Source organism: Chinchilla lanigera, unplaced genomic scaffold, assembly GCF_000276665.1.
Source record: "Chinchilla lanigera isolate Chin_1 unplaced genomic scaffold, ChiLan1.0 scaffold00091, whole genome shotgun sequence".
NCBI lineage: Eukaryota > Metazoa > Chordata > Mammalia > Rodentia > Chinchillidae > Chinchilla > Chinchilla lanigera.
In genome coordinates this window covers 6,320,533-6,423,060 of record NW_004955492.1, presented here as the reverse complement: position 1 = coordinate 6,423,060, position 102,528 = coordinate 6,320,533, and the positions used below count along the sequence as shown (strand labels likewise).

At 40.8% G+C, this 102,528-nt stretch overlaps 1 protein-coding gene and 2 long non-coding RNA genes across 6 annotated transcripts; 2 read left to right on the top strand and 1 right to left on the bottom strand.

The window, feature by feature from the left end:
- The first annotated feature begins 7,991 nt into the window (after positions 1-7,991).
- LOC102003977 lies at positions 7,992-65,553 on the top strand. Of its 2 annotated transcripts, none has more exons than XR_264057.2 (4): positions 7,992-8,075; positions 48,688-48,831; positions 54,753-54,819; positions 64,607-65,553. It is a non-coding gene; the product is annotated as an uncharacterized LOC102003977 (long non-coding RNA). The 2 variants fall into 2 exon arrangements; XR_264056.2 differs by lacking the exon at positions 7,992-8,075 and adding an exon at positions 42,636-42,720.
- Positions 9,445-18,952, bottom strand: LOC102003456. 3 transcript variants are annotated; one of them, XR_001231259.1, is made up of 5 exons: positions 18,839-18,952; positions 18,202-18,347; positions 16,593-16,819; positions 12,908-13,012; positions 9,445-10,763 (listed from the first exon to the last, which is right to left on the bottom strand). It is a non-coding gene; the product is annotated as an uncharacterized LOC102003456 (long non-coding RNA). The 3 variants fall into 3 exon arrangements; XR_264055.2 differs by having other exon boundaries at positions 16,593-16,665; XR_001231260.1 differs by lacking the exon at positions 12,908-13,012.
- Map10 (microtubule-associated protein 10) lies at positions 18,993-21,888 on the top strand. Its single transcript, XM_005404964.2, has one exon. It carries the CDS (start codon positions 19,049-19,051, stop codon positions 21,659-21,661), a length of 2,613 nt encoding a protein of 870 aa, XP_005405021.1. The 5' UTR covers positions 18,993-19,048; the 3' UTR covers positions 21,662-21,888.
- Positions 65,554-102,528: the final 36,975 nt, after the last annotated feature.

Genomic DNA, 102,528 nt, shown 5'->3' with positions numbered 1-102,528 from the left:
CATGGCTCCCCATGCGCTGGGGGCCCACCCTCCAGGAGCCAGCAGGCAGGAAGCTAGCCAGCCGGAAGACTGGCGCTCCCCACCCATGGCTCCCTGTGCGCCGGAAGCCCTCCTTCAGGGGAACCACAAGGTTGGGAGTGAGTTGTCGGTCCAAAGACCCAAAAAACCGGCTCTCCCTGCCCGAGGATCCCCGTGCCCTGGGGGCCCACCCTCCGGGAGCCAGCAGGCAGGAAGCTAGCCAGCCAGAAGGCTGGCGCTCCCCACCAGCGGCTCCCTGTGCGCCAGAAGCCCTCTTTCCGGGGAACCACCATGCCGGGAGTGAGTCACCGGTCTGAAGACCGGTGTTCCCCGCCCGAGGCTCCCCGTGTGCTGGGGGCCCACCCTCCGGGAGCCAGCAGGCAGGAAGCTAGCCAGCCGGAAGACTGGCGCTCCCCACCTGTGGCTCCCTGTGTGCAGGAAGCTCTCCTTCCGGGGAACCACCAGGCCAGGAATGAGTCGCCGGTCTGAAGCTTTCTCGCCACTTTCTGAAGCAGTACTAGACGACCTCTCTAGTGAGTGTTTTCAGTTTCTCTGTTGTGGCTCCCTTGATGACTTCAACTGCTTCAGAACATTTACCTTTTATGGTCATTTTGACTTTGGAGCACAACCAGAAGTCACACTGTGTCAGATGTAGTAAATAAATTGAATGAGGACACTTTGTAATATTTTTACAAGCCTGCCTTTTCATTGGATGGCACTTGGCCATTCACTATGATCACATCTCACAAAGACACTCAAGAAAGATGACTTCCATAACTGCTTCAGAAAGTGGTGAGAATGCCAGGATATATGTATTTGAAGGGAGAGGGAGTACAGTGAGGGTAACTGATGACAACATGTCTTTTACTGTAATAAATTGTTTAAAATTTAAGCATTTGCTATATATTTTTATCATACTTTGTACACTCAATGTATTTTGTAAAAAAGCCAATCAAAAAATTCTAAATTGTCTTTTCTTTAAGAAACAGAGAAATATTTCTTGGATATAAAATATATTTTAAAACAACAGCTAGGTTTGCATTTGACGGCTATAAAGCAAAACAAATAAAACCCTGAGTGCTCCAGGTCATTGGAGACAAAAGGAAGAAACTCTTCTTTGCCATTAGTTTTTAACATTGTTTTGGAATTTCAGGTCAATACAATAAAACCTGACATAAAAATAAGAGATAGAAAAATAGTTTTGGAATAGTAATAACAACAATTGGATCAATATTTTCAGATTAAGCTTGGCATTTTCCAAGTGTAAAGCTATGTTGTTTGCACTGCATCTTTTCTTGAGCTGCTATAACAAAATATCTTAGACTGAGTGAATGTAGAAAACAGAATTTATTGTTCATAATTCTCGAGGGTAGGAAGCTCCAAGCACCAACAAATTTAATGTCTTCAAGGCAGAAGCAGTGTCTGGTTGATGTCACCTCCTGCATCCTCACATGGCGAAAGATCCAGCTCTTTGGGTTCTTCTTGTAGGAGCACTAATCCCCCTCACTAGGTCTCCACCCTCATAACTCAATCACCCCTAAGGTCTCCACTTTAAATACCATCACCTTGGTGAGTAGGTGTCAACATATGAACCTGGGGGGGGCGTGCACTAACATTTAGAGACCCATTCCTCCATCCAACTGCCTTGCTGGGGTTGGAACTGGAGGTAGCGAAGCTAGCCTGGCTCCAACTCGTTTGTTCGAGTTCCATTTGTTCTCCCTCCATTCATGTTCACCTCCCCTCCCTGTGGCCTTGTCTAGTACAAGTCCTTTGTTCTTCATATACTCTATGTTCTTAGTTTTGTTTTCTACTTGAACCTGCACTGATCCATGGTTTGGGGCTGAGGAAAGAACAGCTCCTTAAGGATTGCTTTTATGAATTAACTTTGGGTTCTATGGAATTTTCTGATTTGATTTAAAGGCATTACTAATTCTATTTCCTGTGGTCAGAAGTTGCTGGTAGCCATGGGGTGCAGTGGCAAAACAATCAGGTAAATCAGCAACTGTAGATACCTGCAAGTTGATAGGAAAATAAGGAGTTTTAAACACAATTTAGCTCTTAAAATTATAGTAACATCTTCACTTTACCAAACTGTAACTTTTCTGAGTTGGAAATCCACCGATAAAACTGTCTGAATCTGATGATTACAGAAAAATTGAAGTGAAGAGAAAAAAAGAGAAAAATTCCCTATAGCTCCATGCTTAGAGACAGCTGTTGTTAACATGTATTTTGTTATGTAGCTTCTGAAAAGTAAGGTAACATAGTATATATTATTTTGAATCAGCTATTTTTCTCACCCCTATTCCCTTCAAAAGAACAGCTCCTGGGAGATCTAGGAATCTGTGCTGAAAAGGTGACAAGTTGCTCAGGAGGTGCATGCTCACCTTGCCTGGGTTGCAGAGGGGACCAAGGGAACCAGGGATAGCACAGGTCAGTTGATGGCCACTAGGGCTGGTCTTGGTGGGGGGACTAGGATGAGGCTAAAGGAACAGTTTATCTATTAATTTGCACCTTTCTGTTGGATTTTAAATTGTAATACATGTTTTTTTCTTTAAGGATAAAAGGTGATAATATATTTTTGAGAAATGAAAAAAGGTCTGAATATTAATATGAGATATGAGGGAAATATGGAGACAAGGCTGGGTTTAGAAGTGTTGGACCCCAAGTTTCTACATTGTCACATTGGTGTGCACTGCTTTAGAATATGTGTCAGGAGTAGACTATGGACCTAAATGGTTCTTCCATTTTATTTTAATGATAGCAATACATACAATTAGAGAATGTGATATATAGAGCAGTATACATAAAAAGATAAAACTCTCCTATAAATCCACACCTAGAACCAGATTCTATTTTACTGTGTATTTTAGCAACACTAACATTACAGGATACACATTATTTTGGATAGATTTTTTCCCCCGTGTAATGCAGTAGGAGCACATTCCCAAAGTTCTTGATTACTTCTTGCATTCTCATTGCTAAACACCTTTATAGCAGCACACTGACGGCTATGCTGTAATTCACTTTCCAGATTCATGGCTTATATTATCATTCTTCCTTTTCTCTTTGCTATTGTAACACATTTGAGGTGGAGAGCTTGGATTTGTATACTCTCTATACAAGGTTTATCTAATTCAGCGGCCATCTAGGCCCACGTAGTCACCCCTGCTAGTTATAAAGAGATTGCCTCACAGGGTTTTTACAAGGCTGGCATGAGTTAATAACATGCATAAAAGCTTTAGCATAACATGTGTCACAATACAAGCACTAGATCAGTAGTAGCTAATTTTATTCAAAATATTGACATAACATGTATGTATAGATTTTTGTGCACATTTATGATGTGTTTGTTCAGATGAAACCTTGGAGGCAAAAGAGCTGAATTAAAAAATTCATAAAATTATTGATAAGTATTGCTAACCTGTTGCTAGTGGCTGTTAGCCATGTAGCAAAGACATTTTGCCTAAGGTATGTGAGCTGGTGTTCATTCCTGTGGTTTGCTAATTACAGTAGTCAACTTTCCCATCACTGGGACACAATACCCAGAACCTACAACTTTAATAAGGGGAAGTTTAAGTTGTTTCACCGTTTCAGAGGATTCAGTCCATAGTTAGCTAGCTGCAAGGCAGGAACATCAAGAAGGATTTGGCAGCATAAAGTTACTCGGTACATGACAGCTGGAAAACAGGGCAGGGCAACAGTGCTGAAGAGCAAGCCTCAGGAACCAAATATAGACTCCAAGGTCATGCTTCCATGACCCATCCAGAAGAGTCCAGAAGCTTCTCCAGGTTCTTCTTAATCCAGCCAATTTGACAATCATGATTAATGGTGTTATGGCATGTGTTTAGGTGTTCTCCCAAAGCCTTATGTGGTCATAGATGGAGCTTTTTCAGAGGTTGCTGGATCTACAGTGTGTGACACTGGAAATGATTCTTGGTGTATTGCTAGGCTGAAGGACACTAGGATTAAGGGTGAGTGGGTTACCCACCCTAGGTAGCCAGGATAAGATATAAGGGACAGAAAGAGTTGTGGTTGTCTTGTTTCTTTTGCTGTCTTACGCTTGCCATGAACTGACTCTCCTCTGAAATTCCCCTCTCCCTGCCTTGGAGCCAGCTAATTATGGACTGAAACATCCTTACACTCTGAGCTAAATAATCCTTTCCCATTTTAACTTTGGGTGTTGGGTATTTTGTCTCAGCAACAAGAAAAGTAACTAAGACAAATGGTCACATTAGTTTTGGATGTTTTAGTTGATTTTAATAGGCCATTGATAGAGCAAAGTTGGCATCTCATTTTAACTTCTGCTTCTTGAATTACCAGGGAAACTGAAGTGGTTCATATGTCATATTAGTGCCACTTTTTAATGTGTTCTGAAGATTGTTTTTGTATTTTATCCTTTTCTCTATTGGGTTTGTCAGAATATTTTTTGTAAGAATTTTTGAAATGCTTGCATAGTCAAATACTAGTACCTTTATGGTTCACTGAATTTAATGGGTGTTTAGTTAAGTCAATTTCACCTTTTTTCTAAGTCCTCAGCATGGAGATATATACCCACAGAGTCCATTGGGGCTTTCAATTTAAGTGTAAAGTTTCTCAAGCACAAAGTCATATGATTAAATCAGTAACCAGAATTTATTAAAAGCAAAGAAGAGTGGATATATTCCCTTAAGCCTAGATTTAGCAGAACCACAGGACAGTAATTTTTGTCATTAAGGAGCTACTTTTTCAAATACTTAAACCCGTGAAGGTCAAACATAAGGAAAGAAATACGAAGTTGCAGACTCTCAAGTGAGAAAATGGTAATCAAATGTAATAATGTCCCATTTTTTTTTTTTTTTTTTTTTTTTTTAATTTTAAGGATAAAAGGAGGGAAACATTAACAGACATACAACATTTTACAACATATCACAAGCACAATACAGACAATACAGAGTTCCAAACAAAGTGGTAGGGAATTAACAATGGTGGTTGTATTACATATTGATATCTTCAAAGTGGCTTCTCATGAAAACAGATATAGACATGCAATACTGGTCAACCAAAGACTCATTGACAGTTTCTTTCAGCATAGAAACAGCAGATAGAAGAACAACCATGTTAGTCCCATTTGTTCTTAATTTCAGTATTGCCTGCTTCATCTTAAAGATATCCAATTTCTAAGCTACAGAATCATGAATCAAATTATATTTTTTTACTGCTGAAAACCTTATCTGGAGTACCCTCAATAATGGAGTACATTATTTTCTTATGATCATGGAACCCCTAGTGAAGTTAGAAAACTATGTTGCTAGGTGAAAGGGTAGAATACTAAATTGTCCACAATTGTATGAGGAGTAGAACAGGACCAGAATGTTTTCTTCCAATTCCAGGTTGTATTTACACTGCTAGGACAGTGCCCTCTTCCTACCAACTCTATACTCAAATTAGAACTGGACCAAGGTCATCTAGGTTAATAGTTTCCACTTCTGTAAACTCTACACTTTGAAATGTCTTATAACCAAAAATAGCTGAACTTTAGAATTAAATCTAACAATAAAGGCACCTTTTCACTAATTTAGAATCCTTCAAATTGACTTTAAGGTTATATCTAAGGAAAGGCTCCAAATTATTAATTTTCTGCCAATCGTCCATAACCCTGGGTTAAACCTGTGGTTTATTCTTAGAAAGTACCCCATCCCTATCAGAATATGTGGGATTTTCTTTAAACATCCTAAAACTGGAATGCAAAGACATTTCTTTAGGAACATAACTTTTTCCTCTTGCTGTTGGTATTAAAATAAAAAAGAGGCTGCATCCAAATCCTTTCATGGTTACAAATAACCTTATAATCCAATAAACTGAATTTCTAAAAAAATCAAACTTGACATGACTAAAATTCTTTGTAACTAAATACTCTTAAGTTGCAGCTTTTATACATTAGAAAGAAAGTTGAGGAAAATAGAAAAGCTAAGGCATAAGTTCATGGACAATTACTGCCTTTTCATCTGAATGAACCTGATTCGGGGTTTTCATGAAAAGCCCAGACACAGCAAATTCTCTGTCATTTTACTCCAGCATTTCTCAACCTTGTTTGTGTTGATAGTATTAGTGCTTTGAGTTTTCATTAAGGATTGTGTGTGCAAGTGTGCACTGATGCACGTTCATAGGTTTTAATCTGAACTCTCGTGAACTCTGCTGGTGTGAAAAGCATGTTATGGTGTAGAGCAAGAAGGTCTCACCAAAGCCTCATGCACTCACAGGTGGAGCCTGCAGAAGGTCATTAGATCATGGTGGAGCTTACTCATCAGTGGAATCATCGAACAGTGAATTCAACAGCTCCATGTGCATTGGAAAGTGGGGCCTGGCTGGAAGAAGTAGGTCACTGAGGGTGATGTGGAAGGGTATCTCTCTCTCTCTCTCTGGCTCCTTTGTTCTCTCTCTCTGCTTCCTGGTAACCATGACATAATCAGCTTCTCTTCCACTATGCATCTCTGCCATACCATCTCTGCCATACCACTTCTGCCTGGGAGCCAGCCAACCATGGACTATAATGTGCTAAAGTAAACCTCTCCTTCCTTAAGTTACAGGTGGCAAGTATATGTCCCAGCCAGAAGAAAGTAGCTAAGACAACATGTTCTGGTGATCTTCTTGACAGTCTTAACCTCAAGGACTCCCACTCAGTTTTGGTGCTTGTTGTATGTAGGTTTGGTTGAGATGATGTTAGCTATGGCTGCTATAATATTGTAGGCTGAATTAAAACTTGATCACCCATCGCAAAAGCCAAGTGTAAATGAGCTATCTTACAAAAACAGACATGGCCACCTACACCACAAGCCCCACATTCTGTAAAGGTCAGACATGGCTAATTGGGGAAACTTTCCAAGGCAAGAGTCACAGAGTCACAGAGTCACAGAGTCACAATCCCCCTAACTCACATTACCACACTTCAAAAAGGGAGAGTTGCCCTCAGTAGCTCAGCCAAAAAATGAACACCACCGTGCATTGCATTTGTTCAGACACTCTGCTAAATAGATTTTGTGGAAGCGTAGATATGTGAAAAAAATAATACAAATGTTTGTAATGCTTTTGAATCTTGAAAACAACAAGGTGATTTGTTGGATTTTTTTAAACCATGAATCTTTTATTTACTCATTAATTCACTCAATGAATATTTAGTAAGCACCCGCAGGGCTCCAGTACTACGCTTACAGAATCACATAGCTTGTAACTGTTATAACATCAGTCTCAGCTGTTTTTGTCATCCTCACTCTCTAAGGGAATTTAAATCTTTCCCAAATTGGGAAGGTGGTTTTCACATCATCTGTAAGAAGATGATCTAGTGTGTTACCCCGTCCTGTGTGGGCTCTAGCACACTAGGACTTATGGGTCAGAACCAGCCCAGGTAGAACTGGACACCTGACCACTGTGTTCCAAACCATTATCTATCCCTGGCGCATTTTTTGTGCTATATGGAGCTCCTTGTGACACCCAACTGATTGGTATCTGCTCAGGTTGTCTTGGGAGACAGAAGACTGCTAACTCTGAGGAGTCAAAATGTCTTGAAGACAGGATGTTTTGCCAGGTCGGGCAGAGATGAACCTTATGGGGAAAACAAGGAAGCTTCCAAGGGGACAAGCACATAAAAGTTAATTATTCAGCAAAACTGTCACCATGCCTTGCTTGCCTGCCTTGCTATCTAAAACAAACTTCTTTGTTCGGCAAAACTCTATTGCCTTTGTTATTCCTCAATAAATCTGGCGGTTGGAGCCAATTTGAGGCTTCACTCCATTCTAGTGAAGACCCTTGACCCCCCAGCAAAGATAGTCTGTCTCTCATGTCTTCATTTGTCTCGGTAACAGGGTTTGCTGACTCAAACCTGGCAGCCCTAGACTGCTGTGGTAAAATAGCTGTAATTTTACTTTAAAAAAGACTTACGTAAGAAAGTTAAAAATTAATATCTGTTTTGGTTCTCTGGTGATTCCAGACAGGAAATCTGTTGCTTGTACCTGAAGCCTCAAGCAAAGCAACTGGACTTTGCCCTCTCTGTAATGTATAGCCTTGGAAAATAATATTCCAAGGTAAGAGAAGAATGAGGGGCAGGGAGGGGGCTGTATGCGTTTGAGGGATTGCAGTGTTAGACTTTCTCCTGAGTGTTTGGAGAAACTGGGTGGAATTGTATTTAGCTTTTTAAAAAGACCTTAATCTTCTCAGCTGTTGCATTAATCCCAGCACTCATGGAAATGAGGAAATCTGACCTCATTTCAATTAGAAAAGATATCAAACTAAATATTTGCTCTAACTCATATTGTTGTATAGATCAAAAATCTGGTTTCTGATCAGAAGAAGATGGTACAAAAGAAATAATAACTTAAAGAGAAGAATAATTCAGTTTAAATTGTGAATTTCCTCATGAGTGTTCAAAACTTTCAATGTTTGCAAAGAGGTTTACCTTGCATATTTAATTTTTGCCAGAGTGGTTTTACAATATACCAATATACTAAATATACTTATTTAAGTTGCAATGAGTGTCAAATTACATGATTTTTGCATTGATTATTATTTAACTATGAAACCCCAATAGAGCCAGTCTTGGTGGAAAATCTTTGGGACAGTTCAGTCCACCAATATACAGTGAATTTCTTTTTTTTTTTTTTTTTTTTGGTTTTTCTCCGGTACCGGGAACCGAACTCACGACCTTGCGCTTGCTAGGCAGGCCCTTTTGTCCGCTGAGCTAAATCCCCAGCCCCTTATGAATTTCTACAATGTACATAAGGGTTTGAGAGAAGCAACCATGTAGAATAAACCCGAGCTTTATGGCTTTTATTCAATTAAGCATTCAGCATTAAATTCATTAGTTTACTTAATAAAATTAAGGAAGATAAAGATTTCAAATGATTTTAACTCATCCTGCTTAGTAAAATTTCATTGTTAATGATTTGTAGGTAATAAGGTTTTATGAGCTAATCATATATCATCAGTCATAAAACATCATGTGAAATCTAAATTACAATTTAATATTAGAAAATGTTTTCTTAAGGATATATATACTACTGGAAACAAAACATCCAAAAATAGGCATTCAGTTTTCCCTAGGAAAAATCATGAATCAAAAAATCAAAGCCAAAAAAACATTTAGGCAAAAAATTTATAAAAATATAATTTCAGAGTGTGGATGGGAACATTTTCCTCATGATTCTAGAAAATTAAATACAATATTAGCTTCTCCTTAGAGAAAAGTCACTTGGAATTATACTATATAAAGAAAAACTTTGCTAGTATATTTTAACTGTGTTTGAGAATACTAGTCCTTCATAAACATAATCGTTAGCTAACAAAGTATTTTAAGAGATTTATAGAACAAGCAAACATAAATGGAGAGAAGAGATTGAAGGGATACAGAATGGAAGAATTCACTGGGCAGAAGATGCATATTCCTGGTATCTCTCTTTTTTTAGCCATTCCTATCAATTTAGGGGGAAAAGTATAATTCCCATCTGCTAGATTTCAGGTACACGGAGTTTGTGTTCCCTGAAATCAAAGAATGAACAACAGAGATTAAGAATATGAAAATTTTATTGAGAGATATAGCTCCTGAGAGACAGGAAGGGACCAGAAAGAGGTAGGCGCTTTGTCAGGGGTAATGTATACAGCAAAGACACAGTGTGGGTACAACATGGGTCAAATTATTATCAACCCATAGGATTTCAAGTATAGATGCTTAGCTAATATTGCTCCAATAGAGAAGCAGGTTACATTGCAAGAGTACATGGAAAAAACAAAGGCATTTTGGGAAAGGATGGGTCCAGATACTCTTATCACCCACCTGACCAACTGATGTTTATCTGTACTTTTACTGGACCAACTATAGTATACCAACTATAGTATAATTCCAAGTTACTGCTTATCCCTTCGGGGAAACATGTAGGCCTGGCTATTGCATCTTTATCTTGAGGCCTGGCATTCTTTGGCTGCACCTCCAGTCACAATTCTAACGTCTTTATTTTTTTTTTGCTGACTTCCTTAACAGCCTAGTCTCTCTGACTATATATTAATTTCTATCTAATTTAGCTGCCTATAATACTACTAGATTAGGGTCACTGTGATCCCATTCATTAATAATCTCCTTAAGCATCACATACAATCACATTAGAGGTTTGTGCTGCAATATATGAATCTAGGGGAACACGATTCAGTCCATGACAGCCTCATTCATGCTCATTCAAAGCAAGTGCAACCATTGCACTATTTTACAATCCCACCACAGTGCACCAGGGTCCCATTTTCTCTGCAGGCTCTCCCTCTGTTGTACATATCTGGTGTTTTGATAGCAGCCACCATCGCCATGGGTGAGAGGTGTCATCATGCCCCTTCTTGTGGGGCCTGAGAAATGTGAATTAAGCAGTCCCTGTACATGTTGGTCCCTTCTATGTATGGCTAGGAGTGCTGTCCAAGGCTGCCAGGCCATGCAGATGTAAGGCAGAGAAACAAAAAAGACCAGTGTTTCAGAGAGACAGGAACCAAACGGAATGATTGTGGAGTCTATTTTTAGTTGGGCTGGATTACAGTTCCCTTCAGAGGTGGCATCTACTGAGAATAAGCATCTAAAAGAAGTAGCGCTTCCAATTTCCTGGTGTCATTTGCAACCCTCCTCCCACACCCACCACTGCAGTGGCTGCCTTGGGGATCCTTTGCTTCCTGTGGCCTTGTGGAGCCTGAGCAGTCTTCAGAGAATGTTCACTTGAGAGGTGCCTGAACAGCAAACAAACCTGCAGAGAAGGCATACAATTGGCATGGTGAGAAGAAGCTTTAATCCTGTTAACTTTGATTTCACTACCTGGACCTTGAATTCAGCCAACCATAACTATGCAATATGAGGCCAGTTTAACTCAGTGGGGCCTCTTTGACAAGGCCCACACATTCTGGGAAATTCTCCTGGGCTTCCACACAACATAGTTCCAAACAAAGAACATTGCAAACTTAAAGGCCCAGTAGCTTTCTTTCAAATGTTTATAAGTTTTTAGCTCAGGATATTTTCCAACCCTTGTGTTTTAAATAAGCAGGTCTCAGCACAATTAGCCTCCATTTATTTATTCATTAAATATATACAAACGCCACATGTAGAAACAAGGCACTGTGTTAATTGCTGTACACAGGCAAAAAATAAAAGAAGTAACATTATCAGAAAGCTTGTAGAGGATGAGGGATATTAATTCATGTGTGTAAGAAACATAATACAGAAAATAAATAAGACAGAAAAACAGTTCACAAAGGAGATTAAACACAACTGGAAATGAAAGATTAGTTTCAACCAGGACTACCAGAAAAAATTTTCAGAAAGAACATAGTATTTGAGTCAGATGTGCTTGAGATCTGTGGAGAAGAAAGGAAGGCCATTTAAGATCGAGGGATGCAAACATCACTACAGGTATCGGTGCTGAGGGAAGGCAATGGCAGTTCTTGGACAAGGAATGGCAAATGGGAGAAATGAAGGTGAGAAAGTTGGCTGGGATCTGATCTTGGAGTTTCCTGGATGCCTAAGGAGTGAATCATGTAATGATATTGTCGCTTTAAAATTTGGAAACTTGTTACTGTGTACTTACCATATATACATATATATATATATGCACAAATGTATATATACATATATGCAAATATATATAACCTCCTGGGCCAACTTTCTCTTAAAGTTCCAGCTCAAGACATGAAAACACATGTATATTTTAAGGAAAAACAAACTTGTAAATTGTGGCTGTCATCCTAAAATAGTTGGTGGAGAGTTTGGTAAGTAAATAAAAACATAAGATATACATATGACAGGAGAGGTGGAGAGGGAGTTTCTTGTTGCTATATTTATGCAGAACCACCTCTATTCACAGGGCTGGCATTGAAAAATGAGGCAAGGGCAGAAGAATTCCAAATATGCTCGGCCTTTATGATCTATAAATAGAGGGCATATATATATATGACCTACTTACAGTACCCTTTATTGTAAGTGACTACCTGGGACAGAGTTGCATTTTGGGTAGTTCAGAATCTCACAGCTCCAGCTGGGGAAAGAAATTTTCCCTGGCAACATTATTATAGAGCATGATTGGTTTTTATAATATTGATACCCAGCACCACACTCCAGTATTCCAGGGTAGTCATTCACGACTGATCTATGAAACAAAATACAGTACTATTTTATGAAAAGAGCCAAACATGTACACACACATGTAAGTATGGAATATAACACAACAGGCTCCTATATTCCTCTCATAAGATTCAGTGACTGCCAAGACTTTTCCACCTTTGCTTTCCTGTGTCATTCTTCTTTATCCTGAGATATCATAAAACACATTTGAGGCTTTGTTATTTTCTTTCCACTACTTTAGTGTTTGTGTCTTATGTGGAATAATATTTCTTAAACAACCTTGATGACGTGGACTCATTTAACCTTAAAAAGAATTCTTTTGGATATTAATTGGATACAAAGCAAAGTGCCCCACTGTACTTTTCTTTCAATGGTTTGTTTGGGTAAGACTCCAAAGAAGGTATACCCATTACATTTGGTGGCTCTATCCCTTATTCAGACTTAATTTGGAGCTGCCTTTCTCTCTGCCTACCCATTCCTGTGCCCTTTGGTTTGTTTAAATGGTGCTTAGTCACTTTTTTTGCTGCTGTGACAAAATACCTAACACCCACCGTTTAAAGGAGAGGTTTATTTTGGCTCACAGTTTCAGTCCATGGTCAGCTGGCTCCAAGGCAGAAGCAGCACAATGGAAAAGTCTGGTAGAGGACTGCTGGTCTGGCAGAGGAGTGCTGTTCACTTCATGGTGACCAGGAAGCACAGAGAGAAGGGAGGAGTTGGGAAGGGGATATATCCTTCCTTTATGCATCCAGTGACCCACCTTTTCTGTTTATACCCTACCTTCTAATGTACTTTCAGTTCTGATGAACGTAGCACCCCATGATCCAATCACATTCCAAAAGCCTCACTTCTGTTGACATGAAGCTCTAGGGAGATGTTGTCCATCTAAATCATAACAAATGGTGTCAGTTTTCTTAGGGAACATACCATGTCCTATGTTTGCCTCTGCTTTCTGGTGGCATTGTTTAATTGTCCCTGTTATAGACAGCTAAGTTAGATAGAAACTAAGAAGCAGTCAGAGAGAGATGAGGCCTTGAGGAAGTCAATAAGAAGATAAGACACTCCAAGACTGTGGCTGGAGGCAAATCTGCAGAGAGCCAGGCCTCAAGATGGAGACACAGTAGCCAGGCCAGCAATCTCCTCCAGAGACGAACAGCAATTTGAGATTATACTGCAAGGAGCACCACCTGGTCCAGTGAGCCCAGATAGGCATCAATGCGTTGGTGAGTGACCAGAACATCTGGATCCATACTCCTATCCCTTGCCAATAATGTCTTTGTTCCTTCTATGATTAGAAGTTATTGATAAAGTTAAGGATGAATGACGCTTGCTATATACCTTGCTTCCCTATTATCTCAATATTAGCTAAAAAAACCATACTGGTAATCCTATAGGTTGGTTGTCATTTAATCCCCATACTGCAGTCCTTGTTCTGCTCCAGTGAAGATGGATTATAGATGCCTTGACAGGGTGTCTTCCACTGTCACTTAGGGGATACCTATATTGTGATTTTTCTGTATAAAATACCCCTGACATTCTTTATGGCTGAGTAGTACTCCATTGTATAAAAACACCACAACTTTTTTTCATTTCTCTGTTGATGGGCATTTGGGTTGTTTCCAAGGTTTAGCTTTTACAAATTGTGCTGATAAACTTGAGACTTTTATGGGTAAATGGCTGCAATTTGAGACCATATTCATAAGTGAAGTAAATCAGGCTCATATGTGTAAACATTGTATTGTCTCCCTAGTATGAGAAGTTGAAAGAGTAAATAAGGCCTAAAATGTACAGTAGATACTGTGAAATTGGAAGAAATTGTTCAAAAAGAAAAAGTAACTAGGATGGGTGAAAGGGGAAAGGTCAGTAGGGAAAAGGGAAAAAATGCAAGTCAGTTATACTATTAGTGTCTCTTAGTTCATTGAAAAAGAAGATATGTGCTAATATTGATTGGAGAAATTTTTATGCCCATATTTTGTACTCTAAGCAACTACTTTAAAGATAACAACATGGACTACTGTTATTCTATTACTTTGTTATGAAATTTTGTTTTAATTTTTTTCCATAAAAGAAATACCCCGGACAAAGAGACTTAGTGGCTGCCCACTCAAGACCTTTCCTGGAAATGCAGGAGCTATTCTTGGTATTTCCAATAAAACTCTGCTAACCTCCTCCTTTGATTCACAACTTCATTCTTTGATGTTGTGAGACCACAAATTCAGTACATTTAAGTTTGGGAGTTATTTTCCCCATCATATTCCTTTATATCCCCATGTGTATTTTTGAAATGTGTGTATGAATGCTTTCCTTGAGCATGGACATATAAACTAAAAGAATCTGGTGGGATGAACACAAGCTATTTATTTAAAGAGGCAGAACTGAATTGTGTTGCAATGTTAGCATTTATTTGACATGGAAATTATATATGTTATTTAAACTTTCCAAGTTAGTTCCATTAGTTTTATTAAGCATATACAAATAACTTCCTGTGTTTTCATTAAGATTAAACAAAGAAAACCTGTAAGGATCTAATTCAGTGTCATGCCCATACAACACTCTGCAAATCTAGCAGCTATGTATAAAGCTCTTTCAGTTGACTCCCAGCTCCAGTCTGTGGTCTGAATCGCCTAAAGAAGTGGTCTGCTTGATGAAGTTTTCAAGACTTTTGGCTTATTTTCCAAATTTCAAAAGATAGGTGTTTTACTAATTATGAAAACAATATCTGGCTATCTTTTAGAGGAGACACAATTATATCAGTAGTTGTGGTGGACTGACAACTGGTAGTCATCTTGTAACACCCAGCTGAACTGAATCAGCATGGTGCTAGGTGTGGAGGTCCCACCCGAGGCTTGTTGCCAACAACATAGAAATGAGAACTGAAGAGGAAGAAGCAGGGATGTTGGTTCTCCTGAAGGAGCTTGTCATGCTGGCTTTCCTGATATGCACTTGGCTATTTTCACTGTTAAAGGAGCTCAGGACCTTGTTGTCACTGAGAATGGCTATGGTTCACTTTGGGGGAGCCCTGCTCCTTACTTTGAGCATCAGTTCCTGACTCTGGAGGGGAGGATGGTGCCTTGTTAAATGTCTTGAAGTTTGTTGTCCTGGCTTTCCTGATATGAACTCAGCTGTTCTCATTGTAAGCACTTAGGACCTCATTGTTGCTGAGGATGGCTGTGGTACTTTTCGGGGAAGCTCTGGTCCTTACTTTGAGTGTTGCTTCCTAGCTCCAGTGCAGATTCCTCAGCCTATTGGCACAGATCCTTCATCCTGCTAGCACAGACTTTCTAGCTTCCACTGCTGACTGTTGGGCCTTCCCAGTGCAGATCCGTGAAACAGATTTGCATGAGACATTGTTGTGGGCTCTAGGCCTCCAGTTGGACTTGTTGGGGGCATTGCCATGGGCTTTAGGTCTTTAGCTAGACTTGTGTAGGACATTACCGTGGGATCCAGGCCCTCAGCTGGATTCTTTGGGTCTTTAGTGTGGATAGATTTTCTGCACTCTTTTGTATTTGACTCTTTGGGAGACTATTATAAAATAATCCTATAAATTATGTGTCCTGTATTAAATTGTTTCCCTTGCAAACCCTGACTACAACAGTAGTAATTTAAAATAATACAATTAAAACCTGATTCCATTAATTGGAGGAGCTATGTACATTAGTGTTGACAAGACACTCTAGGCCAGAATAACTAACAGTGTCTATTTCCATCGGAAGAAAAGGATTTACGAGTTAGGTTATATCTTTTAGCCTAGCCCTAAGTGAAGGCTGGAAAGCACCCTGTCCAAGGCATCCATAGTCTTCACTGGTGCAGAACAAGGACTGCAGTATCTTGAAGAAAAAGCTCAGTCTATTGAGGGGACCAATCCTCATATTCCAGCCCCAGGGGCTTTCTGAACCTCTTCAAGTTGTCTCTGCTGCTGCTACATTGGCGCCTAATATGATGATTCACAGCTAAAGGCCATCTACTTCATGTCTTCCATTTCACCTTGAAGGTGTGAGAGAGGTAGCTGGGATTACATAAATGCATATTTTTCTGCTATTCTACTATGATGATAATACTATTCAGTTTATTACAAATGTCTCAAATAGTAACATAATCTTTGATGATGCAGCAGAAACTAGGGTGATGGTTCTCATAGAGTAGTACAGGGGCTCCCGCATCAGAATTACCTGGAGCACTAGTTTTAAAATGTGCCTTAGCCTGAGTAAATGTAAATATCTGGAATGGGGATCCAAGGATCTGCGTTTTAACATCCACAGTACAGGGTGAGAATGTGATAATCTGGAAGGGAATCTCTGGACTTTGTGAACTTGTGCCAGAGCTACATGGTTATGAAATAAACATGCTGATATTTTAACCCAGGACTATTTAGCTTCAAACCTGCATTGACTCCACTAGGCTACATTTCTAATTGTCAATGGCACTCAAATCACTTTCACTTACCACTTTTATCAGCCATACATACCTTGTAGTTTGTTCATGAACCAGCAATTTTCAAGGCCTTAAGGTGCTGTGTGATTTCTCTTCTGCCTCCCTTTCTGGAAGAGAGATTTATCTGAGTGGATTTAGGCCACTCTCCCTGCAATCACCAGTTGTGCCTCAGTTTATCCTCCAACTGCTGCTCCTGTCTTCCTTCCCACACTCCAGACTTCCATTGTTTTTCCTTAGTGAGTGAATTTCCAGTATTAGGCTCTAATAGGTTGAAAATAAAAACTGAATGTGTAATACAGAAGCTTGATGACACTTTGCAAAATATTTTAAAATGTTATTTGTACTCAATTCCAACAGTTAACTTCATACCAATATTGAAAGTATTGATCATGATTCTAATCATAACTCAGCGTTTAATTTAAGGACAGCATATGGAAAAATTATGACTTCCTTCTCTCCAGAAATTTAGCAAAAGAGATGAAAAGACTCGAAATAAATAAAAAGAGATTCACTTTTAAACACCAGACACTCGTTCTAAAAATAAAGTTTTGTTGTCTTTACTAAATGCAAAATATGTTAAGGTCATTGTTATTAACATTCTTGTAACTTACATGGTTTAATAAAATTCATTTATAGCCCAGTTAAGGGAGGGGTGTATTTGGTTTAAAATTCCTGGAGCTTCTAATCAAGTCTTAGGGCAGGATGTCTGCCCATGCAGGATTTTATCTCAGGTACTAAATGAATGACCACAAGGGTCTGCTTGTCCTGATCGAAATCTTCTTGCTCTAGAACAGTGGTGGCAAATCTGTGGCACATGTGCCGCAGTAGGCTGTTTGTATCATTGAAAGCTCTGAAAAGTTCTCCATCACTGCTCCAGAATATATATACATCTAGAACCCCAAGATGCCAACCTTTGGAAGTCTGTGGGATAGAACTAAGAGAGCTGCAGCAAAGCTCTCTTCTTCCTAAGAATGTCCCCAACTTCCAGGAATTCTGAAGAGCTGAGGTTCACAAACTTTCTATAGTAAACAAGCATTTGTCACAAGATTTAAACTACAGTCAAGGTGTTTAACTTAGCTTTTTCATGTTTCCGTTTTTAAAATTGCAGGTTGTATTTCCTTCTTAAAAAATATTCCATTTGGAATTATATCGTTTTATTTTTTATGGATATTCTAGATTTTTGTTATATTGTTTTCAATGGGGAAAGGAAGCAAAGAATGTAAATAATTATAGATGCTTCTAAACTTATAAGGCTATGCCCTCATAAGCTTATTGTAATTTAAAAATATCATAATCTGAAAATGTATTTTGTACAATCTACCCAACATCATAGCTTAACCTAGTCTTCCTTAAACAGGCTCAGAACATTTACATTAGCCAAAGCTGGGCAAAATCATCTAACATGAAGCCTATTTTATAACAAAGCATTGAACATAAAGCCTATTTTATAACTAGTTTGTGTCTTATGTAATTTAATAGATGTTTATGTAAATACTTTATGTCATTTATTGAATACTGAACTGAAAGTGAAAAACACAATGGTCATATGCGTATGTTTTCACACCATTGGAAAGTTGAAAAATCTTAAGTCAAGGACCATCTGTATTCCTAAATAAGGAAGATGAAATTCCGTTTCCTCCTACTTAGCTCCACATGGACTTCTTCCTCAACTGTGGATCCTCCACCTGGCAGCCAGCATCTTCAGTTCCCTCCGTCTCTGTCAAGTGTAGATGATGATGCAGCCAGCCTCTCATCAGTGGGTTTGCATCCATAGAGGTTGGGGGAGATGCTGGTTAAACAGAATTAAGATGATTCTTGCTGAAGGACAGCCACGTGGTCAGGTATCAGGGTGTGTGTGTGTGGAGGGGGGCTGTCCATCAGAATGGAAGTGTAACTTGTTCTCTCTAAATTGTCATTGCAAGATTTTTGGTACAACAGGGTGACTTTGTCCCTCTGGCTGGAAGCTGAGGTGAGACTCCTTGGGACGAGGGCTCAGATGACCTACACTGTCAAGGCAGTCCATCAAGAGGACATACTCTGTGCATGCGTCTTCCTGCTCCACAGTGTAGGAGACAGGGACCTCAGACTACCAAACACTGCCATCGACCACAGGCACAGAAGGCCACTTGTGGGAAGTGGCTAGCCGGCTCTGCAGTCTGGGGTGGGACAGGAATCTTGTGTTATTTCCAGGCCTGACAAACCGCAGACATCTGCAGTGATAAATCCCACCCTGTTAAAAAAAAAAACGGCACGTTCTGTTGCTCACAGCCTCAGCATTACCATCAAAGAGTGCTCACACAGTTCAGGTAGCAAAGGCGTTCACAAGTAGCCCTACCCAAGGCCTCAGGAGGCGGGGCAACTGGGCTGCCAGGCCCCTCCAGGCTCGCGAGAGAACCTCCCAGCGCCGTTTTCTCCCCGCCTCTCGCGAGAGTCGAGGGTTTCGACTTCCAGTGTGCAACTTCCGGAAGCGGCGTCTCCGAGGTAACGGCGATGGCGGCCCGGGAGACCGAGCGTCTCTTTTCGCTGGAGTTACTCGTGGACTGGGTGCGCCTGGAGGCCGGATCGCCTTTCGCAGGCGCCGGGGGCCCTGCCGTGGCTCTCTTCCTGCTGGACTTTCCCCCGCTGCTCGTCCACCCGCCCGCTACGCCCGTCCCCGCTCCCCAGCGTGGTGCCATCGGCTTCGGGCGCGGCAAAGCCTGCCTGTTCCGTCTGCGCCCCGCCGCCCTGCGCTCGCTCCTGTTGCACGCCGCCTTGTTGCAGCTGCCTGCCGGCCGGGAGCCCACCCCGCGATTGCTGGGGGCCTGCGACGTCCCTTTGGCCGTCGCCTCCCTGGAGGTCGCGGGCCGGCGAGGCACGTTCGCTCTGCTCAGCCCGACGGGAGAGCGCGTCGGGGACGTAGCGCTGTTCTACCGCCTGACCGAACTGGGCGGCAGCCAGCTGGGTTCCCCGGAGCCGCCTGCCCCTAGCGCCCCCGCGGCAGGGGCGGAGGGCACAGCGGGGAGCCAAGAAGCGCGGGGGGCGCCCCACATCCTGCTGAAGGCGCGGAGGCCTGCGTCGGCCCCGGAGCTGCGCCCCAGGGACGGGCACCGGCCTGCGGGGGCCCCAGCGGCGCGGCAGGACCGTGGGAAGAGAGTTTTCCTCGGCGAGGCCATCCCGGGTCCCTCAGATTTTGTTAAGAGCCTCAGGAAGGACTGTGCTGCTGCTCGCTCAGCTGGCGTCCGCGGGAGGCCTGTGAGCCCTCCCAGTGAGGACGTCGCGGAGTTGGACTTTGAGACCAATACCTTTTGCCCTCCTCCTCTCTATTACACTCACTTGACCCAAGAAAAGAAGCCTCCTGCACGGGTTAAAATCACAGTTGAGCCACACATAAATGTACCTGAGGAGTTAGATGATGCTTTTCCCAAAAACAGCCTTGTAAATTCTCCAACGCAGCTGAGTCCTCTAAAATACACAAATTCGGCAGCAGAAGAGAGACCTACAGCTCTTGTAAGTCCTCCACATAGTCAGGATAAAGGAGCAATTAATCAAACTACATTTTCTCCTCAAAATGAGCAAAATACAATTAATACAATAAGGCAGTTGCCTTTGTTAAATGCTTTGTTAATTGAGTTATCTTTGTTGTACAACCAACCCATGGCAAGTCCTACTCAGATACATCCTCATTTAGCCTGGTTGTATAGAAGTCAGGATAAGGTGTCAGAATCTTATGCCAAGTCCACTGAATCTGAATCTAAGCATCAGCTTTCTGTGGGAGAGGATAAAAAGTCAGTGAGTCTTCAGTGTAAAAAGAACGCAATTGAAAGGCTTAAGAAAGATAAGTACTCTGAAAAGAGCAGTGGAAATTCCGAAACAAGAGTGACCAGGAGGAGACTACTTTATGGTTTAACAAATACTCTAAGACTACGCTTAAAGCAAACAAATCCTGATATGTTAATAGTACAGGAAAAGAGAGAACACTATAGAAAAATGCAAGCACAAATGTTAGGTACTAAACGTAGAATTACACCATCAAAAGGTAAAAGTGTACTAAATTTTGCAGAACAAAGTCAGCAGCCACAACTGCCTAAAAATAATTATTTAGATGAAGATACATCTCTTGTTGAAAATAGTAATACCTCGAAGCAAATTGGTGAAGCTTTTGATTCGCCAAGCACCACTAAGGAGACTAAAGCAAAACAAGGAACTGAACAAAAGACAATTGATTGTGGTCAAAATAGAACCAGTAATGGTTTAGTGGAGGGAATTATAAGTCCTGCAAATTCCATTATTACAGACAGATTTACTCACACAAATACTTTAGGAGGAAAATTAGAAAAGAGTGTCCAAAGTCTATGTGTGTTTCAAAAGGATGCTGCCGACAGAAGTTTAGATAAAGAAATAGGTGGCGAGCAGGTCAAAACTGCAGACGAGGATGTTCTTGCTACTGATATGAGTGAAAGTAGGCCAAGTAGAAATAGTTTCTGTGAAAGCATCTCAGAACTAAAGTATTCAGATGACTTCACCAGCCCTTGCTATTCTGAAGATTTCCATACCATTGAGGATACCAGCAGAAGTTTGATAAGTTTAAAGGCTCATGATAGCAGTTCAAAGGCAGGGAATCCAAAACATGATTCATATACAAGTAAGTCCATAAGGAAAAACAGCAGTGAAAAGAGTTCCATTCTTAGCCCACCTTTTTCTGCTGGATCTCCAGTACTCTCACAAAGAAGATCTCATACTTCAAAGAATAAGGACAGACGTTTGGAGGAAACATCTAGTATCTCTACTGGTGATTTATCTTCATCACATTCGACTGAGGAAAAAGGAGACCAGATGGACCAAAATAGTATGCATAATTCTAAGGTAATAAAGACAGGTCAAGCTGTCACTGTTAAAACAGGAACTAGTTGGAAGTCTTTAGAGAGAAGCCAGTCACCACGGACATCTCAGTTGAGTTCCTACTTTCCATCTAATTTGTCAGAACTAGAACTCAAGGTCCTGGATAGCAGTACATCAAATCACTTTGGAGAAGATGATGATGATATTGGATCACTAAGTTTTTCCAAGCAATGCAAAGATATCTGTGAGTTAGTAATAAACAAACTTCCAGGATATACGGTGTGAAAATAGTGCTTTTAAAAACGTTTTTACAATGTATATGTACAGTTAGTAAAAAAATTTTAATAACTTTTAGTACATGATGTAAACAATTCTAAGAAATGTAAGTTTGTTGTTCCTTTAATGTTGAAATAGTATTCTGTTAAATCTGATCATATTGATCATGAAGTCATCTTATAAATTAGGTAAGTTATTTTTTAAGTTGTTTGAGAATAAAAGTATACCTTTCTAAATTTCTCTAAATCTGATTTCATATGTACCATTGGGGAAAAAAGGATAGTAAAAGATAACCTTAAATGTTAATGGGAATATGTCCTTCAACAGATGTAGAAGTCCTATGGTGTGAGGTTCAGAAAGGTAAACAACAACAAAATTACTCAAGATATAGCCCTGCTGTTAAAAGAGCTCACTTTTTATGTTTACACAGTCTTTGACAGGTACATATACCAGATCTCCAGCAGGTAGAGACCCTTTTCTATGCTCTTATATGCTCTGTGTCTTTAATTTTTTTATGAATATTTGATTGATGTTTGTCTTCCACTGGACTTTAGTTTTGTGATGGGAAGGCCTTGTGTCTTGCACATCCCATATTTTTTAGTCTCTAGCACAGTCCCTAGCAGATGGTTGGGGTACAATAAAAACATGTTTTGAACATTTAAAATACCTAATGGGAGGTTATAGAACAAAGCAGTAAAAATAAGCTGAAACCCTAAAAAGAAAACTGTGAAAATCCTTATTAAGCCATATGTGACTGTGATATTTTTGATCTGCTGGTTGTAAAGAGTTTTTAGGTGTTCTTTGAAACATTGAAAAGGGAAACTAAGAACAGTGTTACTCTGTACAATCATTTCAGTTTTTTTCAGTAATTATTTTTAATGTTTGAAAGCTTCTTTTTATAAAATCTAGTGATCATTTACCTATAATATTTCATTGATTTTAGAATATTTTGTGTTCAAATATTTGTATGTATTTTCTTCTAGCTGTGTTATACTTCAATTTTTAGAGCTTTTAATATATCTAATATTTTGGATATATGAAGCAAGGTCCTAATTTTTCCCTTTTTTTCAACAAGTAAATATTATCTTTTGAGCGATCATATTAGTAGATGAAATTTTGATAAGGGAAGAGCATGTTTTATTTGAGGAATCAATATAAATAAAAGAATAATGGTGGGAATGAGCATGACATTTATGGGAGAATGGGAGTATTATCTTGATTAAATTCATGGTACTGAGTGGTAGAAAGGAAATTTGTTGAGTACGAAAAGTCCCAGGTTGTAGAGCCTTAAATGCAAGCACAATAATAAAGTCATAGTCAATTAGAGCAGTAAGTTATAAGTGAATACCAGTATGCAGTCATGGTATTATTTAATATTTTAAATTGTTGAAAGTAATTATTTGGGGGTACAGAAATTATGTCATTAAAAGTTCTGAATAATTTAATGGCTAAAGACTGATCTTAATTTTTCTATAAATATATATGGTGTATCATCTTATAAAATCAAAATAATCCCAACTACTGTAGCTACTCAAATGATACATTGTTCAAATTGTTTAATAACCATTTTCAATTAGTGCAGAAGAAAAAATAAAAATATAAGCAAAGCAGAATCATCAAAGATATAATTCCTCAAAAAACCCAAATGTTTTACTATTTAAGAGTAGCTTGGCCAGGTATGGTGGCACTTGCCTGTAATTCCAGCACTTTAGAGGCTGCAAAAGGATCGCTGTGAGTTTGAGGTCAGCCTGAATTACAGAGTGAGACCCTGTCTCAACTGTGACCCCGCCCCTGAGTCTCTAGGTCATCTTTGATGAGAATATGTGAGGAAGATGATGAGTTTAGTGTCAAAATTGCAAGGACATAAGAAATAATATAATTCACATTACAAAATTAAGTAGCTAAATAAGCTCTTCGTGTTATTCTATGAGTATTAATTTCTAGAATTGTATTGATTTTTGTAGTTTAATTCCAGTGACAGTACTTATTTTTATGTATTTAGTACTACCTGCTTGCATTCTGTCAATTTCTGTTTTTAAATTCTACACTATAAACTTTTAAAAGAATTTCATAATAGAAACTATTTGTGAAGCCTGATTTGATCTTTGTTAATTCAAATTACTGAAACATGAAAAGGTATTTCAGGGTCACAAATAAGGGAGATCTGTCATTCCATGGTAAACTTAAGCCTTGCAGTCTAGCTTTTCTAAACAGCCTGCACATCTAAGCTGCTGTGCACAAAGGTGAATGGGACAGAATCTAAGAAGCAAAATGAGCCATAGAAATGGCATTAGGCCCTCTCTGTAGTAATGCTTATACCTTAGGAGACAGCTGTCTGTAATAAATCCTTTGAAGTATTGTAAGCACATTCACAGAGGCCTGTGCAGAAGAAGACAGTATGTTGTTTTCTCCCTCCAGGTATATGATGATATCTTCATATACAAAGAATTATTACATTGAACTTCTGTCATGCTCTTGTGGCTTTCTGTTGAGAGCCACACTTTATGTCTCAATTTATAATTTCCTTTATGTACAAGTAGCGAACTTATGGAATTATACTTAGCAGTATAAGTCAACACCTGTAAGTTAAATAAACAACTTTTTAATTACCACATTGTTACTGGCATGGCAAAGAAATTTCATAACAAGCAACAAATAAGATTAACAGTATTTAAATTTTTCAGGTCAAACTGTCCTTGACCCTAGAAAAGTAGTCATTCTTCAGGCTGTTTATATCAGTTTGAATTAAAATACATGAGTTCTAAGAATGACACTATATGAGCTAAGGCTTGCTGGATCCTTCTCATTTTTAGCCTAAAACAGTACCAAGAAAACTTACTGGTGCAAGACCAATGATTTCTTATGGATCTTCTCCAGGCATCTATCCTACCAGGCAGAAAAGATTTCAGGATAGTGTCATTAGGTTGATTTTCCAAGGCAAAATACCAAAACAAGTATCTAAAGTGTGTCTTGATTTTATTGAAAGGCATTGGTTATAACCTTGGTTCTCTTAGATCATTCCATGGGAGCCATTGTAGGATTGGTTTTAGGATTGAATTGAATAACTTGAGTGGGTCATAATATGACAGGGAATTTGAATATGAGGGTTGGGGATAAAGTTAAGGACAGTACAAAGAATGTACAATGTTTTCTATTCTTGCCCTAAGGAAATGCATATTTAATAAAACTTCAGCAAGGAAATCATCTTTTCCTTTCAAAAGTTTGAAACATCTTTCCCCTGGCTAGGAAAGGCTGAGGATCCTGTAGATCTGTCTATACTCCTTGTAACAGTATCTTGCATTTTCATATATGAGCTTTCTCCTTGCCTTTTGAAGCATGCTTTGGATAAGCTTCTTTCTCAGGCTCTTTACCTTCAGCTCTGAAAAAATGTCCCAGTTTTTCTTAAGGGTTTCTGGCACATCAGGAACCTTATTTTTCTTTTCTTTGACACCTTCTGTGGTTCTAGGCGGAAAAGAGCTCCTCTTAATTTTAATGTCTCCTGAAGGATGTAGTTGAACTATAAGAGCAGTGGGAAATGGATTTGGTTGTAGCTTACAGTTGAGCTGAGATCCTAAGGGAGAAGGTGCATACCATGGAGCATACCGTGGAGCATAAGAAAAAAAGGTACTGGGGCTGTTAGGTGCCTCTCCTTGCAACCCAGAGACTTTAGCTATTGTCTACTAAAAGCCTCAGAGGGCTTCACATTGTGCTTTACTAAGGGAAACTGTTCGATTACAGAGTCTCACAACCATTATCTGCATCTCATAACTCAGATTTCTCTGTCAATTCTGAATTCGGATTGAGTTCTGGGCTTGGAATGACAAAAAATAATGGAGTGCTTTAGATACATGGAAGCCAATTGCTAGAGAAATTGCTCTGAAAATTACTGCTTGCATGTTTAGAATCTTTAGGAATGTTTCCAAGTACTTTGGGGCCACATTTGTTAACCTAAGGGAAAAGGTTTTTTAATCTGAGATGGTCCCAAGAATGGACAACTGCTACTTGCTGTCTGGCGCTCCACACTGCCCAGCTCCTGTGGTCAGTAGCCATGCATTTAGCAGTCAGAGCTCATGACTCTAGGTGAAATTACCTTCGAATCTGATTTCTGGGGCTCCCTACCTCACTGATCACAGCGTGTGGACCATCCACTCAAGAATCAGGATGAGAAGTAGGATATTACTAAAATGATGAGCTTGCTTTTCATTGGAAAATACAGGTGCTAAAAATGTGGTTTGATGATATAGCCTTCATTGTCACTCATTTTAACTCTAATGCTTGTTTACAGTGAACATCCCTTAGCAACTTAGGTCTCTCATTTCATCTTCAAACCTCATTTCATCTTCATGGGAGCCCGGAGAGCTAAATATCCATGTAGATGAGATTGAGGCTGTTTCTATATTTATATTCTTTCTCACTTTAATAGAGAAGTTGGAAGTGTCTTGCCATAAGAAATTAATGTTCATTCAATACTTACATCATTTCCAGAAATAGGGTTGATGACAGTAGCCTATAAGTCGATAAAATTCCAATTTTATTTTGTACGTAGTGAGAATATTTAACATGAGACCTACTCAGCAAATTTTAAGTATAGATACATTACTGTTGACTGTAGGCACAGTTTTGCAGTAGATGTCTGGAGCACACTCATCTTGTTTGACTGAAACTTTATGCCTGTTAGCGTCTTCCCGATTCCCCTTCACCCCAAACCGAGACACACAACATTCTACTCTTTGATCATGTTCTGTTGACATTTTTAGATATTTTCAAATATCACCTCAAATGATGGAATTGTGCAATGTCTTTTTCTAGCCTTGTCATTCATCCATGTTGTTGCATGTTACAGAGTTTCCTTATTTTTAAAAGGTGACTTGTATTTCATTTTATTGATATGCTACATTCCCTTAATCCATTCATCTGTAGATGGACATTTAGGTTGTTTCCACATCGTGGCTGTTATGAGTAACACTGCTATGCAAATAGAAATGCTAATATCTCTTCAAGATCCTGATTTCATGTCTTTGATAACTCAGAAGTGAGAAACTGCTGTATTCTAGCCCTTCCTCTTATTTTTGTTTCCTAACTAAATTAATCAGTTGTTTTTTTGAACCAGATGTATGCTTTCTTGCATAAAACAGAAGTCTATATTGTCATAAGTCTAGGTATAGTGGTAAAAATAAGCTTACCTTGTTATTAGAAATGAAATGTTGAGTTTATAGGAATTTGGAGCTAGAAAACACAATTGTGTAGTTCAGCTCTTCCATCTTGTGAGTAAGATGCATTGTCCAGAAAAATAAACTGTCCTAGTCTTCTTACACATCCTTCAAGGTTCTTTCCATCTGAAAATACCACTTCCTGTCCCAAATGGGGACACAGAAAACCCCAGCAATGTGTCTGTCAGACACTTTGTAATAGTCACACTGAAAGCACTAACCAAAAGTAATTGGGGATTCAGCCAGCATTCCCAGGAAAGGCATTTCTATTTGGACTGCAGCCATACAGGCCTCTTTGAGTCCTGGTTCCTTCCATTCACCTTAGGCTAGTTTCATCTGTAAAGCAGAGAAACTAATAGTATTTACAGGATTATAAAGATTAAATGAAGTATTATTGTAGGAGGCCAATTAGTGTAATCCCAGGGGTCTGTCAAAATATGTTCACTGTTCTTACTTTTCCGAATCTCTGGCCAGCTCAGACTGAAACCTTTGGGGCCCTAAACAGAAAACCTAACTAGGCAGAGCCTGAACACCTGATTGGTAAATAACTATGAGAATATTATGAGAACATTTATGAGGTGATGTTTTAAGCAGGTAGTTATGCAGCAATAAAAAATTATAATTACCAACAAAAAACACCACAGCAAATCAAGGTGTTGAAAGAGAGGGGGAACCTTATATTTTATGTACTTTTTGTAAGAAAATAACCTTGAAAATTGTGGAACTGGCCTGGAGGTTATTTTGTGCTGTTAGAGACAAACCACACCGCCCACAGTTCATTTAATATGTTCCAGAGTGTGTAGAATTTGGCACCTCCCTTTTGGACTCATTGGTGCATATCATACTTGAGCATACTGGGTTGATGGTGACATGCTTCCTCTCTAGAACCTGAACATTATATTTTAAAACTTTTAATTTTGTAGTCTGAATTAAAATACCTACATTTCATACTATGGATGAGTTTGTCTTCTAAAAATGCCTACATTTCATACTACTGACAAGTTTGTCTTCTAAAATGTAGATACAGAGTGACTCATAGTACGTCTTTGTTGCTGAGCTAATATAATTCTACAGTTCAGAACATGAAGTCATTGAACAAAATAACCATTTATTAACTTCTCTCATTTATTCTATCAGGCATATTTTAGAAGACTAGTTCTCTCCAAAATGTTTCTTTACACTAGTTGCAGACTTCTATAGTAGAGCTAGGGTCTCAAAATGGTTTATTTTGCTGATGTTCTGGGGCTATGTACATGAAATTAGTACGGTTCCCTTTACTACTTGGGAGCAGGTGTAATGATTCCCTTTTTACAATGGCTTTTGCCATTGTAAAAGGGGAATATACTCCTGTGCGCATAATATCCAGCATCAGAATTTATGATCTGCACCATCCCAAATAGTCCAAGTTCTGAAGAAACTTAGCCTTACTTATATAACCTCTTCCACTTACAAATGTCACATCATGTGACCTGTCATCATTTGCCATGGTAAGGAACTGCTGTGCCTTCTGTTGTGACATCGTGTTGTCTTCTCCCTGGTCATGATTCTCACATAAGTGGTTTTGATTTTTACTCAACAACTCACATTTACAGGGTAGCTTCAAGCCTTGAGGATGGTCTCTGTACTCTGTGCGGCATGAGGATCTATATGTAGGTTGTTTCTCTGTTTTTTGAAAGGCTTAATGTCTTTTCCTGCCAGAGAATTATGCTAGAAATTATCCTAAAGCATCAGCGTTTCTCTTAGCTTTCAACATCTAAAGGGGAGGGGTCTTGGTTTGATCTTGTTCCTCCCTAAAGTCTGTTTAACCCCATTCAAATTTACTGTTCCTCTTTCCATTTCCATCCAACCAGAAAAGGACCTCACATTCTTAATTCAGTGGGTATTATCCTACTTATATTTATATAAACAAGGATGGCCTTTGTATGGTTCTGGAAAGAGCCAAAGAGTTTTCCTAGAGAGTTTTCTGGGCCACCTTATGGAAAACCGTTGGCAATGCTAAGTTAATCAACTCTACTTGTCCTAGATGTAGTGGTACCTCCATTCACGAACTTAATTCTTTCCGTGACTCTGGTTACAGCAAATTAGTTCTTAATTTGTGGAAAGAATTAAGTTCATAAACTGAAATATCACTGTCCCCCTACAAATACGTGTTGAGAATATCTTAATTTTGTTTTTCCCTCTAATTACCAGCAAAGAACCTACCAGTGTTTTTCATTCCATTTGTGCTGCTATAAAATGCTGTCTTAGTGACTTTGCTCATTCTTAGACAAAGTACACGACATCCAAAATTAAAGGAATAAAGGTTTATTTCAATTCATGGTTTATAGACGTTTCTGTCTATAATTGGCTGGCTCCAAGGCAGGATGGCATGGCAGAGGGCCATCAAAGAGGAGGAACAGTCCACAGCAAACAGGCAGGTGAGAGCACATTAGTCCTTTTTCTGTCCTGTATGTTTTATGAAGGCTACCCATCCTAAAGCAGGTGTCGCACTCACACCCTTAATTCTAGCGAGAACTATGCCAAACTCATTAGTAGACTGATTTAGTAATCACATACCCTTGACCTGAGCACCACACACACTAGATCCAGCCACCTCTGAAAAGCACCTCCTATGACTGAGGCTTTGAGGGGATGTCTAACAGCTACAAAGTGGGTAATTGATAAAGAACAGAAATTCATTTTTCACGGGTCTGAAACCTGGCCTTTCAAGATCAAGGTGCCAACAGGTTCAGTGTCTGATGAGGACTTGGTCTCTGCTTCCAAGATAGCACTTGTCACTGTATCCCGCAGAGAAGAGGAATGCTGAATCCTCACAGTGGAAGGAATAGGAGGCATGAAAGCAAACTTGCTTTTTAAGCCCTTTGTATGGACACTTAATCCCATTTGTGAGGGTGGAGCTCTCACGACTCAGAGGGCACACCGCTTGGTACTATTGGAGCAAATTTTCAACATAAAACATTCAGACAGCATATGTGCTTAGCATATATTGGTGGAATTGAATAGAAATAAAACTAAGGCTAGCATCTATTTATCTTTTACAAATTATTCCTAATTTCACCTGTCTTACTGCTTCGTTGAGCTCTACTCATCCAGAAATTTGAAGGCAGAGCATTGAAGATGATGCTCCAAGAATCTAGTTTATTTGGTCCACTGCTATACAAAGAAATGAACCTAAACCAGAACTGTTCTGACAATTACTCAAACCAGTTCATTTCACCAGAGGCCGGGGAGATGCCACTGCTATTCTTGCCCTTGATCCATTGCTTAAGTTTACTCTCAGGATGTTATGTTACCCAACTTCCCCCAAAGGGCACACTTTTACAGTAGATTCATTCCTATTGGACAACTGTTCCAACATATGGCTCATCCTAGGAGGCACCAACAGACCGAGATACTCTGATTTCCATACTTCCACTGCATTTCTTCAGATAGCTTGGTCATAAAATTCACAGCATGTAAAACTTCCTGTAACACTGTTAAAGTGTGAGGAAGAGCTAGACTTGGCATATTTTTAGAACACTTTGCACCTGGATTTAAATTTTTAACATTTTCCTTATGAGTTACCAGTTTCATTGTGTGCATTACAAAGAAGGATGTGAAGCTGAGTGTGATGGTAAATGCCTATAATCGCAGCACTTGGGAAGCTGAGTCAGGAGGCTCACTGCAAGTTTTAGGCCAGCCTGGACTACATAGTGAGTTCAAGGCCAGCCTGAACTATATAGTGAAACCTTGTATCAAAACAAAACAAAACAGGGGCTGGGGATTTAGCTCAGCGGCACAGCGCCTGCCTGGCAAGCGCAAGGTCGTGAGTTAGGTTCCTGGTACCAGGAAAAAAAAAAAAACAAAAAAAAAAAAACATAAGCATCAGTTTAGGGGCTGGGGATTTAGCTCAGCGGCAAAAGCGCCTGCCTGGCAAGCGCAAGGTCGTGAATTCGGTTCCCGGTACCGGAGAAAAACAAAACACAAAACAAAAAAGCAAAACAAAACAAAACAAAAACAAGGATGTACATGAATGTGTTAGATGTAAAGTGTGGATCCATTCCCTTGATTTTATTACGTAAATACTTCAGATACTTAGAAGAATAACAAACTTCTATGTACACATCTCCCACATTTCACCCAGTATGGACTCTGCTGTTTTTGGTTTCTCTCACAAAACACAGACCCACCTGGAAGTTCCTTTGTTTCCCTTCCCCACGTCCATTTCTTTGCCCTGCTTTCCACAGGGGAACCATTTTTCTGGAGTGGTTTTATTTCTTCCTTCTTCTGGGGACATTTGAGCTGTTCACAGATTTCCTTTATTACAAGTGACGCTGCAGTTCACATTCTTGTCTGCGCACCTGTGCCTGGGTTTTCTTGGGATTTTGTACAAGATTGGGAACTACCAGGTCTTCAGGTATGCATGTCTTCATTATTGCCAAGTCACTGTACAGCTCAGTGGTAGAACCAAGCCACTATGCCACCAGCAAGTGTGAGAATTCTTGTTTCTTCACACCGGAGTCCAAAACTGGCAAATTAAATAGACTTTTTACTTTTACTGTTATATTTAGCTGCTTTAGCTTTATAATAAGTCTTGCTATGTGGAAAGACAAATCCACTCCCTCTTATTTTTATACATTGTCTAAGCCAGAAGTCCTTACATTTTTCTGGTCCCAAGACCCTGTCAACTTCTAGAAATTATTGAAGATGCTCAAAGAGCTTTTGTTTATGTGTAGTCTATCAATATTTATTAAAAATTAAGACATTTTTAAAATGTCTATTCACTTAAATGTAATAGTAGACCCATTACATGTAAGTATGAGTGATGTTTTAAAGTACAGAATAACCAGTTTTCCAAAATAAAAAATTTAGAAGAATGTCATAGTTCTCATTTTGCAGTTTCTTCAATGTTTGGCTTAATAGCAGGCAGATTCTCGTATATGCTTAACTGAAGACAGCAAGATTCTCACATCTGCTTCTGAATTTAACATGCTATGGTGTCTCAGGTCATATACCCTCCAGAAAACTTGACAGATCACCACTGAGAGAATGGAAAAGGCCTCGTCTTGGTGTTATTGTAAACATAGTTTTGACCCCACTGATCTCTTCTTCACTCAGTCTTTCCTCTTCTCCTGCACCACAATAATCAATACACAAGATTTCTGTGACCTCAAACAGTGTATGATTTGCATTTACCAGCAAGCAGTGTGTTCTGCAGCAAGCTTGGGCTGGGCATCTTCTGATCCAGTTTAATTCTGACCTGATCTACCTGGAGACAGCATCAGAGCCCATAGGCTGAGGAATCTGTACCCAAGACCACCCTATCTTATATAGCTTCAGGATGAGAGTTGGTCCCTAGAAAGACCGAAGTAAGCATGATTAGAGCTTTGGGACTTTCAGCTAAGTCCTAAGCCCCAGGTCATTTTCCCTGTGCTTCTGACTGATATGCTACAAACTGGGGTTCCCACAACCCCTGCCTTGGTATTGATTAATTTGCTCAAATGGTTCATAGAATTCATGTGAACACACCAACTTATTAAAAGGGTATTAGGAGGGACACAGATGAGAAGTGTATAGCATGTGGATGAAGGGGTACAAAGATTCAATGCTGTCTCCAGTCAGGCCACCTGCAGGGAACTCCTGCAGCTCTGTGGACTTCATCACACAGGCATGACTTATTAAACCATAGCCACTGGTGGCCTTATCCTTCATCCAGTCTTCTCTCCAGAAGTAAGGGTGGAGCTGAAAGTCCCAAAGCTCTAATCATGCTTACTTAGGTCTTTCCAGGGACCAACTCTCATCCTGAAGCTACCTAGGAACTGCCAGTCATGGTGACCTCATTAGCATGGAAAAGGGCACTATCATTTTGGAGGTCCAAAGAAGTTGTATAATGGGAAACTCGGTGAGAACCAAACTGAATATACACATCATAATATCACTCTCACTCTCCTCAAAAAGGTCTTGCAAACTTCCAGGATCACTGAAAAATGCTTTTCTAGAGTATTTTTTGGCCCTTTGTTTCATATGAATTTTAGGATCAGTTTATAGGGATGAATACAAATAGGCACATATTTGTATCAGAGGGAATTTATAGATTAATTTGCTAATAATTTTGTATTGTACAATCACGAACAAAATACATCATTCTTTAACTTTGCACAAAATATATTATTCTATAACTTTGTCTTATTTGTATCTTTCAATAATATTAGCATGTATTTGGTTAAACGTTATATCTATCCCTTATGTTGTAATTACATAATTTATGGGTTTTATTATTATTTGAAAGTACCCTTTTAAATATACATTTTAAAATTAGTTGGTTGCTGTTGCATAATTGGAATCACTTCAACTGGTGCTTCAGGCACCAGTTTAAGGACGCTGACAGTCCTTAAAGTTAGAGAGCTCATTTGCCCTCAGGCCCTTTGTGCCTGCTTACCCCTTTAGGGGTGACTCTCTATCCTCTACACAGAGCATTTATTCCTCCACTGGTCTGCATTCCTTCTTATCCTTCTGGGTTCCACTTAAATGTCACCTCTTCAAAGAGGCCCTAGGTCTCTCAATCCCATCGTGCCTAAACCCTATTATTTTCTATCATCATGCCTGGTTGATTCTGTCATGGTTTATTAAAACATATAATTATGCATATTTTTTGTTTGTTTGTTTTTCTTCCATTACCAGAAATCGAACTCATGACCTTGCACTTGCCAGGCAGGCGCTTTGCCACTGAGCTAAATCCCAGTTTTTTCTACTTGTTTATGTGCTTTGCTTATTTTCTGTCATCTTCACTAGGCTGTGCTTCTTTGATGACAAAGACTGTCTGGCCCACCACTACATATCTAGCTTTTAACACACTTCCTACTTTGCTGGTGTACCCTGATATGGAATTGCATTCAATAAATATTTACTGAATGCACAACTGCTTCAGTATTCAAGTGGGACAGACAAGTATTTCATCCTTAAAAGTTTCACAAGTAGGAATGAAACTGAAAAGATGACTTTATCTGTATATGTACATATATTTATACATACATCCTCTTCAAACCCTGGGAGATGACCAACATTCAGTGTTCTTAGCCTGTTGAGAATCCAGGAAAACCACTTAACTGCAGAGGAAATTTCAATTACACAATGGAGATTAAAGTTTCAGCACTTGGGAGTAATTACAAAGATGGTTTCCATTATATAGCTCAAGAAAAAAAGAAAGGAGAAAGAAAGGCATGAAAACCCAATAGGAATAGCATTTCAAACACTAATCAAATTATTACCTTTATTGCAATCCCAGAAAAATTATTTCAAATCCTCAGGTCTAAGTCCTGCAGACTGATCACTGATGATGTGGTTAAAATTCGAGAATTCGAAGAAGCTTGGTTTTGCAGGAATATTTTAAGTCATTCTGCTAATACTAGTGAAGGGATGACCTTCGCTAATCAACACATAGGGTGTTTCTCCTCTTCTTCCTTGAGATTCACTTGTTATTTGTACAACTTTCTATATAGTACTTAGTATGCGAGTCTTTTATTGCAATTATTTTTCACATATATGTGGTTTATTTCTCACTGCTGTATGACATATTTGTGGCCCCTGTTGTGTTTTAAACTTCTTTTCATGGTCTAAATGATCTTCTCAAGGGCCATAATGAGCATTCTGGGATCTTGCCACCCAGCATGCATTTACTTATCTTTGGATAAAATAGTCTGCTGTGATTTTCCCTTGGGGAAACTCTAACTGCCTACATCCTGAGCACCATGATTTGATGAGTTTAATCCCATTTCCTGTTCCAATGACAAGTGTATTTCCTCTTCCAAGAAGTAATTGGATGGGCACATGATTCCACATCAGGAAGTGTTTCAGGATTGTTCTGGGGGACACACCCGTTTTCCCAGTGCATATGAGTGTTGAGGCATGTTGTGGTCCACTTTGGAAGCAATCACAGGAGGGAATCAGCATAGAGATGGGGCCAACACTAAGAGAAACTAGGTCCTAGTCCCAATCGAGCATGGGCCATACATCTGAAAAGAATTAATTCTTGGACTTTTAAATTACACAAGTGAGAACATTTACTTTTTAAAAATAAAGACTGCTTTGAATTGTTAGATCTGTCAGTTGCAACTAAAATAATTCTTGTGTATGGTAAGGACTTGATTAAAGTTTTTGAATAATTTTCATCATTTTCCCCTTTATTTTAAGGCCTCTCACAAAATCTGAAAAGATTCCTGATTTGAATAAATGGAAAAACAAATCTTTGCCAAAAACAATCATAGCTTTTACTTCTTCTGGGTCCAACATCTCTATTTGACAGGCCAAAGGTTACTTATTAATTATTGCTATTTCCAGGTGATTCCTGATAGCTGGAAAGCTTCCCTTTTAATGTTCTGAAAAACAAGCAAATTTGTAAATTTTATGCTGATTTAAGATCAGAATGTATTTATGCTGAAGAAAGCATTTTTTTCTTTTGTGAACAACCATATTTTCAATCCAATGTGCTGATTTAGTTAATGCAATATCTAACAAAGAAGTTTAAAACTAGGAAGTAGAATACATTCTTCAGAATTAAATTTGACAAATACTTTTGCTTAGAACTAAATGATTCAGATGTGTAAATGGAAAATGAAAATCACTTGTAATCTTATCATTAGAGATAATAGCTGAGATTTTGAAGCATAACTGTCTAGAAAATTTTTATATGTAGCATTTTTGTTGAATACTAAAAATATGGAATCATCTTTTATCTACTGTCTGTATATTTAATAATAAGAAAAATGTAATGTCCTTCTATATCAAAATATACAAATATCATATATATGTATGATTGATTGATTTATATTCTAAATCAATTGATTTGTATTCCAAATTTTTGAATGATTAGTGTTCCATTATATAGATATATAAAAATAGTTTTTTAAAAACATTCTTAGCAGGATGTGATGGTGCATGCCCCTAATCCTAGCACTCTGGGAAGCTGAAACAGGAGAATTAATGTTTGAGCCCAGCCTGAGCAATGTACCACTTAGTGAGACCCTGCCTTAAAATTTAAAAATAAAACAAAAAAAAAAATTAGGAATGTAGCTCAGTAGGAAGGCCATAGTTTCAATTCCCAGAACTTCAAAAAAAAAATTAAAAATTAAAAAAGCAAATCAATTCCCTAATGTTAGTATTACAATTAAGGTTAACAAGTCATCACATACTTAGATAATACTTTAAGAATAAAATCCAAGAAAGATAATGGCTGACACATTTTTAAAAATTGATACATTTTGCCAAATTGCATTCTAAAGCCCGTGCACGTCAGTTTTCTATATAATCACAAACCTCTGGATGATCATCCTTGTTCATTTTTACCTGTCTCATAGATAATGAGTATCCTGTAGCTTTTTTAGTTTGGATTTCTTTGATAACTAATATGGTAAAACTTTTTCATGGCTAACCTATAGATTTGTATTGCTGTAAGAAACCTCCCAGAATCTTAGGTGCAATCCTACAGATTTCCAGGCTCTGCCTCAGTTGTGCTAGGAGGTGCCCTGGCAAGCCCAAAGTCACTGGTGCTAGTGGGCTGAATGCCCCTGCTTTCAGGGCTGGCCTAGGTCAACAAGGGCACTGTGGCTCTTTTCACGGGTCTCCCAGAATTCAGCAGGAAACCAGAGCTGATGCTCAGGAGAGAATGAACACACAGGACCATCATCTTGAAGCTAGGCTCTAGCTGGGCCAGCCTCCCATCTGCCTCATTCTCTTTGCCAGGTGAGACTCAGGAGTTGGGAGAAAACTCCACCTCCATGCACACCCACATTGCACACAGCTGTTTTTTCAAACCCTCCACCACACATGCTTTCTTTAGGTTAATAGGAAACAGGTGGACCAAAACTCCCCTCAATCCCTTTTTTTTTTTTTTTTTTTTTGATCTTTTTGAGACAGTCTCCCTGTGCAGTTCAGGCTGGCCTTGAGCTCACTTTGTAGCCCAGGCTGGCCTCGAACTCACAGTGCCTCCTGTCTCAACCTCCCGAGTGCTGGGATTACAGGCATACACCACCACGCCCGGCCTTCCTCAATTTCTTTTGAGACAAACTTGTATTTTGGAAAGTATTAAGGTTGTTTTTCTCAAACAAGAGGAGATCATGACAGATTTATTTCTTCATCTGTCTCTTGGGTCAATAAAAGCATTCATTTAATGTCTTCTATCAGCTGTATGCATTTTCTATCAGCCAGTGGTCACCTCAGTGAATCCAAATGTAGGTTTGCCAAGTCAGTCAGCACTGAGGCTCACTAAGATTAGTCCATTCGCTCCATCCATAGAATTTGTTCCTTTAAACACATCAAAATGGAGTGACTTTCTCCAATCAAATGCACTTATTAATGAAGGGGCTTAATATTTTCCAGGTTCTGATAACAGTATACTGCCCAATAGGTGGAAGCTTCTCTTGTGATTAAATTTTCTTGGCAATATGTCCAGGAAATTTCCTTACACATTTTTCCCTAACACTTTTCTAGTACTGAGATTTAGAGGTATGGAGGACTTTTGTTTATTTTAGAAACATATGCCTTCCATAGTAAAGAGTCATTCAGAATAAAACTAAACCTATGTGCTGATAATCTAAATATTCTTTGAAGATGCAAAAGGACAAAAGGACAATTAGAAGAGATACAGGGTCAAATGACCATGTTAATTTTTTAGAATCTTATTCATCTCCTTAGCAAGGTGTGTAAACTGCAAATTTTAATGTAGTCCAGCTTTCTCCAGACACAGCTTCGGCCCAGTGTTCATTATAGTGCAGCAGGCTTGTCCCACACTGCACATTGGGAGAGGTCTCAGGACAACCAGCAACTTGGCAGACACAGATCCAAATAGGTTTGCAAGCTGCTATGAGGCAGATAATTAAGATAATGGTTATAATAACATGTGACAAGCAGTTTTGTCGTTAGACCCAGACAAAAGACTCAAGACTTACAAAGGTCCTACATTTCTCAAATCCAAAAGAATAAATTCATCAAGGCACAATGGATGTTGTCTGAAAATACATCAGTCTCAAGGGGCAGGGATGTTCAAAAAGTTATTTGCAAAGGGGAGGGGGCCGTGGCTATGTGGAGGATACCGACCCCGAGATCTACGGACATCTCAGAGGGAGATCTTGAACAGGGAGGAGTAAAGAAGACCACGGACAACTAGAGGTAGACTGGTTGCTTTGGGGTAGAGTGATAAGACAGTGACCAATCTCCGTGGTGAAAATCTCACCTCAGGAGCATCCTCCAGAGAAGCTGTCATGAATTCTGATACTTGAGGATGGGCCAAAGTAGAGGGGCCCAGGGGATGGAGGTGAGTCTGAGTCAAGTGCTGTCCAGCCACATCAGTCCAGCCACTGAATAGGAGATGGGAAGCCAGGAGCAATTTATTCATTTTGAAAAATCTATTGTTTTCCACGAAATTTATATTAGTATCTATCCACATGTATTGTTAGATTGCTTTATGGCTACCCCAAAATACATAGGCTTCAAAAAATAACAGACATTTACTATTCTCACAATTTAGGGGACAGTAGCTGGGGGGGGTAGCATCAAGAGGTTAGCTGGGGTTGAAATCATCTGAACACTTGGCAGGAGAGAGGACTTCCCTTCTCCATGTTGGCCATGCCCTGGGAGGCTTCTCCAAAACATAGCAGCTGCCTTACCCTCGGAAAAGTGACCCAGGGTAGACAGAGGCAGAGAGAGGGAGCTATCATTTCTATGACCTCACATTGGAGTACAAAAAATCACTTTTAGCATAGTCTGTTTATTAGAAAAAAATGATTAAATCCAGAGTGTTTTTAGGAGACTGGGAAGAAATAGGCTCCAATTTTGAAGGAAACCATATCAGTGAAGATTTGGATGGTATTTAGCAGTATACAGGCATTCCTTGTAAAAATCAATGGCATTTATCTACGTAATTTATTCAATATTTTACCTCTGAAGACAGAACTGTTTCTGTTTTCCCATCTCCGACATTTACAAAAAAACCTATTCATGTGAAAAAGACAGGACTGTGGAGTCACCAGCATGCCTTTTGGGAGAAGAGCTATATTTGCTGGTGAAAGTTCTTGATTCAAAGGTAAAAAGGCAGAGCTTCTGTGGGCTTATGGGATGACTTTGAAGTTTGCTTTGGGGCCAAATGAGAAGGTGGGAGGGATGAAAAAGAGAAACAGAGGGAGTGGAAGGAGTAACACAGAGATGGTAGAAGACGGTGTTTTCCTTCCCCAGACTTAAGTTAAACTCCCCCAATGGACAAGGTGAAGAGTAGGGCTAGGCCTTCTGTCTGGGCTGGGTTGAAGTAAACTAAGAAATACATGTGACTGTGGGGAGTAAATGAAGAGAACTAGGAGGAAGGAAGCTCATGGAGTTTGCAGAATGTGGTAGGTGTGGAGTGGCCATGATGGAGCAGGGAGGCTCCCAAGGCCCCAGTCAAGAACCCAGGTCAAGGTCAGCAGCATCTCCAAAGGCCAGAGAGGATCAGCTGATACATAGATGCCCTTGATTTCCAGAAGTTCTTCTACTTTGCTGAGTCAAAGGTATGATCAGAATATTCTTTAGTGAATTTCTGCTTCTGGTGCTAACTGCAGAAAATGTTGGAAAGTAACTATGGGGATTTCTTAAATTGAAAGAAAATATTTTATTTAGCTGGGAGTGGGGTGAGGTATAGCTTGAAATATGACCTTACTTACTGTTCACATTGTCTACATTGCTGTCTCCACACTCCCTCTGGGATCTAAAAGGTCTCCAGCATTTAGGAAGCTCTGAACTGCTGTGGCTTTTATTTTTTCTGTTTTAGAAGCATATTATTCTAATATTATAAAATCCTGGCCAGGACTAAATGAATGATCCAGAACAAAGGGTCAACATGACTTTCTATCTCACTTAGTTTGAAAACCCACTTTGAGAAGCTAAATGCAAAATGACCTTCCTCAAAAAGCCTTTTCTGTATTTGGAGTTTTAAATAATTTTTTATTCTGAGAAGACAATAAATGTTCCTGAATTTCATCTTCTAAAAGCTTAATTGACTTCTCTTTAGTAGTAGAAAATAAGTACCTGATGGCTTGTTGCCTGCCTGTCCTGGACACCTACTTCTGTGAGGAATCTAGTCCCCAGTATGCTTGTTCTAGGAACCCTGGACAGAAGCCACGTGTAATTTAACATTCTGTACAAAGCTAGCGACTAAGAACACACTATTATTGTTTGGAAACATTACAAGGACACTAATCTTTTTCCTTTCTTTCTTTTAATCTTAGCTTTTGCAACTGAGGCTTAGGCTTTGTTCAACCTGTTTGGTTTTCTGGGTGGCAACTGCAAACTCAAAGTGGATTAAGTTAAGCTCACAGAGACGGACTATTTCCTGGGAGCATAGCCCCCGACTCAGGTCTCCTTGAGAATGTGGGCAAGTGGAGCTTTCTCTTCAGTTTGGACTTGAGTCTGGAGCATGAGAAGACGCCATTCAACTTCCTGTGACATTTTTTATTGCCATATCTTATTCTGGGGTTGGTGATCTCTAGAACTGAGACCCATTAGGAGCACAGAAATCCAGCTGCAGCTCGTGGGGACAGTCGTTCATTGACTTTGTTCCCAAAACAGTCTGTCACGTTCTCGATGAAATGCCAATACTTTCTATACACTATAATGTTACATAAAACAGTGATTTGTTTTTTTTTAAAGGATGGCTCATGGTCCTTTCAATTTACTCAGGTGGAGGGTTGGGGCTTTTTGTTTGTTTGTTTGTTTGTGGTTAATCACCCTCAGCTTTCCACCACACTGGCTCCTGTGTTCCGCTCTAGGCCTTATGTGACTCTCCTGCCACTTCAAATAAACTCTGCCCTTCTCTCCTTCAAAACTGTTTCATTTCAAATGACTTCCTTTGAGGCCTCCATAAGAGCACCTATGAGACTTACTTGAATGGCTGTGCTTCCTCTAAATGTGTATTTTCTCATCAGCCTAAGAATAACCATTTTTCAAAAATGATTTCTCCCCTCTCTTGTCTTGCCTCCCTCTCTTCTCTCTCATGCCAATATATTTTATGGCCTTCCCTGCTGCCCCCAGCCATGCTGCTCTCCTCTACTCAGCAATTTCTCAGCTCCTGCTACATGCTGTGATGGCCTTTATGCTGGAGATGCAAAGATGAAGAGCACAGAGCTCAGAGTCTGGAGAAGACACAAGACAAAGACAGAAAGAAGTCATTAACGATGGGGGTAGTTTGTTCTCTGTTTGGTGAAGTGCCGACATCAGTGTGGATAAAATACTCACACGCCAGTTGGATGGGAGCAGTGGACATTCATTACTGCACCTCCGGACAAGGACAAAGAGGAGGGCCGTCTGGGTACTATGGGGACCCAGCCAAGGTACTGTTAACTTGTGACTCAAAGCATCATGTCCTGGAATTTGCCCTCTCTGCCGCCTCCAAGCGAGCTGGCAGAGCTCCTTTGCTAAGGGGTCATGCTCTCCCTTTGGGCCACTGCAGGGGGGAATGGGAAACTGATTGAAGTCGTGTGACTCATATGCTGTTCTGATTACTCTTTACCTGCTCTTGTGGGGGAAACAAAGATCTTGCCTCCAAATCCCTTAAGGTCTATTTAGTAGGAAGGACCATTAGCAGGCACAGAAAAGTAGCAACCAAATAATTTTCGTAGCACAACCTATAAGCCTGCACAAATTGGTCTTTTGGGTACTGAAATTTTGTTGAACACAGAGACAGGAGAACTAATAAGCTGGTCATAGCTGCTTCCAGGGGAGGAGAGCTTAAATGTGGAGGATCTAATTGTTTCCAACCTTGGCTGTTGTAGGAGTATATTATGAAGAATCTGTTAATGCAGAAGTCTCTTATTACATTTTGGGCTACTTTCTCAAGACAAATGCCCCAACATATAATTACTGTACAATCAATCATGAGAATAAACATTTTTAGAGAGTGTGATAGATTGCCACGTAGTTCCCAGAAAAGATTATGTAAATGTGCACTCCTCTCTCCCGGCTATATATAAGGTGGCCACCTCAAAAACTAAGTAGCATCCATAACAGTAATTATGTTTTTAAAAAACATTTTCAACTTTAAAAATAATTTCAGTTTTTCTTTCCATTTCGTGATTACTAGTGATGCTGAACATGTTATCATATATTTATTAGTCATTTTTCTATCATCTTTTGCCAGCTAGCTGTCTCTTTTTGACTTTTGCTCCACTGAGCCCCTATACATGAGTTATATAACAACAGAACAAGGTCTGAACTGAGACGCTGTGTTATTTTATGACATTGGCCTGATAAAGGGTTCAGAACTGAAAGTTATGGTCCTTAAGACAGCTCACAAAGGTCTTGTCTGGATGAATTCTGAGTCAGGAGACAGTTCTGTAACTGGAGTGTGCTAGCATTTTTCCAGGAACGCTGTGCTGGGTACCAGCACCAAGGCTGCCTCAGGTCAGTGTGCATTTCACCTAAAGCAACCGGAGTGTTTGACCCACCAAGCACATCTTGCTTTTAAGTTTAATTTTAAAGACTAGTAGGATCATAGGTTGCATTCTAGTGTGGAGCAATATATATAAGTCTTTATGTAAATTTGGTAAAGCTCATTTTGAGATCTCATTTTGTGGGGAAAAAATAAAATTGTCTTTCTAGTCTCATATCTATTAAAACTGGGTACATAGTTACAAACCTGGCTTTATGCGAAATCTCAAAATAAACCTAGATAATAACAGAAGTTAGGTTTTTGTTTGTTTGTTTGTTTTCTTTGTTTTTGTTTTTTTGTTTTTTTTTCCAGTACTGGGAATCGAACTCACAATGTCGTGCTTGCCAGGCAGGAGCTGAGCCGCTGAGCTAAATCCCAGCCCCAGAAATTAGTTTTCTAGATTGTTAGATGTTCATGTTTAAGATATACAGGTATGATAATTTTTTATCTTTACTTTTATGTAACCAATTGAGAAAAATGTGTTTAGTTGTGAAATACCTGATACTTTTGTTTGCTTCTGTTGATTGTTAAGCTATTTTATGTTTAAATTCCGTAAAGATCATTGCTCTGCGGAAGCACCAGTCACTGTTCTGTTTCTTTCTTAATAATTTTTTTTTGTCTTTTTGAGACAGTGTCTTCTTTGTAGTTCAGGCTGGCCTTGAGTTCACTCTGTAGCCCAGGCTGGTCTTGAACTAGCAGTGATCCTCCTGCCTCAGCCTCCCGAGTGCTGGGATTACAGGTGGGCGCCACCATGCCTGGCTTTCTTAATAATTTTTAATGAAAAGAAATATAGGAAAAAGACGTAAAGATGAGGCAAAAATTATTACTGTGGACGATGACATGAGACTGTCACAGTGAATCTCATGCAAATCAAATGAGTGTGTAGAGATGAGTTTTAGGATGTGATGTAAGAGCCAGTTTCTTCACCTGATGTTTGATGGGATGATATCAAAAGATGATAGTTTTAATATTCAGGCATCAATGCATTTACTGTTCTATATATTTTAATAAGTGCTCTCAGATGGCATTTACCTCTCTGGAATATTTAGTTTTCTTCCAGCTAAATTAATAAATAGCGATGCTCTGCCTTTTCCATTCAAATGAGATGTGAATGGCTCTCAGTAAGTCCTGGTTTTTGAGTCACTTGGCCAGTGGGAAGAACTGGTTTTAGTGTGGAGTATTTCACACCGTGTTTGAAAAACCCAACGATGGCAGGAAGTGTCTCAGGAGTCACAGTGAGGGACAGATGCAGGTGGCAGAAAAAAACAGAACAAGGAAATGTGTGACTGCACACTGACCTCATTTTCTCCACCTATAAAATAAGTATTAACTTTAGTAGAATAAAGGATTAGATGAGGTGATATATATTAAGTGGTTCTCAAACTTTGATGTGTATCATAATCAACAACAAATTAATAATTACTAGAATACAGAGGCCCATATGCACTGAGAAAAGCAAGAGTTTCTGTTATATGTTGTTTTTGAATATTTCTTATACAAAGCATACACGCACAAATATACACTTAAAAATGTGTTAAAAACCCTTTGAGGCTGGAGATTTAGCTCAGTGGCACAGCGCCTGCCTGGCAAGCGCAAGGTCATGAGTTCGATTCCTGATACCGGAAAACAAAACAAAACAAAACAAAAAACCCCTTTGAAACTCTTCAAACAGATGATGCTTAAACGTGTTAGGAAAGTCTATTTCCAATAAGAATGGAACACACAATTTTAGCAATAAAATAACACATCAATTGAAACATTTCAAAACATCCATTTTTAAGATTCTCTTTCATGTAACAAATATCTTTTGAAAAGAAGCAATTACTCTCTCTCTCTCTCTCTTTTTAAAGTAACCTTTTCTTTTTATCAAGGGTAGCTGAAGTGTGCTTCTTCTATATAAAACAGTGTCTGGCCTGCAGTACTGAGTTGTCTCCAAATGGATCTTGCTCACATAATACTCTCTTGGGTTTGCTCTCTGTATTGCTTTCTCAATAGTCTTACTTAAAATAAATCTGGACCTTGACACTCACCCCTGCTAAAACCCTCCACTGAAGCACAGTTGGCTGCAGGATGAGTGCTAAACTCTTTAGAATGCAAAAAGCCCTTTGCAGATGTTCAGGGTCATTTGCAATCACTCCTGGTTCTGCATTATAGGTTTGTTTTCTGAGGCTCTCTGGGCACTGAGCATCCTTTAAGCCTCTGCCCATTGGCACATGTTGTGCTTCTTTGTTTTGAATATTCTTTCTGCTCTTCTAAGAAATTTCTCCTCATCCCACCAATACAGAGTAGGCATGTCAGAGTTTCCTGAGGGTCTTGCCCTGACTCCCACAACTAGAGATACTGTTCTTCACTATAACCACTCAGTCTTTCCACCACTAAAGTCATGATTTTGAGTTGCCATGGTCTGTTTCTCCCTGGACAGGAGCAGCTTGGGTGGCCACACCCACCTTTCAGTCCTAATACCTCGAATAGGGCCAAGTCAAAGCTCAGTACATGTTGTCAAATGAACAAATAAAATGGACAGATGATGGCATACCAAAAAAATATGTCATAACTGAGACTCTCTGTTTTACCTAAATGTTTTTATTTGCTTCTATGATTCAAGGAACTTGAATGAGGCCAGGTCATCATGGAGTATAGAGTGCATTTCCATTCTAGATTTTTCTAGCAGGAGAAAGCCCGATTCTCATGTTGGGTGCAGTTGTCTCAGTGTGAGTCATGCTGTTTTCAGTGATATGTGTGGTAATTAACTGCTGGGACTTAATAATGAGCAATAAGATCAAGTGATGACAGAACATTAATTTAAACATAATTCTTCAAAGAAGAAAAGATTTTTTGTCAAAGTTTTAAGTATTATTTATGATGGTATTAATGGTATAACTAAAAGTAATGGATTAAAATTAAGAAAGGAAAACTTTTAAAGAAAGATGAAAAGTCTCTAGACAGTGAGACCTACTAGACTGTGAAATAGACTTTCAAGCAAAGTGATGGAAACACTATCCTTGGAGACATTCCAAATACGGGGACAATGGGCTAGATTGCACTTTGCAGAGGAGAATTCTTTATAGGGGCGGGGTCAGGAAAATCCACTGAGAACCAGTTGTGGTCCTAGAGACGCCTTTAATTGAAAAGTAATAGAAGGATGCAGCCAAGATCCCCAAGTCCTGCAGACAGCATTAGATTTGGGAGGCAGGACACAGGAGGCAGAGTCATCCCAACGCACTCAGGGAGGTTTGCAGATGATTAGAGCTAAAGCCTGGCCACAGAGAAGAAGCTGAGCAAAGAGTCAGCCTCCATGAGGAGCAGCCCATTGAAGAGAAGAGCTTAGTCTGGATGTCCTAGATAAGAGGGAAACACCCTTCCTGAGCTTCAACTTTGCACTGCACTGTGGAATGCATATCTCACTGACAATCTCTCTACTCATGAACAGAATGGTGGGCTGGGGACCAGTGTAATTATTTTCTGTAATACCAGCATCTGGCACAGAATGCTTATTTGCTGAACACTTGTTGAAACAAGGAAGGAATGACTGGATAAAAGTTATGTAATTAAAGCTTTTACAGGAGGATACAAGATGCATTAAAAGAGTAGTTACAGTTAGGAAAATCTCCTGGAGCATGACACAGAGTCTTGCCTTCCAAACACTTCTTCAGGTAGAAAAACATGTGTTGTGGCACACACTCATACAAATGAGTGTCCCAAACAGTACATTCATCTTTATATGGCTTGAAATTATCTCTTGTATTTGATTTTGTTTTATTTAAATTCTGACTTGGATACACCACATTAATTATGTGACCCACTAATGCTACTGCATCACACAACCCGTCATCTGAAAAGCACTGATCCGGAGATCAAGAACAAAGCACTGTATATAATCAGATGAGACACAACAAGCAGGATACACTTGGGAAGAAATGTTGAAGTACAGCTTTTCTTATAGTGAGAAACTCACAGCACTAGACCAAGTAGTTGGACCCTAGAGACACAGTAGTTCAGGGGAGTATAGGTAGTACAACCTTAAACTACAAACTGACCCCGTGAGCCTGTCAGGACCTTTGTTACATGCATCTACCCCTTAACACACAGAGCTCAAAGCACGTTTAGGCAATTTACCAGAGAATTCCCCAAGAGTTGTTCTGAAGACTCAGACTGATGCCAGCATGTTGTAGAAAGCCCAAAAGAAAGTTGTTATTGTTGTTATTACTTTGGCAGAAAATATGTTATGGGCTTTCTCATGCAGGACAGGGTTGCATTGAATTTCAGGGTTGAACATGAATCCCACCAAGCTTTTCATCTTTCAGAATTTTTTGGTCCATGACACAGACTTTTCTTGTTTTCACAATTCCTTCTGGTCCAAGTCTCTTGGATAAAAATGTTTACACACTGTTCTGCTTTCTGTTGCTCTTCCCACTGACAGACACAGAAAACCATTTTGCTCTCTTAGCTTCCCCGTGGGCTGTTGATCTAATTCGCTCCTCCTTCTTAATAGGTTTATAATGTCCTCACTGGAATTCTTTTCTCTCTTGGCATGATGGTGAAAGGCCATCTTCCTTCCCTTGATCCCTTAGCTGACAATAATAGATCCTTTTCTTTTATTTTCTTTGCTTGTCCTTAATTGACAGTGTTAATACTCATAGGGATCCTTTATCCCTTTTCCTTCCTGGCAGTTTAAAAACCACCTTTGTTCACACCTCATTTGTCTGGCAGCATCCCCTTGGGAAGCCTTGCTGGCAGTGATGGGGCCCTCGGAAGCTCTTTTCCAATCCTGGCCTCCCCTCTGGGTCTTAATTATGTGTTTCTGAAAAATTCTCAGGTCTCTTGCAGCTTGTGGATGATGACACAGTGAGCTTCAGTTAACTGTCCTTTAGGAAAGGGGACCTTTGTAATCCATAGGGTTTGTGTGCTTAAAAGGGCAAAACAAAATCATCTTTATAGACATCAGGAAGTAGTACCAGTTCACTTTCTGAGCTCAGTGGAGACATAGATGATCCTTTGTGGCCTGTGTTTTGGGTCCATGTGTGGTGGAGAGGAAAGAGTAAGAATTTAAAGGTGGATGCATTGGGTTTGAGCCCTGAGTCTGCCACTTGGTATTTGTTCTATGACTATCTGCGCTACATAGACACTTGGAGCCTCAGATTCTCCACCTGAAAAATAAGTATACCTACTTTAGTAGCACAAAGGATTAAGTCAGATGATGTATATCAAGTGCTTAGCATGTCAGTTCTCAAATTTTGATGTATATCACAATCACCTAGAAATTAATAAAGAATTTAGAGGCCCACATGCATTGGATAAGATAAAGTTCTCTGTATTTCACCAAGAGTCCTGTGCAAGTCTGATAGATACCAAAGTCTGAGAAATACTAGTCTGTCATCTTGTAGACATTCAATATATGTTAGCCCTTTACCCCATTTTTATACTGGAAAACATTCAAAAATTTCAAGCAATTTAAAAGGTGTTAAGTTTTACCTAATCTTGAGTTTCAAAAGCCAGAAAGCTGGAAAGAAGAGAAGTTATGTGAAGAAAATCTGTTTTACATCTCCCCATCTGTAGCCCTAGAGGCCTCATCTTTCAGCTTAAGGTTGCAATACCTGAATGGTAATTGTCATTTTTGCATTTTGAAGAAAGGTAATACTGTAGAAATATGTAACTTTTATACATTGTTAAGTTAAAAGGTAAAATTCATCTTAGCTTTTTAAAAGTTTATTTTACTTTTTCCACAATTTGAACTTCTTACTACATATTTTTAGAATATGGCCTCTATTTTCTATTTTTGAATATGTCAAATCAATTTACGTTATTGTATTTGACTTTTTTTTTTTTTTTGGTACCAGGAATCAAACTCAGGGCTTGCACGTGCTAGGCAGGCATTTATACCACTGAGCTATATCCCTGGCCCATGTTATTATATTTGATAGCAGCATTATTTTATCTCTATCAGAGAATTTGTGACATCCTTACTACCCCCCTTTTCTTTTTCTTCTTCCTCCTTTTTCTCCTCTCCCTTATCCTCTTCCTCCTTCTATTTCTTTCTGGGCTAGGGATCAAACTCAAGCCTCACACATACTAGGCAACTGGCATACCCCTGAGATATACCCCAGCCCATTTTATCTTTTGAGAGAAGTTCTCACTCAATTGCCCAGGTTGGCCTTGAACTTTGAATCCTCTTGCCTCAGTCTCCTGAGTGGCTGGGATTAAAGGCATGTGTCACTGTCCCTGGCTAAATTTTTAATACATTTCTGGAAGTTGCATGTGAAGCACAATGAGGATATTGGATCCTTGTGGATATTAGACACAGTGGAGCCTGTCCATCCCCAGCAACTTTGCAGACCTTCTGCACTAAAGGAAAGACCCAGGGCATAACAGCTCACAAAAGTTTCCTTTTCTCTGCCCAGTGTGCAGACCAGAGAGGGAAACAGTGACCACTGGAGGGAAGATGGGAAGTGGCCCTCACCACAGACTCTGGTTCCTTTTCTCCTATGGAACAAAAGGCCTGAACCGCTGGGGAAGGACAGCAAAGCTCTTGTCTGCAGACAAAGGTAAGGACTCATCTCACCTGAGGCAAAGCCAAAAGACAAAACCTCTCTCTGCTTAGGAGGGATGTCTTGGTTACTTTTCTCTCATTGCTGGGACAAAATATCTGACACCCAAAATTAAGGAAAGAAAGGTTTATTTCGCTTACAGTTTGTGGAGGTTTCAGTCCATACTTGGCAGATTACAAGGCAGAGTGGCACATGACAGAGAGCTACAGCTCATGGTGGCAGAACACAGCAAAGCAACAAGCACACAACAGGGAGGAATGGCCTCAAGCACCCTCTTTCCTCTCCCTTACATATGCAAACTATCCACCCCAGGGCAGGTGTAGCTCTCAAACCCATAATCAAACTCTAAAAGCCTGCCCCATGGCCGCATGAGGCTTTGGGGGGACACCCAGACACAAACCATAACAAGGGAGTGCTCTTGTAAACTACAGCTGGCTTGTTCCTACTACTTTCCATTGACTTCACCCTTCATCATACTCAGGACAAGAGCCCAGAGAGAAAATTGGTTACACAATCATTTATGTTATTGCATTTGGTTTGCTGGTATCTTGTAGCTAGTTTTTGCATGTATATAAAAAATACTGGCCTGTAGCTTTCATGTGATGACTTTTTATCATTTGCTTTGTTGTTAGAATATTCTTGGCTTGAAAAAATAACTTGAGAAATATTCCTTGATTTTGTAAATTTTGTAAGAGTTTGTGGGGGTACATCTGGGAAGATGGTGGAGTGGTGAGCAGCAGAGAAAGAGCTTCTCTGAGACCTGGTGTCCAGACACTGGAATATAGCAACATGAAAAAGAGAAGAAGGAGGGAAGTGGGTTCTGGGATGCAGGAAGGATCAGAAGTAAAAATTGAAGCCTATGGGGAGAATAAAGAGAGGGATTTCAATAAAGAAGAATGAAATGACAGGCAGTGCTTTCTCCTTGAGCATAGACTCACCATGTGTGAGGAGTGGATTGACCTACAGATGCATGGTAACTACTGGTGACCCTAGAGGACTCCATGGAGAAATGCACCATTGGATACAGTGGACTGCAGTGGCTGGCTATGTTTAATGCTGAGATTATTACTGATTGTACTACTTTAGCCAAGGTGACATAATTGTTCTAATCAGTTGTGCTTTCTGGTATGCCAAGACTAAGATTGCCTAAGGGTCATAAACAGTACTATAAGACAGTGCCAAAGAAATGGGCTGAGCCAAGGAAGCAGCAACTTTTTATCCCAAATAAATGGATTAGCAGGATCTTACAATAAACTTAAAACCCAGAAGCCAGCTATAACCAGAAAACAACTCTGAGAAGTAGTAATTTCCTAAGGGTTTTAAATACTAGGAATAAAGCTACTCACCTAAACAATTTACAAGCATCATCTCAGGAATTAAACTAAAAACAATAGAAAAATGAGAAGACATGGAAGCAAGATGCAACCCAGACTTCCAGCTCACCAAAGGCCAACTCAGGGGGAAATGAGGTGGAACAATTTGAGATCCACCAGCCTAGACTCTCTGAAGTGGTGACAGTGGACATAAAGCAGATAAACGAGGCTCTAGAGAAAAATCAAATCAGAAATAGTTTCTCAGATAACTACAGAGATAGTGGCCATAAGGAAAGACATACTTCATGACTCTAGGAAAGATACAGGTAAAAAGAAAGTAGAAGAGCTTAGGGAAATGATGGAAATCATGAATATCCAACATAGGAAAGAAATTGAATCCAAGAAACAAATTCAAACTGATATCCAAGATATTAAAAATTCCTGAAGTATAGGCAGCAGATGAGCCAATGTAAAGACAGAATATCAGATATAAAAAACAGGATTGTGGGGGCTGGGGATTTAGCTCAGTGGCACAGCACCTGCCTGGCAAGTGCAAGGTCATGAGTTTGATTCCTGGCACCAGAAGAAAAAACCAAAACAAAACAAAACAAACAAATCAGGATTGTGCTTAGTGATCATGAAAAGAAATATCTTAAAGATAGTAAGGGACCATGAAAAATGAATCCAACACCTGATAGATGATGCAAAGAAGAATGACATAAGATTGATTGGAGTCAATGAAAAAGCAGGAGATAGCACAAATGACATAAAATACCTGTGTACAGAAGTAATAACAGAAAACTTCACAAGCAGAGAAAAAGAATTTGACATACAATGAATGAGGCATAGAGAATTCTAATTAGCCATGATAAAAAATACCCACACCAAGGCATATAAGAGTCAGGATTCCAGAAATTCAACACAAGAACAGAGTATTAAGAGCTATTAGAGAAAAGAAACAAATCGCCTATAAAGGAAAGCCCATCAGAATCACAGAAGGCTTCTCAACACAAATTCTCAAGTCAAGGAGAGGTTGGAGTGAAGTATTTCAAGACCTAAAAGAAAACAACCTCCAACCCAGACTGATGTACCCTGCAAAACTATCAAAATTGACAGAGAACTAAGATATCTCCATAAAAAGAACATCTGAGGAAATTCATGGACAACAAACTTGCACTTCAAAATGTTCTGAAGGGCATTCTAGAAAGTGATAACAAAGACTACAGCTCCATGAACCCCAACAGAATAAATCCACCAGTCAAGGAAAGCAATTAAACAGAGGAGAAAAAGGGGGAACCAACAAAAGAAAAATAAAATGACAAAAATAAGTCAATACATATCAGGTATAACCATCCACAAAAATGGTCTCTATTCACCAATCAAAAGAAACAGATTGGCAGAATGGATCAAGAAACAAGATGCAAAAATATGTTATATTCAAGAAACACATTGAATTCAAAAAGAAATTCATAGAACTGAATGTCAAAGGTTGGAAACAATTCTCCATGCAACAGAAACCCAGAAAAAAGCAGGGGTAGCTATTTTATTTGCAGACAAGTGGATTTCAAGCCAAGACTAAGAAATCCAAAGAGGTCCCTACATCCTTGTAAAGGGAACAATCCAAGAGTAATAGAAGACAGTCATAAACATATATGCATCAAACAGTAGTGCACAAAGTATATAAAACAATTATTAATGATATGAACAATCAAATAAGCATGAATATAATTGTAATGGGGTAACTCAATACCCCATTGTCACAAATAGACAGATCAACTAGAAAAAAAATCAGAAAAAAAAAGAAAAAAATCAGCAAGGAAATGTCAGAACTGAACCAAATTTCCAAACAAGTGGACTTAGTAAATGTCTAGAGAGTGTTATACCCCACAATATCAGAATACACATTCTTCTCAGGTGCACATGGAATATTCTTCAAAATAGACCACATACTAGCTCATAAAGCATGCTTAAGTAAATGCAAAGGAATTGAAATTATCCCATGCATAGTATTAGACCATAGTGCAATGAAATTGGAAATTAATGGCAAAAGAAACCACAAGAACTTCATAAACACAGAGAAAAAAAATAACACCCTCCTGAATAATCAATGGTTCACAGATGAAATTAAAGAAGAAATTAGACAGTTTTACAGTTAAATGATAATGCCAATACAATATGTTAGAACTTATGGACACAATGAAAGCAGTCCTACTATAGCAGAAAATGTCTCCTTCAGCCAGTATACTTCAGTTCTTGTCAGTTGCCCAGGTAACCTCCAGTTTACTTCAGTTCCTGTTACTCATGTTTCTTAGACTATCTGGTCACATTGTAAGTAGCAATCCCCAATTGACAAGCCATTCTGCCTTTGTATTTCCCTTGGCAACCCCCCAAAAATCTTCCTCCCTGAGCCTTTGGGGCCTGATACTTTGGGAATAAATCACTATCAGTGCCTGTGGACATTAAATAAATATGCCTCCAAATCTTGGGTGATGGTACTGTTTCTGTTTGCCACTGCATCTGGTGTGTCTGCTGGGAAGACCAACCATTCTGACTTCTTTGGTCATCAGCTACGACCCTCACAGATGGAGCAGGGACCTCTCTATGTCCTGACAGGAAGGCATGCCCTTGAGATCTCTCAAGTCCCCTTGGAGGTCTGGAGGAGGATTCCTAGCTCACTGTTCAGGAGGCTCACATCAGACCCAAAAGGAAGGACATAGTCTGCCTGCCTGCCTGATTTTAGTAAGACCCCTGGGGGCTCCAGTTTCAGTCTGTGCCTATTCAGTTTAAGCAGAGAAAGAGCCTGATCACCTCTCATTTATTAGGCCTCCTCCTGGTTTTGGGGAGGGGATGTTTTAACCTCTGAATTCCTGTTAAATGATTGTGTGAGTGTTTGTACAGATGATGAAAGCAATAGACCATTCTGTACTCCATGGTGAGGAGGAGGGGCTCCTCTCCAAGCTATGGAGCTTAACTGGGCCCCAACCTACAGTTTCATGGACACATCCATATTGGGGGGCAATCTATGATGTTCCTGGCAGACAGGCAACCTTTTGCTCCTCTGTTAAAAGGTTACCATCACCAGGGAAACTGGGACTCTTGCCTCTTGCCCCTTCTGCCAGGGATGAACTTGCTCCCTGGGAGGAGTTCTCTCCAAACATGAATTCCTGTATAAGCCAGTCTCCATACCTTTTCTCAGAAAAGACTTCCTCTCCAAGTTAAAAGTGACCATCACTAAGCCAGTCAGCCTCCACCTCACTTAACCCTGTACTTTGAAAGTTAGTCCTAGCTTCCCTGAGAGGAAGAGTGACACCTGCATCAGCCTGAAACAGATTATCACAATCCTGAAATGCTAAAAACCCTCCTCCCAGAAGTATGAGCAAAAACTTGCCTCTGGGCCTGGCCATCCACCATGCTCCTGTAGTGAATGCACTCTGCCACCCCCCTAGGCTGTCAAACTGCTGAAATATACTTCTGCCTATTAAAAAAAAAACCAACAGTGAGAAATATCATTCAGTTCAGGTTCTCTGAGATGTGGCTACTACCATGGTAGTCCTCCATCCTGCAGTCAGTCTTGTGCCACCCACAGCCTGCTAGTACCCCTTTCTGGATCTAAAGAATGCCTTGTTTGGCCTTTGGTTTTCTCCTGTCAGCCAACCCCTCTTCACCTTTAAATGGAAATACCACTGTTCCCTCTCTATAGCTCCAACCTTGGGAATTCCAGATGCAACTGACATTCAACTTATTTGTTGATAAATGACAACATGTGGCTTTAACGATGCTTACTCAGACTATTAGCCCCTAGGAGGACCCAGTGGTGTACTGGTGCAGATACTTGGATCCAGTGACTAAGGGCTACCCCCACTACCTCCATGCTCTAATAGCCACTGTCCTTGTAATCAAGAAAATGGACAAGCTCATTTTAGGCTGAGACCTAGCTGTCTAGGTGCTACATACTATACTAGACCTCCTGAATTACTGTGGCTCCAAGAGCCTAGTCATTCATTACCAGGGACTCTTCTGCAAATCCACAACTGACTTGTGGTGATAAAATCCTGCCACATACCTGCCCACCAAGCTGGGCCCACCAGACCATGACTGCCTGGCACTAACGGATGAAATGTTCTCAAGCCAATAAGACTTAAAAATGAACCCCCTGACAGATGCTGAGTATGCCCTGTTTCTGGATGGGAATAGCTCTGTTAGGAATTGAGTCCATCAGGCTAGATATGTGTGGTCACCTTAGACAAAGTTATTTTGGCTGAGGCTCTCCCATAGGGATGGTTTACACAGTGAACTGAATGATGGGCCCTCATACAGGGCCTCAGTTGGTCTGTAAAAGAAAAGATCTACTGCTTCCCATTGTTGTCTGGAAACCCACCAAAACAGTAAAACATCCTGAACCATGAAAAAAAAATCCATGACATCCCATTCCTGGCCAGCATATGCTACACTGTCTATCAATGATGCTGAACCTGCACTAAAAATAATCTAGTCCAGAGGCCTAACCCCCTACAGAGACTGACTGAGACATTGCCCTTCAAAACACTGAAGTAAAGTTTTATAAGGGCTGCAGATATCTATTGATGCTTATTTTCACCTATTCAGGTTGGCCCAAGACATTCCCTATCAATACCAAGCACATATGTAAGCTGAAATGAAAGCAAGGCCTCAGGTAAGCATCCCGAAAATGAACAAGGATCAAGGGGAATAATGCACTGAGGTCCTGGGAACAGTGTCCTCAAGATTCAGCTGTGCATGGACTGGTCAGCATCCAGAGTGACCAGAGCAGACCTTGGGTGTGCTGTGTCTTCACAATGAGTCCTGGAGGAGCTGTCTGGTTCAGGTAAACTCTCAACAAGCATATAGATGGGTTTCTTTAACTCTGATATTGTATTGTTCAACTTGGGTTTTCTTCTCTGCTTTCCAGCTAGCTGTGGTTTTTGCCTTAGCTCTATGGACAATTGGGTTATGACCTTGGTGAGGGCCCATTCTAGGACCACTGACAACCTTAATATTACTGCTTCTAGTTGGGCCTTGTATAATTAATTGCCTTACCTGGTTCAGCTCAGATCACACACAACATGCCCAGCAAAGATTTGCTGGGAAACTAAAAGATGGGTAAAATATAGCAGAAAATTTCCCCTGACAGACAGTATACTTCAGTTCCTGTTAGTTGCCCAGGGTAACCTCCAGTTTACTTCAGTTCCTGTTACAGTTTCTGTTACTTCTGTTTCTTAGAAACATTTGGTCACTGTGATGCATGGCTGGTCACTATGATGCACATTGTAAGAAGCAATCCCCAATGGACAAGCCATTCTGCTTCTGTATTTCCCTTTGCAACCCCATAAAAACCTCACTCCCTGAGCCATTGGGGCCTGATAATTTGGGAATGAATCACTATCAGTGCCCATCAACATTAAATAAATTTGCCTCCAAATCTTCAGTGTTTCTGTTTGGTGCTGCATTACAAAGGAAATTTAGTAGTGAATATCCATATCTGAAAAACAGAGTGAGGTCAAATAAGCAACTCAGTGTTGAACTTCAAACTTCTAGAAAAGAAGAGCAAGTTAAGGCCAAAGCTCACATGAGAGAATAAATTAGAAATATCAGAGCAGAAATCAAACAACACAACAAAGAATCAATAAATCAAAGAGTTGTTTCTTTGAAAGATTAAATAAAATTGAAAAACCCTGAGCCGATCTTATCAAAAAAGGAAAGAACAGATTCAAATCCATGTAATTAGGAATAAAAAGGGAGAAATCACCACAGATGCTGCAGAAATCCAGAAGATCATCAATACCTACTGAAAGAAGCTGTATTCTAATAAGATAGAAAACAAAGAAGAAAAGAACAGGTTCCTAGACACACATGAATTACCAAAGCTGAATCAAGAAGATACAAAAATTGTAAATAAATCAATATCAGTCAATTAAATTAAAAGTGTAATTAAAAACATACCAACAAAGAAAAGCCCAGGCCCTGGTAGATTAACTGCTGAATTCTATAAGAAATTAAGGAAGATCTAACACTGCTACTTCTCAAACTCTTCAATAAAATTGAAAGGGAAACAATCCTCCAAAATTCATTCCTGGAAGAAAGCATTACCTTGATACCAAAACTGAAAAGGATCCAATTAATAAAGAGAACTATAGGCCAATCTACCTAATGAATATAAATGAAAATCCTCAATAAGATTGAAAATGGCAAGCAGAATGCAGCAAATTATCAAGAAGGTTATAGACTATGATGAAGTAGAATTCAACCCAAGGATACAAGGATGGCTCAACATACATATATCAATAAATATAATACACAATATCAACAGAGCCAAGGACCAAAAAAATGATCATTTCAATAGACACAGAAAAAGCATTTGACAAATATCCATTCATGATAAAAACCCTGCAGAAAATTTGAATAGACCGTCTTTATCTGAATTTGATAAAAGCCATCTATGACAAACCAACAGCCAATGTTATACTAAATGATCAAAAACTGAAAGCTTTCACTCTAAAATCAGGAATAAGACAACGATGTCCACTATCAGTATTCTTATTCAATATCATTCTAGAAATGTTAGCTAGAGTAATTAAGAGAAAGAAATAAAAGGAATAAGAATACAAAAGGAAGCAGTTAAATTATCATCATGTGTGGATGACCTGATACTGTACATAGAAGACCCCCAAAACCTCACCAAAGGACTTCTATACTTAATAATCAAATTCAGTAGCACAACTGGATACAAAGTCAATGTTCAAAGACCAGTACCCTTCCTGTACACAAACAACAAACTCACTGAGACAGAAATTAGGGAAACAGCACCTTCCACAGTAATATCTGTTATGGTTTTTGTCTAGATGTCTCCCCAAAGCCTCGTGCAGTCAAGGGAGTGGACTTTTTAGAATATGTGCTGCCAAAGTGAGCACAGGGGGTGGACTCTTTGGAGGTAACTTAATCTAGAATTTGTGGTTAAATCAAGGTCCAGTGCTCGAATTAAGGATTTGAGTGCTATGCCCATTCTGGGGTGAGTAGCCCAAATATAATGTAGGGGACAGAAAGAGGCTTATTTCTTGCTCTCTCTCTCCTCTCTTGTTTTCACTGTTGTCCACTGCCATGAACTGTGGCCCCTCTTCCATGTGCCACCCTGCCTCAGGGGCAGCCAATTATGGACTGAAACCTCTACAAACAGTGAGCTAAATAAACCTTTCCCTCTTTAACTTTGGGTGTTGGCTATTTTGTCTCAGCAAATAGAAAAGTAACTAAGACAGCATCTAAAAAATATGAAATACCTAGGAATCAATCTGATGAAGGAAGTGAAATCTTTATGTTGAAAACTAGAGTACTCTGAAAAAGAATATCAAAGAGAATTTCCGAAAATGGAAAGATATCCTTAGTTCTTCAGTAGGAAGAACCAATATAGTGAAAATGGCCTTACTTTCAAAATTCTTACACAGATTTAACGAAATCCCAATCAAAATTCCAAAAGCATATCTCACAGAATTAGACCAAAAAATCTTAAAATTAATTTGGAATCAGAAGAGACATAGGCAGCAAAAGCAACAAAGGCAAAAGCAGCAGGCATTACAGTCTCCAACTTGAAATAATACTACAAAGCTACTGTGATAAAAATAGGACTGTAAAGACAAAAACAAACAAATAAACAAACAGACCTCAGGATCAATGCACAGATTAGAAGATGCAGCAACAACTCCAGGCATACTCAGCCACTTTATCCTTGACAAAGGTGCAAAACACATTCACTGCTGAAGATAATAATAAATGGTGGTGGAAAAATTGGCTCTGCACATGCCAAAGATGAAAATTGGACCTATATCTTTCACCATGCACTAAACTAAATTTGAAATAGATCAAAGATCTAAATATTAAGACAGAAATATTAAATCTGCTGGAAAATAGAATAGGTAAAACTCTTGAAGACATTGGTGTAGGCAAAGACATTATAAATAAAACTCTGCTCAGACAGGAACTATCACAAAGAATCAATGACTGGGATTTCATCTTATTAAAAAGCTTTTGCATAGCAAGAGAAAGCAGCAAAAGAGTGAAGAAACAACCCACAGAATGGGAAAAATTTGTGCAGCTGTTCCTCAGACAAGGGACTACTGTCTAAAATATATTTAAAAATTCAAAATGATCAGTTCCCCCCACTTTAAAAACCCAATCCAAAAATGGGCATCTGAAATGAATAGATACTTCTCAGATGAAGAAGGAGAAATGGCAAATAAATATATGAAGAAAAGCTCAACATTACTGGTCATTCAAGAGATGGAAACTTAAAAATGCCAAGATTCCATATCACATCAGAAAGAATGGCTAATATCAAGAAATCAACAAATAACAAATGCTGGCAGAGCTGTGGGAAAAAGAAACCATTTTCCACCTTTGGCGGAATTGTCAGCTGGTGCAACCACTGTGGAAATCTGTGTTGAGACCTCTCAAAACACTAAGAGTAGAGGTTCCATTTGATCCCACTGTTTCCCTCCTTTGTATCTTCTGGAAACAATTCAGTGTATCATACGACAGTGATATATACACACTCATGTTTATAGAAGCACAGTTTGTAATAGCTAAATCTCGGAAACAGACCAAATGCCTATCAACCAATAAATGGATAAAGATGTATTTTTTTATACAATGGAGTACTGCTGTGCCATAAAGAAAGATAAACTCAAAACATTTCTAGGTAAATGGATGCACCTTGATACTACACTCTTAAGTGAAATAAATCGGACACGTGTAAATATCACATGGTTTCTATGGTGTGAGAAACCTAAAGGGTAAATAAGGACCAAAATGTATAACAATTATTGTGAAATGGGGATAAAATGTTCAAATCAGAAGAGAAACAAAGTCGGGGGCGGGGGAATGAACAAGAAAAAAAGAATAGAAGGAAAAATGGAAACAAAGCTCTTGTAAATAATGAGGGGAAAAGGGGCTGAAGGATGGGTACGAGAATGGGAAGAAAAAGAAGAGTCATCAAAATTCCGTATGATGACTGTTACGACTATATATATACAAAATGCACCCATACAGTAAAAAAGAGTTCATAGAGAATTGGTGTTAGTTTCCTAAACATTTGTTAGAATGTAACAGTGAAGCCACCTGGAGTTGAACATTTCTATTTTGGAATTTTATTTTTTGCTTATAACTCAGTTTTTATAATTATAGACAACTATAATTCATAATTCATTCTTGTTCTTGATCTAGATCAAACAATTGCCCCTTCGCTGGCTACGAGGGTGGGATTTTGTTGTTCTTATTGTGACGTTTTTTCTATTCTTATTTTTCTGATACTGAAAATTGAACTCAAGACCTATGCACTGAACTATATCTCAAGCCCTTCTTATTTAATTTTTGTTTTTGAGACACTTTCTTAGCTAAGTCACTAAATTGCTCAGGCTGTGCTTCAAGTTTTGGTCCTCCTGCCTCAGCCTCCCAGAGTGCTGGGATTAAGCCCAGCTCCTGTGTAAACTGATGGAGAGTCTGTAGGTTTTCAAGAGTGCTTAGAGCTGGGATTCTGGTTCTGAGCAAAACTCAGGTTACACCCTCACAGAGCTCGTCTCTTACATAGACTCAGCCACTGTTCCTGAGCAAATACTCCTCAGATTTTTGCAAGCTTTTGGTTAATTTCCAGCATATGATAAAATGCATTTGTCATCCCCTCCCCACTGTTCTCATTGCTTTGACAGAGGAACAGAGTTTTGGATGTTCTTATTCGGCCTTCTCACTTACATCCCTCCCAAAGGATGGGACACATAAAAAAGTATTCCTTTTTTATGTGTCATAATGGAAGTGAGTTTAGAATTTCATCCATTCCTAGACCCTAATTTTATGCACACAGCTAAGAACTCAGAAGATACAGTTTCTCTCTTTTGAAATCAGGAGGTCTCACAGCGTTCTCCACTTTGAGATCCTTAACAGTAGAGACCTTTTCTCACTCACTGTTGGCCATGGCACTCAGTACTGCATTTGGCACATGCCCAGTGTGGGGAAAATGCTAACTCATTCTTTGCCTCATCCCCCACCACCACTCACTGCCTGACCTGCAGTTTATAAATCCCCTGGCAGAGTAAAGATTTCTGAAGCCAAGAGTGGGCTGTGCCTGGGGCCAGATTCCATATCTCTGTCACAGAGAGATGCCAAGCAAACTGTCAATTACATGTAGAAATTTATCGACTCTGTAGTCTGAAAATACAATTTTTTAAAATCATTGACTGTCAGTCTGAGACAGCAAGGGAGTGCCTGAAAGGGGGTAGAACCATCAAATGCAGGGAAGGGACCATGCGTGGTTGGTGCTTTCACAGTGGAACCAAACAAGGACATAGATGGGATGGCACATGGGGCTCACATACAGCCCGGGAGTTAAAAACACAGCAGCCACAGCACATCCTACTAACATGACTCAGGCAAGGACTGGCCTCCCCAGCCTCACCCTGGCAGAGCTGACTAGTGAGCCGCCTGCAACTGCGCTCAGGACTCAGAAGGGACTGAACAGCCAGGACCCAGCACTCTGTGCAAGCTTAAATTCCTTATTCAAGAAAATACTCCTCGGCAAATACTCGTGGAGGACCTGGATGGGAACTTTTGGTGGGAACCTTTCTCCTCTAACTACCCCTTTTGTTTTTAGGAGAAGCTGCCTGCCTGACTTCCTGTTTGTCAGAATGATGGCTCCTTTCTAGCTCAAGCCGAAGTCCCCTTAAAATTTTGTTTATGCCCTATTCCTTTGGGTCCAGTGTCATTTCTACCCTTTCTAGACAAAAGAACTCAGCCCTGTTACCAAATCTATACTAACAGGTCTATTAATATTGATTGAGTTCACTTTCCCAAATCTCATTTACAATAATTATATTAATAATGAGAGTAAAAACCATTTAAAAGCCTGAATTACATTCTAAAATATATGAAAATGCTGATGAAGCCAGGTGTGGTGTCATAAGACTGTGATGCCGTCACTCTGAGAGGCTGAAGCAGGAAGATCAGAAACTCAAGCCCCTCTTCAGTACTATAGAACCCTGTCTATTAGCTGGCTGTGGCGGTGCACGCCTGTGATCCCAGCACTCAGGACACCAAGGCAGAAGAATCACTGTGAATTCAAGGCCAGCCTGGGCTACACAGTGAGCTCAAGGCTAACCAGAACTACATAGCAAGACCCTGTCTCAAAAAAAAAAAAAAAAGACCCTGAATCAAAAAATAAAATAAAGCTTTTTTTTTTTTTTAAAAAAAGGGCTAGGAATGTAGCTCAGTGTGAAGCCTTTAGGTTCAATCCCCACCACTGTAAAAACAACAGTAAAAATTGTTAATGAAGGGAGACTTTCTTTTGAGATGTTTTTCATGCCTTGTAATTCTTTGGTAGCTAATAAAGGATTCACTCATTGATTTACAAGTATTTATGGAGTATTCTGAGTATGCTGAGTGGTGGGAGTATAATGGTAACCAAGAGAAGCATGGCCTCCTCCCTTCCTAGGAAGCAAGTAACACCTCACAGCCAAGCAGATAATGAAAGAGGAATCACCAGAAAACCCCATGGAAATTCTAGATACGCAGACACCCACTGTCTATTGTAGCAGCATCAGTAGAACATCTGCTGGGATGCATGTGTTCTTAGGGGTTAACAATATTTTCAAACACTTTCCCCGTGCCCTGCTCCTCCTTTGGTCACTGGTGTGGACTTTTCATGCCAGCCATGGTCTCTTCACTTCCCCCATCTTTTCCATGTGTTTTGTTCTCCCTTACCCCCACGAGACAAGGCTGAGGGCATGGTCCCTTCTTTACGGAGTTCGTTCCCTAAATGTGGTGCACAGGGCACAATGCAGCAAGAGTCACAAGGATATAGGACAATTTCAGCGACTCCAGGATGTCCCGTTCCCCCTGAGACTTGCCTCAGAGAGCCAGGGACTCTGGCTAAAAGCAGCTACTCCTGGGAACTTGTTTCAAGTCTTCTAAGTTGTTTCTATATGGAAGTGAATGAGTTTATTTAAACTTTTTCTGAGAACAGGTTTTGAGTGGGAGAGAAAGAAAAATAGCCAGTGGAAGATAGCTGAAGCTATTGAAGGAAGAGGCACAAATAAAGTAAGGATGCCACTGTCACAAAGAGGGGGGTGGAGGATGCCACCATAACAGGGGAGGATGAGTCAGTGCTTCCAGCTGAACTGATTTTACTATACTGTTAAAGTAGGCTGCGGCGCTTCTTTAAAATTCTCTCTGAAATATCATATTGACAGGTAAAGTTAAGTACGCAAATGTCACTGACATAACACTTGGGATAGAATGATACTTGTGTTTTCTGAAACAATCTGGAGTCTCTCCCTATTCAGTGCCTCTGATATATTTCTGCCCTACAAACTGCATTCCTTCCCAGTCTTCAGCGTGAGGATTGCTCTTGAGATTCTGAGTGCGTAGTCCTAAATATTAAGTCCACTGACGAGTGGACTAAAAATTAAGATTAGAGAAGAACACAAGCAGATTTGAGAGTGATCAAAGAAGCACTGAGATTTACAGACTGAACAGAAGTTAACCAGTTATGTTACAGAGGAGGAGGCGATGGGCTCTGGCTTGATTAGAATACTGATTAGTACAAGATATGCTCACTGTATTCTGTTCCTTGGATATGTCAATTCTTACCTCTTCCACAACAACCTGGAGGTTTCTGTGCAAATATTCTCACTCTCCTCAGGAACCCAGTGCAGATTTTAATCATTAATTACTCTTTTAGTTTCTGTAGGACCATTGCAAGCATTTTTATCAATTTTAACTGATTAATTTTAATGTTAGATTTTACAGTCATATTAAACAATAATATAAAAAAAATCTTAAATTAACTCAGCATTTACATGAATAGCAGTTGCACGAAATTGCTCATGATACCATCCAACATAAAATATGTGGACATAACAATTACAGACCATCTGTTAAGTTGGCATCTTGTTGTACAGGAATGAAATTTCAATTAAGTTTTATTACTGGGAAGTGTAAATGACGGATCCCATATGAAAGTCCACAACCAGTGAATTGTCCTAGTAAAGAGTGGTTGTCACACAGTTAATGAGCTGGATCAGGCTCCTGATTACATACTTTGTAAATAAGGTGCTATTCACCAGCTTCTGGACATGGGTACTGTTTGGAAGGATAGTGGTTGTTTTTAAAGCGATGCCCATATGGAAGGTGAATTGAAACAGTCATGTGATATAGTCCAGAGTCGTCTGGTTAATGTATGATTCACCACTTTAGCTGGAGAGGCTGAAATTAAATCATGCATGAAATAAAGAATGCCTTGGAAGTGGAGAAATGAAAATCAGATTTCGGCTGTCTCTAATGAAGTTTGATTTGCTGGAAGCTGTGCATCAATGGCTTGTAGACAGTTTGTCACTTCTGAGGGACTGATGTCATGATGTAACAGGGTTTGGTTGTGGCTGTGAGTCATCCAGAAGGAAACGGACAACACTGTCAGCAGGTCTCAGGATAAGGGTCTAGACTATTAATCACAGAACAAATGGTCTTATAGTTTTAGCAGTGAAAGGTGTCACATAACATTGAACAAGATCCTCATTTTCTGACCTATCACTGTTACTAGTGCATATTACGCCAAGAAGAAAAAGAAACCATACCCAAATTCTAGCTGCTCAAGTAGTAATTTGGAGACTTGCCAAAAAGAAGCTTAATTTTCATCCCCATAAACAAGCCAAAAATAATCTAAAGTGGTTTCCCCTTAGTATAATTCTGAAAACAGTATATAACTAAGTAATTCCCTTGTGCATCATAGGAGGCAGAGAATACAGCTGTGGGCCCTTGGGAAGTCATCAAACTCTTTTGGACTTTTGCTGAGTAGTGTCTATGTGATTTAGTAGCCAGAACCTATGCAGCATTTACAAGAGGTATCTGCAAATGGGTAACTTGTCCCCTCCAGACCTTGACACTTCCTACCTCAAGGTTCCAGAATGGAACTGTACCCTGGGAAAGGAATTCTTCCATGGATCAATTTTATTGTTCAGTCACTCTTAGTTCTCAATGGAGAGTTGATTTTTCTTTCTTTTTTATTACCTTTTTAAAAAAGAATAAGCAGATTAAATGACCAAAGGAAACAAAAGACAGTTCTACTTGGTTTGAGGCTAGCTGAGCCCATGCGCTTCTTTGGAGGTCATCTCAAAAACACCCTTGGTAGTACTGGCACTGAAGCCAAGACCAGTGTGGAGCCCCAGAAGAGCAGACAAGCATTAGACAGCAGGTGAATTTTGACGTAATTATTAATTCTATAGTTTTTTCATGGAGATGTAATTTACAAACAGTGAAATGCACAGATCTTAAGTCCGCAGATCATTTTTGACAAATGATACACTATGCAATCCCCTATGACATAGTGACATACACTATGTCAATACTTTTCCCCCACACAAGGAAGTGCTATGTCCTGTCCTAACCAGTCCCTCTGCTCTCCTTTCTAGGCAACCACTGATCTGATCTCATAAGCACAGACTCATTTTCCTGTGGTGGATGTTGTGGAAGTGGAATCATGCACATGTGTGCAGCAAGGTAAGGCTTCCTTCACTCAGTAGGGTGTCTTCAAGATGAATCCATGTTGAACTTGATATATACAGAGGTACCTCAGTTCATGAACCTAATTCATTTCACAATTTTGGTGGTGAACTGAGTTGGCTACAAACTAAATCAAATTTCCCCATAAAGTTCAATGTAAATAAGGTTAATCTGTTCTGAACCGTATGTATTTTTTTAAACAACAAACATATGAAACAAAGTACAGTACAGCATGAAGAGAGAGAACACTTGATTGAGGTGACTTCTGGGATAGAGGACGGGAAGGTGGGTAGGAAGAAGTTATTGTTTGGAGGTAGCTTGCCCTTCCGTAAGGACATCAGTGAGATCTTCTGGGGTTTCCCCTCTTCTTTGACCCTCAGTGGCAGGGTCAGTTTTGATGAAAAAAAAAAAAAAAAAAAAAAAACCTGTCTAATGTCACTTGTTTTCTCCTATGCTGCATAACCTTACAGGAGTGAGAGAACACTTTATCATTCATCAGATTCAACCCTCTGCTAATTATAGTTATGTTGGAGTGGTGCTTCTCAAAGAAACCCTGGCACTCACTCCACTTTTCCATAATTGATTTTATCACATCATTGCCAACCTCCCCCCGTCTTCCTCTTCCTCAGTGGAATGCTCCTGGGCAAGCACCTTCTGTGGCTCACTGTAGAACTCAGCAAGTTCTTCCATCATTAGCTCCTCCTTATGGTCCTCAACAAGCTTCTCTGTATATGCACCATCAACATGCAGGCTCATACTCCTGCTCATGGACACAATGTCATCCACTACCTGTGCATCAGATCCTTCAGAGTCACATTCAGTGACACATTCTAGCCATAGCTTCCTCTGGGCTGAGTTTAAGGTCTGGTACATGAAATCTTCCCAGGCTTTGTCAATGAGGTTGATGCAGTGGAGGATGTCGAAATGTTTCTTTGAGAACTCTTTCAGAGCCAAAGACATCTCTTCAGTGACATTAAAACACTTGATGAAGAGTGCCTTTGTGTACAGCTTCTTAAAGTTGCAGGTCACTTGCTGGCCCATGGGTTGCAGAAGGGGTGTAACACGGGGAAGATTTGACCTTTCTGAAGACATACTCAGCATCCATATCACCTACTAAGGCTGGAGGGTATGCCAGGGCACCGTCCATCAGAAAAAGTTACATTTCAGGCAGTCGGCTGTCAGAAAGGTTTCCTAACACCTTGTGCAGCTATTCCATGAATAATTGCCTTGTGACCCACGTTTTTGCATTGGCCCTCCACATGTTGGGCAGTCTGGCCTTGTTCACATTCTGTTCTTTGAATGCACCAGGGGTCTGAGAATGGTCCACCAGTACTTGCTTAATCTTCAGATCAGCGCTTGAACTCCCACATAGCAAAAGGGTCAATCTGTCCTTCTTGGCCTTGTGTTCTGGCAGTATCTTTTCCTCCTGGATGATATAGGTTCTATTTGGCATCTTCTTCCAGAGAGCCCTGTTTCATTGCAGCTGAACACTAGGTGAGCAATGTATCCTTCTGCCTTCATAAATTCTGAGAATTCTTTCTTGTAGGCTTCTGGAGCAGCTTCTGCAGATCTGGAAGCCTCACCATGTCTTATCACACTGTGGATGCCACTTCTCTTGTGGAATTTATCAAACTACTCTCTACTGGCTTTAAATTCTTCACTTGTTGCACATGTAACAAGGAATTTTGTTGCAGTAAATCACTGTGCAATTTCCTGGCTTTTTCACAGACCATAGCTTCACTAATGCTATCACCAGCTAGCTGTTTCTCATTCAACCACACTGATGAAAGTTTTTCTGCCTCTTCCAGCACTTCTGTCCTCTGCTTGGTTAACATTGTTACTCGTTTTGCCACATCAGCTCCTTTGATGGCATCTTTATTCTTCAAAATAGTCAAAATTTTCAACTTTGCCATCTTGTGGTCTGAGGCCAGATCACACAAATACCACTCTCGTGCTTTTCTATTTTCTATTTCTTCTTTGATTTAAGGGTTAATTTTGTTAAAACCTTCTTCTTACTATTCTTGCTTTGTACTTTCTTGTCATCTTTATTACTACTCTGCATTTTCTTTGGAGCTATATTGAATAACACTGCACCGTACTGTATGTGCTAGAAAGCACACAAAGAAGCCTCACAGCAAGTGTGCACAAGTCTGTCTGCAACTGAGATCTTGACAAGAAAAAACCACGACCATGTCAGAGCACAAAACATGCTCACTTTCATGTTCACAAAGGAAAGATGGCCATGGTCGTGTTTATCACCTAATGTGGAGCTCACAAACAGAAGCAAAATTTTGCCCAATGCCCCTGTTCACAAACAAAATTATTTGTGAACAGAAGCATTCATGCAGCGAGGTACAATCAGGAGTTAATTTTTATCAGCGAGTGCTATGGTTTACACAGGATTTCACTGTGGCTCTCCAGAGGTCCTCATGTGGTGACAGTGAAATGACAAAACCTCTAAGAGGCAGGGCCTAGAGGGAGGTCCTTAGGATGTGCTGTAGGGAGGTAGTGCTCATAACACCCTGCACATTCTTGGGAGAAGGTTGCTTGTTGCAGAAAGAGCAAGGTTCACCCTTCTCATGGCATCTTTTTCCTTGCTCAACCTCTTGCTGTAGGCAATCCCAACATTCCTATTCAGGGTGTGGTCCCAGGGGATGGCCCCCACCAGAGCCTTTGCTGTCCTTAGACCTCTCTTCCTGACAAGCACCTTTTCTCTGGTATTTCATAACAGTGACACAAGCTGACTGCTATAAGGAGTGTGTGCTGTTACATAAATACACCAACAGAGAGCTCACCTATTTTTCTGTCAAAAGACTCCTGATGGATGGAGTGTGATCAGCTTCTTGGGCCAATTCTCTGGTGAAACAAGTAAAGCTAGTGAAAATATGAGCAACATACAAACAACAATTGAGCATCTCTGAGTTTTTCTAGCAGCATAAAGCAAATGAAGAAACATTGTTCAAAAGAGTGCACTAAAATTTGGTGAAAGCAGCACAACTCCATGATGTTGGAGCCACAATCTGATCCTTCCCTTCCCATCACCTTCCCCTCAGCTTGGTTGAGCAGATGCTCCTTGGGAAGGCTGGCTCCTGTCTTCTAAGTTCCATCAAGTATTATGGATTCTCCTTGGCTGGAAGTTCTCCTGTTAGTCAGCTTTGCATCACTGTGACAAAATGCATGATGTAAATTAACTTTAAGGAGGAAAGACTTATTCAGGCTCATGATTTGAAAGGTTTCAATCCATGGTCAGTTGACCCCACTGCTTTAGGCCTGTGGTGAAGGCAGAAATGTCAGGGTAGAAGGGTATAGTAGAGCAAAGCTGCTCACCTCATGGTGACATAAAGCTGAGAGAGAGCCAGACAGAAAAGGGCCAGGGACAGGATATAGCCTCCAAGCTCAAGTCTCTATGATCTATTTCCTTCTATTAGAACCTACCTCCTAAGGCTCCAGCTCCTAAGTTTCTACAGCCTCCCAATAATGCCATCAAATTATGTCTTGTAAATAAAGTGACCAGCTGGTGAAGTTAGAGCCCTCAGGATCCATTCACCTTCCAAAAGTCCCACTATATACATGAGACTATTGAGGCAAATTTTATATCAAACCATGACAGAGAGGCAGACAGCTATCATCTCTCATTCCTTCTAGCTCCCAGTTAAAGAGCTAGAAAACCTGATAAAAGGCTAAATTCTGGTTCCCCTATGAGGTGGTGGGCTATCTCCTTTATCTGGTCAAATCCCATAAGATGGAAGCGCTCTCCCAGATAAACTGAAAATACCGAGATCCTTTTGCCTCACCCCAGTTTGGTAACATGGCAAGGTTCAACATGAAGAGACAAGCGCCAAGGGGACAGGGGCTGCCTCCCAGCCAGTGTGCAAGCAGGGAGAGCAGCTCAGATGTTTCGTCGCTGGAAAGAGAAGCAAATATCATGAAGAGAGTGCCAGCACTTCTCAAAGGACTCGTGGCTTGAAACCATGAAAGGAAATTCACACTGGAGTTTATGTAGAAAATAATAGCTCCTCTCTAATTAATAGCAGCAAGTTCAGAATGACTTTCAATGAATCTTACTTTTATCACCATCTGCCCCAGTCAAATGCATGAATAATGCCAGAAACTGCTGAGGGTTTTCCTAATATGGACACTGATGTAGATAGTAAGTAGTGTTCTCTTAAAGCTTTTTCTGTCCTGACCAATGTCATCACTTAGTATTTATTTGGTTTTAAATAAAAACCAGAGATTGGAGTGGGTAAGGAGTGACAAGTTAGATCAGAGGCTGCTTAGCACACTATGAAGTAATATTTACTTTAAGATTTGGGATGGGATATGGGGCTAGCAGAATTATTGGATAATTTCTACCCTCTCAAATCCTAACTCACAAAAGAATAGGTCATTGCATCTTGCCCTGTACAGAAAGGCTTTGTCATAGAACTTCATGTCAGGGCACCGAAAGTGGTTACTAAAGTAAAACCAGAGACTCAAGAAATTGCAAATTGCACGAAGAAATCCAACTAGTACTCTAAAATCCTGCATTGAAATGAGGCAGGCAAGAGAACTGCAACCATATAGGACATGTCTTTGCTCACCATGAGGGTACACTGGAAGGAATAGTGGAATCCGCTCCCTCATTCAGAAAGAGTGAGCACCCATTATGTACCATGTACTGGCCTGCCAAGGGGGATGCGTAGTAGTAGTGTTTCTGGTTTGAATTTATACTTGTGTGGCAAATGTGTGGGGCCTGTAGGAATTTTTAACTTTGGTTAATTTATCTGAAAACCCATTACTTTCCTTAGTGAAATGAGTGAAAGTTTCTGGTGTTTTATCCCTGGGACAGAGATAGTTCTGTGCTTCTCAAGGAAAACCCATTTTGGAGAATGTTAACATTCTAGAACCATGGGAATATTAGAAGTTATTAAGAATTGGATTTTAAGTTGGGTGTGGTGGTGCACATACTTTGGGAGGCTAAGGCAGGAAGACTGAAAATTCAAGCCCAGCCTTAGCAACTTAGTGACATAGTGAGAACCTGTCCTCAAATAAAAATCTAAGATAAAATGACAACAGATTTGTCATCATGAGCTATGCAAGCTAGAAATAAGCTGAATCTTTAAAGTTCTGTAATAAATAGTTTGTCAAGCAGAAAGTATTTACTCATGATAATAATGATACATAAAATATATACAGGTTTAAATCTAAAAATAAATATAAATAATAAAAAATTGTATTGGAGATGCAGCTCAGTGCAAAGGCCTTGAGTTCAATCTCCAGTTCTTAAAAAAACAAACAACTGCAATTTATTTTTTCTGTATATTATTTATTTCCTGATTTTGCTGAGATTCTTTTCTTCCTTTTTTCCTTTCTTATTTTCTTCATCCTTCCTCCTTTCTTTTTTCTTTACTTCCTTCTTCCTCCACCCTTCTTTTCCTTATTATCTTTCTCTTCCTTTCTTTCTTCTGCATACATTTCCTCAGTCCTATTCCAGAACTCTTTCAGCCTCAGAGAGAGAAGAGCTGCACCCCTGTGTAGTGAATGAATCTGGGCTCTTTCTAAGGGCAAAGGAGATGGCAAGAAAGTGAACAATCTTCAATCACAGTCAGCAGAAAGACTTTGAGAACAGTCAGGCAAGAGCTGGTTAATTCTAAGAACATTCTCCCAATTTTTATGAGTGGCAGAAAAAGAGAGAGAGTGTATATCTGTGAAACAGACAATAATATAGTACAGTAGAGGATGGTGAATTGAGCTATGAAACTTTTGTCTTATCTTATAATTGGGTGTAGTTTAAAATGTAATGATTCCTGTGGGATTAGGTATTTCATTCCATTTTGTATACTGAGTAAGCAAACTCTTGTAAATGGGGGTGCAGAAATGGACTGCTTAGTTCACAAAAAAGAATTGAACAATTGTACCCCAATTACAATGGAAACTGCTTATTGTTAAAAATGATTTTCTGCTTTTGTTCTATTGGGAAGGATTTGAAGACATTTGCCAACAATGTAGGAAATCCTTGGTAATGCCATTGGAAGGGAAGTAGCATTCCAGCCCTTATGCAACACCGTATTGTTCCAGGTTAGGAGGCTGACCCCACACCTGGGCTGTGGGTGCACCTGCCTATCCTTGGCCCTGAGGCAGTTTCCGAACTTCATTGCACAAGAATCACCTAGGGAGCATTTACAGGAATCAGGGCCTGGAGCCCACTCTCCACCAATTACATGGTCTCTTTGGGGATGGGAATCAGGCACAGCTATTTCCCGAAACCTCTCCCGATAATTGCAATTTCAGAAAGAGTTGAAAATCATTGCACTGGGAGAAGCAGAGTGCTGCATGGAACTGCCTGTGGGACCAACAGTGATAAAGTAACAGAACTGAGGGTAGTGGGAAATAGCACTGGAAAAGACAAGTACAGGCAGGTTTCAGATTGAGTGGCCAAGGAGTGCCCACCATTGGCCCAAAGAGACCAAGAGCATTACTTTTCCAACACCTTGAAGCCAGAAAGATAGCCAAGAGCTGGGATACTGTCCGAATTTCCTGAGCAGAGAGGATCACTAAGAAACTTCAAACATTAGCTCTTTCAGACAAGGATGCTGAGAGTCTTCTATGCTAAAGAACTCCAAGCAATACAGAATGAGGTAAGCTTTGAGGATGCATATTTCCCCACAGCAAAAAAAGAGGTGTTGCCAGGAAGAGTCAATCTATATTCCTCCTGGAGCAGGCAGTGAGCAGGGTAGGAGCCAGCATCAGTAAGAACCTTTAGAAACAGACCAGCTCCTGGGACTTCAAAAATGAAAGGGGAGGGGCTGGGCATTCAGCAGCACAGCGCCTGCCTGGCAAATGCAAGGTCATGAGTTCGATTCCCAGTACCAGAAAAAAACTAAAAACCAACCCGCACCCCAAAAAATAAAAAAAATAAAAATGAAAGGGGATTTCCTGATTTCCAAAGCTAAATGCTGACCTTACTGCAAGCTCCCTGCACATGAGCTAAGCAGAACAGCTAGGTCACTTATTGCTAATAAAAGGTTACCTATAGACTTGCCAATTAAGAGAAAGCCCTGAGTTCTTTATCTTTTTCTCTTGTCTTTCTAGTACACACTCAAGAGAGATCTACAGATTGTTCATACTTCTTTTATAATTGAAGCACCAAAAAAGAAAATTCTGGCAACATGGGAGACCACCTTGTTAGTTTATTGTGGGTCTCATCATTGCAAAAACCAATTTAATAGGGTGCTCTACTTGCCAAATTGTTGTATCACCAGATTTGCTCAGCATTTCCCATCTGCTCACACGATAGCCAGCAGACATTTGCTTCCCTGGGTACGGCGTAATGCCTCAGAACTGCCCGAAGGAATCTTCTCACCCAAGCTGCTTTAATAAGGTTAAGTACATAAAATATTCACTTCGAGGGATACAGGCCCATATGCCATCTTACCATTAATCACATAAAATGGACATTTAATTATCTTCTCTCTGAGGTCCGTCGTTGTTATTAGAATATGAAAGACCCCACGAATCAAGCTGTCTTGTTTATCAGTGATGGCATTTTTGCCTACTGTGCAGTGTTTTCCCCATCTGGTCATATTTTACTTGTCTACCCATCTTGTAAATGCTTATTCCTCATTGTCAGTTTTCCCCGTGTGCTTGGAGGTAGCTGGCCCAGGTACTGGCGTACCCCTTGTTGTCTCCTTTTAGGCTATTATGTGCTTTTAAACACTCCCATGGGCATTGAGGCTTTGTTCTTTCTTTCCAGAGAGCCAGGAAGGAAGCTGTCATCTACACAGTCACAATAACAGGACTGTACACTCTTGGTCGATGAGATGGTTTGGTACAGTCTGAGTGTGTGCCCTAAGGATGCATTTGCTAAAATGTAATCCCCATTGTGAGGAATGAAGAGAGAAGAAAGCCCGACTATGATGCTTAGAGGTGGTACTGTCAGTTGTCAGGGTGCAACCACCAGCACTAAATACTGGTAGCTTAATGAGGAGAAGAGAGACCGGAGGATGGGTGTGCACATGCAGTGCACACAAGCATGCATTCTTTTAGCCTCTCACCATATGGTACCAGCAGGAGAAGGTTATAACCAGGTACATCCTTTGACCTTCCAGAGCTGTGAATTAAGTAAACTTTTTTGCTTTAAGAATTATCCTGGCTCAGGTATTTCATTATAATAATAGAAAACAGACTAATTTAATATACCTGGAATCCTACTTTCCAGAAATTTTAGAGTCCGAAGCTCTAGCTTTGCTACAGACTGGCCTAGTATAGGGAACCACATTCTATGTTGGGGACAAACAATTCTTGGAGTACTAACAGGCCTTTCAGTAAATTTCCCCTGTGTTTCCCTATTGAAAGTCATGACCCAGATTTGGCACCTAATGGAGAGAGAACAGGTGAATGAATCATGGAGATTACATTTTCCCAAAGCAGGCTGTTTGTATTTGTTTTTTACTGTATTTAAAATCTGCATGCATATTGAGTCATACAAGTATATTTCTACTGTAGATAAACCTACTTAGGTATTCTATATCTATTAGGTGCCTATTTATATTTTCAATAAAATATATTTATCATTATATACATATTTATGTATACCTGTTCAATATTATTATGCAAGTACTATGTAATTATTTATCAGTTTTATTTACTGCAAAAATTACTATGTCTCTAGACACTTACTTTATGTCTGTATTTCTGTCTATGCATATAAATCTCAAGGAAAACCTATCTGAATAGTAAAAGTGGTTCTCTCTCGGTGCTGTCACTATAGGTGGATTTCATTTCTTCTTATTTGCTTTTTGGCAGTTTAAAATTTTTCAGTCAAAAATAATGTATAGAGGCACTTGCTTTGAAGAAGTCCAGTTCACATGGGGACAATGGCCAGCCTGGAGGGAGGAAGGAGCGATCTGAGGTCAGCTAGACCAATTTCAATCTTCTACCTGATTTCCTGAGAAAATAGTAGTGGGCCAGAATGAGCTGTAAGAGGCAGAGTTCTAGGAAGAATCCAATGTTTAGTAAGTACTCCTTTATGGCCTCAACAGGGGCTTGATGTATTTGCTGTCTCATCTTCACAACATAGCATCATTCCTGTTTTGTAGGTAAGGAAACCGAGGCTCATTATGCTTTGCTGTCCTATAGCAGAGGCGGCCTCTGCACTGTCCTTAAATACTGTTTCTTTTTCTGCTCTACTCTGCCCTGTGCTAGAAGAATGTTCAGACACATGTGTATAGACTTGGGCCAGGCAGCTTCAATAACACTTTTCTTAATGCTTCCCTCTTACAGGAAACACTCTCCCCAGGCCCTGTCCATCCTTTTTTTTTTTTTTTTTTTTTTTTTTTAAATAAAGCCATCTCTCTCTTAGCCTTTGGGTGCAAACCCATGCAACTAAAAAGAGCCTTCTGGACTTTTGACCAGAAACAGATACACAAAACATTCAGCAGTATGCATTACCGAGGTGACCATAGGCAAAAAGACCCATTTGCAGCAAGTCTTAAAACCTTGCTAAGTAACCGTTGATCTGCCTCTTTGGTCAAATTTCTAATCAGGTAGTCAGTGTTGATCTGACATGGAGCTTGACTTGGAAGGAGGCCTCCAAGCAGGCTGGCCTGGCCTCCCAGGCATCAGCACTCAATGTCAACAGAAGGCACTCTTCAGTGTTTGAAAGTGGTTGTTAGTCTTCCTCCAGAGCCATCTCTTCTCCAGAAATAAAAGTTCTAGTTTCTTGAAACCTGTGTAAGTTTGCATGGCTGTGATGTGTGCATCCTCACACATCTGATGGGGAGGGCTGGAGACTTCCACATTAGTCTCCATCCTTCAATTGCATTAAATCCAGTGAAAGACTCTGAATGCTGGTGCCTGTGATCTAAAGTGGACAAAGAGCAAAGCTGCTAATCCCATTGTTTCACTTCTACCCTTCGCTTTCACAGCTGTATGTGCATCAGGCTCCTTCTGCCTTTGCTCCTCCACTCTCCTCATTGGAAATCAGTATCACCTCCTATAATCTGTGTGTTCTATCTTCCTTTCTCTTTCTGGTTCATTGATCTGATTGTCCATTTCTTTGCCAACATTTTGCTATTTTGACTAGGGTTATTGTTATTGTAGTTTTATTTGGTAAAGTAAGATCTCCCCCACAACTAGTTCTAGAAACAACAAACAAATGGGAATTCTGATTGGAATTACCTTGAAAAGACAAATTAAGAAAGGGAGTTTAAATAAGTTCTCCCATCAAACACAAAATAAAATTCCCAATTCATTTTGGCTCTTGTTCAGTGTTTATGGGAAAGATTTTATAGCTTGCATCTATGGATCTTGACCTTTCTTGCTAAAGTTGAAAGCTATATTTAAGATTAAAAACAGCTTTCCATGATCCCATTCAGTGTTAACATTCTAACCTCTGTTTTTTAGACTGGTGTTTCTTAAACCACTTTGTTGGAATTACATGGTAACATACTAGTAAAAATGTATATTCCTGGATCCCTCCAAACCTGAATCAGAATATCCGGGTATGCACCAGATACTGCATTTAAATGAGCTCCTACAGGTCGGGCCTGTGTAGACTGAATGCCACCAAGGCTACTGTCTTCTTTTTCTAAAAGGAACACACATATGCACCCTCTCTACCACTCTGTCTGGCACTGGGAGCAAATCAGCTCCAGCCCTCCCAAAGCTTTAGGGCCAGATAAAGTGATGTGAGCTTCCCACATGAAGAACCCGACACCTTCCAAAATCCATGCTAAAAACAAGCCAGAACGATTCAGTCTATCATTGTTGATTCTGGAAGGCAGAAAGCAGCAGCAAGTACCTTCCCTTCTTGTGTCTTCTTGCAGAGGGGCAGGTCTGTCTCACCTGGTACACATGTCAGGCCTAGGGCAGACACATAATGAGGCTCGGCCAGTGCCCAAAACATGCCAGCAGGCAGAGTCATGATGTCCACAGTGCTTCACTGAGAAAACACAGTATGTGCTAAGAAATATCACCCCAAGTCATGGCTGTTTTCCCTTGTTCTTGCCCTCTGGCAGTTTTGAGTTCCATGACCTGATAGAGTGTCTGGCCACCCAAAGAACACAGGAGCACCATTCCCTTCCCTGTACCTGGCACATCTGGCCTTCACTGTGGCCTTTGAGAAGAATCTAAGCAGGAGCCAATTTCCAACAGCTCAATGCCCACAAGGAGGCCCATTAACAGAATAGCAGACCGCCTCTGGCCTGGCAGAAAGACCAAGATAGATGTGCTTTGGTCAAACGAGGTGCAGGTTTCTGAGTAAAACATGCATAGCTCGTTAGATGATGCTGAGTGGGTTACTGGAAATATTCAATTTTTGACTATATATTTTATTGGTGATAGTTGACAAAGTAACAATCTTTTGCTCCTGGTAAGAGCCCCCGTAGTAGACCTGGAGTTCAACGAGCATCTTTTGCCTCATCAAGGTGGCCAGTGCCTTCGTCCCTTACTCAGCTGACACCAGAACACCCCATACCTCCACCCCACTCTAGTGAGAGCAGAGGGTATGAGCTCACAGAGGCACATGTGTGCACACATTCATCCATTGCAGACAGATGTTCATCCTGTCATCTGACTGCCAGTGCTATTCTTGATTCATTGTGTGTATATAAACTGTGTTGCTATGCTGGCTTTGTGGCCTGTCAAAGTGGCAAGCCAAATCTACTTTCCTCAGCACCCTCTCTATGGTAGGGAGGAGAAGAGCATATGAGATCCTTTGTCATAGATGGTGAGAGGGAAGCGGCAGGCATCATACAGCATGCATAGCTTCTCCCAGTGCTGTGAAGGGACTTTGCAGAAGTTATTAAAGTCTTATCAATTGACTTTAAATTGGGGAGATGATCCCAGTGGCCTGGCCTAATAAATTGCAAGGCCTTGAAAGAGGACATAGGCTTTCTCCCCTAGAGAGAGCAGGCAGCTCCCCCTGTGAACAGTAGCTCAGCTCATGTTCATGACCTCCAGCTGCTCACCACCTGCCCTGCCAAACTTCTGCTTTACTGACTGTGGTCTTGCTTCATCAGCCCCACAGCTCTATAGACAGTTCCAGATAAAAGACATGCCCTTCTCTCTGTCCGTCTACCTCTCTGTCTACATGCCATCCATTTATATATCAATCCATCTGTACCTGCCCTTCTGTGCCTGCCTGTCTGTCTGTCTGTCTTTCTCTCAATGGATTCGCCTCTGGTTGAAACTTGGGTGCTACAATAGTCAGATCTGTGAAGCCAAGGACAATGGCTCATTTTCCTAACCCTCCATAGCTGATAGCACAGCGCTCTATAGATACACAGCATTTTAAAGATGACCCCTTGGATTTTCTAAGGTGTTTGTACTGTGTAGTTTATCAGATAAATGGCCACTTGAGAACTCTGAGATTGATTCCATTTATCTATATGTATTAAGAACCTGGCAAAAGAAAATTGTGTATGCATACATACGTATATATGTGTGTTCTGTGTTTGTGTGTCCGTGTGTGTGTGTGAGCACACAGGAACCTGCACATTAGATCAGAGACAAAATCAGACATAACCTGAGACTTCATGTTGGGACCTATTAGAGATTAAGCAGATCCGAGGCCATACTGCCTCCCCTCAGCTTGAACTCTGGTGAAGCCAATAGTAAGTAGAGTTGAGATGCATCTGATATCTCATTGTTGATCTGATGTTCCATTGATTACTCACTCAGTTTGCAGTCATCATGGCATAAAATGTGAACCTCCTCTTGGGGAAGCATGTGTTGATATCAATAGACTCTGAAATAAGGGTCTGTCCAGCGCCTACCACTGGCAAAGCAGACACATCAGGCTACTTCATAGAAACAAGTCATATCACATGGAAAAGCACCAATAGAGGGTCTCCTTTGTCAGGAGGGAATTTGGGGATCATTTCTACAGAAAGAAATCACTGTATTCACTGGAGATTGAAAAAGGTAGATTCAGTTTAAGGGAAAGCCTGATAAAATGGCTGCAGTTGTCCAATCTGGTTGTGGGAGTGAGCAGGCTGTAGTCCATGAACCTCCAAGAGCATTCTGGTTTGCTGCCTGTGCCTGGAGCTTGCCAGAGGTGGGACAGAGGGGCCTCTGTGCCTCACGTCCCTGGACGTGTGAAGGAAGGACTCCACCCTGTGGCACTGACCACACGGCAGGAGAGTCCTTTATAGACCAATAAAGTAATGTTGACCAAACTTCCAGCCTCTTATGAGAAAAGGAGATGTGTGGACACATGCATGGGTTAACATCCTCAGGAGTCTGATCCCTGCTTCTCGGATCTGACTTGATGAACTTGTTAGTTCTCATGAGGTCACTGCTGGCTCCCATTCCCAGGACAGATCCCAGCTCATGATCCTATAGCATCATGAGCAAATCTTTTTGATTTAGGATGTGATTAGGATATGATCTTTGAAATGAGTTTTTAATGATTATTTTATAAAGTATTTGTAGATATTGAGCCTATCACAGTAACCCATTAGCTAAGTGATCTCAAGCTAAAATTATTACGATCTCTGCTTTGTTGGAGAAAGAGAGTTTTCTTTACCAACTGAAGGTCATTTCAACAAGAAATTATCTTGACTATATTTTTATCTTATACAATATTGTTATTTTATTTTAAATTTTGAACACATCTATCTCCCTTATTATCCTCACTTACACCTTGCCTTCCTTATTCCCTTCCTTTTGTTAATAGTCTCTCTTCTACTTTCTTGTCATTTTTGCTTTTTTGTTTTTGCTTTAAACTCCATATATTAGGGAAAACATGTAACAGCTGTCCATTCAAGTTTATCTAACTTCTCTTAAAATGGAGATCTCCAGTTCCATCCATTTTTTTGCAAGTTACATAATTTCATTCTTCTTTATGGCTGAATAATACTCCATTGTGTATGTACACCACATTTTCTTTATCCATTCATTTGTTGTGCCACCTAAGCTAGTTCTATATTTTAGGTATTGTTTATTTTGGTGCAATAAACATAGGCATGCAAGTACCCCTACAGAAAGCTTATATTAATAGATTTGGGTATATACTAAGGAATAGTATAGCTGGATCATATGGTAGTTTTAGATTCTGAGGAATCTCTATTGATTTCCATAGTGACTATACTAATTTATATTCCCACCAAGAATGTAGAACACCCCCACACACACTGTATCTTCTCAAGTAATTACTGAGATATATATATATATTTTTCTTGATGATAGTCATTCTGACTAGGGAGATATCAAATATCAATGTAATTCTAATTTGCAATTCCCCAGTGGCTAAAGATGTTGAACATGCTTATTGGCCATTTGTACATTTTCTTTTGAGAAGAACCTGTTCAGTTCATTTGACCATTTATTGATTGGGCTGTTTGGTTTTTTAGTGTAAATTTTTTTGGCTTTTTATGTACTCTAGATACTCATCCTCTGCCTTATGTCTATACTTAAATGCAAGGGACTTTTTTATTTTAAAGGGAATTAAAAAAACAATAAAAATGATACAGAATTTCAAAACAAGATTATAGGAAATTAATCATGTTTGTTATATTGCATATCATATATACACACACAAGGTAGCTAAGATAATTGTATTTTTAATTTCTATTGGTTTATTGAAAGGAACAGTTAATGCCTAATTGTTTAATCAATTTTACATGCCTATACCTGGTAATCTGAACAACAACTTTGAAGATAACAACAGCAAGGAAGTTGTTTTGTTCCCTTCCTCCTCTTCTATCCAAGCCCAAATTATTAACTATCCAGATGAGGCAACCTCCCCACCTGACATGAATAGCTGCACCCTCAACTCCTTTCTCTGCAGGATGTTGATTCCATCCATCACCCTACAAGCATGTGCTGCTTGTTCCACTGCAGGAGGTTGTGCACAGTGTGTTACCAGCTCCTGAAGGTGCCTGGGGGTATGGGACTTGGCTGGGGATAACATCCCCAGCCTGACAAGACTGCGAGTGGTTTGCTTATCCTCCTGCTCCTTTGGCAGCCGTGGAAGGCACAGAGGGATGAGAAGGCAGGCGCACTCCTGGTTGCAGGCCTAAGCATAGCTGTCATGGGAGCGGTGCTGTAGGACAGCCAAGGTGAGAGGGCAGTAACTTGACCTCCTGCAGGCTGCTGCTAGGATGCTTTCTGAGAGCCAGGGATTATCTAAGGAGAATTTTGTTGCTGTTTGTTCATTTGTTCTGTTTTTTCAGAACTTGAGGTTAAATCCAGGACCTTCCCATGAGGTACATCCCTGGGCATGAAGAAAATGCTACTGGCCATGGCCTGAGACTCCTTCTCAGGGGAAGTTTCTGGGCTCAGTGGAAGAGGGCTCCACATTGCAGAAAGGAAGGGTTCCTGGCTGTCCTGGTTCTCCAGGATCTAAGGAGCTTCTGAGATGGAGAACATTTCAGCTGTAAACTTGGGAAGTCACTGCTATATAGGGTGGTTGACTGCTCCATGGGGGGTTGCTTAAAGTGCTAAGGGATCACCAAGAAGAGCCCACCTTCTTCCCCACTTTGCCCAGAGGCACCCCCAGTGGATGCTCCACTCCTAAGAGCCTGGGGGAACTTAGGTCTCTCCTAGTACTGAGGACTGTGCACACAGGAAGTAGTGTGCCTTCTTTCCTCTGTGTTCTATAAGAGACCCAGCCTTAGGTTTAGCCTGAGGTTCCCTGGAGAAACTTTCATATTGCTGGTCAAGGAATTTCACTCACTGAATATTTCCTGGGATGGGGAAAGAAGAGCTGAGGCTGTTGACCAGATGCTATGGGATCTGGGGAAGACAGCAAGGACACTTCAGAAAGCTGCCTGGACTACAACATCATTGTCACCTGGTTTCCAGTTCACCATTTCTCTACCTGAATATCCCCAAGTCATCCACAGAGGAAGTGACTCACTACTCATGTTAGAAGAGAATATATAGCACAACCTGTTTTCAGAGCCCCTTCTTCTACCTAAAATAGATGTCCCCCAATCCCTGGCCCATCTCTTTCCTGCCCTATTTTGACACAGCTCAGGACTCATTTCCATCTGATCTCTTCCCAGCCCAGCTCACCTGGCTCCAATCACCACTTTCCAGCCCTAATCCTGGGGCCCCGTCATCCTGCTAACCACACACTGTATACACACAGCTCAGATTTCACTGACATAAGATGCCCAGTGAGTCAGTCCAGGCTGAACCAAGTTTATTGTGGCTTATATTTTGTGAAGAAACATTTTCACAAATGAATATTGACAATAAAATTATAGGGTTTCGGGTTTGTAAAGATGTTGTTATGCCAAGATTCCATCATTTTGGGGGGCCTAGTTCAAGTCCTTCACACATGTCCCAGTTCACAGCAAGGACAGGCTTCCTCTCTTTCCTCATCTTGAAAGGTTTCCTCTATACCATCACAGACCTTACCCATTTCTCCCATGTCTGACCCTTGAGACACTTCTGTTCCTGTAACTTCTAGTCTGCATTTGGGACTTCTTGTCTCCCATGTGTTCAGACACCCATCACAGGCCACTTCAGATGATTTGGCCTCACTTCCCTCTGGAGACTGTGGCCACTGTTCTGGTCTGGATGGTGGCTGACCTTACACATCTCTAACTGGCTCCAGGCAGCTCAGCCTAATGGTGGTCAACCTATGCTGGTGGCCCATGGTCAGGGGCCCTATCAATTGAGATGCTACCTGACCCACCTGGTGCCCACACGTGCTTGATCCAAAGGCTGGGAGAATTAACACCCTGCAAGGCAATTTATGACCAATAGGAGACAAGATCCAAAGTATTAATTTTTCCCCTTCATGCTATCTGGAAAGATTGTGCCCTTACCCCTTGCCCAAGGGGTCAGTAAGGTATCCCTGGTAAAGCATGCTGGAAGCCTGGAAGGGTCAAGGGCAATAGGTGAAGTCTGGGTGCAGCCTTCAATTGTGGAGAGTCCTCCAGTTGACAGGTGCAAGAAAGAGAGCATGTAGACTGGCTGATGTTCATGGTCTTTTCATACATAGTACTTAGAGTTTTCTTTCTTCATATAAAGTGGTGACTTTTTCATTGTTATTGAAAAAAATAGAGAACATAGACTTTATTTCTCATGTTATGCATGGTTCATATACTTTCCCTTTTTCTATAAGAGCTTGATGATTATGAAGTACAGAGTCCTGGTAATTCAGTTTATCATTTACCTCCCAATACTTACCCATATTTTTCTCAATCTAGGAAGAAAACTGAGGACTGTGATAATTATAAATAGAATCTTGACAGCTGACATTCCAAGCTCTCTGCATTATGTCAAAACTTTTTCATTTGGTATTGTGAGCTACATAACCATATTCTTCACTGTTCTTTCAAGCACAACCTAAACTTTTCAACTTTGTTCCCTTGCTGAACATGTTTCCTCAATCCAAAAAGGACTCCATCTCCAGCATCCACCTTCCACAGCCTGGACTGAGGCCTGAAAATGATGCTTGCCAGTTGGAGGCTCAGCTTCATCCCATCCTTAAATGTGATAGCCATTCTGTTGAGCCATTACAACCCCCTCCCAGCAGTGTGGGGTGCCTGGAAACAGTTCTCCTCTGTGACTGGAGCCTAGGCACTCCCAGGAAGAATATGGCAGGTTGAGTTTTCAAGTGGGAGTCAGGCAGAAGCTTGGCAGTTCTGCACAAGGTTTGGGGAAACCTTCTCCCCAAGCTGGCCTATTGGTGCACGGTCATGGCCACTGCAATCTCCCTCCAGCCCTTAGGGAAATACGAGACATGCCTGACCTGGAACTGATGAATGGGGACATGAAAATTGTGGCCCTAACACCTAAGTTCTGCTAGTAACTGTCATTTAAACCTTACCTTTTATAAAAACCTACCGCTGAATAACCTCTCTCTACTGGTCCTGGGAAGTAATTGTAAATTTTAATGCAAGATCCCCTCATTGCAAAACCATTGTGTAACATTAATTTTAAAGAATACCTTGGTTGAGATGGCTCATTCTGTCAACGTTTATTTAATGAATGAAGACATATGAGGGATGACAACCACAGTCAGTCAAGATGACAGCACTCAATTTCTGGGAAGATGGCAGACTGGAAGGCAGCAGAGAAAGAGCCTCTTTGAGATTTGCTACTCATACTGGAATGGAGCAATGTGAGGAAGAGAAGGAGAGTATGGGGTCCGTGGGACCCAGAAAGGATCTGAAGCAAGAATTGAAGCCCACAAAGAGACTGAAGAGAGAAACTTCAATAAAGAAGAAGGAGGAGGTAAGCAATGCTTTCTTCTGAGCCCAGAATCACTGCATGGGAGGGACAGCTTGCCTCTGCAGACTGATAGTGGTGGCTGGCAACCCCAGAGGCCTCCATGGAGAAGTACACCACTGGAGTAGAGCAGTGGATGACTGCAGTGGCTTATGAGTTGTTCCGGTTCAGATGTCCTGCAGGAGAGGGAAACTGGCCAGAAGCCATCTTGGAGAGAGACCAGCTGAGCTCAGGACTCCAAGCAGCTGCTGGCTCCAGCTAGTGACTCCCAGCTGAGTTCAAGCCCGTAGGGGCTGCATGGACTGCTGCAGGCTGAGTTGGTCTGGTTCCAGTCTCACAGCCAGAGGCCGGCCTGAATGTCAGTGGAATACAGGTGCAGGCTTGCTGGGACTATCCGCTCTCCTGCCGTGGAGCTGCTACTGGCTTGCTGGGATTGGTTAATGCAGATCTGGACTCTGTTTGCCCATGTTGTCTACTGGCAGCAACAGAAGCAAACCTTGAAGTAGACTTTTATTTTCTTTTTACTTTCTTTCTCTCTTGTTTGTTTACTTGTTTATTGTCATTGTTTGTTATTGTTTTTTATATGATTGTGAACATGGTTTCTAGTTTTTTGTTGTTGTTCTTGCTCTCACCTGCTTTTGTTTTTATTTCTTGCTCCTCTCTTTCCCTCCTGTCTTCTGTACCAACTTCCTAAAGGTTGAATAATACTCCTTTGTCCTTCAGGCTTTCATCTAATCTCTTCCTTTTCTTCTGTTTCTCTATTTTCCCCCAACACCTTTTGATTTTTCTCCCCGGAGGGTAAAATTGCCATGTAGGGGGCATATTTACTGCATAAAATTTTTAGTTTGCTGTAGATCTTGTTATATAACCAGAAATCTAGTTTAGACTGTTAACGGTGTCAAATTAATAGTTACCTCACTTTGTCATTTTCTAGGCAGTGTCTAATGCTATTATTGGTGTTGATCGTACTACTTTACCCAAAGTGACATAATTGTCAAGACTGAGATTGCCTGAGGGTCATAAAAAGAATATAGTCCAGTGCAAAAGAATCAAGGGCTGGGCCAAGTAGGCAGCAGCTAATCATCCACAGCAAGTTGAACAGGTAAAATCTTACAACAAACTCAAAGCCCAAAAGGCAGCTACACAAGGTAGACACCTCTGAGAAGTAGTTACTTCTTAATAGAACTAAATACTAGCAATAAAGCTACTCACCATCGGCAATTTATAAGCATCAACATGCACTAAACTAAAGTCAAAATGGATCAAAGATCTAAATATTAAAACAGAAACACGGAATCTGCTGGAACACAGAAAAGGTAGAACTCTTGATGACATTTGTGTAATATAGCTTTGGTAATTTATATGTACCTAGGAATCTTTCCATTTCCTCTGCATTTTCCAACTTATTAAAACACAAATACTATAAGTAGGTATAGATGATCTTCTGGGTTTCTGAAGGATCTGTGGTGATTTCACCCTTTTCATTCCTAATTGCATTGTCTTTTCTTTCCTTTTTTTTGATAGAGGTGGCTAAGGGTTTGTCAATTTTATTTAATCATTCAAAGGATCAACCCTTTGACTCATTGATTCTTTGTATTTTTTTCTTAGTCTCTATTTCAGTAATTTCTGCTCTGATCTTAATAGTTTCATCCCTCATACAAGCTTTGGGCTTCACTTGCTCTTCTTTTTCTAAAATTTTGAGGTTTCACATTAGCTTGTTAACTTGAACTCACTCTATTTTCCTGCTACGGGTATTCACTGCTATAAATCTCCTCCACAGGACTGCTTTCACTGTGTTCCATAAGTTCCAGTATGTTGTATTGGCATTATAGTTTAATTGTAGAAACTGTCTGATTTCTTATTTAATTTCCTCTGTGGCCCATTGGTTGTTCAGGAGGGTGTTATTTAATTTCCATGTGTTTATGAAGTTTTTGTGGTTTCTTTTACCATTGATTTCGAGTTTCATTGCACTATAGTCCAACAATATGCATAGGATAATTTCAATTCCTTTGCATTTACTTAAGCATGTTCTATGAGCTAGTATGTGTTCTATTTTGGAGAATGTCCTGTGTGCAGCTGAGAAGAATGTGTATTCTGATGCTGTGGGTGGAACACTCTGTAGACATTTACTAAATTCATTTGTTCAAAAGCTTGCTTCAGTTCTGACATTGCATTGTTGATTTTTTGCCTACTTGTTCTGTCTATTTGTGACAGGGGGGTATTGAATTCCTTCATTATAATTGTATTAGTGCTTACTTGATTTCATATTGTTGAATGCACTGCTATTTGGTGCACATATATTTATGATTGTTCTCTGTTCCTCTTGGATTGTTCACTTTGCAAGGTTACAGTGACCTTCTTTGTCTCTCTTAATCTGTCTTTGTTTGAAATCCATTTGTGTGCAAATAGACATTTGTGTAGGTAAAGACTTTATGAACAAAACTCCAATCATACAAGAACTATCAGAAAGAATCAATAGCTGGGATCTCATCTTATTAAAAAGCTTTTTCATAACAAAAGAAACCAACAACAAAGTGAAGATACAACCACAGAGTGGGAAAAAAATTTTTTCCAGCTATTCCTCAGACAAGGGATTACTATCTAGAGTATATAAAGAACTAAAAAGAATCAGACCCTTCAAATTTAAAGACCCAATCCAAAAATGGTCATCTGACATGAATAGACATGTCTCAAAGAAGTAGAAACAGCAAAAAATATATGAAAAAAATGTTCAACATCAGTAGTCATTTGAGAAATACAAACCAAAACAATGCTGAGATTCCATCTCATCCCAGAAAGAATGGCTATTATCAAGAAGTGAACCAATAAAAAATGCTGGCAGTTTCATGGGAAAAAGAAACCTTTCTCCACTGTTGGTGAAATTGTCAACTGGTGCAACCACGGTAGAAATCAGTGTGGCAATTCCTCAAAAACATCAGTAGAGGTTCCATTTGACCCAGCTATTCCCCTTCTTAGTATCTTACAGAAAAAAATGAAAGCATCATACCACAGCAATATATACACATCTATGTTTATAGCAGTACAGTTTGTAATAGCTAAATCTTTGAAAGAGCCCAAATGCCCATCCACTGATGAATAAATAAGAAAGATGTGGTTTTTTTATACAATGGAATACTACTTTGCCATAAAGAAGGATAAACTTGAGACACTTCTAGCTAAATGGATGCAGCTTGAGATCATACTTTTAAGCAAATAAATTGGACATGCATGTGTAAACACCACATTGTTACTCTGATGTGAGAATCCAAATGTGTAAATAAGGACCAAAATCTATAATATATATTGTGAAATAGGAAGAAAATGCTCAAATGGAAAGGGAAACTACAGAGGGGAAAGGGAGAAAGGAAGGAAGGGAAAAGAAAAGGAGAAGAAAAGAAGGAAATACTGGAAATGAAGCTTTTGTAAATAAGGAAGGGAAAGGGGTTAAAGGGAGGGGAGGGGAATGGGGAAAAAAGAATCAAGTTATGTCATGTGCAGGTACAATTTTTGTAAGATAAATGTGATCATTATGTATATCTAAATGTACCAATAAACTTAATAAGAGGAAAAAATACTAAAAATTAAAATTCCATTTGACCTCAAAAAAAAAAAGAGGATAGCGCTCTGCATCAAGAATTCTTTTAGCTCCTGGACTCCCAATACAAGCTGGCCAGTATTTTTTGCCCATAATCTAACGGCACCAAATGAATGACTCACTGTATTTAAGGAACAAGGGTCAGAGCACTCACCTGATCACATGGCGTCAATTCCTGTCCCCCCCTCCCCCCCCGCATTGCACTTCAGCTTCTCTCTCATAATGTTTTGACTCTGATTCTTCCTCTAGCCGTGTCACCGGGGAATTGCCACTGCTACGAATCTATTCGATCTCCAGGCTGAGTATGGTAGATTTGTGAGTCATGTTTGATACATGTTTTAGGTGGCAAGTCACAAACTCTAGAGAATCGTCTTATTTTCTTTGTAAGAAACAATCTGAATATTCTGCCAATGCCCTACATCCCTGTTAACCTCAGCTACTACCTGAGGTCCAAACCTTCCAGATTTTCCACCAACACCTGGGCTTTTCTTCCTGCATGGCTCTGTACATTCCTAATCTGACTGCAGTTCTTAGTTCCAAAGGCAAAGTACCAACTGAACATGAATCAAAACCTCCAAAACTATGAATCAAAATAACTCTTTCTTCTTTATAAGTTAATGATCTCTGATGCTTTGTTACAGTAACAGAAAGCTGGAAACTTGGAGCTTCCTTGAGTTCTTATCATCTCTTTGTCTATTGAACAAACCATTTCAGCAGTAGGAAATGTATATACACATGTGCCTGTGGACATTGTAGCTCTTTATTTGTAAATATTTCTAAATTATTGACTGTTTTCATTCTTGTCACTTTGAATGAGACATTCATATAGACAATGATATTATCAAATGCCTCCATGATTCTCACCCAGAAAGCAAAGTGGTGAAACTGAGTATCTCTTGCACTCCATGCGTTCTGGCACAGCCCTCCCCATAGAAGTGAACATAGGGCCCTGGGCACAATTCTCTTCTCATCTGGCAGGTGTGCAGCCACATGCGTCCTGGGCTGTGTGGAAACCACTCTCTGCAGCCACATGGAGTTCAGCAAGGAGCTGCTGGTGCCTCCAAGTGGAAGGACACTGGGAGGGAGACACTCTGTGTTTCTTTAAGGTCACAGGCATATCTGTTTGTATGTGCTTTAAAATCAGATTATTTAAAAATGTGAAAAGTGTAGCAATTTTTTGAAAAGCCATTTGGGATGATTTATGTTCAGGGATGTTATGTAAGTTAATGAGATGCAACTTTTGCACACGTGGTAATTCTAAAGGGCAAAGAATTTGGCAGAAAAAGCAGGTGGTAGAAAGGAAAGTTCCCTCCTCAGGGGGGCAGGCTTGCTGTTGTGGGAGAGCCCCCTCTGAGTCTGAGGGACAGGGCTAGCCATCTCATAGTTCCACAGGAGGGAGTTGCTCCAGACAGCAGTCCCACACCGTGCAGGGCATAAGCCTCGAGAGTGGGCTGCCTGAGTTAGCAAATGCAAACAGGATGCCAGACTCAATTTGAATTCCCATAAGTTGTGATTTCTGTATAACTATGTCCCATATGACATGTGGGGCATCTTATACTAAAAAAGCATTTGTTGTTTATTAGAAATTCAAGTTGAACTCTATGTCTTATATTTTTTTCCAACAATCCTGCTTGAGTGTCCTCTCCCCATTCAGAACAGTGAGGCAGCACCGGTGAGAAGGGAGGTGGACAAGGACAGCATGGAGGGAAATTGCTGCCTCTGTCCTGGTAGAGAGGGTAAGGAGTTTCGGGGTTAGCACTAAATCTGCTTAAAATAAAAATTGTGTAAAGACTGAGTCCAGTGGATTTTCCAGCCTGAAATGTGGTTCTGATTAAATTGAAAAGTGTGTTCTTAAAGTAACACCAGAGTAACATTCAATGGTGACCAGACAAGTTAAATATAAGGAGGAAGTTCCCCAGTTGTCTTATCCCTTCCTTCTTCGCTCTGTCTACCCTGCCCTTAATGTCATTCCTTCCTCTTCTCTTTCCTTCCTTCTTCACGTCCTCACTAAGTACAGGCTGTGCCTAACTCTGCAGAGAGAACTTCAACATGTCTGTTTTCACTCTTCCCTACTGCATCTTTCTTTAAGAATTAGTGGAAAATTATAATCGCATAACCCTTCAAAGTTTCAGTAGAAAACTTCAAATTTTACAATGACGATTATTTTCATTGTAAAGTGCATCCACTATGACCTGGGGAGAAAGGAGCTAGAAACTAAAGTGAATTAAAGTGGTCAATGTGTGCTGGCTGATGCCAGCCTTAGGCAAGTTCTGAGCCTCCTGCTCCTGCCACAGTCTAATGGCTTTGCTAAGAGCAGAAGCAACGCTTTAATGGTACAACTCTAAAGCAGGCTACACTGCAGCTAAACCTCTTTTTAGAAACATCTCAACAAAATGACAAATAACAATTTGGGTCACAGAAGAGGCAAATCCACCCAAAACAGAGAAGTGCAGGTTGCTTTTAGTCTTAATGCTGTTACCAAATTTCTAATCCACCTACTATTCTTGTGAGCCAGAAAAAAAGGGGGGTTTAAGATTTAAAGGGAACATCACAAAATTGGCTTGGTTCTATTTTTCAAAACCCTTGCCTGGATATTGAGCAGGTCATTTTTTATTCCAGAGCCCCCTACTCCAGGGGACACTGAGAAATGACTCAGTTGCACTCATAAGTAACCAGCAGATCTTCAGCAGCTAATATTTATCATGTGTCTCCATCATCCAAGGGTCCTGAATTTCTAAAGTCATGGCGTCCCACGTTATACCTACCTTCTCTGCATGTGCATGCTGGATGTGGACTCACACTGCCCTCAGAGCCTTAGATTTCAAACTCTCCCATCAGAATGGACACAAATGTCAGTCGTTGCCCCAAGCTTTTCCTTTGGTTCATCTCTGCTGTCATGAGGCTGTCACTATGGACAGCCCCTAATCCACACTTAATCTCTTTCTGGTGTCTTTAGGCTAAATCTGCCTTAGTGTGAGGAGCTGCTCCTGAGAAAGAGCATGCTGCCACCTTTCATTTCATCTTCAAATAGAAATTCACCCTCTTGCAAAATTTAGGTTGAGAAACTATTTTCTAATGCTATGATCAGGAGGAAGGTGGCACTTTAGAAGAAAGCCTTGAATACAACGGCATCCAGGCTGAAATTCTCGTGCTACTACCAAGGAAAAGGGCACAAAGCAAAGAGATCAGAAAGTATTGGGAGCAGATAAAAGGTCACCATTAGTGTTGGCTGGGAGGAATTCCAGTGGCTGTGATTCTGCTCTGTGCCTGGTAAAGGGTGTTAGAGGGTCCTCCTGGCCAGCTCATGTACTAGGGTACCTGCCTCCTCCTGTGCTGCATGCCTTTCTCATCACACTGGCTGTCTGCCTCTGTTTCCGTTCACAGTGCCTGTGGCCCAAGGCTAACTTGTGAGTCCAAAGGAGACACTAAAAGCAATGTGGTCAAATGGCAGGTCATGGGCAATGTCCTCAGTACCCAGTAGGAGGTCCTGGGAACTTTTCATTCTTTGCCCATACCCTTAGGGATACACACACAGCTATGGAGAGCCCTATGTATTTCATGGGTGAATAATAGTCTCCAACAGTTGGGGTGCTTCTCAGAACCCTAGAAAGTCATCACTGGATGGAACCCAGAAGCTCATCTAATCTAGTGGCTATTTTTAGATTAGGAAACATGTCCAGAAGAGCAACGAAGATTCTCTGCCTCCCTTTGTTCTGAAAGAAGCACTTATCTCCCCACACTCCAACCACAATTCCCTGTATGTGTATGTCTCAAACCTCCTTATGCTCCCAAGAGGTTGGCATGAAGGAGGGCAGCACTCCGTGGGGTTCGCATACTTGGAGGATAAACAGTAATCATAACAACTACTTCTTGGACGTTGGCTATTCTGAGTGTTTCTTTTTATTGCCCATAATCCTCATAACAAGTCCACTGTGTACCTAAAAAACACATGTTACAGATGAGGAGTCAGGTGAAGACAGCTAAAGTAACTGGGAAAAAGCCACACAAGGAATAAATTCTAGAGATAGGCCCTCAACTCAGTCCTTTCAGCCTCAAAAGTGCATCCTTTTCTTGAAAGATCATTCTGATTTGCAAACACTGTTGACTTTAAAATGCAGGTAGAATCCTGATGAATCCTAAAGAAGCAGTATGGTACCATTGTGAAGTGGTGCCTCTACTAACAGTTATTTAATCTACATTTAATACTGGCTGTGAGAGCAAAGACAACAAACAGCATCAGAAAACAAAAAAATAAACTTTACAAGTCCTGGGGCTACAGGATTATGAGCCTGGGAGGAAGATATGACTTTATCTCTGCTTACTTGTGTGAGTTGTCATTTCCTTTCACTCGCGAGACTTTAAGACTATGAGAATCAGATATAGGAGCTAAATCATTCAAGGGTCTTGAGAGTTCTACCCCAGGGGCACAGGACAACAAGGAAGGTCTCTTTTACATTAAAATCCCAGGTTTAATAACTGCAGTGAAGAAGTCCATAGTTCAAGGATATGGTAGATGGAATAGTGGCCCCCAAAGATGACCATGTCCTGGAATCTGTGGGTACATTATGTTGCATAGCAAGAAGGAATTGAGGTTGCAATGGAGACAAGGCTGCAAGCCAGAGGACCTGGATGAGGGGAGATAATTTTGGATTACCTGGGGACGGGGGATGCCTACACAAAAGAAGAGGGAGACAGAAGAGGAGCACAGGAGGAAAATGTGACCATGAAAAAACAGGGTTGCAATGATGCCATGTGAGGACTCACCTAGCACTTTTGCTCTCCACATGGAAGAGGGGTCCTGAGACGTGAGGAGCCCCGAGAAGTCAGAGATGGCAAGGAAGCAGAGTCCCCCAGAGACCCCAGGAAAAACACATCCCTGCCATGTCTTGACTTTAGGACCTCAGACCTCCAGAACCAAAAGATAATACATTTAGGCTGTTTTAAGCCTCCATGTTGGGCTAATTTGTTACAGCAGCCTTGGGAACCCATACATCCAGTCTCCCTTATTTCTGATGAACTGATATTTATTAGGAAAGCAACACTGTGTCAGATATTCATTTGTCTCACAGAGAGGAAAATAATAGTGGCTAAAATAATGCCAAAATTTTAAATAGTTTTTTTCCCTCATGTAAAAGTTCAAAATGACAGGTGGTTTTGGAATTAGCCGCCTGGTTCCCCAAGGCCTCCAGAGCCCCAAGCTCTTTCTATATCACTCCTCTGTACCCTCCATAAGGACTGCCCTCTTCAGCATGAGGGAGGTAAACTCCTCACTGGACTCGACTCTAACACACGTGGGGAAGGGGTACTGTCCTTCCTTGTAAGGGTGTGGAGAGAGGCCACACAGGGCGGACACAGGCAGCCCACCTCGAAAGTGGCCATCTGCGGCCAGATCCTGGAATTCTCAGACCTCTCCCTGATGAAACAACTTCCAAATCCCCAAAAGATTCCAGGAATGGTGACCACTACCCTGGACAGTGTAGTCATTCATAGGACCCTAAAGTGACCCCATTAATGTTAAGATATAGAACTATCAGATGGCATCAAGTAATGCTAACTGTGGCCAGGACCAGGAAAATCTGTAGCATGCACCCTGGCCTCCTGAACACAGCCAACTCTCTGCAAAAGCCCCTCCTGCCATCCCACTAACCTCACAATGATTGCAACCTGAATTCTACATGGCTGATCACTTTTAGATCCAGTTACTGAGAAATGGCAGCTTTTGCTGTTTTATTTCTTTTAATCCTCAAAACACCCTAGAAGAGGAGATACTACAATTATTCTACTTTACCAGTGGGGAATGGCAGGTATGTGGACATTAATAACTTGCCCAAGGAATAGGCAGTGGAATAAGATGCAAATCTCCAGACAGCCTGGCTCCAGTCATTGCAAAGGAAAGAATGGGTCCTGGAGAGCAATGAGTAATCTCTGCGGGAAGTTCTTGGCTTGATGTGAACCAAAGACAATTGTGGTCAAATGTAAGTTTGTACCAAAGAAACTATAAACACAGCCCTTAAGGTTGTAACCACTTGTTCAGAGTGGAAAGCCAATATTAGAACTCTCTGGGCTATTGTATTATCAGATGAGATCTTTGATAACAAAGAGAGAAGATAAAGTCATTAAACTAATGTGTTAAAAATTACTTAGGCCAGACACCAGATTAGATACTTCATGTGCAGAAAGGTAGAGACCCAGTATATCCTTGAAAACACATGTCAGTGTTTTCCTTACCGTGTGAGAGCCTAGATATTTTAGTTAACAAGACTGACTAATCATCCCCAAAGCTCAGTAATTTAAACAACCATTTGCAAGATGACGATTTTGGGCATCGCAAGGGTAGGCTGGGCCCCCTTTGCATGTGTTGTGTTGGCTACTGCTCAGCTCACAGGTTCTGCTTTTGAGTGTGGATGGTTGCAGGCCTGGGAACAGAATGGAAGGTCTTTGTCTCCCATATCTAGCAGGCCAGCTTGGCTTATTCATGCAGTTCAGGAAAGTTCCAGGTGCAACAACACAGCAAGTTCTGGGGCAGAAGTGCTTTGCAAGTCTCTGCTCATGTCACATTTGCTACTGCTCCATCATCCAAAGAAAGTCACAGAGCCCACTCAGATATAAGGTGTGTGGAGAAAAAGTTTGCCTCTTGATGGAAGGGGTACAAGGTCACATACAAAGGTAGACAACAGGGAGAAGACCTGGTGGCCATTCATATCATCTGCCACAATATTAAAGTAGAAACACCTGTGGCCCAACGAAAGGGGGGGCTCTTTGGTAGTGTTTCATATTGAAGGTGGTTTTATCACCAGAAGTACAGACAGTATCTTCACATGCTCTCAGAGCATTCATGCCACAACAGACCCCTCTCAGAGGAGACAGTGGAAAGAATGCCTGTGGTATTAGTTCCTTGGGAGAACTTGGTCCCTGTTCACAATGGAAAGCTGAGATGCTCTTGGAATAAAACAGTGGGTAATGGTAACCAGATCAAGATCTCTCTTCTTATTTCCTTTCTTGTTGAACATGTAGATCCACCCACAAAAGTCACGACCGTACATTTGCAAACCCTACTTCAACGGCAGCACCATATGGCAGGGGATACTGCTGCCATTGTGTGTTCAGACTGCAGCATTCCAGCGGGTAGGTCTCCCTAACTCCATTTCTAATTTCCTTGCCCCATTGGCTGGAGCCACCAGGTGGATGTCAGAGAAGCATCCCACTGATCAGAGAAAGAGTGCCCACCTGGGATCCCTGCTGCCAAACTCCAAATGTCCCATTTAGGTTGAATGAGAAAAATAATCACCTGTCAACACACTTAATTCATTTGGAAACCTTGCATCCATCTTTCTTTCTGACAGCAAACCTCAGATTTCTTCTCCTAGATCCAAGACTGAGGTGAGGCTGGCTACAGTCAGGTTGAGAGATGAACAGTCATTACCCATTAGATCGTGGACAGTGCCTGGAGACCTCTTAGGCATGGGAGCGGGAAATGGATAAGAGAAAATCCATCAAGGGACGCGCTGTGAGGTCCCTGGGTGAGTGGGTTTTTATTTATTTGCACAGCATGCTCTTTTCCACAAACGTGGAACTTCAGATGGCCTCCAAAATATATGCACAATGGAATTTTACAGATAAACAAATAAATACATAAATGGTACACAATAGAATTTTACAAGTCCATTGGAATGAAGGGGAGATAGGAGCAGCATTAGTAACATGCTAAATGTAGAATTTCTCTTTGGGCAAGTTCCTTCAGAACTATGTAAAGTAGGGGTGGCAAGGATTGTTTTCCCTACCCATTGCTAGGTTTATGACTGAGGCTTCTATGATTGAAGGCATAATACCAAGAGAAATGCATGCAGATTCACTTAGTATAGGTCTATGTGATATGGGAGCCTCCAGAAATGGAAATTCAAAGAGACAGGTAAGCTGTGTATTTAAGTGCTCAGCTATGGTGAGGCACGGACACGGGGAAGCATGGTGGACAGAGGTGGCATGATGTAATGGTATGAGGAAAGATATTTAGCAAGGCCTGTTTTCTCAGGGTGTTCTGTGTGTCTCTTCAGAGGCAAGGATGTTCCTCTCCTTCCTCATCTCAAATGAGGGTGTCCTGGCCTGCTTCAGGGGAGAAGGGGATGAGAAAATGAAAGAATGGCCTCCCTGGGATCTGGGCCTTCTTCAGGGAAGGGTGGGTGAGGAAGAGGTGAGAGAGACTTTGCCACTACTACTCTCTTCCCAAGAGCAAGGAACATGTTTTGGAGTAAACCCCATCAACAACCTGTGACCTGAGTCCCAGTGTTCATGAAGTAAAATGTAGCCCAGTTTGTAGAAGAGCATTTTCTCTGCCACATATTTCTCTTGAGCACCTACACAGCCTTGTCGTGAAAAGTGCTTCGCCAACCTCCTAATGAGTTGGGCCCCTGAAACCCCATCTCATAGCAGACAGACAGATGAGGCCTACCAGGTGTGTACAGCAGCTGACGTCAAGGACAGACTGACCACCTGAGCAAGAGTTCCACCTGCTTCTGGATGTGGTGGGGTTTTGGAGAGTCCAAAGAACTGTTTAAGGAAACCCCAAACTGGTTCCTCTCGTTTAGAGAAGAGACATTTACCCAGTGACCATAGATGCCAGCTGACTACGGTGTGCACACCCAGATGCCAGCTGACTACGGTGTGCACACCCAGATGCCAGCTGACTGCTGTGGACACACCTAGATGCCAACTGGCCACTGTAGGCATACCTAGATGCCAGTATTGTTACTGTGGGTGTACCAGGACACCAGCGTACCAGTGTAGGCACACCTAGACTCCGGCTTACCACCTTGGGTACAGTTGGATGCCAGCTAACCACTGGGCAGTGTTGCCCCCAGCTTTATGTCTGAATTGCACTAGGAAGAAACCTTCTGCTGGAGCCTTTCATATAGTCTCCAGAGAGGAGACGCCAGCTTCTCTCATTGGGCAGAGTCTGTCATGTGGTTACCCCCAGCTGCAAGGAAGGATGGAAAGTTTGCCCTACCTGTATGGTAGGGAGAGAGAAGGACCATGCCATGCAAGTAAGAGTCACTTCACTTTGCCTCTTCCAGACCAAGGCCAGTGTTTTTGCCAAATCATTTTTGAGAGGACTAAGTGCCTTTAAACCATTTAGCCTAGGATGGAGAGCATAGAAAGTATACAAATGTAAGTGTTATTTAGGGGGAAGGCCCTCAAAACAAGATCTTGGTTATCTGGACCCAAGGGATTTGTCAGCCACATATCCTAGATTTTCCAGATCAGTCGCAATTCTTTGTCTGAACACACATTAAGTAATGAATCAAGATTTGGGATTCAAAAAACATGAACCACACCAAGATATGACTCTAGAGGCAGGGATTGAAATAAAAGTTAATTGATACAATTTTTAGGGACTCAATATAGAAGCTTGGGAAATGAAAGAAATGGACCCAGGAGGTATATTTCTATCTAGCCATGTAGCAACATAACAAGCGTGCCTGAAAGACAGACAGTTCACATCTCTCGGGAAATATAGGCTTCAAGGAATGCATAGGGTATTTCTTCTATGCTAGTAAAAATTACAGAGAGGAAAAGGAATCTCTAGATGAAAATTAATTCAGTCAGCTCCCTGTACGTTTGTGTTTATATCTGTGGAATCAAAAAAGCAGATCAAAAATATTTAGGGAAAAAATTGTAACTGTACTGAATGGAAACAAACTTTCTTTCTTGCAGTCATTTCCTAAATCAGTAATGGCAAAACTTTTAGAGCTTTTAGTGATAACAGATAGCCTGCTGTGGTAAACATGCCATAGGTTTGCCACCACTGCCCTATACATCAAATATTTACACAGTATTTCCATTATACTAGGCACTATAAGTAATCTAGAGATGTCTAAGTATGTGGGAAGATGTGTTTGGGCCACATGCATTTCATATAAGCGTCTTGAGCATCCATAGATTTTGGCATCCAAGGTGTCCAGGAACCAACACCCCATGGACACTGAGGATGGACTGTGTTCATCAGGACCTTGGATTCTGACTCTGGTCTCCTACTTCCCCTGGTCCCCATTTCCTTCCTATCCAAGGAGACTGAATAGGTGTCCCAGGGATCACATAAAACACCACCCTCCCAGGGTATGGATGTGACCACCATGGTTCTGGGACACCCACCCCACAGATTTTCCCACATTTCCCACCCTAAGGTCTAGCCCACACTTCTTAGTGATTAGACAGTGAGAAGGAAGCAGTGGTATGTCAAGTTCCCCTTGTTCACCTACAAATTGTGGGCTGTGAGTCTGCTGTGGCTCCACATGGGACCTGAGTGCAAATAAAATGGTTTGGCCACAAGAGTGTGGCTTGGAGATTCCATGCTCCAGAATCTTTGTATGAAGATAAAGCCCTGTTCACTCAGAAATTTGACCTATTTCCTCATTTGTGCAATGATATCCTTTTCAGTCCCCTGTGTAATTTCAGGTCTGCCCTGTTAATTTTAAAAAGATGAGTCCAACCTACACATAACTGCATGTCCCGGTCACAGACCAGAGTCATGGGACATTGGGAACTGTTGTATTGTTGGCCAGCTCAGTGTCATGGCCCGTGGCTTCAGCAAAATGGGAAAGCCCTTTGCAACTGCTCTGAGGACATGCCACTGCCCAGCTGTTAAATCCATGTAGACAGAAGGAAACCAGATTCCTGTGGTAGGCATCTGCAGCAGTCACTTTAGAGAAAGTACACCGGAGCAAAGCAAATCCTCCCAAACACCAAGATTGTTCCGATGCCACTGCTCACCCAGAACCAGAGACCACCACCTCCTGCCTTTTCTGCTCCTTCACTCAGTCCCTAGTCCTTGGGCCACCAGTGTGCCTCTGACAGTGAGGAGGGGCTGTGAGGACTCAGTGTGCATCACCACAGTGCCACTCCCCACTCTCCTGAATGCAAGGGCTGTCATTTCAGTGCCTGCCGGTGAACCCAGAGGATGCAGAGGGAATCACGGAGATACAGTTAGCACCTTACCAGAGGTTGTAGGGGCTGGGCTGGGCTCCTTCACACCTCTTGAGAGTCTCAATAATTCCAAACTAGGTCAGGGAGGCTGACCCTGCAAGCTGTCCCCTTCTGTTTTCCTTTAGTAACAGAACTGCCACATTTTAGCCTGGCCTGTATGTAAAAGACTCCAGTATGCCTTGCAGCTCTGAGGCTATATTATTGAATTCTGACTCATGGATGTAAACAAGAATGATGAGCAACTTCCACCAAGGGCCCTAAAAATGCCAGGACACGTCCTTATTCTTCTGTTTCTTATTCCTGCTCTCTGGAATGAGCTCATGATGCAATGACTGGGACTGGAACAGCTACAGTGGGTCACGTAGTGGCTTTGAGGTTAAGGGCCACACTTGCTAAGGTGGCAAAATAGGAGGAGTCTGACTCCTTGAGTATTTTAGGAAGTAGAGGAAACATCTCAGATTTAGACTGACTGCCTATTTCTGGGTTGAATGAGAGAAAAAATTCTTTGTCTTTTTGAAGTTATTCTTAATTGGAGTTTTGCAGGGCTTGCAGATGAATGTACTCCTAACTAGCACGGGACAGGTCAGGCTTTATGCTAAAGTCCATTGTACTGTACATTGTTTCCAAGATATATGTGTCCAGACACCTAAAGTTGTATATTCAGAGATTAAATGTCTTCAACCTACACCTGTATAAACAAGGGAAAATGAATATGAGTGACTCAACTCCTCTAATCTCAAGAACCCTTGTGTATAGGCTGGCATTAGCACTACACCAAATGGTACAGGTATCGTTCCCTGTGGAGGCCTCCTGCATTCTTAGTCATTTCCTCAGTGCTGGAGGTGCTGGCCTCAGACTGACTGGGGAGTTCGTGAGCAGCAGTGTCCACCTGGTGCACATTGTGGAAACGCTCCCCCCGCATCAGACCTGGGGACAATGGCACATAGGTTTACAATACTCCTTGCAGGGAAACTGCGCTGTCTGGGCTCCGCTGGCATCAGTGTGCCTGGTGGGCTGAAGGTGGTGAGCAGGGAGATCAGAAGACCCCAGGGCTGATGGACCCCATGGACAACTGTCCTGAGCTTCATATGTGCAGACTGTCCTCTGCCTGCCACAGCTCCCAGGCTTCTGCTGCTGTTCTCAAGCATATTCCTGAGCACTAAGTGCTCCCAGAAGAATCCCACTTCCCCAAGGCTGTCTTCTCCCAGGAGGCCTGTGTCTGTCTGTACCCGGTTGGCCCATGGCCTATATGGCACCTCCCAGGTGGACTCTGGAGAGCTACGTGCCTGGTTCACACGCATGTAAATTGGGGTTGGCAGTGCCACTTGGTCCTGGAATGCAGCCCAGGAAGCTGGCACCCAAGTCCTCTTGAACCTGTGGCACCAGAAACCTTGCCCCATGTCCTCAACTGAATGGAGGATGCTAAGGTTGAAGACCATCTGATGGTAAAATAGATCTTTCTAATTCCAAGTCCAGCTACTGTAACTTGTTCATTAGCAGACACTATTGGCAGCAAACACTGCACTGATTTTTGCTTTCCTCCTTCTGTGACAGCATAGGTTTTGCTCAGGAATCTGTTCCTTGCCCTGTAACCTGCTGCCTCCAGACAAGCAGCCCCCACCGCAGCCCATGGAAGGTCCAGGTGGATGGGGGGACCTTGAGTGCCGTTTCCTGAGCTGGGGGTTGATTCAGGAGTAGTGTGTGACTTGAACCTCACTAGGAAAGTATGCCCAGGAGCTCCATCTCTGAGGAAAGAATGAGAAGTTGGGTCTGGATGCAGTGTTTGGGGCAGCTGAGCTGGTCCCAGCCTAAGGACCACAGACAGGAGCAAAGGATATAATTCTGATACAATCGGGCCTTGAAATTGAGCAATCTATAGGCATCCTTCCCATTTCCCCTGTATGCACACCCCCTGGACCAGAAAACATGTTTATGATGGGGGCAAACTCCAACCTGAACATGTGTCCTTGACAAAGGCCTGACACCTCTAGACCCTGTCCCTGTGCCTCTCCTGAGCCCCTCACAATCTCTCCACTGCCTTTTTGACTCATTGACAGTCTCCATCACTACCTCTTGGGGTTCACACACCAGTTCATCTCCACCCACTGTGGGACTCTGGGACGTGAGCCTATTAATGACCTGCAAACCTGCCCAGCACCAGCCTGGCAGGAGCCCAGGTCAGACTCCTTGAGAACCCAGTGCCAGTGCCGGGCGTGGGGAGCATGGGAGACCTGCCTGCTGCTGCAATAGCACTGGAGATTCCCAAGTCACATTTACAGGCTGCTCCATCCTGAGCTGTGCCCCAAATGTCCTGTACTTGGGGCAAGGACAATTTCCCCAGAAAAGCAAGACCAGGATGTCTGCTTCTTTGTTGTGATCAGAAATTTACTTAGTGGAAGAAAACCACGACTTATTGTAGGACAAACCTGGGTGGAAAGAGCACATTCTTCAAAAGAGGGAGAGGAATCATTCTGTGGAAAGTTTAGACACAAATTGGATTTTCTCTTTTTCTGGTATTTAATTTGCTCCTTCCATGCCTTTCTTATTTGACTTTAAAAAGCAACTTGAAATGGTACAAGTTAAATATTTCCTTCCCATCAATGGCATCAATCAGGACAGCAGCCATGGAGCCGCTGTTTCATTAGCAAATTAAATGATTTAATAAATCAAGATGAGCCCAATTTCTAGCAGCTGTTTTATTATCTTCATTTTTTTTCTTTGCAACACTTCTAAAAATTTTTTGCCTCCAATGGAACAGATTAATTTATATTTTCTTCCTCACCCCAAGTAACCAAAATTTCAAAGCTGCTTCATGTCTTCGCAGTAATATGTAGACATACAAAGACATAGATTGCTTTTCTATCATTTATTATTTTTATTATTTAAAATAATATTTTTGCAGTACTGGGAATTAAAACTGAGGTCTTTGTGCTGAGCTATATCCCTAGCCCTTTTCTATGTTTTATTTTGAGATAGGGCTTCCCTAAGTTGCCCAGGCTGTGCTCAAACTTGTGATCTTCCTGCCTCAGCATCCTAGAATGCTAGGATTACAGGCATATGCCATCACACCTGGCTCTATTATTTTTAATAATATTTTTCATATATTTAATTAAACTTATCATTGAGTCTGAATATAGAAGCAGCTGAAACTTTATTTCTTCTTAAGATATAAAGGAAACTTTCTACCCTCCAAGAAGCCCAGCCAGTAGCCAAAGTGCATGTGAGGGGATGTCACTCAAGTGCTCTTCCCCTGTCTGTCTCCAACTTTCCCTCCAAAAATTATGGCCCTTCAGGCAGAATGGGGCTGCTGTAGCTGTCCCTGTGGCCTCATAGGACTGGCCTTGTATTGGTTAATAGAGGAATGCAGGGGAAGACAGCAGATATAGCAATTGCTACCAGGGGAACTTGAATTGTTACATAAAGACCAAACGATGACTCTGTGTTTGGGATCTGCCAGTAGCTTGGACCCTGGGCTAGAAATGTGAGGAGACAGCACTCGGAGAGCACAGGCAGTACTGAGTAATGAAGTGAACTGGTTCTTCCTGTACAGACAGCACAGCAGCACAAGGCAGAAAGAAGCAGGATTTGTCATGTCATGGAGAAGTCTGTGAACTCACATGGCAGATGGCAGCATCACGCACAGAGCATCCAGGAGAGGGGACTGTCCTCGTCTGCTTTGTGTTGCCCCTATGAAGCACTGAGTGTGGACACTGTAGGCAGATGCTTATCTGGGTCACAATTCAGGTACAGGCGAGAATCCCCTGGCTGTGTCACAACAGGTGGAGAGAAAGAAAGGGAACCAGTTATATTCAGAAGTGGCCAATTTCATCATGTTACCAAACCCAAGCTTACTTGTGGCTCGCACAAGGGACTGATGAGTTGGATTGAGAAAAAGATTTATTCAGGGTGCAGAAAGCACAGAAGATGATAGACTGATGTCCCCAAAAGATGTTTTCATTCATCCTATTTCTAGATCCTTTATTCTTAAACAAGAGGGAAAGATGAGGAGGTGGATTAGGAAAGGATGGATGACCAGATACTTCCAGGCACTGCTCCAGGGCTTTGAATGGGACATAGTGAAACTTGGTGCTTGATATGCACAGGATCCCAAGGTTATAATGCCCTTTAGTGTGAAAACTGTCTCAGTTCTTCTCATCTTGGCCTCACAGTTCCATTCCAGTCACCGACCGGATCCCTCTGGCCCAAGTGAAGCATCAGAGGTTTCAACTAAAGTAGCCCTCAAGTCCTGGCAACATATCCTAGACAACATCATCACTATGGCCACATGTCCCTGGTGTCATCTGTAGCAAAAGGAGTGGGAGAATAATACTATATGCAACCTCCAAATTAAAATTAGTGATAGCAGTCAGTCCTAGATGCTGCTAGCACCTGATCACAGAATTTTGACTCTCTTGGTTTGATTTCTTCTTACTTTTCTTATACATCTGCTGGCACCTAGTTCGGGGGATCTGTTCATCCTGAATACAGTTGGATATGAAGTCCGACATATGGCTCCCAATGTCGAGCACAGACCTGAGTAGGAAAGTTGAGCTAGGTATGAAAATAAGTCTTCGAGACTAAGATATGAAAATAAATCTTCAAGACTAAAATATGAAAATAAGTGTTCGAGACTAAGGTATTAAAATAAGTCTTCGAGACTAAGTATGAAAATAAGTCTTTGAGATGAAGGTATGAAAATAAGTCTTCGAGACTAAGGTATGAAAATAGGTCTTCAAGACTAGGGTATGAAAGTAAGTCTTCGAGACTAGGAAAGGTAATTAAGGAAATTAAGTCAGAATTCAACCAACCCAAGAAGAGCCGAGGGATGGGAACTTGAAAACGAGAGGAGTCTTCCAGACTACGGAAAAAGGAATTAAGTCAGTGTTCAGCCGACCGGAGAAGAGTGGAGGCATTTCCTGAGTTATCCATTGTAAATCTGACTCCCCCTGAAGTTAATCTGTTTACTCAGTCAGCAAGCTATAAACTAGCATTGATACCAACAAATCTCCAGTCAGCCTTCTCAGTCTCTTCCCAGGGACGCTGCTGCCTTGCTCTGTGGATCCAGCTGAGATTAGGAACCTTGTGAAAGAA

Excerpts from the sequence above, each read along its gene's own strand:
- Map10 (XM_005404964.2), top strand. The coding sequence starts at position 19,049 with ATGGCGGCCCGGGAGACCGAGCGTCTCTTTTCGCTGGAGTTACTCGTG.